At 38.8% G+C, this 144,179-nt stretch overlaps 3 protein-coding genes and 2 long non-coding RNA genes across 11 annotated transcripts in view; 2 read left to right on the forward strand and 3 right to left on the reverse strand.

Moving 5' to 3' along the window:
* Positions 1-21,473: 21,473 nt before the first annotated feature.
* Positions 21,474-60,068, forward strand: ZNF507 (zinc finger protein 507). Of its 6 annotated transcripts, XM_075073764.1 has the most exons (8): positions 21,502-21,583; positions 23,430-23,557; positions 27,166-29,297; positions 31,547-31,652; positions 38,379-38,493; positions 49,844-49,948; positions 55,413-55,547; positions 55,702-60,068. In XM_075073764.1, exons 2-8 carry the CDS (start codon positions 23,530-23,532, stop codon positions 56,066-56,068), a joined length of 2,988 nt encoding a protein of 995 aa, XP_074929865.1. In that variant the 5' UTR covers positions 21,502-21,583; positions 23,430-23,529; the 3' UTR covers positions 56,069-60,068. The 6 variants fall into 6 exon arrangements, with proteins under 6 accessions (XP_032644460.1, XP_074929867.1, XP_032644441.1 ...); XM_032788550.2 differs by lacking the exon at positions 23,430-23,557 and having other exon boundaries at positions 21,496-21,590; XM_075073765.1 differs by lacking the exon at positions 49,844-49,948.
* Positions 40,101-68,613, reverse strand: LOC116829672 (uncharacterized). Its single transcript, XR_004374794.2, has 6 exons — positions 68,415-68,613; positions 67,481-67,571; positions 66,625-66,739; positions 55,910-55,981; positions 49,826-49,931; positions 40,101-40,327 (listed from the first exon to the last, which is right to left on the reverse strand). It is a non-coding gene; the product is annotated as an uncharacterized LOC116829672 (long non-coding RNA).
* LOC142047950 (uncharacterized) lies at positions 59,400-62,778 on the reverse strand. Its single transcript, XR_012657284.1, has 2 exons — positions 62,735-62,778; positions 59,400-59,542 (listed from the first exon to the last, which is right to left on the reverse strand). It is a non-coding gene; the product is annotated as an uncharacterized LOC142047950 (long non-coding RNA).
* On the forward strand, positions 68,263-113,105 carry DPY19L3 (dpy-19 like C-mannosyltransferase 3). Of its 2 annotated transcripts, XM_032788610.2 has the most exons (19): positions 68,263-68,443; positions 71,725-71,864; positions 74,451-74,584; positions 83,097-83,187; positions 84,521-84,642; positions 85,507-85,652; positions 87,324-87,447; positions 88,324-88,458; positions 92,374-92,505; positions 94,253-94,354; positions 96,029-96,102; positions 96,358-96,516; positions 97,510-97,632; positions 98,417-98,528; positions 99,187-99,243; positions 103,089-103,171; positions 109,461-109,593; positions 111,614-111,772; positions 112,416-113,105. In XM_032788610.2, the coding sequence occupies exons 2-19, from the start codon at positions 71,747-71,749 to the stop codon at positions 112,575-112,577; spliced, it is 2,166 nt and encodes a 721-aa protein (XP_032644501.1). In that variant the 5' UTR covers positions 68,263-68,443; positions 71,725-71,746; the 3' UTR covers positions 112,578-113,105. The 2 variants fall into 2 exon arrangements, with proteins under 2 accessions (XP_032644501.1, XP_032644504.1); XM_032788613.2 differs by lacking the exons at positions 68,263-68,443; positions 71,725-71,864; positions 83,097-83,187 and having other exon boundaries at positions 74,497-74,584.
* Positions 113,106-122,722: 9,617 nt separating this feature from the next.
* The window catches only part of LOC116829725 (neural-cadherin-like), a 123,267-nt gene continuing 101,810 nt past the window's right edge, over positions 122,723-144,179 (reverse strand). The window contains exons 25-33 of the mRNA XM_075073702.1: positions 140,006-140,133; positions 138,915-139,038; positions 137,466-137,646; positions 134,462-134,628; positions 133,505-133,769; positions 130,825-131,005; positions 128,827-129,071; positions 126,919-127,073; positions 122,723-123,222 (exon numbers count right to left, since the gene is read on the reverse strand). Coding sequence (XP_074929803.1) covers positions 122,800-123,222; positions 126,919-127,073; positions 128,827-129,071; positions 130,825-131,005; positions 133,505-133,769; positions 134,462-134,628; positions 137,466-137,646; positions 138,915-139,038; positions 140,006-140,133 — 1,869 coding nt within the window. The 3' untranslated portion in view covers positions 122,723-122,799. The remainder of the gene's footprint in view (positions 123,223-126,918; positions 127,074-128,826; positions 129,072-130,824; positions 131,006-133,504; positions 133,770-134,461; positions 134,629-137,465; positions 137,647-138,914; positions 139,039-140,005; positions 140,134-144,179) is intronic.

Genomic DNA, 144,179 nt, shown 5'->3' on the forward strand with positions numbered 1-144,179 from the left:
ATCAAACAAGCTCTTTATTTAGCAGTTTGCAGATGCAAAATGAATAGCTTCCATAAATTAATTTAAAAAATATTTGTTGAAGAAATTACTTTAGTATAAAACAAAGAAATGCATTTTTAGTTAAAATCCTGCAGCCAGTACACATTTATTTGTACTTCAATACACTGACAACATATTAGACATTAAAGATTGTTAAAATGTATTTTAGTGGTTCATTTGGAACTCAGCATTCCCTCAGTTTGATTCTTAGCACACAAATGTATGAAGTATTACCTTAACAGTCTGCCAGTTAGTGCAATACTGCAATGCTCGAACAAGCTTGCTTTGCTACAGTAGCCATTTCCTTACACATTTCAACTGTGCAAAGTGCTAACACTCAGAAGTATCAATATCTGCAGCTGCTGAATTTCTTTTTGTGTAGTCACATTCTCTATATTACAACATACAGAATGTACTACATAGAGAGTGTCTCTCCCATTTTTGCTGCACAATACCTAAACATGACTGCACTCTTAACAAGTGGATTAAGACTTCTAATGATAGTATTATATCTGTCAATGTGGTATCTACGCAGAGCAGGCTGTGAATGAAATTGCATGGATGTTAGGGGTTGGGATTCAGGAGGACTAACAGCAGTGTGTGGGATAATATACTCTTTCCTAAGCATCACATTCATCTGAAAAGTGTTAGATCTATATAACAAAAACTGAGCACAAGCCAATGATTTGTCAAAACACTGCAAAGAAATCAAAATATGTATGTCGAATATGCATTGAGCTCCAGTATACTATATTACCTCACAAATCTTGCTGTGAACTGTATTTAAGATCACTGAAATGGACTTTTTACATCATTAGCCAGCCCCCTCTAGCACTCCTTTTTCTTCAATACCACACAGCCATCCTCTAGTTATAAGTCCTCTGGTTTTTTCCCCCCTCCCCATTGCAGAAAGGCAGGCAACTCATGAAAAACCAAGCAAGCCTGAACAAAGCAGGTAGACTGGATCAAATATAAACCAGAAGGCTGGCTTTATTTTTTCTATTTTCTTCATCGTTGATTGTGTCTTGTGTCACCACAACAACTCTCGTATCAGGAAGGTTCAGTGGCCCTTCTTTTTGTCCTTCTTTAATACCAATTCTGATTGGCTATTGGGCAACATAGGCCTTACTCTCTTATCCACTGTATTTGTGCAGCAACTGTGGTATTGATCTGATTAACAACACAAACTCAGCTTCATATAGATATGGATAATTCAGCAAAACAGGCCCATTCTGAAATTACTATTGCTATCAAAGGGAGATTAATTCCCTTCTGATGCACTCCTTTCAGCAACTCTCCTTTGATTCATTGATATCAGAGGACAAATTAGTGCAGTACATAGCCGAACAGTATGATATTAAAATTGGACATTGTTCTGCCTCTGAATCTGAAAATAAAATAGCAGATGGCTTTTTTATTAAATGACTCATGCCAGAGCAAAAAGCAGAGCAATCCAAGACATCTTTTTGTTGGAAGTTGCTCTTACTTTTTTGGTTCTACATCAGGATCAAAATCTTTGATGTAAAAAGAGATTACATTTTACAAGAAATGGTCAAAACATTTAGTGCTGAGTAGAAGATAACAGACTTTACAACTTTGTGTGTTTTGGCTCTGTAACTTTACAGAGCAAAACAACATTATGCTGAAAGAGATGTGGTGAAGAAGCAAATGCTGACCAACTCATGCATGAGTTTTTCCAACTAGATCATGTGCCACACACACACACACATTCAACTTTAATAAAACTGCCATTTTTATTCATAAAAGTTACAAACAAAAATAATTGGTTTTCTTTTCCAGTTAGCTTGGCTATCAGGGCTTGATCCTGAGCCACTGAAGATAATGGAAGTTATACCACTAATTTCAGCTGGAGCTGGATCAGGCCGTAGGAGATTGAAACCATGGACAGTATTCCAAGTCATTTGGTTTCTGTGTTGGGCCTGAACTTGCTCCCACTGAAATTAATTGGAATTTTACTATTTTTACCATTGACTTCAATGGGAGCTGTATGGAACTCAATGTCTTCCTTGTTCAAATGATCTTTTCCTATGATATTGACAAGGTGTTGGTAACACTTGTTCTATCACTCTGTCACCACAGATACTGGATTCTGATTTTAAATTACATTATGAGGTTTGAAGGCCCATACTCACCTTTAGAGACAAGTTCCTCTGCATAGGAACAAGTCATTCTGCAGCTGCCATTAGGTGTCCTCTTACTGTGATGTCATGTTCACCCATGCATATCTATAATGTACACTGGAGGAGATTGTTAACTAAGGAATATGACCTATTAGCATTGATGTGGACACAGCAGCAAAATAAGGACAGACACATGCATGGAATCAAGTGGCAGGCTGCAATTTTTATTAAAACTTTTAGTACAAGGGAGTGGCACTACCACCCCATCACCCAGACTCTTACACCAACCGTTTGTTTTGTTCCATTGCAGGGGTTACAAGGCTCCTTACCACATAACCCATAACTGGCACTAGGGTTACAGGTTATAATGTAAAGAGCCCTGTCACTGGCACAAGAGTTACAGGGTTCCTTACCATATAACCTATAACACAGGATAGGCTCTCCTCAGCCTCTCCTGCAGGACTCAACTCTCTCTCTTATTAGTGTTTTTCAGTTCACTTCATACAAGTACTATAGTGCAATCTCTTTACTGTGAAAGCACAATTTACAAATGTAGATTTTTTTTGTTACATAACTACACTCAAAAACAATGTAAAACTTTAGAGCCTACAAAGTCCACTCAGTCTTACTTCTTGTTCAGCCAATAGCTAAGACAAACAAGTTTGTTTACATTTATGGGGGATAATACTGCCAGCTTCTTATTTACAATGTCACCTGAAAGTGAGAACAAGTGTTCGCATTGCACTTTTGTAGCCAGCGTTGCAAGGCATTTACGTTCAGGTGACATTGTAAACAAGAAGCGGGCCACATTATCTCCTGCAAATGTAAACAAACTTGTTTGTCTGAGGAATTGGCTGTAGTAGGACTGAGTGAACTTGTAGGGTCTAAAGTTTGACATTGTTTTGTTTTTGAATGCAGGTTTTTTGGTACATAATTCTACATTTGTAAGTTCAAATTTCATGATAAAGAGATTGTACTACAGTACTTGTATTAACTGAATTGAAAAATACTGTTTTTTATTTTTACAGTGCAAATATTTATAATAAAAAAATATAAAGTGAGCACTATACACTTTGTATTCTGTGTTGCAATTGAAATCAATATATTTAAAAATGTGGAAAACATCCAAAAATATGTATATAAATAGTATTCTATTATTAACAGCACAATTAACTGAGCAATTTTTCTCATCATACTATTAATTTTTTCAATTGTGCAATTTTTTTTTAATCGAGCTATTGTGATTTTTTTATTTTAATCGCTTGACAGCCCTAGTTGGAACTAATCTCTATATCCAATTTAGAGGAATCTTTAAAATTGTGCTAGGGTGCAACTAGGGGACAAATTCTGAAGTCTATACTCAATTTATAATCAGTCTTTACTAGATAGAATTTCAGGGGGTGTTTTACCTCATGAAAGACTGAAAAATAAACTGAATTAAGCACCTCAAGATCAGGACCAGACTTTGGAAACAAACAGTGAATATATTATACAAACTCAGTAGAGTTAATTCATTGATAATGTGGTTAGAATTGTGTGTGTGGAGATGGGAAGATGAGAGAGGAGGTAGAAATATCTATATATTATATATTATATATTGACCTGAAACAGACTAGTCAGAGTATAGAACTAAAAACAGATTCATAGAAATTGACTGCTTGGAAAACAACACCTCAGTACAGAAATCACAAGACTATTGCCAAGTGTGTTAGCATGCTGCAATAAAACCCATCTCAACAGGATGCTGTTTCCCACAAGTTGGATTTTGCACCACTGAGTGCCAGGTTAGTGATTTGTTCCACATTAACCACAGCAGCCTGTTAGTCCTGTGTCTTAATATTGAGGGTTAGCAGCCAGGAACTCTCCTTACACTTTCCACTTAATTTTTATATATTTCTTTAATTTTAAGATAATAGGTCCAATCAGGCTCCCCTGTTACACTTACCCAACACAAATAAGCCAGATATAATAGGCTATTTAAACCTTCTGTGAACTATTCGAGGGGCTTCGCTATTTTTTTATCTATACCTTTTATATCGTTCTCTGTTAAGAGAGGAAGTTTTATTTGCCTTTTCTAGTATTCTGAGCTCAATATGACTTCGTAATTTTTAAGGCACACACTTAATGTGGAGCAAATATGGGCAATTACAGACTTGTTTAGAAGATTAAAAAAAATTACAAGTTACTTAGTAACATTCTTAGAAACATATTACGCTAAGGAAGTCCTAGAGGCCCAGACTGAAACTGTAATATCACCAGGTTTTTGTGATTTTAGTCTTCTGTGGAAGATATTTGGCTGATAGATTCATATCATTTTTGCCATATTCATTCCAATGCTTTCCAAACCATAACAAAAATATATATGTAGAGATTAGAAAATACAGGATAAATCTTTACATTAGTTGCTTTTTCCTCTTACCTTGGAATGTCACAGAATCCATTTGAAAATACATAATTGTACCAATTATGTTCCATACAGTGAAAACTTCTCATAAGATAAAAATTGATTTGCTGAGTTCTATCAGCAACTTCTCTATCATCAGGCTAATCGGAACTATTGACCTGTTGATCTGCAGTGCTAGAAGTCAGACTGTATCTTAATGGCAACAGTACAAGTCTTAGCTAATCTAACAACAATCAGGTATTTTGTTAACAAAAAATAAATGCTTTGCCAGGCTTGTAAACAAAGACTTGGGAGAAGACTAGAGGGTTTCAAAGCACACAGCAGTAAACCTTAGTGTTTATTTTCTGAAAAGCTGCAGTATTCAGGTCCCTTTCAGCTGCTAAAAGATTGAAGTATGACTTGACACAGAACAATAACGTCAGGAGAATTAGGAAGTACACACTAGGCAGCCATAAGAACATCATCTGACTTGTATTGGCAATTGATTTCAATGGAATTGAAACTACCTGTCAAGGTCAAGAGTGTTTTCTTGACAGTATGAACCTCTGTGCCAAGCATAACTATGCAATGATCATTTGTTTTTGAATAATATGTCCAAACAGCAGACTAAATCTGATCATGGAGATACAGTACTTAAAGTTTTGTCCATTTTAAAATAATTTTCTTAACGTCCTAGATAATATTGTTATTGTTGCAGAATAGTTTTATTGAACATTCTCCCCAGAAGAATTCTGTAGTAGCAATACAGATTTCAGCTTTATACTTTCCACTAAATAATAAAGCCAACTTTATCAGACACCAGATTAAATTGATTTTCCGAATTGTTTAATTCAGCCCCTGAACTAAAAAACCCCAAACAATTATTTGCTCAGCTGTAATACTGAGTGACTTCTACAAGGGGCTTAATCTCCTGTTGGAGTAGAGTACACCCAGCTTATTTTAGTCTTGTATATTTATAAATAGCTCCAAGTATGACTATTATTTTTTGTTTCTACCATATGATATGTGTGCAGTGCTCTACAGACAAACAGAAGACTCATCTCTGCCTTGAAATGCTGACAATCTAGGGGCCCAACTCTGAGTGGTGATGGAGATTCTCCACACCTGTCTAATGTACCTCACTTGTAAGGACATAACTCATTTTAATCCCCAAGTTACATGTTTACATCATAAAACAGATTACAGGAAGGAAGAAAGGAAGAAATCCCACATCATTTTATATTTCCTACATTAATAATAATTTTGTGTCACTCATTTTGTTTTTTTGTCTCACATTGTATCCTTCCCATTTGGGCCATGGTAGCTTAGGTGGCATGGCACCTACAATTTAAAGGCCCTAGATTAGACATAGCACAAGAATGAGTGATAAAGGGAGGTACTAAAATAATGATCACAGGTTATTGTGCCTCAAATCCAGGTCCCACTGAAGTCATAGGCAATACTCCCATTGACTTCAATGGTTTAAGGATTTGGCCCTATTGGCAAACATGCTTTATTAGACACACAATTCAAAAATAAAAAGAAACTATGCTTAACATGTAGTAGTTGACAATAATTAATCATTAATGTAACCTTTCTGCTAGGTGCAGCAAGCAACAACCAGGGCTCGGTTCAATATCTAGGCATTTCTTTCCATCAATACAACACAGAACTGGCTCAAGTCTTCACCCAGTAACCTGGGGAAATTACCCACCATCCCTGGGTGTCTCTGAGAGGCAATACTTTACCACTCACAAGCACAGATTCTACGTGTATCAAAGAAACTTCTAATAAAAGGAGGGAAGTAACTCAGAGTTAATTTGGGAAAACACCGCAAACAGGGTTCATAAACATACACCATGAGTAAAAGACCCACCCCCAAGTAGGTTGGAAAGTGCCCTTTTCCCCTCAGGTTCTTAAGTCCAGCAACCCAAAAGTTCCTTTCACATGCCTGACCCTTTTCTGCACCCCACTCACAGTTTCTGTCCTTGATCAGTGCATCTGCAGAGTTCACCTCCTGCTCTGGGTGAGAGGTAAAGGGACATCTTACTAGCTCTGCTGGCCACTCACCAGCCAGCTGCTCACCGCTCTCGCTGCACCCCTCCACCAGCAGCCCTGCTGGCTGATCATCACGCCTCTCCACCGCCGCCCTGCTGGCCGCTCATTCGCCAGCTGTCATTCACCTTCTGCTTCTCTGCTGTGACCTCTTCACATCAGTCTCTCAGTGATTTTAGCTCTTAGCAGTCCTACCACAACTGGTTTCAGCTCTGATTGAGAATTAAAGTAACAAAAGAGACTCCCAATTAAACCTATTTATCTCTATTATTTGAACAGTGGGTAAGAACAAGTAGGTTAAGCCAGTCCAGAGAGGACCTGGGGGTGGGGGGGAAAGTTGTACAATCTTTTGACCAAGACACCCAGACTCCTGTCCCCACTCCTTTCACTTTCACAGGGCTCTGATATTCGAGCCCCTGCTTAATGAGGTTCTTTAAACTGAAGGTGCCCCCCTCGCCCCATTTGGGACTGGTTAAGCACAGTCCTGCTTTCCTGTATTCTTACAATAATTACGACATTGGTAACCATATTTCACTACCCCTGCATTCAGTACTAAGGTCATTTGTACCCAACCCCAGCCAAAGTTGATCCTTTGACACAGCTGTAAATGATGAATATATATATAGAGAGCAGGAGCAAACTGTATTTACATAAACACACCCACAGTTTCTTCCCCTCCCAGCTAGCTGTCAGGGGAGCATTCGTTCAGATCCAGCTTACCATTTATAATATTGATAATCTCAGGGGAATGCAATGGCTTCTACTTGAGGAGTTGCAGGAAAGTCTGCTTATAATGGAAAAGCATGGGAAAGGAAAATAACGGACCATATGGCTCCAAGGCTCCCCACTCAGTAAGAAAGAAAAGCCCTTAATGTTGAGAAAACAAAACATGACATCAGAAGAAACTGATTAATAGTGGCTCATTTCTAATTAAATGTACATCAACTATAATTTTGACAAGTTTTTAAATTATTTCTTGTTATTTAAAAAAATCCTGTTGGAAGTCTAAAAATCCCTAAGCGCTGAAACTGATTTGCAGCAAAATACATCACAGTCATGTCAGTATTATTTTTTTCATATTTGTACATGAAACTATTTTTAATATGCTGTTTCTCAAATACTGTTAAATTGTTTTAACCAATAAAACTTTTGACCTCTGATCCAAATGTGCCTAAGTCTTGCTGAACAGCAATACATGACTGACAATGTAACAGTACTGACAATTAGTTGTGGAGTCTCACAGCACACTGTAACTGACATAACAAGAAACTGTAAAAAACTTTGCAAAAAATGCTTTAAAAAAATTTTTTTTTTGGTAGTTTCTTCCATCTAAAGTAACCTAATAATAACGTGGTAACCTTATAGTTGTAGAAATGCATAGTTTTTTTTCTGAAAATTCACATAAGCAATATTACATCATGCAGTATACTGGGTTTAATACAACTATTTCATTACCTGCAAGCTTCCTAGTAACAAATATCCTATTTAAGTTTGGTTTTTTAATTTTCATGTTTCTTGTGTGGTAATTCTCCAATAAATTTCTCTGACTTCCAGCATAAATAAGTTTCATTATTCCTCATTATTAAAAGAAACAAATACATTCTCCTTCACTGAAAGGATGTCATATAATTAGAGGACCTTCCTACATAAAATCATGCATAAAAAAGGGCCTAACAGCTTGCAGGAAAATACTTAATCAGACATTAGGACATTAAATACAGTTAGTCAAGACACACGACATTATTGTACTATCAAATGCTCTCAGAAACAATCTTTTACAATATGAGAGATCAAAACAGACTTTAGTTTTACTACATCATTAGACAAGTCCAAGCTTTCCAACAATTTATCACTGATTCTTCATTTGGTTGTTTTAAACATGCTTTTAAAACATACTTAATAACTAGTAAAAAATTGTATACAATGCAAATGACATTTCAGATAAGTTTTATTGACTTAATGCTCTGGTAATAAAAGTATAACAATCAGTATTATTTTGATTTATTGCAAATTTTACTTTCATTTTTAATGGACTTGGTGTAAGGCAGAGTTGAATGTAATGCTGCTGCCACCTGAAGGTCTCTACTGAAAAGTGTGATGGTTCATTTTTGTCTACTTATATCTAATGAACAGTGAAGATTAAGTAATGAAGGAGGAAAGCAGATAGTGTGCAACATAGCATTATGTTGACACACAGTGGTTGTTCCATGATATTATTTGCAACTTGTGGTACAGATTCCACATGCATTTTTTTGAAGAAAGTGACATTACTGTGCGCGCATGCATCAGTGCTCCAATCATTTCGAAAGCTGTTCCAGCATTTTCTTTTTGAGTCAAATGGCGTTCTGGCACTTCTGATAATTTTAATGTAAACTAATGCTAAAAATATTGAGATTTTTGTAAGAGTCTTTTTTTCAAAAAATCCTGTATCATGCAACAGACTTTGATCAACAGATGACATAAAATCATGGAAACAGTTACCTGAAGGGACAGCATAGGCAGCAAACCAATACCATAATATTTGGGATATATTTTCATAGACAATGAAGAATATGATATACATAGCATCTTTCAGGTATGCAGTAAAAGTTTATTACATTGTTATAAGGTATTCTTGTCAAAACTGAGTTCCAGCACTACTTTTTTAGAATTCAAGCACAGGTGTGCATGTGCATATCCATACAAGGCTTAAGAGAGGGTGAATTTCTGGGGAGAGGAAATAAATATTAATATTTAGAATAGGAAGCACCCTACCTGCCCATGCAAAAAATAAAGTGCACAATTCGCTTCTGGCAAATCTTGGGGTCCTTACTCACATTTTATCCAGGCAAACTCAGGAAAGCATCAAGAATTCACCTCAGTAGAGATGGAGTAAAACCTGAATAAGGACCTAAGGATTTGGTCCAATACTTTTCCAGATATTTTCTTCAGAAATGGAAATATGTTGTTGAATGTATACTACTGATTGTATATATTCTTTATTAAAGGGGCAGTAGAGATTTTGAAAGGAAAATAGACCCCAATGTACATTGATCTATGGGTTCTATAAGTACTACCAAATCAGAATGTGAGAAAAGTTAAAGAATGTTTTTATAAATAGAATTGGGCTGACTAATTTATTTGGTGCTATGAAATATTTTAGGAATACATGTTATTATCTGTCTGTATCTGTATGTAGACCTTCAGACTGTAAACATAGGGGCACAACAGCCAAGCCATAGTTAAGGTTGCATCTTCTCAACTATGCTGTGTAGGAACTAATGTATGTAGTTTTTTGTAATTAATAATATATATTAGTGTTAGATTATATTGGAGATGGATTTTTTTTTTTAATAAAAAGTGACTTATTTCCTATTGATTTGTTATTTCGGCCTTTACATAGACTTTTTGCAAATTTTAGGGGAGGAAGCTATGGTGGGGTAGGTTGTGTAAATCTGGTGGAATGACAGTAATTGCTGAATAATTATGTGACAATAGGGAATTAGATAGATCCCACAACTCTACATTTCTAGACTTTTAAAATGTTGGATAATTTTTCAAAGTATAGAATTTTGGTATAGAAAATATAATATTGTAGGGATAGCTGTATTCCACCGAAACACACTGTCATCCTTAACTCTTAATCATACCTAAGATTCTGGCCCCTTGGCCTTCAAATTTTTGAACTTTTCCAAACATACTAGAAAAATTCTACTCTGGGATGGATGAGATTCAGCATGTATAATTTCAGAGTAATGGTTTGTCTGGGGGGAATGTTGGGGTGAGGATGTTGAAATCATTGATTATAATTGGAAGCTAACTTCATCCTTAACTATGAGCCAGCTACTGTTACTGCATAAAATATAGAAAGGATACATAATCGTGCCATGTCGTATAAAATGGTATAACAGTTTTATTGGCATGAGTTTGAGACAGGTACCTTATACAAATTAATCCAAATGAGTAGCAGCAAAATCTTGATACCACACCACACAGTTTGTATTCTGATTATTTCTCATGTTCTAGGAAAATATTTTAAATTATTTTCACTGAGAATTTTTCATAGCCTCTCTCTGTAAATCAGTGTTCTATTAGTTACTATGGGCCAAATTCTTTGATTCACAGAGCAAAGGGTAGAGGGGCCATCAGACAATCATTACAGCTCCTTGATTCTCTGCTAGGCCCTGGCCCAGACTCATTGCAGATCTGAGATGCCTGAAGGCTGTTCTAACCTGTGCCAATGACAAAGATTCTCAAGTCAGGTGGGATAGGGCCAGATTTCTCTCTCTTTATGCAGGAAATGGAGCGTCTGGAGCAGGACAGAGAATCTTGCCTTATGAGCCCAACTATACAGTGCTCAGCGACAGTCCTCAAATCCTCTAAATATTACTTATAGTAGTAATGCCAATGACGGTCTTGGCATATTGGAAAAAGAGACTATCAGAGCTCTTCTCTGCAGATCTTAGAGGAGAATAACATTCTCTACATGAATCCCGAACTCAAATTCACATAGCAAAAATATTTGCCTTGGGAGAAAATTTCACAGAAACACAAGCTATGGAAAACATACTATAAAAGAAGGATTCTTGAAGCTGTTGTTATTCTCAAGAAACTGCTGACACATACCGAACACTTGTGATGTGTGCACACGTACAAAGGGCCAAATTCAGAGACCAGGCTAAGAAAGCTTATGTTTAGAGGTACTCTAGGTTATTGTAATTTACATCTCCTATCCCTCTCAACATGTACATTACATCAGTTTAGGATCAATAAGAACTACTAACACTCCTTTCATCTCACATCCACTTACCTACAAGTAACTCATCATACATATCTATTTATATAACACTTCTGATTTTTGCATCTGTTAATCTAACAATGTCTATATGAGCCTAAGATGGTGTTTACCATTCTGATTTGCTAGCATTGTACATCCCCTTTGTACTAGTGACACATTCAGTGGAACTATGCTGTTTACATTAGCTGAGTATCTGGTTCACTTTGCGCAGAAGTAAATGGCTACACAAATACTGATTTGTCAGGGTTATTTACTGCACCTGTTAGCATTAGAGAAGATTCACAAACTTTGACTCAGTGCTTAAAAACATTTACAAGAAGTCTTCAAGCAGATAGTAAAGGCTAAACTTGTCTTAAAGTGGTCAAAAGTCTTCGTTCCTGGAGTATAGACTCTGACCATCAGGAAACCATCCAGTTTAGTCAACTATCTTGCATTCAATTCAATGACACAGGCATGGCAATCACTGAGCGTGGTAAGTAATTGGAGATTTATTGACATATATGTTTGAAAAGTGGACCCACTAACTGCAATCACTAGAAAAGACATTTGGTTCATCTGGAAAAATTGAATGTTAGAATGCCTTCATAACTTTAAATCCTGTTTTCTCTTAGCCATCCCTTTATTTTCAGCTTCCATTCTCACTTCATTCATATTACCGCATACATCTCACTGCTTTCCCGTGTCCATTTAGAGCTAACTGTAATTATATAGGTTTCAGAGTAGCAGCCATGTTAGTCTGTATCCGCAAAATACATTTATGTTAGTCTCTAAGATGCCACAAGTACTCCTGGTCCTTTGTAATTATGTACACATCATGTGTCAATGCCCCTCTGCTATGTACATCAGCCAAACTGGACAGTCCCTATGTAAAAGGATAAATGGACACAAGTCAGATATTAGGAATGGCAATATACAAAAACCTGTAGAACACTTCAACCTTCCTGGCCACACAATAGCAGAATTTTAGGTAGCCATCCTACAGCAAGAAAACTTCAGGACCAGACTTCAAAGAGAAACTGCTGAGCTTCAGTTCATTTGCAAATTTGACACCCATCAGCTCAGGATTAAACAAAGACTGTGAATGGCTAGCCAACTACAAAAGCAGTTTCTCCTCCCTTGTTGTTCACGCCTCAACTGCTAGAAGAGGGCCTCATCCTCCCTGATTGAACTAACCTCGTTATCTCCAGACTGATTCTCGCCTGCATATTTATACCTGCCTCTGGAAATTTCCATTACATGCGTCTGATGAAGCGGGTATTCACCCACAAAAGCTTATGCTCCAACACATCTGTTAGTCTATAAAGGTGCCACAGGACTCTTTATTGTAATTAAAATGCTGATTAACCAAATCCTGAGGTACTTACTCAGCTTTACCTGAGTCCTTATTCAGGCAAACTGTCACTGAAGTCAATGCACAAGCATTACACTAGTTAATGGGAATTTACCTGAGGAAAACTGAAAAAGTGCCTCAAGATTTGGCCCAATGAGAACAGTCGACTACCCCTCTGATGATAGTCGACTACAGTACATCAACTGCACCTTCAAAGAAACACAGTATTCAGCAGTGGAAGAGTGTTTCATTTGTGAAATGGACTCTAGGACTGTTTGACCCCACACAGAGGAGTCACGGTTAACTACGAATACAATGAAATCTTTGATGGCTAATGCCCAGCTCTGACCGTAGTGGATGCCTAGCCTAGTGAATCTTTGACAGCAGGTGTTTCTTTCCTCAGCCATTTGCAATGAAGAACAAAGTATCTATTAAGCTGTTCTAGAATACCAACATATGCAAGTTGAAGTTGACCTTTTAGCCCCAATGTATGATATTCTGAAGACTAAATATTTGACGGTACCCATTGGTTATCTTGAAATGGACCCAGCTGTGGAAGATACATTAGCACATCTCAACCAGCATCTTATTTCTTGCCACAGATAGTTTGTGCATTAAATATAAGGTGATCTAATGTATTGAGGCCCAGAAGTATGTGTAATTTTTACTTGACTACAAGGAACTATTTTAGATTACCATCATAGTCATCCTGAGCAGGAAACTTACCTCAGTCTTGTGTATTCTGGCTGGTGGTTTTCAACCTTTTTTCATTTGTGGACCCCTAAAACATTTTGAATGGAGGTGCAGACCCCTTTGGAAACCTTAGGCATAGTAGGCAGACCCTCAGGGGTCCACAGTCCACAGGCTGAAAACTGTTTTGGCCTATACTTATTATAGATATCAACAAGTAATGTTAAATCATGCTTCATTTGCTAGATTTCAGTGTTCTGCAAATCCAAACCATCAGGATTCAGGAATTATTTTAGGACATAAAATGCAATAGAGTTCTCCTTTGCACCAGAAATTAACATATTTTAGTCTGTGTTAATTGATTTACCACAGGAAGAGAGTTATGTGAAACTATACAAATAGTAAGCAACCAAATTAGTAACAGGAATACTTCTAACCCTTTTTAGGGGATTCCCTTTTGTATGTGAAATATTTCAGATATATAACTCAGAAACTTGGCTGTGATCCCAGACTTACTACAGCTTATCATTCCAAATGAATTCTCCTGTATGTTTAAAACACACATTGAAGGCAGTCATTAGGGCATGCGTCAATGGCAAACATAACAACTGGGATCAGTCTGCACCAGATATAACATTTGCATTACACACAGCTAATTCCTCTTGAGAATGCTGAGGACACTTCTGAATTTCCACTGAATGAAGAAAAGAAAAAGAAAAAACACCCTTAGCAGTAGTTTTGTATCATTGCTGTATACTCCAGTATGCTTCATAATGCATGAGTCCCAATGCACTGCCCATGCTATGTCATGTATTGTCCCACAATATGTTGTTCCTGCTCTCTGTGGAGATGCCCCAACACCAAGTCAGCAGTAAAGATTTCCCTGTCATGCCTCTTGATTCTTTCTTCTGCAAGACAGGTCTGTTCCCCCAACACGCATGCGTGCACACAAACACGCATAGCCAGCTCTGAATTAAACTAATGCAAAAGTAAGGAAACTGTGGATTCTATGGGCCAGGGTGAAATCCTAGCTCCACTGAAGTCAATGGCAAAACTCCCGCTGACTTCAGTGGCGCAAAGATTTCACCCCAGTTTCTTAGGTATGAGCTAGCTTTTTTGCCACATAGGTGTTCCAAATTATAGCTGTAACTGGTCAACTGAGAACTCCCCCAGTGAGAAGAGCTTTCATTTGGCATAGAGCCAGCAGAACTGGCTCTTATGCCAACCTCCACCCCTGAAGGGGCCATGTCAGAAATGTGGACAGGGCAGGGTAGAGTCCACTGACCTTCAGATCTCTTGATTGCTCTAACTCACTCTGGGGCTGGAGCTGAGATTAGGGTTAGGGCCAGCAGTGGCACAGACCAGCCCACAGAATCAGGGAGCTGTAACCCCCTTCTCCTGCATTCAGCAGATATCACATGCAGGATAGGGTCTACACCTAATGCTTTTGAGTTCACTTTCTGTTTCCCACAGGAAATTCTGGTTTGGTTTTAAACCAATTGTGAGATAAGAAGCAGCACTCAAAGTCACAATTGGTATTAATAGTTCCATTTAAAATCATCTTAAAAACTCTCTTGCTCTACTCACAGCAGAACTAGAAATATATAATCTTCTACCATGAAATCTTCTACCATTTTGTTTTTATACTTATAGCAATATGGACTTAAAAGCAGAAAGGTTACTTATCTCCTGGAGAAAAAAAGGTTACTTATCTCACTTTAGGAGGGGTGGGGGAGAGGGAGGTCAGCTAGGGTTTACCTAGCTATACCAGGTCTCAGTGGCTTGACTTGCATTCTAGGCCAGAGTTTCTCAAATGTGGCCACCATAGCTGTATGTGGCCATCAGGGGCTTTTCTTGCAGCCACAGCTGCCTAGGCTGTGATGGAGAGGGAGCGGGAGGCTTCAGTAGTGGTTAGGCCCTGCCCCCGTCTGGAGAAACAAAAGCTGGAAGAGCAGGCAGCCAGTGAGTTCCTCACCTTCCCAGATTCAGTGGGGTTGGGGTTCAGCCCTTGGGTGGTGGGCGGCAGGTTCTGTCCCCTGGCTGTGCAGTGGCAGGCTCTGGCCCCCAATTTCACCCACCCCCCATCCCATCACCCTAGCCCTCGCTGCCTCCCCCCATGCCTCATCACCACTGGCCCCCATTGCCTCTGTACCCACCTCCCCATCCAGGGCTTAATTTGTACCCAGGACTGAGTAAGTCTGCTGTGAAAAGTGGTATTTGTATGTTTGTTAATATCACTTTTCACAACAGACTTACTCTCTAGCAAGTCTGTAAAAAAGCAACTAAAAAAGCAAAAGAAACAAGAAAAAAGACAAAAATGTGCAAAGTGCCTGATTTGTATTTCTATTCTGTTTAGGTTCCATAAAGAATAGAGACAACTGTACATTATTTTTATTATTGAGTCTGCAAAAAAAAATCCTACACAAAAAATTACAATTATTTGGGCACATATGTGCGGATTTACTTGTTTTTCCTAAAGCTAATTCAGTATTTTAGGAAAAAGTGAGAGAGCAGCCCTCAACAAGAGTTAGTGGCCGCATTCTGAGGCCACCAAAAAGTTTGTGTGAGAACCCCTGTTCTAGGTAGTTTGGCAGAAAGCTGTTTCCTTCTACAAATCCCACAGTGTTCTTAGTTCACTTGCTCTGGTTTCTCTCCTTCTGTTTCCAGTCAGACAGTAATTAAGGAAGTAACTTCTTCCTGACTCCTATTCAGTTTATAACTTTCAGTGCTTCAATTGTAATCTCATCAAGAGCTTTTTCATGTCACACTGTCTCTTTCAAAATCAGCCTCTAAACCATTGCCTGACACATTAACTGAAAACACACCACTAGTTTTAAAGTATGGCGTCCCCAACAGTTTGAGGCTTAAACTTTTCTTCTCAGTCCTGCTGGATTTTCTCTCTCTTCTTAGAAGTATAATAAATTACACTCCTCAAGTTGTCTTCCTCAGGGCTGGAAACTCAGTCATGATCTCTCGGTTCATGGGGCCAGCCGTGAGATGCTAAAATACTAAGGACAAAGACTGAGGTAGCAATGAGCCCTTCCCTATATTTAGAACAACTAAGTGGCAAAAAAGTTAGCTCATACCTAAGAAACTAGGGTGAAATCTTTGCTGCACTGAAGTCAGCGGGAGTTTTGCTATTGACTTCGGTGGAGCTAGGATTGCACCTCGGCCAATAGAATCCACAGTTTTCCTACTTTTGCATTAGCCCTTCCCTAACTTTTACTCAGAAGTGTTTCTTATCAGAATGTCTTCTTTTTGGTCTCACTGAAAAGTCAGCACTTTAAAGACAATACTGTACGTTATTATTGAATGGCAAATCAATGGAATCTAGCAGAACAGCTGATCATCTCAGAAGTTTGAGACTGAGTTATAAATGTGAGTAAAGAAACTGAAGGGAAAGAAAAAAGACTATATTTTATGTAAATATCAATTCCAAAGTATGTGACATGTGGTCAGATATCATAGGATACAAGAGAAGAAAAGCAAGAATGCAAATACTGGGAAAAATTTTCTAAAGTCACTTCTAATATTGTGACTGCATGTTTTGTTCATATAATTGTTTGAACGTGCAAAAAATGCATTTGTACAAAAATGAGGAGGTCCTGCACCACAAGGTTTACATTTGGATCTGCATTTGACTCTGGGATTTTGATTCAGGCCCATCTCCAGTATAAATGCAAGGTTTGTACATGCAACAATTATACCTACCAAGTGGTACTTTGGATGTGATTTTAGAAGCCAGAATAAAGTCGTATGAAAAACTGATCCATTGTGTTTTAAGAACAGATAAAACAAACAAGAAAAGTCACAGAAAAGGGGAAACAATTTATTGGGTGGGGGGAGCCTATTTGTTAATGTCATGGGGAAAAAACCATGTACAGTAGCCAGACAGATTCATTGTTTTGCTATTTAAAAATAGAGATCATCATTAAATGCCAGAAGTAAGGGAAAACAAAACAGAAAAGAAAAAGGTAAAATGCCATGGTTATTCTAAGTTATAACTTTCAGCATATATCAGATTTACAGCTTTTTAGTAAATACTGTAATTTTGATTTAGTCAACATATTAGTGCTTGTCTCTTCCAAAAATGGGAGATGCATATCTAATATTAAATTAATAGAAATCAGTCCCTAGATGTCATTGTTGCAGCTGAAATATCACTACTTTGGGATTAGAAAAGCTGAATATTAAGAAATGTCTGTGTAAATCTGAATAATCCATTTAAATAATGTAAATTCAATTCAATTCAATTCAATTTTTATGTCTCAATATCCAAGCCCAAAGGCCTCCAGGTGCCTTAACAAAAATGTAACTAATACTTAGGAATATAAAATAGAAATATAAGGAACACTGGGCTGGATCAGGCCAGTAGTGTTTCTAGTCCAGGATCCAAGTTGTGCCAGTACCAAATACCACAAGGGAAACTGCAAAATAATACTCAGAATGGTAAGTTAGACTCACCAACTCATAAGGAAAAAGTCTCCCTAACCCCTGTCAATTAGTGGTTGGTTTAATGCTTGAAACATGTGATATATATACACACCTTCAAAACATCTTTTAATCCCATCTAATGTAGCTGTGGATGTTTTCATTAGCCATATAGACGTTTAATCCATTTTTAAAATCCTACTAAGCTGTTGGCTTCAATGATACCTTGCACCAATGAGTTCCAAAGGTTAATTATGCATTGTGTAAAAAAAAAATCTTCCTTTTATCAGTTTTAAACATGTGCCATTCAAATTTCATTTAGTGTTTCATTGTTCTTATGCTATAAGAAAATAGGAGCTCCCAATTTACTATATTTATATCATTTATTACTTGGTATATCTCTATCATATTCCACCTAATATCTCCTCTCTAAGTGTAACAGTTCCAGTCTTCATTCCCTCCTGACACAGAATTTTCTGTGTGTCTAATAATTATGTTGCCTGTTTTCAAATTTCTCTATTTCTGAAATATTTTGTTTGAAACCGTAGCAAGAACTGAATATAGAATTCAAATAAAAGTTTTTTTTTATATAAATAACATAATATAGCATTTTCCAGGCTTGAATTTAGAAGGATTTATGCATGCCCACAATCCCAAGCTCAGCTCACAATAACCAGAACCCCAAGATGCCAGCCCAATCAGAATACTTAGGCCAGACCCTATTGATAGATCAAGCTGCCAAAGTATAGGCAACTTCCTTCAGCTGTTTCACATGCCACCTAAAAATACCTCTTTCTTATCCGGGTTCACTTTTAATCAACTTTATTTTATCCATTCTGCAATCTTCTTTTCGCAGTGGGCTAGCAGTTAGATAAAACAACTGCTATGAGCTGATTAGCTAGTAATATGGATATAGATATCATGGGCCAGATTCTGTCCTTACTTTGACTCTTTTACACCACCCCAGCAGCAAATAGTGAATGAAAATGAGCAGCACGGCCCTTGAGTGAATTCAAAGTGGCAGCATATGGCCATAAGGAATAGTAGGAGGGAAAACAGCACAATGAAGATAATGGATTTCAAGAAGGCAGACTTTAGCAAACTCAGGGAGTTGGCAAGTAAGATCCCATGGGAAGCAAGTCTAAGAGGAAGAAAGGTTCAAAGAAGAGTTGCCAGTTTTTCAAAGGGACATTATTAAGGGCACAAGAGCAAACTATCCCATTGCATAGGAAATATAGGAAGTATGGCAAGAGACCACCCTGGTTTAACCAGGAGATCTCCAATGATTTGAAACTCAAAAAAAAGCCCTACAAAAAGTGGAAACTATGTTATATTACAAAGGATGAATATAAACAAATAACACAAGTATGTAGGGACAAAATTAGAATGGCCAAGGCACAAAATGAGATTAAACTAGCTAGAGACATAAAGGGTAATGAGAAAACATTCTACGGATACATTAGAAGCAAGAGGAAGACCAGGGACAGGATAGGCCAGTTACTCAATGGGAGTGGGGTAGGGGGAAAAATAACAGAAAATGTGGAAATGGTAGAAGTGCTAAATGACTTTTTGTTTCAGTTTTCACCAAAAAGTTTAGTCAATGCCACATGGGGATGAAGTGTCTGAGTGGGGGTAGGACGGGGTGCTAGGACCATGGAGGTGCAGGAACACATGGGGACAGGAAAACGTGCCTGTCTGAACGGTTGATGCTAGGGATCAGCCAGGGTCTGCATGGGGGAAGATCCCTAACAATCCCTCCCCACCCCCCAAAAACACTTGTTCCATACTTTTCCCACCCATACTCAACAACCATCTGAGTTCACAACCAGACTTCTTCAGTAATTTACTTCCCTTTCCCTCAGCTCCTCCATTACCCCTGACTCCCCCAAGTCTTTGCACTAATTTTGAGGGATGTGGGAAATATGGTTCTGTACTGTAGTTTAAATGAATTATTACTTGGAGTTCTGTATTAATATGCCTAGTAAGGAATCTATTTGTCAAAAAACATTTCCTGAATCCTTTTTGTTGTCTGTATTATTACAGACACACTTGCTGACAGTTATTTTGAAATAAATGACCAAAAATAGCTGAAACTGGTGTGATTATAGTATGTTATTTTGACAAATAAAATATGTAGAATTTTGCAGAATTTTAAAATAGTGTGCAGAATTTTTATATTTTTGGTGCAGAATTCCCCCAGCAGTAAATAGAGCTCAGGAACAGGACGGTTGAGTTGAAAAATGAAGGGGTACAGCAGGCAGTAACAGAAGGTAGAAGGGCAAGGAGCAAGAGAGGAGCAGCTCTTTCTACAAGGAGAGGAAAAGTCAATGGAGACAGCCAGAGTTCAGAGCCCCAGGAGGATAGAGGATCACTTGCAAAAGATTGCAAGGGAGAACAAAAGACACAAGGACTTGCAGCCAGAACGAACAGGAAGGCTGGAGAATCACACCAATACCAGAAAGAGACAAGTCTACAAGATTGGTGGCTTCCTACTAAGAAGACCGAGGCCTGTCACCAGAGCTCATCTGGAAAACAGAAAGGGGTGCTGTCTGGTGGGAGCTAAGGTATGGATGTGGATCTGAGGCTGAAGAGGATCCTAACTGGAGCAGGAAAGAATCCATTGATTGTCCTTCACATGGAAGAAACGATACTGCTAGATTCTTGCTGCTACGCATAAAGGGAGACTACATCAGGCTGGGGAAGACACTTAAAGAAATGGAGGCTCAGGTGATCTTCAGTGGGATTCTACCTATCCCTAGAGGAGAATGAAGCTAAGACAAGATCATGATGAACAGATGGCTCATGCAGTGGTGCTACAAAGAGTTCTTTGGGATGTTTGACCACTGGACAGAGGACTGTCCTCATGAGGTGGACTCCATTTGAGTACGGAGGAACGTAGACTTCTGGGATGGAGGTTGGTACAACTGATTAAAAGAGCTTTAAACTAGGAACTTAGGGAAGACAGTAGGGAGATGCACATGTAATCTCCATGCCTCATTCTAATATTGACCAGGAGGAAAATCAAGAAAGAGAATACAGCAATGGAAAAAGAAATAGCAATGGGTAGGCAAATGGACATGGATGCTGAAGGGGTGGGGGCGAGTGTGGGTGCTGAATGTCAGTGTACAGGAGGTGTGGAGCGAGCAAGGATGCTGGAGGGGCGAGTGTGGATGTTAGGGTGACCAGATGTCCCAATTTTATAGAGACAGTCCTGATTTTTGTGTATTTTTCTTATATAGGTTCCTATTACACACAAACACATCCCAATTTTTTACATTTGCTGTCTGATTACCCTAGTGGATGTTGAATGTCAGTGTACAGGGGCAAGCGTGGATGCTGAAGGGGCGAGTGTCGATGTTGAATGTCAGTGTACGGGGCAGAGGGGCAACCGTGGCTGCTGAAGTCTGTGCAGGGGGGTTGAGCTTGCCCCTTGGCTATGGGGCTCCCAGGTGATGCCTTATGGTGCTGCCTACGCCCTTCTGTAAGCAGGGCCCTTGGGTTTTCCTTCACCCTGGGGCCAGCCCTCGTCTCTATGGTAACAGAAAGGAGGGAGAGTTGACAGGAACTTTCACTCTTCGATCACCTGATCTGGCTCAACGGTCACGTGATCCCGTCTCCATCATCGCCATTTTGAAGCAGTGTTCCGAGGGAGGAAAAAAAAAGCCTTCAGCGACGCCGGTCCGAGAGAAGCGAGGCGACGTGGCGGGGAGCGGCGTGTCCCGCGGAGGACTCGGCAGGTAGCGTGTGAGTAACGGGGTGCGGGAGGGAAGGAGGCGGCGGCAGCAGAGCGCCAGGAAGCGGAGCCCATGTGCATATCCTGGAGCCCCGCCTTCGGCTCAGACTTTGGGCTCCGCAGCTATCACCTCCCGCGGCACGTCGCAGCCCCCTCGTCTCCCACAAACCCCGCTTGGCTCAGCCCGAGGCCCTCTCCCCCAGGTCGTCCCCTCCTCTCATCTGCCGGGGAAAACCCTCTTCCCCAAGCGTACCTGCGGTGTAACTGGGGTCATCACCGCCCCCTCGGCCTTCGCCTGCTACCCGCGCCCCGTATTGGGGTCTGAATTCACGCCCTTGCTTTCTACGTAACACCCAGCGCCCTCCTTGCCCCTTCCCCTTAGCGTAATTTAGGGTTTACTCACCTCGCGCAGCCTGTACGGTGTTTTCTGCCCTGGGCGGCTTCTTGAGTCTCTTCTCTCCCTGTGCCGGAGATGGGTTTGTCGCATGGGTGACTGGGGTGGTGGTGACTAAGCTGGACAGGTGATTGCACGAGGTCTAACTGTAGGAGAGGAAGGTTGATAAATAATGAGCTAAATGGGAAGGTTTGCAAGAGTCCCTGGCAGAGTAGATATATCTCCTCCCTCATATTAATTCAGCACAGGATAGGAGTTTGGGGGAAAAAACAAGCCTGGCTTGTTCCAATAGCCCCTGCAGAGGAGGAGAGAGCAACCAGATACTGAAACCAAAGTGCAGTTGAGGCAATAATCTTAATGTACCAAATCTGATTAATCTTAGTTCCAGTCAGTGATTTTGAAATGCAGGAGTAAGAAAACCAAACTGGTGCTGGACTCCAGCCCCCCTCCCCTTTGGAGAGGGAGTGATTTGAGAAACGTGTCACGCAGGGTTACCATATTTCAGATTCCCCAAAAGAGGACAAAAAGGGGTGGGGAGAGCTGGAGAGGGTACCTGTGGTAGGAGTACTCACTGGAGGTGGAGGATAGTGTTGCTCCCTGTCAGGATGGATGGGCAGCTGGTACAAGCCTAGGAAGCAGCAACAGCCATCAGTCAGCACCTCCCAGGGGGACCCTCTGCCTAGGGCTGGGAGCTGGAGCCTGCAGCTGTTGTTGTAGAGGAATGGATCAATCAGCTGCCAGTGTAGGGGTGGGACCAACTGGGAAGTGGACCAGTCCGGGCTTTAAAATGCAGCATCTGCTCTCCAAAAATCCAGGACATTTCCTGTTATTTGAAAAATCCAGGCAGACAGAGATGGAATCTCAAAAAAGAGGCAATGTCCAGGAAAACCTGGATATATAGTAACTTTTCACAGCTGTTGGGTTGATATCAGTCTCAAGGATTTTGCTATGTCAATAGCTTTGGTTTCTGAAAATTAAGTAATAAAATCAATAGTTGGTAAAAGTGAAATTCTCATGATAAAGTTTTCCTATTTATGGGATTTATAAAGGCTATTGTGATGGCTTTTGCTTTACACTATTGTGTAATGCAATAGTTGGCCTTTCCTAGACCTAACTTTCATTTCAAATGCCCTTAATTTAGTCATGCCTTTTGAAATACGCACTTCACTCATGTACATTTCGCTACTTCAGTCTGGAGAAATTTCCTATAGCTCCAAATCCTGCAAATAGGCAGTATGGTAAACCCTTGCCTTTAACTGGGCTACATGTAGAGTATGGGTTCACACGAATAGATGTGATTACAAGATTGGGGCCTTCTCTTTTGTGTAAGTGTTACTGAGGCAGTAATTAAAGTTTGAACTTTTTTTTTTGCAATTTTTAGGGAAAAAAAGGTCTCTTCAGTATTACTCCACCGCAAAACAGAATCTAGAATAAAACATTTTCTTTCTAGGCTCAGCTTGTAAATATATATATATAAAAAGAGTCCTTTTGGCACCTTAGAGACTAACAAATGTATTTGGACATAAGCTTTCATGGGCTAGAATTCACTTCATCAGATGTATGAAGTAAAAGATACAGGAGCAGGTATAAATACATGAAAGGATGTGGGGTGCTTTACCAAGTGTTAAGTCAGTCTAAAGAGATAAATCAATTAACAGCAGGATACCAAGGGAGGAGAAATAACTTTTGAAGTGGTAAGAGAGCGGCACCTTACAGACAGTTGACAAGAAAGTGTGAGTAACTGTAGGGGAAAATTAAGTTTAGGTTTTGTAATGACCCAGCCACTCCCAGTCTTTATTCAGGCCTAATCTGGAATTAATTTGCAAACTAGATAGCATCAGATTAGGCCTGAATAATATCTGTAATATCTGACATGGCTTGAACTCAGCATACATGCTTCTAGTAAATAAGAACTTAAATCTTTATAGAACTTAAAGGTTTAGAAAATGCTACTATTTAAATAAAATGTCTTAAAAAAAGACAAAAATAGTCTTATTTTTGAAAGGGCGGTATCTTTGTGTATCTGCAGAAAATTAGAAACTCTTCTCCACATCCTCTTGTGAGTCTCTCAACTTCAGCATTTTTACAATAGAAAAACCATAATTGCATTTTAAATAAACTAATCAGATATCAATATAAACTGAATAGTAAACTGAAGGGGAAGTATCTCTGGTCAGCATTTCTGTGGGGACTGGTGTTATGACCTATACATTTGAAATACTTCAAGGAAAAAGTTTGTAGCTGTTGTCAGGGAGATAAATTTGTATAGCAAGTACCTGAATACAATAGTTTCTTGTTTGGGACAATTTGCTCTCTCTAATTTTTTTCTTTAACTGCTCATCTACTATCATAACTGTTTGCAAATAAAAGTTACATTTTATTTATTTCTCTCTCAAACTTTCTCACAAAAAAATATACAAAAAAACAAAACAAAAAAACCCCCAGATCCTACAAAGGTTCTGGTCTTGCAAACATTTACTCCATGCTTAACTTTAATCCTGGAAGTAGTCCCACTGAAATCATTTGAAAAAACTCCAAGCTGTGAAATTCACACTTACTTTAATTTATTTAATCAAATGGTTTTATCTTCTGTACTGAGGGGAGGGCAAGAGGAAATTGAGTTGTGATAGTAGAATCCAAGATTTAGCATGGAGGAAACTTTTCATCTGAGTTAAATAAATCCTCAAATTAATATATGTAAAACCTTTTAAAATAGAGAAGTACTACTACAGACCTTAATAACCATAAATTCACAGTAATGTGCAACTACCATTGACCGCAGTGCAGAGTACTGTATGTATTTCCCTTTTTGACATATCAAATAAAAATCAGTATGTGCTCAGAAACACATAGCAAGGTAAGAAATATACATGCATCCACTACAGAACATGAGGAAAAATATTGGAACAAAACTGTAGTCTAGCTTTTCAAAAAAGACCATATTCTCTAACTATGACTTTTTCTCAGAAAGATTCTTATAACGTAAGGGAAGGGAATGTGCAAGCGAACTGTAGCATTGGCTACAATAATGGTATTAAAAAAAAAATGACAAAATGTGAAAGGAAGCTAGTTTTCCCATGTGTTGGACAAAAATAAAACTTTTTGTAATTTGATTTTACTAACCATTACTGTTGCCAAGGCTAAGGTTGGCTTAATTTCTCTCTTAATGAATCACAGTGAACTGCAGCAAAAGGTTCAATTTCAAACCAATCTTACTTGAATTAATATTTTCAATTTACCATCATAGTGCTACTACACTAGACTTTAATGATTCTTATCTGCATATAGATTCTTGTCTACCGCTTTAATGTCAACTATCCACTCCGGATATGTGAAGAGCCAGAGTGGTATTTTTTCAGTTTCCTGAGGTGTACCTACAGCAGAACTTTTGTGTACCTGGAGTTACATCAGAAGAACTGGCATGAACAGACTATTGAGCTACTTGTCTCTTTCAGTTATATTGAAGCAATGTTTCCTACATGCTACGTGGGGATAGAAGCTGATTCTTTATTATCAAATCTTCACTTTTGTATTGTTCTGCTGTATGATTAAAAAACGTTCTCTGGTTCATATTTGAGATGTGTAAATAGAATATTTAAAATTCAGTACACATCATTTGAAAATGCTTCTTTTTAATTCTAACAACTGTATCCTCTGCAAATAAGTTTCTACAGCCTCATATTAATTCAGCACAGGGATGCAGTTTTTATTGTCTCTCATGAACAAAAAGCATCTTCCCCAGTTCTAAATACGAGCCCAAAGTTGTGGTGTTGTGTGCTGTTTGTTCTGTTCTTAAACTAAAAAGCTCAATCCAATTTCTGCAATTGACTAAAAATACTATTTCTACATGAGTAACTTGTTTGACAAGTTCTAAGCCCCAGACAATTAGATACTTTTATTAAAAGACACTTCAACTGACTTGTAGTGTGGTCCTGCTCTAAGAAGTTGCTGTGCAAAAATGGTTCCATATTACCTGCTTCTTGTGTTTACTTAGCATCATGTCTACTGTCTTTAGTGAGAAAATTCAGCTTATACTGTTTTTTATTCCTATTAGAGCCAATCTTTTCCTCCTTTTACATCAGAGATGTGTATTGAGTGTAATTAATTGGAAGATACTGGAATTTCACAGATGTAACTGAAGGTTTAATTTGGCTTAAAGAACTTTTATTACAGGAGAAAATAATGAGAATAAAAGAATCAGCTCCACATGAGGTGTAATATTATAAGCATGGTGCTGCATTCAACTCCCATTCTGGTTTTTTTTCCCCCAGCAATAATCTCAAACCATGTTTGTGCTTAAATATGGCCACTTTTTAAACCTCTGACCACACCACATTATGGTCTGTGGTTTATGGTTAATGTTTTTTAAAGGAAGTAAAAAGGGAAACAGTTATTGCCTTCAGTTTCCAGAACTATACAATTCTTAAAACACAGAAAGTGATTGTTCAGAAATGCTCACTACCAGTAGAGCTTTACAGTTCAGCTAATATTGCCTTGCTATCTTAGAAAATTAGTCTTGTGCTGAGAAATATGCTTTTTTTTACATTTGTACTATCTTAATGAATAAAGCCATACCTAAATGATTAATGCAGGTAATGCTTAGTAGAACCATTTCGTGCTGAAATTTTAGTTATATTCTGAAGTGTTTTGTTACAAACCTACATTCATTTCAGAAGACTTCGTCTAATCAGTAGAAACTGTACTTGATGCACTTAGTATTTAAAGAGTAGGTCTTCATGCCAGATTGAAACTTGCTTTTTTAATTTAAATGTGCTAAATTAATTTAAAATCAGTATCTTTAGGTAGGGTTTCTAATGTTCAGATGGTGGTGATCATGGTGGGGAAATAGACAATATCCACTACAATACAAACCAACTTACCCGTGAAAATCATTAGCTCACTCTGCCACTCCAGACCTTTGTAGTTTGAAGCATTCAGATGTAGGCTAACATGAAAAGGTGTTACAAATACTCTGTCAAAATGTAACATGGTATCCAAAATGCTGTGTGTATAAGGCCTTCCAGATTTCTGATTTTCTATAGTCTAAAACTGGAATATTATTAGAATATTAATGAATTTAGGCTACCATTTTAGTAGAATTAGGAAGTTAAATATTTATCAGAAGTGACTACATATTTCTATCTTTGTGTTTGTTAAATAAGCTAATGTTCCATTTCATAAAACTTTTTCAGATATTATGGAAGAGGGAAGCAGTATTGCAGTATTGGTGCCAAATATTGGGGAACAGGAAGCTGTACTGATTTCTGAAACAGTCATTGGCTCAACACTGGAAAGCAGTGAAGATCACAGAAAATGTAAAACTGATCCTCTAATCCATGTAATCCAAAAATTAAGCAAGATAGTAGAAAGTGAGAAGTCACAGAGATGCCTTTTAATAGGGAAAAAACGTTCCCATCCTAATGCTTCTACACCATCTTTTGAAACACAAGAAATTTGTGAGATCCCAGCTAAAACAATGGAGCTGCCTGTTATTGGCATTAAAAAGACTGATGAGCTACAAGCAGATTATGTAACCAGTTGTCTTCCACAAAGTAAAAGAAAGGTTATATGCTACCAGTGTAGCCTATGTAAATTTCTATCACCATCTCTTTCTATACTACAAGAACATATAAAACAACATAGTCAACAGAATGAAGTGATATTAATGTGCTCAGAATGCCACTTTGCTTCTAAAAAGCAAGAAGAACTTGAAGTTCATATCAGAATTCACCATGAGAATGATGGCAAAAAACAGTCAAAAGTGCAACAATGTGTAAATCTCTCAACTTCATCTTTGCAAGGGCCAGTGGGAGGAAGTGTCAAAGCAGGCACTGATCAGGCAGTACATCTGGACTGTAAAGGCATAACTCAATCTACTCCTATAGCTGAAATGGGTAGGAGAAAATGGTATACTTATGAGCAGTATGGCATGTATCGGTGCTTAATTTGTAGCTACACTTGTGGTCAGCAAAGAATGTTGAAAACCCATGCATGGAAACATGCAGGTGAGGTTGATTGTTCCTATCCTATATTTGAAGAAGAAAATGAGCCTACTAGCTTGTCAGATGCAGCCGTAACTCATACGCCTCATAGTGTGGATACAGTTGTTCTCTCTCTAGAAAATAATGAACTAGACATCCATAGTGACCATTCTCTTCAACTCCAGATTTGTACTTCTGAGCAACTGTCATGTAAATCTCCACCAGTGGTAGAAAATGTAAAAGAGGAAGAGGTCCTTAGTCAATCAACAGCCCTTTCCCCTACTGGAGAACTGTTAGAGGAAACCATATCGGATATAGATACAGAGCAAGATAATTTGATAACTGATAGCCTACTTTCATCAGCACAGAAAATCATTAACTGTAGCCCAAATAAGAAAGGTCATGTTAATGTAATAGTAGAGCGCTTGCCAAGTGCTGAAGAAACTGTTTTACAGAAACCTTTCCTAATGAACACTGACATTGAAGCTGAGAAAAAATTAATTTCAGAGGAATCCCAGGTTGTGTGTGAAGGATCTGGTGAAGTTTATCACTCAGATGAAATTGAAGAAGTAATAATAGGATGGAGCAATACTGAGAAGAAAGATAATGATTTAATCTCTAATAAAGGCATAGCAGCTGATGAAAATGCCCCTCCTGTGCGAAGAAGAACAAATTCGGAGTCTCTCAGACTGCACTCGTTAGCTGCAGAAGCTCTTGTTACAATGCCTATCAGAGCTGCAGAACTAACAAGATCCAGCTTTAGGGCCTTCAGTGCAGTAAACTCTTTAGGTGCAGATACAGGACAAAGACAGACAGATGGCACTTGTGCAGCCCATTCTAAAATGGTATCGTCACTTAAAAACCCTCCAGAGGGGTTAACTAGTTTAAACCAAAGTGACTGTGCAATAATGGAGCTACAGAAGGACAAACCAGAGCTATCAGAAGCACCAATTAAAATGGGCATTAGTATGTCACTGCTCACAGTAATTGAAAAATTGAGAGAGAGGACAGATCAGAATGCTTCTGATGATGACATTTTGAAAGAATTACAGGACAACGCACAATGTCAATCTGTGAATGACATGAACATGCCAGGAAGTAACCTGGTAGAGTACATACCCAATGTAGATCGACCATACCGCTGTCGCCTATGCCATTATAGCAGTGGCAATAAGGGCTACATAAAACAACACTTGAGAGTCCATCGTCAAAGGCAACCATATCAGTGTCCTATCTGTGAGCACATAGCTGACAATAGTAAAGATTTAGAAAGCCACATGATCAACCATTGCAAAACCAGAATGTATCAATGTAAGCAATGTGAAGAATCCTTTCATTATAAGGTGAAGTTATTTCCTTTTTATCTTTCTAGAATAGCAGTTTAACTGTTTGCTACTAATTAACTGTTTTATTACTTTCTTTTAACTAAACTAAGTTAGTCACGGGAATTATCAAAGTATGGCAGCTTGGCTGCGATGGCATTACAAATGGAGACTGTTAGAACTATTGTACTACTGTATTCTTGCCACATGTCTGGCAACCTCAGGTTATTTACTTTTATGTGTCCTCTGTTTCTTTGTGAAAAATATTACATTTTCACTGAGAGTCATCAAAGTGACCCATTAATGGACTACTTCTGGCCTGTTAACCTGTAGCAATAACAGGAGGGAATGGAAGCATTGGGAGGGGTAGTCTAGATCAGGGGTGGCCAGCCTGAGCCTGAGAAGGAGCAAGAATTTACCAATGTATATTGCCAAAGAGCCACAGTAATATGCCGGCAGCCCCCCATTAGCTCCCCCACCCCGCTCCCAGTGCCTCCCACCCACTAGCAGCCCCACCGATCTGTACCTCCCCCTTCCTCCCCGCACCTCCTGATCAGCTGTTCCGTGGTATGCTTGAGCCTCTGGGTGGGGGGAAAGAGCGAGGGCATGGCAGGCTGAGAGGAGGGGGTGGGAAGGGGTAGAATTGGGGCAGGGCCTGTGGCAGAGCCAGGGGTTGGGCAGTGAGCACCCCCTGGCCCATTGGAACGTTGGCGCCAGTAGCTCCAGCCCCAGAGTCAGTTCCTATACAAGGAGCCGCATATTAACTTCTGAAGAGCTGCATGTGGCTCTAGAACCACAGGTTAGACACCCCTGGTCTAGATAACCTAATAGATCAGACCTTCAAAGGGGACTCAAACATGACCCCTCATTGGGAGTGGGTGCAAAACCAGAGATCGTTCTTCTAAAACAGGGTTTCTCAAACTTCATTGCACCACAATCCCGTTCTGACGACAGCAATTACTACACGACCCCAGGAGTGGAGACTGAACTCGCCCGAGCCCTGCTGACCCAGGTGGGGGAGGGGGAAGAAGGAGGTGAGCCAAAACCCAAGGGCTTCAGCCCCAGGCAGGACAGCTGCAACCTGAGCCCCGCCGCCCAGGACTGAAGCTGTTGTGCTTTGGTCCTGGGTGGTGGGGCTCAGGCTTTGGCCCCAGGCCCCAGCAAGTCTAAGCCCTGGTGACCCCATTAAAATAGGGTCCCGATCCACTTTAGGGTTCCGAACCACAGTTTGAGAACTGCTGTTGTAGAAACGTTAGCCCAGAACAATCAGCTGAGAGACAAAAATTTCTTTTTCTCATTCTCTTGCTGCCTCATGTACAAGATATTATGCAGAGGACCAAATCTGAAAAATTACACTCCAGAGCTGAGTACTGTGCCACGGTCACAGTTTTGCCTCTCTATTTAGTACATTAGTGTTGCAGGATGATGCATTTATATGTGAATTTAGTGCTTATAAAAAGATATCAGTAGCACTAGTAACTGTAGTCTTTCAGTCATTCATACAATTGGGACCAGCACAGGCAATGGCAGTGCAAACTTGCCCACTTGTCCTGTTCAGTTCTAATTTGGGAGAACAACATTTAGATTAAAGTACTTCACTTCCATAGTTGAGAACTTCTGTCATGGCCAGTAGAAACTGTAATGACATCTTTCATCTAAGCCACTGGATAATCACAAGAAAACACAGGCACTACTGACCAGGTCCATATTTGAACCTGTGAATTAGAACTGATTGCTTCTCTATCCTATTACCAATAACCTGAGCTACCCAGTCCTCTTTTCTCCTATTTCCCTCCTATCCCCATCCCCCATCGAGAAGAAATTCTTCCTATTAGAATTTTATTATTCTTTGAGAGTTTCAGTGTATTACTATATTATACCTGAATGTGAAAAAAGGTTTAATCTTAAAATTATTTTACATTTAGAAGTGTAGGAAGTTACTTCAACGGGTCACTTTTTTCTATTGATCGATTTTTGCTTTTAAAAAAATCTTGTTGCTATTTAATATCTTTGTCAAATATCTAACGTCTACTCTTTAAAACAGTCAAAAGCATTTCATTCAGTGAATTGTCATCTTAGTACCATATTTTGCATTTTATATGTAGTACAGTTAGTCAGTTAACTGAGGCATTCTGCAAATACTTATGAACTAATCCGTAAATGTTAATAGCTTTGCAAGTTAGTGCAACGTGAAGTGACCACTGTGTATTTATAGAGTCTATACTTAAATATTGTAGAGGAGAGGTGATTTTTTTTTTGTTTTTTAACAGAGTCAGCTGCGAAATCATGAGAGAGAGCAACATAGTCTTCCAGATCTGCTCTCAACAGCAACATCTAACAAACTAATAGTTTCCAGTGAGGCAGGTGAAAGAGAAGGTACTGTATATATTTTTACATAAGATACCAGTAAAGAGTAAAATTTATAGTGTTGCTACTGGTGTGTTGTATTATGAGCTCATGTTTCTCAAAACTTCCATTTAGGCAGAAAATTGTTATGCTTAGTCTCAGCCTAAATGTGTGTGGGGTTTTCAGAAGGCTTGGGAAAATTGCATGGTTTTGACATACCCTATCAGCATTTGACAAGCAGTATCTTTAACCAGTGGAGATATTTTTATGTGTGCGCACTGGGATAGCTCAGATCACTTCTTTTTTAAAATATCAATTGCCATGGACATAGTCCTTTACGGACTAATGTCCTTTGGGTTTTAAGAAATATTTTTAGAAAACAGCATAGTGTTTTTTTTTAATTGACTTTCAAATAACTTAGAGTTGTGGAACATCAAATAAGCATACTCACACGGACATGCTCTTGAATGTCATACTTCAAAATTATTTTATTGTATCTTTATTATGCAAGCATTAATCAAATCACTTAAGTACAGTAGGTAAAAATATTTCTCAGTTCACATGAGGGAGAATAAATAAATAAAGCATTCCGTTTCCTCTACCACTCTTTGTTGGTCTTTTTTATCTAATTTGTAAGTTCTCTGGAGCAGGAGCGGTCTCCTGCAATGTGTGTATGTATGGCACTTAGCACAATGGGACCCAGATCTCAGTTCGGCCCTCTAGCTGTGTTGTAATATGTATAACAACAAAGTGGCTAAGGGCCCAGTTCTGTCACCCGTACTCATGTTTTGTAAGGACAAAAGTAATCCCATTAAAATCAGTGGGACCACTCATGGAGTAAGGAAGGTAACTGCTTAATGTGAGCAAGTACAGGCTGTTAGTAATTTGCCCAGAGCCATGTGATAAGTGTCAGAATAGAGTTAGAACTATAGTTCCTGGCACCCAGTTCCATAATTATGCTACTAGATCATACTGTATCTTATTAAATGGCTCTGACGTTAAATATACAAGTCAGAAAAATCAGTTATTTACCTCACCAGCACTAAATAAAATTACCCGATAGCTACTTTTTTGTCCTCCTAGAAGCCAGCTGGGTTTTAGTTATATATAATAATTCCAGGAGACTGAGCTTTTAGTGTTTTGTTACTTTCTTCAGGCCTAAGTTCAAGAAAATGCTAGATGAATTTTGTAGGGGTTTTGTTTTGGTTGGTTGGTTGGTTGGCAAAAAGAAATAACATGAGCATTTTTGTAGAAGTGATGGAACATAGGTGTTGCTGGTTTTGCTTTTGTTATAAATGTTTTGTTATAAATGTTTGCACAGCTCTGATTATCACCATTGTCAATGCTTGCAATTGTTTAATCCAGGGTTTTTAGAAGTGACTAATGATTTTGAGTGCCTCAGTTTTTGGGTGCCCAACTTGAAACGTGAAAGAGGCCTGATTTTCAGAAGGTGTTGAGCAGCTCCTCTAGAAAATCTGGCCCCATTTAAGGTGCTTTTGTTGAAGATCCAAAAACTGAGAGAACCAAAACTGCTAGTCATCTGTGAAAATCTTGCTCTTAAATTTTTTTTTTCCCAATTCTTGCAAATTAAGGACGTGATCTTGTAATTCTTCTGATAGGGGAAACTCCTATTCAGGAAGCTGGGCCTGACTTAAATGTTTTAACAATTTTTACTCATTTTTACCTTATGTAAAATGTTATAGTCATTCAATTTAGATGGTTTTTTACCCCAAATTAAAGTTGGTAATATGATTTAAGTAAAAATGTTTTTCCTTTTAAACTTCCATTAAATTATATTTTGGAAATCTTAAATTATTTAAAAAACAATTTGCCATCAAATTATGGCACTACCGCAGTACAGAGGCCATCATGTCAAACAGATGTCATCCCTATAAAGCTACCCAAAATAAAGAAAATTATGGCATAGCATCTGTTTATATGAGAGATTCTGAATTGGAACAGTTTCATTTTTTGTTTATGAAATAGTCAGTCCTAAACGTCTCTTTATTCATCATGTTATACAGTAAACTTAAAGGAAGCATTATAACACTGGATATGATTGGATTGTAAATCCCTAATAATGGACTGTAGTAATAAGCTGCATTATAGGAGCACCTGTTCTTGCTGCTTGACTAAGGATTTGTCATTTCCCACATACACAGTGCACAAATCCCTTCCAAAAACCCCACAAAATCATGGGGGAAGGAAAATAATTCCAAACTGGCAATTTAACTATAACTTAACTGCTTTTTGTTAAAAAATAAATCTAAACTGGTGACTAGTATGAGTAATTGCTCCCAAGTGTGAGCTGACTGGCGGTTAGCCACTTCTAACTATGCAATAGATTTCTTTGCAGTATCCTTTTATCTTGTTAGCTACTCTTTCTTTAAAGACATCTAACTAATAAATATCTAATTCCTTACTAGAAAATAAATTCAGAGCCAAATTAATTCCCACTAATGGAACCGAGCCTGCAGGCACTTCGTAGTAGAAAGTTCACTGAAGTGGGAGTGCAATAGCAAAAGCCATTCACAGTTTCTGCTCTGCTGGGTGGTCTGGACCTTATTGGTGTCTTGTGCTAGATTGAAATCGTGTTAATCTCCAGAATACGAAAGATATGTATCCACCTGTATGAACGAATGTGACAAAAGCGGTTAATACAAACTTAATAAGGCAGCCATGCTAACTTCATGGAAGGTTTTTTTTTGTACAGTAATAAAATGAATGCATTGTGGGAAAAGTCTGATGTACCTTGCTTTCATGAATTTAAGGCTGAATCAAAGAATGTAGGGCCAGTATCATTCCATGTCACTTTATCTTGTAGAGATCTCAGAACATTGAGCAATTTTCCACCATGTGTTTCAGTTCATGGGTGGAGAAGACTTAAGCATGTAGGGGTCACTTTTTGTTAAGTATGCATATATGCAATTATCTAATTTTTATGTCTATTAAGTGTATGTATTGCTGGCAGAATAAATCCTTGGTAATATCAGCCTAGAGGTCCAGTTGCTGCCACTTGATTTTGCATGTTTAAACTCTGCTATTAGTCCCTTTTGGAGTGGTTTTCACTTGGAGGATAAATCAGCTGTCTGCAAACCTCAAATTAATGTAAAGTATTTAAAAAAAATACTTTCACATCACTTATTTGTCCAACTATGAAATAAAATGAAATGAAATATAGAGGAAGTGGTTTTTGAATGTCTAATTACAATAGGCTGTTCACTCAATAAACGTTTACTCTACAGAATCAAGAAGAACAAGTTTGTATATTTGCATATTATGACATTAAATTTGAAGTAAGACTTTCTTTAATTATATTTCGAAAATTATTGGTTTGCTACTTTTATCTCTTTAAAAATGTTGCTTCCAGGTTAGCATTCATTTTGGATCCCCTTTTTTAAATTGTTAGCTGAAGTTATATATATATATCTGTTTATCTATCTGTCAGCTTCTACCTGAGATCTGGAATACTATTAATGTAGAACCCTTAGCAGACATTTAAACCCATGTGTCGTCAATTCCTACTATCTGGAATAGAGCTAGTTGTGACAGTATCAGAGCTTTCAGCTCACAAATTAAAAGAATGTCTAAAAATTCTTAACAGTATTAGTAACCTCAGCACTTTTTATGTGGTCTGTCAAATTTCAGTTTTGGGAGTGATTCTAATCAAATGCTGATCGGCACCTGGATCTTGGGAGACTTTAAATCTTAAAGTTTAATTCAGACTTACTTTATTCTTCTCTGATATTTTTTGTTATTGTTTGTCCTTTATCAGTTTTATCTTTCTGATTCCTGACCTCTCCTTTAGGTCAAGGCATTTGGGCTGGGTTTTAGTTCTGGCAAATTACAGAAGCAGTTCGGTCTTGTCCACGTGCTTTCTCTTGTACACAAGGTCTGGAACGCTGTTAACGTTCAGCAGACAGCAGACATTTAAACCCCTATGTATGTCAGATTCTGTGACTCTGGCAGCACAAGTAGAACAGCAGTTTAGGACTCCTGTCTTATCCACTGCAGTCCTGGCTTTTAAAGCTGATTTTGGGGACAGCAGTGAGCACATTCCCCACTAACACCTCCATTCTCTCCTTTCCTTTAGGGAACAGAAATTTCTGGGTATTTGCTCCCTGAATTAGACCAGGTGCTGAATATTTTTCTCCTTAAGACAGCAGATTAAATGAGGTGATGTTCCTTCTTCAAGGAAAAGAGATGCTCTAGAAATTATTTGGGGGAACTTGTATGGTCCTGTGTTATATAGGAGGTCAGACTACATGATCACAATGATCCCCCGTGACCTTAGAATCTATAAATCTGACTCTGTCAGAAGCCACGGAAAGGGATGCTTCCATGAATGCTCCCATCCCTTAACCCTGCCAGCGAAAGGGGTCTCAGTCTGAGCTGTTTGTTTGTGCTCCTGCATCCACCCTCTATCCTACTCCCATACCAGAGGAAACTCTGCTGGAGTCACCTCACAAAAACTGTTTCAACTGTTCAGCTCTTGGGACTCAGCAAATTGGACTATCCTCACCATTCAAGAAATCATCAAGATAAGCCCCAAACTCTCCCTGACTCCCCTTCTTCTGCTACTCTTCACTGCCATTTCCCCTACTTCAGCTGCTGGGAGTAATTCAAGAGATGATAAAGGAAGAAACATTGATCAGGTTTCTTTTTTCAAACCAAATTGGCAAGAAGGCCATTGTACGTGGACCTAAGTTGAGACATTGCTAAAATCACTCCATCTTTCCAGGAAGGAACTCTTATCCAGAACTAATCCTTGTATCACATTTCACAGTACCTGAGCCTGACAGCCTGACTATTGACTGGCAAATCTTAAACAAGACAGGATACTCCTAGTCTCACCACAAGCCTCTTATGTCTTAGCATGCACAAGGACAAAATTCTCCTGTTAAAATAGAAGGATCCAGTGTAGGAAACCAGACCTTACAGTTTTTTCTGGATTTCTTCCCTGAGTCTAAGACTTCCCATCATTGTTTAAAGCTGAAACACAAGATGCAATGTCAAACACAGGCTCATGTAGTGTCTTGTAGGTCGCCTGGTTCATTATGGCAACATGTATCCAAACCAACCGGGAAACCTTTCTTCCCTATCTGGACTCTGCTAACAATACTACAAGCTCTCATGACCCATCCATTCAACCTGATGGTATTTAACTCCCCTTTGTGTATGGGTATGGTGAGGAGGAAGGCAGAGACCTGCTTCTTGGTCACAATCATGTCAGCAAAGAAGGGTTTTTGAAATCTCTGTTCTTACAAAATTTGAAACTTATTGTGTCTTCAGCAAAGGACAAAATGTTTCTTGAATCCCAGAATCATTCATTTCCAGGTCAAGTTTCCTTCATACTTCATAGAAAATCATCCTTTCCTGATTTGCCCAGTTCTCAACACCCAAGTATGGCATGTAGTAGATATGAGAACTACTGTTAAAATATATCTTAGTAAAAATGATCATTTCAGGAAAATGTCTAGATTCTTATTCAACTGCACACACACACACACACACACAAAAAGAAAAAACAGTCCAGAAGGGATGAGAGAGCACTCAACACAGGCTCTTAGGCAGAAAGAGCATCATCCACTATAGTGGAAATCTGTATGGCTGCCAGATCAGCATATGTTTATAAAGGTCTAGAAGGTTGACCTTTGCTCCTCTGTGGAAGCATCCTTCAGCAGGAAGGTGCTCTAAGTGATGGTCTCAAAATCGATTATTATTTTTAGGGACAGGGGACATTCTCCCTTCTATCGTAGCTATTTCTCCCTCCTACTAACTTTTCTTTTCTGCTTGCCACATCACAAGTCTCAGATAGAGGAAATGTCAGGATCCAGAATGGAAAACTTGTTACCTGATGATTTTGGTTCAGGGATTCCTCTCTACCCCTCTGTCCCACTTGAAAAGTTTTCCAGTAATCTACACCCTGGTCATTTCAGGGCCATGTACGTATCTAACACAGTTAGGTATTACTAAATGTAATCTACTAATAAGAACTTGGATGGAAGCGTTGTGACCTAGCTCCAGAACCTTGTTGATGAATCTGAACTATCTTCCAGTTGCAAGAAGAAAAGCACAGCTTAAATGTCTTACATTGGCTGAGAGGTCAGTCTCAGAAAGGAAATACTTTGGTATTTCAAACTGAAAAAAGTTAATATTTTCCTCTGTTTACACTCATTTTTTAGTTCTTACAAAAATCTAGATTATCTCCTTAATGGGTTATATAATACCCTAAATCTGAACATCCCAAACTCTTTTAAGATGATGATGGGGTATGAGTGGGAGATAAAATGACTCGCCTAGCCAGATCTTTTTCAGGAAGCTTTTGATTTTGTTTCTTCTGTTGTTAATTGTTTCTTTTTTCTTAGTGCCTACCTTTTCCTTTGACTTGATTCTGCAGTGGAAATGCTGAGCCCTGCAGTTTCTGTAGCATCGCTTTATAATATTACAAACCTGAGATTATGACCTGATTGCAGGAACCAGGGAAGGGGAGAGGCTGGATTGTGAGGGAGAATGTACTTCCTAAAATATGAATAGCTCTAATAAATAGCATGGAGCATGCAGAAGAGCACTGGTAAACTAAATTTACATTTATTATGTATAATGTCCATTTCTAGTTTGCCTCAGTGTTGAAATATCACTTCAAAATGTTGATAATTCATGTTTCATAATTCTGTTCAATGCTGAAACTATCTTTAGAATGTCCTATAGTAGAAAAAAACATATTTCTAAAACAATTAAATCTATTGTGTACAGGGAATAAGCCTTCAGTCCAGAAACTCTATAGATGTGATGTGTGTGACTACACAAGCACAACATATGTTGGGGTACGAAATCACAGACGGATTCATAACTCTGATAAGCCATACAGGTGAGTGTCTTAATTGTTGTTCACTAATGCTGGGCTTTTGAATTATTTAACTTAAAAAGTTTAAATTGCTCGTGTTTATTTTAATGACAGTGTGTTTTTAAGGGTACCATAGAAAGCATTTAATATGAGTTTCAAAGTTTTATTAAAAGGCAAATTAAACTAATCCATTCAAAAATGGAGGGAGCTGCTGGCTCATTCAAACTGTATAGTTAGGATCCAATAAGCATGATGGTGCTACAGTATGTATCTTCAGTTGTACTTAATCAGCTGTGTTTTCTGAATTTGAAACAATGAAACGTGACACTTTGGAGGGGGAAATAAAGAAAATGTTACCATATTTTACATTAGATAGTTCATTAAAGTCTTCAATTGAAGTGTGGCTGATTTCTGGATTTCCTGTGCAGTTGAGTTCATTTTGGATTTATTCTACTGCAGAGGGTTTCGCCCAGTCATTTTTAAAACTTTAAAGCTTTGTTTTAAACTGGTAAGACACAAATAACAAGGTTCAAATACCTCAGTGCAGTGGGGAGAGGGCAACCATGATTAAGGCTACATTTTAGTCATGGCTATTTTTAGTAAAAGTCACAGACCAGGTCACAGGCTGTAAATAAAAATGCATGTCCTGGGACCCACGGCTGTGGGGTTGGGGCCGGCAGGCTCCCCACCTGGTTCCACACTTCCCCTCCTGCAGCAGCAGAGTTTGGGTGTGGGAGGGAGCAGGGGTTTTGGGCACAGGATGGAGTGAGGTGGGCTCTGGGCGGTGCTTACCTGGGGGGCTCCCAGGGTCCTGGCCAATGGGAGCTGCAAAGCCAGAACTCTGGGAGGAGGGAGCGTGCAGAGCTGCCTGGCTATGCTGCCACATAGCAGCTGAGCGAGGAGGATGTCACCATCTCTGGGGAGCCCCCCAGGTAAGCGCCGTCCAAAGCCCGCCTCACCCTGTCCTGTGCCCCAACCCCTTGCCCACACCCAAACTCTGCTGCTGCTGGCGGGGAGTAGCCCAAGACTGCCCCAGCAGCGGCCAGTGCATCTGGCCTGAGCTGCCCCTGAGCCAGATGCACCAACCGCTGCAGAAGTCACAGAAAGTAATGGAATCTGTGACTTCTGTGACAAGCCTACAGCCTTAACCATGATGTATTGGGCACTGCATGATATTGCAAAATTCTGCCCTGTACTTTGCCCCTACACCACTCCGTTTTCCCATAGGTTTTCAATAGGTTCATTGTTACCAATCTTAGATAAGAGACATTTTAATGATTTCCTCATAGGTCTATATAGAAGCTTCTATAATTTGTGTTAGTAGTGTGTACTACTCTTGCCTTTTGCTTTTTTTTTAAATAATAGTTCCTTTTCTATTGCAATTTTCCATTGTTTGTTGTATAGATTCAAACAAATGTAATTCATACTCACTCAGTATGGCACTTTATCTCTCTATAGTGGCTGGAAAGCAGAAGTTAGAATCTGTATAGGCTTTGAGCCAGTACAACTTGGCCTTTAGGTCATGTAGTAGAAGCTCTGGGTTTTAGATATTGAGGTCTCAGGTTCAAATCCCACTATCTGTGACTCAGCCAGCTGCATTGTGTTATATAGAAAGGAACCATAATTTGTTTGTGACTATGCTTCAGTATTGGTATTCTAGAATGTTTTTTCCAAAAGTATACTTCAGGCAGCTGGAAGATGTTTTGTCACAAAGCCAAATGTGGGATGTCATAGTGTCTTCACAGAGATCTGGTAAAACTTAAGAGATTTGATTTAGAATCAAAGACTTATAAGAAGAGCCCTTTTATTTGAGTGGGGGGTGTCCCTCCTTTAGATTCCCAAGAGTTCTTCATTCAAACTTGAAAGTCAAGAGGAAAACCAGGGTTCCAGCAGGAAAGAAAGGAACAAAACAGAAAATATCTGCTACAATCAGAGATGACTGGTTTTTGAAATAAGTACTGAGGTGGAAGGTACCAGAATTCCTCCTTTCCTGTCCTCACCCACTTCCTACCCTCCCTATGCAAACTCTTATGTCAAACTACTCCAGAATAACTTCCCCACCTTTCTGCTAACATCCCCAACCAGGCTCAGGAACACTTCCCATCCATCCTTTAGCTCAATCTCTTCACTTTCTAACAACCTCTGTACAGCTAAGTCACCTTCCCTCGCATTTGAGGATATTCTCCCCAGACTTAGAAACCCACCTCCTTCCTCCATCAGACCCAGAAAAACACTTCCTAAAACCACTAAATCTCTTCCCCACTCTTCCTTACCACCCCCACAGTGTTCCCCTGCTCAACCTCCCACCCTTTCCTGCCTCAGAATCTTCCTTACCCCCATTGTTGCTTGGCCTGAAGCAGGAAGAGCAGAGGCTACGGAGAGCCCCATATCCCATGTCTGTCTGAATTAATCCCACAGAAGCCTGTATTATTACTCATTCTGCTTCCTGAAACCCATAGTTAAGACACTTTGTAGCAGGTTTTACGGCAATCTGTAATATGCAGCCATATTATAACTACTATATAGCTATTATGGCTCCACCAGCTTCTGATAATCAGCCATTCGTGACTAATATTATTCATATTTCATCTGATAACCTTTGAAATTTACTTTGACACCTCACCTCAGTATGACGCTTTCAAATAACACAGAGATTTGACTAATCTCAATCAGATAGACCAGGGGTTCTAAAACCTTTCCACAGTATGGATCACACCGTGGTAGATAATGGACACCTGCCCACTCATTCACAATCCCATAATATTCCCATGACAGCTACAATGATTGCTTACATGGAAATGTCATATTAAAGTGGGGTTTTTAACTGTTTTTAATGCACTATAGAAACTAGAAACAAGAAGAACCAGCACACTGAGATCAGTCAGCTCTCATCAGATCCTACCAAATGCTCTCTGAACCACAGTTTGAGATCCTCAGTGCTAGACTAAGAACAGAACATCTCACATTATCCTGTGAGAAGGGCTGGTGGGGAGGTTTTAAAAAGTGAATAATTATTTATGGAATGGCCTTACATCGTAAAAATAATTATACACCTACAACTAGATAATCAAATGTTGTGTCCCTAAAAATTGCTGTTTAGCCTCCAATTTTTTTCCTGTTTACCCATAAGTATTTTTTTATTCCAGGGGGTCAGTTCTATGCACATCATTGCAAGATACTTCAGCACCTCTTAAAAGTGAGAAATGATAGGGCAAAGCTATATATAAGCGTTAGCCAAAAGGAAATTATTTATTTAAACTATGCATTGAATTTGGAATATCTGTAGTCTCTAAATTGATGAGCACAACCCTGAGGAGTTTAAGCCTCTGCTCTTAAGCCTCAAATGATTAATAAATTGAGTGTCATGAACTTTGCTCTGTAGAAATCTTGAAGATAAGAAACTGAAAACCTTAAAAGCTGAAATCTTGTCTGCTCATGTTAAAAATTCCCTGGCACTTTTCACTTGTCCACGTTTTTGTCTAGAATGTCTTCCCTCCACTGTTCTGCCATGTGTTTTGTACTGCTGCCAACTCAAGAGTTGGCTGCACTTTGATGTACGTGTACTCTTGTAGAAGTTGGTGTGTGTGTTCCAAAATAACTTTTATGGATAACTGTCACCCTGATTAGGAAACAATAAAGGATTAAAATTCACAACAATAAAATCGAAGGGAACAGGGAATTTCTTGTTACTTGACACTGGTGACATGGGCAAGGTGAACTGATTTAAATCACTAAATGGAAATCCTCAGTTTAAATCATTGATATTAATAACTTTTCCATTTGTACTTCATTTATTTTCTAAAAAAGGTGCATGTTTATTGGTTGATATAACCATTAAAACATGTAGTTTTACAACTAAATAGTGCCTTTACAGTAGATTGGGTATATCTTTTAGCTACCAAGGAGAGTACACTATAACTATATTCATTTATTTAAGCAATTATATAGCTTAATATTTTCAGATGCTTATTTATTGTACATTTTTAGTATGTTAGAAAATGATGAATTAAATTCTTATTTACTAGACAACTAACATTTTGCTCATAATTAGTGTCAAGCTGCATTAGGATGGTAATTGGAATTTAAACAGCATAAAATCTATTTTTATTAACAAACATTTTGGATACAAAATTTATCAAAATGTGTTTCACATTTACAATTAAATGATTTACTAAAGGAACAGAGGGATTAACTGTAATCAATGAATTAAACTGATTATTTCATGTCAGCCTTGTAAAATTTTCACTTATGCCTACATTGAAAGTGACTTGAGCTTAAATTTCTGTTCACCTAAGTCTCTTGAAAATGAGACAACAGCCTCCTAAGTTACTTAGGTTGTTTTTCCACACTGTTAAAACTACTAGATCTCATCCTCTCTCTCCTTGTTTTTTCATTGACTTGAAGAGAAGGACAAGTTTTCCCTCTTTTTCAACTCCCAGTCCATTTTGCAGCATTGAATGAATTAGTCCAAATGAAGAAAATATTTGTTGCCTGCAGAAGAAGCTACTGCAGTGAAAAGCTGGTTTAGTACTTCACCAAACTCTGATCCCAGCTGCTTAAAGTAGTGACTCCCACCAGTTCAGTGGTGTGACAATCTTTAAATCATCATCAACAAACATGTACTGTATGAATGATTCAGCTCTGTCTTTGACATTTATTTTGTTTGGCATAATTGATGGGTGATTATGAGATACCTATGTCATTTCAGCAGTACCTTCTTGAGCGATTATGCATCTACCTTGGTACTTTGAGTTGAGAATATTGTAGAGAAAACTAAATGGAATAAGTGCTTCAGCCGTCTGCTTCTTTACTGCCTGCAATTTAACTTTGTTGTTGGGTATTTCTTTCTTGAATGTCTCTTGAAGTTCTTTCCAAATTCCAACAGCAGCAGTTTGTCCAAGGCTATGGAAATACATCTCTACCCCGATATAATGCTGTCCTCGGGAGCCAAAAAATCTTACTGCGTTATAGGTGAAACTGCATTATATCAAACTTGCTTTGATCTGCCAGAGTGCGCAGCCTCGCCCCTCCCGGAGCACTGCTTTACCGCATTATATCCGGATTTGTATTATATCGGGTCACGTTATATCAGGGTAAAGGTGTAGGTTTCAGTGTATTCAGTATATCTTCTAGATTTCTCTTTAGTCCAATTTCAGATATGTTGGCTGTGATAGTTCCATCTATTTTGTCATGATTTTTCTTCACAAATTGTCATCAGAAAAGGTCAGATCTTAATAAATAGTTCAAAACAGTCAACCACTGAATTTCATTGTATGTATTGGCGAAGAATTAGCTTGGATCCTCTTGTTCTTTTCAGTAAACCTGAAGCAAAGGGGTTGTTATGGAAGTGTTTTGCAATTTCAGCATTTCCTTTATTCCTGGAATTGTATTTAAGTATTTGGCTAAAAGATGCATCATATAATCACTGTGCCCATGTGTTATAAGTTTCAGGTTCTCTTCATTATCTTCTTCTAGATTTCTTCTCATCTGTGCTACATTTGCAACACTGTGACAAAGCTAGGCACTTGACACTTGAAGTTTTGTTCACAGTTTGTTATAACTTTTACTGCTCCTACTTTCAAGTATTCTAATGTATGGGCATTTTCTGATATTGCAGTTGTTTCTGTAAGATAGACAAATGCTATCATCTGTTGTCACACAAGCACATATTCCTAGATAATTGTATATGTTGCTTCACCCATCTAGACTCATACTAACGAATTTCCTGTCAATGTTTTTTACACATTGTTCAATTTCCTTCTGAGACACTACATCCAGCAGTGTTTGATCCAGTAGGTGAAATATAGCCTCATCATAATGGTTGAACCATGTCAATGAAATATTTGTTCTGAACATGATGAAAAGGAGAACTTGTTGCAGAAATGAACCAAGCAATCTTTTCATCTGTGGAGCTTTGCTGGAATTTGTTGGTCCTGGTTATAAACTTGTCCATGGTTTTACTGTTTTGATTTGTTTTGGATTTTTTGTACAAGTAATTTACTGGCTGTCGTATGTTTGGTTGAAACACTGCTGGTGGTAACAGCAGATGAATCTGAAGTTATAGACATTGCAAATGATGAATCTTAATAACCCCTTATTTCTGAGATGTACTATGAAAAAAATGATAGTCACTCACTGAGTGCTACTTAGTGCACTGCTTTAAAACAAATAGATTGTAAACGAAAGATTACTCCTGCAGCAGCTGTGTGTGCCATTGTTTAAAATTATATAATTTATTCTCAGTCTAGTTACGTAGGGATAATAATTAATAAATCATAAGGATTATCTAAATCTATTTAAACCCTTATCTCTAGTAACCTACCAAACAGCCGGGGGGGGGGGAGAAAAATTGTAAATGTTAAAATTCATATGTGTCTAATAAACTTTACTTTTAAGACAGGAAATCTTCACCTAGGATCATATTGAGCAATAAAACGTAATTTCAGAAGTCCAGCAGTAACAGTAAAAATGTAATAAATAGTTCCACAAACTAACATACCAAATATATTTTGAACATAAATATTTTGAAATTCATAAGTAATCTGCCCAAAACACAAATTTGTGACAATCTAAGATATAATTTATTAGCATAGTAAAACATAGTAGGTAGGATCATAAGAATGGTGCAAAAATAAGTTTACTAACCAGCTGACCCAGATTGTTGATACATGTCCATATCATCTTCAAAGTCATTGTTTTCTGAAGTATTTTTCATAATGTTTCATTCTGACAACCAGGCCCTTTCACCCTTTGTTGCACTGTTTACATTTGGCATATTTGTTTTTTACCCAGAGGTACAGGAATTTCTTCAAAAATATTCCCAAATAGGGTCTCTCTTTTTTTTTTTTTTTTAATTTAAATGATGTGCAGCCATAGAAGTTTTTTCTGCAGTTCCCAGATCTTGAAATCAACAGTAGAGGCTGCACCCTGAAGAATGTTGTCCCTTCTTCTCACAGTGTTCTTGCTCTGACAACAGAGTTGCTTCTTTCTGGTTGCATGCTCTGCGCCTCTTCCCTGAGAGGATCAAGCCTTTAATACAGTAGATGGCCTATTGTGCCATAATTTACAAAGCTTGACTTCAAAAGTCAGATTTTTTCCCGATTCTTTTTTTAAATAGAAAAGCAGCCTTTGACTCAAAGTTTTTGATGGAGGCTTATGGATTCAGCATTTTTTTTATTTAAATGTTTTAAGAGATTATAATAAGTTTAGGTCTTAACATAGCTTGTATTAAATTCAGATTTCATTGTCAACAATATTTTTTTAAAAAATGATAATTTAAATTAAAATCAGTCCAATTTAAATAAAAATCTGATTTTTTTTATTTTAAAAAAAATCAATTTTTATTTACCCTGCTTATGGTTTATGAAGAAGAACCTACTGAAGTCTCCTTTGAGCAGAAATTTGGCCTTGACATAGATTTGTAAGGTGGGGTACGTGAGAAATAGTGATTAGCGTTCTGAGGAGACAAGGAAAGCTCCTGGGGAAAGGCAGAATGAATAAATGTATAGGTAAATATTGCAGTCCTTTTGATTAAATCTGTTGTTTCATAGGATATCAGCTTTAGCGAGGACAAACTTGTGAGAGCCTCTTTGACCTGCTTGCTTTTGTGAAGGTGAATATTTCTGGAGAAACTTAAATGTCAGATATGCAGTGATTTAAGATCTAACTTATTTCCATATATTGATCTAGTTTCTAAGTGGTATTCTATACACATTGAGTTTTTTTTGAATGTGTTCTCACTTTCATTTTAAACCATTTTGTCCAAGTGGTTTTGGGTATTTGTGTTGTTTCAAGCAGCCTGTTGTCAAAAGCAGAGAGAACACACAGGGTCTGTTTTGTTCTATCAGCATAATGAATCAGTCTTTAAGGTAGCTAAGTTAATGGTGGTGGATACAGATTTCTGATTTTTTTCTTTGGCAGGTTTGTCTGTTAAGGGACAAATTAAAACCATTGTCTCTGTGACAGGATCTCCCGAGGGTGCAGCCTGGGACTGTGGGACTGCTGTGCCCCCTTAACTCTCTCCAGCCTGGACTGTCTCATAATGCCTTGCTAGTGACCAGCAGCAAAGCCCTCCAGGTGCTGTTATCACTCAGTACAACTGCATGTGGAGCCCCACACCCAGCTAGATTGCACAAATGCTCCCAGAGCCACTCATGAATCACACAAAGAAAGGCACCAGAGTCAAATCCCCTCACCTCCCAGCACTGTACCTCAGGAATATACCATTGTGCACTGCTCAAGATGGGCGGTCCAGATTTATTAATTTATTTATTCAGCAATGGAAAGTGGTTATACACCAGCCTTTGCAAAACCTGAGATTTGTCACACACGTCATACAAACTCACTGGTAAAGACGAACAGTTAAATTAATTAATTGAATATAAAAAAAGATAGATTTTAAATGATAGGCAAAAAGTTAGAGTTAGTTACCAAAAGAAAAGAAAATATAAGCAGGAGTATAAACTCTCAGCCCTATTAGACTGGGCAATATCTAGATTAAGCAGTTTCTGACCCCCACTAGATATTGTAGTCCTTAATATACAAGTTTGTTCCTCCTGCTTTTGGAGTCTTGTATTCTTCTCAGAGTTTTAGTGTATGTCTTCACTACCAATGTTAAAGCGCTGCTGCGGAGTTGCAGCATCAGCGCTTCGAGGAAAAAAAGAAAAAAGAATACCCCCACAAAGGGAGTAGCTACCAGCACTGGTGCACTCTCTACCCTGCCACTTTACAGCGCTGAAACTTGCATCACTCAGAGGGGTTTTTTTCACACCCTTGAGCGAGAAAGTTTTAGTGCTGTAAAGTGGCAGTGTAGACAAAGCCTTAGGGCATGTCCACGCTTGCCATTTAAAATGGAAAAAGTCCCTTTTTGTGCAAAAAACATGGGAGCATCTACACTTGCCAATGACTTTTTGTAGTGAAACTCAGATGTTTCACTGCAAAAAGAAAACCACCTCCTGGAGAGACGTACAAGAGGTACAGGAGATGTACAGTCCTTTCTGGTGATGCTTTTGCAGTGATGTGCAAGTGAAGACACGTTATTCCTGTTTACACAGCTTTTAGCCTCCGGAGGATATCCCAAAGTGCTTAGGTGACCACTCTGGCCAGCCGCTCTGCTGCCAGGTAAACAGACATCCACCCCTCCCCTTGTAAAGCCCCTGGAACTTTGAAACTCCCCTTCCTGTTTTCTTGGCAAGCGTTCACTTGTTTGGCCAGGTGACAATGCCTGCTTTATGGAGCAAATGATCCCCTGCTTGAAGCAGTGCTGAGCTACTGGAGCTTATCAGGGTTTGCGTGAGAGGAGGCTGTGCCCCACGATCTCACACACACACACATACCCCCCAACCATCATCAAACTGGAGAGAGCTGCACTGTGGGATAGCTGCCCTAGAGTGCTGCTCTCATCTGCATTGGAAGTGCTGCTAATGTAAACACTCTGACACCTGAGGAATTGAGTACACAAACCAGCACTTTACTTTCACCAGACTGGTAAAATTTACAGTGCAAAAACTCTGCAAGTGTAGACATACCCTTAGTTGCTTGCAGCGTAGGTGGGGGCAGGAGAAAAGGCCACGCCCGGGCCCCCTATATTCAGTTTTATATCCTCATTCCATGTGCTTGTAGAACACAAGTCCAGGTATGCCTGGGGGGCATTGCTAAGTCTTCAGGCAAAATTGAGCAATCCCCTTGGTGCGGCCTTATGCAGGTGAGTCATTGAATCGTAGCTCCCTTGCTGGACAATGACTGTTGATAGATTGTTTCACACCCCACCTGGGCATTGGTTACTTTCCTTGCTGTTGCCTCTGGAAGCTAATATCTGGCTGATTCCCCAATTTACAGCATGTTTTAGAGACAACTATTCAACACAATTCTCGTAACATCACGTATATTTACTGATATACATATATGGATAGAGAAACGACTTTCAGATCGTAACCTTGCCCTGATATCTTACAAGGCATGCTTTGTATGTAATAATCACAATTACATACTGATGAGGAATATGGGGGGTTACAGCGTGGTCCCCCAAGGTACAGAATGTCATACTCTCGTGGCAAGATTTAAATTGCTTCCACCTCATGGGCATTGAAAGGTGTCCACTCAAAGCTCATTACATTATATTTTTGTAAAAGTGCTACATATTGTATGTAACTCAAATCAAGAGAAGCTACTCAGTCTTTAGAAGTTGGCTAGCCACTGTTCCCTTTTTCCCTGTGTTTCTGTTGTACGGTATGTCTAGATGTCAGTCCAAGTTACAAAACAAAAATCATGTAATTGGAATACTTATTTACTTGGTAACTGTCAAATCAGCAATAGTTAGGGCCAGATACTGAGGCGTGTGTTAAGTCCTATTGACTTGAATAGGAAATGAGCAGGCAAATTATACCTTGTGTTCTTGGCCAGATAAGTATTTTATAATTGCATAGATAACATACTGGATTGTTTACTGGATGTCTTTGAAATAACCATGCAGGTAACATGACTTTCACGCCTTATGTAGGAATAAGTATTCTAGTTATAGGTTGTTCAAAAAAAGTTATAAAATGAGTGAAGAGTGGTGTATATCTACAATATTTGATCTGTAAGATCTTGTTTTTTAAGAAATAAGCTAAATTCCTGAAAATTATATACAGGTAGAATTTTAGTTGAGTTGAATGGCTTTAGTAAGAGATGCTTTAATCTGCTATCTATAGGAAGGTTAGTTGATTTTTATTTGCAGTATTTTGGTATTTATGTACATTGTGCAATGGCCATAGATCTAAGTTTGAGGTGTCTAGGATGTTTTTGTTTTCACGGAGGAATATTTTGACTTAAATTAAACGTTCAATAACAAAACTAATATGTAAGCACTGTAATGTGTCAACTTTTTCCAGGGCCACCTAATTGCAGCCCTGTTGATCTCATCTCCAGTTTCTATTTTTTTTTTTTAAAGAGATATTTAATTATCTGGAGCTTAGGTTTTCTTAATAAGTGAAAGATAATATGTAAGTGACATGGGAAGGTGTGGATTTCTTAACATAGGGAGTAAGGAGAATTTGTCGGCTTGAAGCATGAGATCCACTCATGAACACGACATACGATACCTGTAAAACACAAGCTTTTGCCTTGATCTGACATAGCCTGACACTTACCCTTGGGATAGACATGGTGTATCTGAGCCCTTTTTAGAGTTTGTGAAGCTCATTGATTTCAGTGGAGTTTCACAGGATGTAAATCTGGGTAGAAATTGCCCCTCATGAAAAATGACTATTAGACTTGAGTGAACTATTATTAGTCTTGCTCACAGTTTTTCAAAAATATCCTGTTGCTACCTCTTGGAGCTTTAATTTGTGTCAATCAGGGTGTTGGGATCACTCACTTGTTGTTATTTCTTCAGATGTCGAGTATGTGACTTCGCCACAACAAATATGAATAGTTTGAAATGTCATATGAGGCGCCACCCACAGGAGCACCAGGCAGTGCAGCTAATGGAACAGTACAAGTATGTAACAGTTATGAGTTGGCAAAAGCCATAGTAGTGTGATTTTGTTCCCTTATGAAACGAAGTGGAGTTCAGATTCATTGCTTTCTCTGTAATCTAAATAAAAAAATAGCTTGGGTAGTGAATTATTTTTTCTGCCTGTCTTATTCTCTATTGCCAGTTGATTAACACTCATACAAAAGCAAAAAGTATTGGAGCTAATTTGGTATTCTTAGTGTCTCCATGTGAGACGAAATGTTGAGTTGCATTATGTTATCCTAGAAAAGAACATGAGTTTCACTAGTCTCTTATGTTTGTGTATATTTGATAAATAAATGCCATTAGTAGTCTGTTCCCACATGCTACATACTGAGGAAAAAAGTTATTATAAATGAAATTCTAATACTTCAACATGGCTATCCAGTACTAACTTGCAAGACGGAGTTGAAAACCTAGGACAAAGGCAAAAATGCAAAGAAACTAAATAACTCATACTGGAAGACTGGGCAGGCAACGAGGGCCATTGGGATAAATCACATGCATACTAAAGTTGTGGTCTCAAGAAAAAAATCCAAAATCTTCACAACTACAAAATGTAAACTAACCCTCCCCACTATGCTCCTTTCCAGAGTGCTTTCTAGTAGCACTAGACACTATGTACTCTGCGGCTATACTCTGTAGAAAAGCATTCTGCAGTCATCTAATATTACTGAAAACTTTCCACAGCTCTGGTCTCAACGTCCCTGATGGTCCACTTTGTCAAAGGCTGTGAGAAAATTGCCACAGTATGTCAATTTAGGACATTCTTGAACAGTGAGATTTAATCATTCAGCAGAGGTTAAGCCAGTAGGGCAAATAAAACTGAATTCTGTATAGTGCTGCCAACCCTCCAGGATTGGCTTGGAGTCTCCAGGAACTAAAGATTAATCTTTAATTAAAGATTGTCATGTGATGAAGTCTCCAGGAATACATCCTTGCAACAACGCCCAGTGCCAACTCTGTCCACATATCTATTCAACTGACATCATCATAGGACCTAATCACATCAGCCATGCCATCAGGGGCTCATTAACCTGCACATCTACCAATGTGATATATGCCATCATGTGCCAGCAATACCGCTTTGCCATGTACATTGGCCAAACCAGACAGTCTCTATACAAAAGAATAAATGGACAGAAATCTGACATCAGGAATCATAACATTCAAAAACCAGTAGGAGAACACTTCAGTCTCCCTGGTCACTCAATAACAGAACTAAAAGTGGCAATCTTGCAACAGAAAAGCTTTGAAAACCGACTCCAAGGAGAAACTGCTGAACTTGAATTAATATGCAAACTAGATACCATCAATTTAGGCTTGAAGAGAGACTGGGAATGGCTGAGCCATTACACACATTGAATCTATTTCCCCATGTTAAATATTCTCACACCTTCTTGTCAAACTGTCGGAATTGGATCATCTTGATTATCACTACAAAGATTTTTTTTTCCTCCTGCTAATAATTGCTCATCTTAATTAATTAGCCTCTTAGAGTTGGTAGGGCAACTCCCACCTTTTCATGTTTTCTGTATGTGTGTGTGTATATCTCCTAACTGTATGTTCCATTCTGTGCATCTGATGAAGTGAGCTGTAGCCCACAAAGATTATGCTGAAATAAATTTGTTAGTCTCTAAGGTGCCACAAGTACTCCCATTCTTTTTGTGGATACAGACTAACACGGCTGCTACTCTGAACTCTGTATGATGATTTGTTATAGAAATAAGGGAGCTGATCTCCATGTACTAGACACCACTGTAGAATGACCTAGGTTCCAGCAGCTATATCTTATATAGAACCACAAGATGAATGCACGCTGCAAAAATTAAGTGCTCTTCCTCAGTCTTCATTGTCTTTTGCTAAAAGTGGAATGTAAAAATGCAATCTGTAAAACATTGGGCAAGAACAGCAAACTCCTTTTACATGTATTTCTTTCTTCCCATTATACTTTGTATATTTCCTATGGATCATGTTGTGCAATATGCTCATATATTGACCCATGGATGACGAGTAGTATAGTGAGTGATCCTGGAAGTTGCTGAGCACCTTCAGCTTTGATTTGAAATTAGCACGTAGTAGCATTGACCCTATAGTTCTGTAATCCTGAAAGCAAAAATGTGTTGCTTAGTGAGTGAGCTAGGAGTCTGCTCTTTAAACCATGAGTATTCAAAAATAAGTATTGAACTGTCACTTCAGTAAGTTTGTATATCGAACCTGCACACTGAATAAGGCAAGGGTTCTGCAGTAAAGTGACCTTGTGTAACTAATGTGAGCATGTAATTAGAGACATAAGGTAGGTGAGGTAATACCTTTTATTGGACAAACTTCTGTTTGGTGAAAGAGAGAAGCTTTCCAGCTTCACAAAGCTCTTCTTCAGATCTGGGGAAAAAGTACTCAGTGTCACAGCTAAACACTGAGTGGAACAGATTATTTAGCATAAGTAGTTAACACATTGTAAGAGACCATTCAAGGTGAAGTGACCTGTTAACCTTGAATGATCTCTTACAATGTGTGTTAACTACTTACGCTAAATAATCTAAATAATTGGCCAAACCGGACAGTCTCTACGCAAAAGAATAAATGGACACAAATCAGACATCAGGAATCATAACATTCAAAAACCAGTGGGAGAACACTTCAACCTTTCTAACTACTCACTGACAGACTTGAAGGTGGCAGTTTTGCAACAAAAAAACTTCAAAAACAGACTCCAAAGAGAGACTGATGAACTCAAATTAATGTGCAAATTAGACACAATTAACTTAGGTTTAAAACAGAGACTGGGAATGATTGGGTACTACACTAAGGGTATGGCTACACTTGCAACTTCAAAGCGCTGCCGCGGCAGCGCTTTGAAATGTGAGTGTGGTCGCAGCGCCAGCGCTGGGAGAGAGGTCTCCCAATGCTGCACGTACTCCACATCCTCTATGGGTGTAGCTTGCAGCGCTTCCTGTTGGTATGCATACTTCCACCTTTTCATGTTCTCTGTATGTATAAATATCTCCTGTGTGTGTTCCATTCTATGCATCCGAAGAAGTGAGCTGTAGCTCACGAAAGCTTATGCTGAAATAAATTTGTTAAGTCTCTAAGGTGCCACAAGTACTCCTGTTCTTTTTGCAGATACAGACTAACACAGCTGCTACTCTGAAAGTTAAATAATCTGTTACCCCTTGTATTTTTAGCTTGACACTGAGTACTTTTCCCAGACCTGAAGAAGAGCTCTGGGTAGCTGGAAAGCTTCGCTGTTTCACAAAACAGATGTTCGCCCAATAAAAGATATTACCTCACCCACCTTGTGTCTCTAATGTCCTAGGATCAACATGGCTATAACAATGCTACAAACAACATATAATTAAAGACTGTTGTAATGCATGTGCACATGGGATGGGGTTGTGATTGAGTGGGCATCTTTACCTTTTGTTCCTGACTCAACTTTGCAAAATTGAACATTCTTTTAGCTATACTTCACTGATTTAAGAGGGAAGTTGGGATTTTAAAGGTGTGCATTCGTTTTTATTTATTAAAATGGCAGGATTGTGATGTAGCAATCTGATTCGGCTAGTAAAGTTTTCATTCAGACTGAGACATCCATTGACTCTAATTTGAAAATCTCACTTGCCTAAGAAGGATTAAAATTAAACAAACAACCCTTCCCCCACTCCCGAGTAGAATTGTACATTTTCTGATTCGTAACAGAGATAGTAATACTAAAAAGCGTGGCCTCATTATATGCCCAGTGGAGCAGGCCTTCCTTGCAACATGCATGTAGTGTACACTGTGTACTATATATCTTCATATAACCTTTCAAATTATGCGTTCTCCACAGTATTCTGTGGAGGAGCTGTAAGTAGAATTTCGTTTCTTTTGTTTTCTAGTTAGTGGAAATTGCAGCCATCGCAAGTTCAGACTGCTGCATTTGGGGCTTGATCCTGCTGCCATTAAAGTCAATGGCACAACTCCCATTGACTTGTGTGGTGCAGTATCAGGGGTTCCAGATGTTATACTAATAGCAAATATTTTTTCCTCTGAAAATTAAAGCTTTTTGACAGGTGGCAGCCATTTTAACAAATCCATCATAATATAACATGAGATGACACTGGGATAGTTGAACAAGAAAAATTGACTGTTGTTGAAAGGTGATAGAATTGTGACTGAAGTAGATTCTTAGCTGTAGCTGAGAGTACAACTACTTGAGGCTGTAATTCTAACAAAATGTGAAAATGCCAGTTTGTGATGGTAATCAAATTCAGCATACTATTTAATTATTGATAACTGAGAGCTTCTCAAGTGCTAGAGGCACCTAGCCCTCAGCCCCTGTGCCTCACAACTTGCTAGTGATGGATGTCCCCATAATCACATATCCTTTTGTCTATTACGTATGTATAGTATTAACAGATTTCTCTCTTAAAATTACTTTAACCATAAAACTTCTAAAATTCTCATCATTTTCATTTATGGAAAAGTCCCATTATATTTAATTGGGATTAAGCCAATATGTTTCTATATTACATGGAGTAGGATTTTATACAAATTTATCTAAAAACACACTTAGGATCTCATTCTATGAAACTTTCCCAAAGATTTTTGAATCATCCAGTTGAATTCCATAATACATTATGGTTTTGTTAGACTTTTTCAAAGGGGTTTTCAGTAATCTTAATTTGTAACTAGTTTTGAGAAGGGAGGGGTAATGGGATAATGAAGAAGCAAGAAAAGGAAATATTGCAGTGTCACGTTTGTTACAAATTCCCATGTTTTCCTTCATTTACCAACCTTTGCTATTTATATACTTTTGTTCTTACAAAATGTAATTAGAAATGGTATAAAAATGTCTGCTGTGTCAATTAAATATCAATTAGGAACACAAACTACCTTTAATGGAGAAAAAAATTATTGTACATGCACAGTAGCAAACTTTCAGAATTCACTGTTTCTGGCTATTTGTTTTGTGTTTTCCTTAAAATATCACAAGACAATAATCTACATTTATTTATTATTTCACACTGAATTTCATTTCTAAAATGGAAGGTAAGTTGAAGTGATCAGAACTATTGCATTTTTGTAGTATTCAAATTGCTTTTTTTTTTTAAAAAATGGCCAAATTGATAGTAGCATTCTACATTTTTTGTTTTGATTTGCTTTAAATATTTTTTAGATACGAGATGTTCCATGCAAAGTTTTATTCTGAACTACATTTACTTGGCCGGGGTACTTAAAACAAGGAAGGGTTGACATGCTTTATTTTTAGTGGCATTAAATTATTATGATATATTGAAATTGCTGCAACATGGAGAAATTTCTCTGTGACCAAATGTTAGGAGAGAGAGGAAATAACCGTAATTCTCAGCTGTATTAGCTCATTTGGCCTGTTTTAGAAAATTTAGTTTAAAAAGTGAGTTATTTGACATCACTTCAAATACCTTCTCTCCCCCTCATTGTTTTTCAGATGTTCTCTTTGTGGATATGTATGCAGTCACCCTCCTTCCCTGAAGTCCCATATGTGGAAACATGCAAGTGACCAAAATTATAATTATGAACAAGTGAACAAGGCTATTAATGATGCAATTTCACAAAGCGGCAGGTGTGTGTATGTATGACACTTCCTTACAAACTAGAATCCTTAATCTAGACTTTTTGAAAGCACCCAACATTGACCCAAGATAAACTACAATCTGCAAATTTAAACAAAGAAAATTACTATGACTTTTAAAAAAAAAACTTTGTTTATTTTTTAGGTTTCAAGGGCAGCTACCTGGAAAGACTCTATTAGAAAGCACTGCTGAAAGTTTAGTACCTGTTCTAGAGAGTTCAGAGAACTTGGTGTCATTTTCAGAGTCCATTAATCAGACTACTAATGAAATTTCAGGTTCTAATGAAAATCAAAAACATAATCCAACAATTAATACCTCATGCAATTTGGAAAAGAACTCCAGTCAGCCTCACCTTGGCACCGAATACTGTGTTCTACTCTTCTGCTGTTGTATTTGTGGATTTGAGTCCACCAACAAAGAAAACCTGTTGGATCATATGAAAGAACATGAAGGTGAAATCATAAACATCATTCTAAATAAGGACCACAGTGCAATTCAGAGCTCCAACTAGGTCAAACTATCAGCTAAAAAGAAGAGGCTTTCCTAAAATGGGTTTTTTCTATCTTTGCTAATGTTGCCTGAGATACTTGCTCAAGAGAGGAAACACAAGTAAAATGTACTGATTTCCCAACTGAGTCTTTGTTGCAATTACGGACATAATTTAATTAGCTAAAACCATTAAATACTCCGTTTTGGGGAAACTGTGGAATGATCCATCTAACCCTTTATCCTTCCCTGTGATGCCAAGAGTCTGGATTTCTCAATTCCTGGTGTTAATCCAAAGTGCATTAGCACAATAAGAAACTCAAACTCAGCAGCTAAACAAGGTATTAGCTCAATTCAAAAGGCTTTTTTTTTTTTTTTTGTGCCTTGATAGTATTTAGTTAAGGATGTGAAACTCATTTCAGGCAAATATTGTTTTTCCTTCAATGCAAAAGACATTGGGCCAGATACAGGTTATGAATTAATGCTCACCTAAAATTTACTGTTCGATTCTAAGGGGTAGATGGTGAGGTGGGTGCTCCTGATTTATTTTTAAGGCCTTACTCTTCCCAGCTTAACAGTTGTTTTCTGAATAAACAGTACTGGATGGTATTCCTTCTATCACTAATAGAAAGGGCCGATTCAAGGCAGCAGAAGCTGAGTGACCTGAAGGCAGTAGGTATCTTGCCAATTATTTGGCTAGATCCTAAGTAAATACAAGATCTTATTTTAGACATGTTAAATTCATATGACCCATTGTTTAATGACTTTCTTTAAAATATTCAGCCAAACCTCTAAAAGCAAGTGGATCATGATATAAATTGGCATTTTTACTAGTGACATTTTCATGTCAGTACATAATGAGTGCGGTAATCTTGGGGTGGGAACAGGCAATCACCAGAAATGTAATTGACAAAAGGCCAGATTTTTCAAGGTACTTAGGCCCTAAAGATGTAGATAGGCGCCTAGTGAGATTTTCAAAAGCACATGGTGCATAGCCACTTTTGAAAATTGCACTAGGTGCCTACCTACATCTTTAAGTGCCTAAGTACCTAGAAAAGTCTGGCTCTAACACTGGCTGTTGAAATAATTACTCAAAAGGTATACTAATCTTTTCACATAAAATGCTTCAAATTTCACAATAAGAGAATTCAGCAAAAATAATTTCTAAGTAAAAATTGACCTGCTTTGTGGAAACAACCTTTCCTCTGTTGCACCAAAATAGAAAGGAACAGGATCTATGATGGTTAATAGAGTAAACATTACTGATGCATGTGATAAGGATTCACAAAGGGAACTTGATAATTGTGGTCTTGTATTTTTAAAGCAACCCTTAGAAATTTCTTCCTTTTTAAAAACATTTTGCGTCTAAAATTATAATGCTGATCTTTCATGTAGTTTAAATGACCTACATCAGTTTATGTATGGATGGGAATTTCAGTATGCAGGCTAATTGCCAGGGAATTCTGCCCAAATCACTTGTAAAGTTGGCCCCTAAAATTGTGTTTTAGTATATACTTGCTACAAAAAAAGTGTAATATTTGAAAAGGAGCCCTTTAGCAGTCAGACTAAAACATTCTGGTGAAGTTTGAAACATTCAATTTTGGTTTAAAAGTAGCTTCAAAACTGTAATTGCACTGAAGCATGCCCAGTTGTTGGCATCTCAGTTCAGTTATGCCTGGGTTAGTTGCTCATTTGTTAAAAATGGTTAGTACACTATTGTTTTAAAGAGCGATGCAGAACTTTTTTGTATTTATTACCTATTTATACATTTTTTTTTAGCAGAAATGAGCTACAACTGTATAAATCTGAAAAGCTGGTGTATGAGTAGCGTACAGTCTTCATGGTGCTATTTCTGTGTTAATTTTCTAAGTTCTCCTGTGGACAGTGGAGCTGGTCAAACAGGAAACAAGAAGAGGATAGCTTTTTGTATACAACTTTACTTTTAAGAAGCAACCCAGGGTATAAAGGCTGGATAAAGGGCAGAGTTGTATTTCAAGCTGTACTAGTGATCTTTTAAAGTGGGTTTGTTTTTAAACATTTTGAACTTTTTCTACATTTAAGTAGTCCTATTAATTTGGTTATAAATTAGGTTAGATGTACAAAAGTTATTTTAAAAATTGGTAAAGATCTATCATCATACAGCCCATTACACTAATAGGTTTGACCTGTCCATGAACTAAACATAGTACATTTCACATATTTTAAATGTAAAGTAACTTCTGTATGTTTTACATTTTTTTACTAAAAATAGAATATACAAAGGCCAATCAGAAGGAATTTTTTCATATTCATACAGGCTAATTTGACACTTTAAAAACATGATTATAATGAACAATTTCAATCAGAAGTGGAAAATATTTAAATAGGGTACTGGTGTTGTCTTAGTGACCAGTATTGAGACCAATATTGTATCTTTCATGTAGAATTCTGTTTAAAAAACAGGAAATTATTGGGCACATTTTTAATATGTGAGATCATAGAGCACATTCTGACATTCCAGATCCTGTATTTACAGATCCCATTTATTGCATTCATTTGAAAATCTGGTAAATATAAAAATATCAGAGAGGCCACAGTAATTTGTATTTTAAATTCCTATTTTAAACTCATCGAAACTACAGTGTGCCTTGACCTTAACTTAATTTCTTCCCATAATGGATCATGCATTTTAAAGTTGTTACACTAATGTAATGTGAAGAACTTGGAGGAATGAGCTGGAAGATGGCAGAGAGCCCAGATTTACAAAGTTGAACTTTTTAGTCATGTTTTTCTGAGTGCAGCGTTATAATATAATGCACCAAGACCCATTGTAATACATTGGAACTACAAACCAAGGTATAGCTACTTAAAGCGTGTTCTTTACCATCTCATTATTTGTGTGAGTAATCTTTGGTTAACCATGTGTTGTTCTAGCAGTAGAAGGAGGTGGGAGGGCCTTCTAAAAACTGACTAGGATAAATACTACAACTGCCAAGAAATAATTACTTGCTAGCCTGCAGAAAATAAACAATCTTCATAGAGAAAAATTCCTTATTGATTGTCCCCATGCTGCCATCGATTCACATTCAAAATTGCCCCTTGACTTTAACAGAAACTATGAATGTGGAATGATTACAGAATCAGTTCCTGAAAGCAAGTATTCTGATCATGATACCTGCTTTGGAAAGTGTTGTGTTGATTAGTTTGTTTGCATGTTTTGGGTTTGTTTTAACAGCACTTTTCAGGGTTACACCATTTCAATGTTCCCATTCCTTTGAGAATTTACAAATATTTTGAGATGCTGCTGGCACACAGAACTAGCAAATTATCATACTTGCAGTGCTATTGGTTTTTCTTTCAACACTGCTCTAAGCAGATTTTATTCAGTGACATGGACTATAACTTAAAGCCTTTGTTCTAGATACCTACAATTCTGTTATGGAGGAAATTCCCATTTTCTACTCATGAAATAGCTGGGAATCTATAATCTTCCATTGTAGCTTTCTATTTTGTACTTGGCCTAGAAAGAGAGAGTGGGATTCAGCCAGAGTTACTGTATTCTCCTGTCCCAAGCACTTATTTAATCATTAAAATAAAAAAAAAATTGTACAGTAGGTGCTCAAAAGTATTGACGAATAGAATATATTTAATAGAAATTTACATTTGCGTTTGATATTCATGGACATGAGTACGTATATTTTTTTAAGAAAAGGTATTGTAACACTATGGCACTGCTTTTTATAGCCAAAGTTTAAAAAAATTTAGAAAACTGACATAAAGACTGCAGTTACTTTTGACACTGTATCTTATTAAAATAGGATGAAATGCATTTTATAAAACTATCCAGCACATTAAGCTGCATGCCTTAAGCTCTCTGTAGGATTGTGTTCCTGATAGAACAGATTGTCTGTTTGGAACTATGAAGCAAGTCTGTAGTACTACTTTAACTACCTTCTGAAATACTGTATGTTAGAATAATTTATTTTGCTTTACAGGAATTTGTCATGTATTGACTTTAATATTGTATTTTGGTAATAAACTTTGTTAAACACTTCGTGGTGTTCTACTTTTATTTGTACAATATGAGACAAATATTTAACGGGGAAGTAAATATTGAGCCAATGCTTGGTAAGGTGGAAGAAAACTACACCTTTTGAAATGGGTGTGCAAATCCAATCTGAACACCCAGGCAGAGATCATGATGCTTTATATAAGCAGAATGCCTTTCTTATGTAGAGGCACAACTCCCTTGCTAATCTATTCCAGTGCTTTAACTATCCTTATAGTTACCTTAGATAGTAGGAAAAACTCTGTCTCCTTTGTAGCAAATTCCTGTCCTGCCTTCAGGGGACACGGAGAACAAAATAGCATGATTATCTTCCCTTTATGAAGTACACACATTTTACGTAGATCAGTTTCTTGAAAATAATTATTCTTCCTTATTTATCCATATTCTGTATATACCTTTACTTTTTTCTCCATTGATGTGAATAAAATTACTTCTCTTCTGTACAGATTAACTCCTGCTGACCCCTATCATGGTATTGTAGCTCTTACAATATTTAGTGCTAAGAACAAAGTGACCTAATGCTACACTCTGTAGAGTCCATAATTCCTCAGTTCCCATACTCTACAGTCCCTAACTCTGGCATTCAGTCATCCACTAATGGGCTACCCACGCTGCTGCTTCTAATGGCAGGTCTTGTTGCTCTTTAAGGGCACTGTGTTAAGTCTCTTTGGGCTTCTTGTGAAAGATTGGGTGGTTTGGGTTTATTCCAAGATCTTATCCTGTATGTGAGTGAAAGACACACACACTTATATACATGGACCCCAAAATGTGCAAAATGGTGGCACTTTGTAAATAAAAATTATACTCAGTTGGGCAAAGGTTTAAGAGACCAATCAAAACTATGTGTAAAAATTTAACATTGACAGCTGTATTTTTAATGTATCTTTAGAATCCTCAAGCTGTAATTAGAATATACTGTAGTCTTTTCATAACCCAGTTCTGAATTCTAATTTTAGAAATACTTAAACTATTTAAGTATAAACATGGTTATAGTTTTCACATGTTTGACAACAGTTAATTTTAAAATTGTATGAAACAATATGTAAGATTGATATAGATCTCAAACAAGCTACATGAGGTATCTTATTTGCAAAAGGACTAGAAGACTAAGTCAAGACAATTGGTTTCTTGTCATAAAAATACAATATATCCAATTACACAGCGATACAATCTTTCATTTTAAAGCACTGCCACATGATTAACTTTAATGTGATTAGACAAGGTTATCTAAGATCCCCAGTGGGCCATAAGAGGTCCTAGAACAAGTCATGGCTAAAACTTATTCAACTCAGTATTTCCTTTATTTTATAGTATAAAAGTGACAGTCCTCAGTTCAAATTCTATCATCGACCCAACAAGACTAACATAGCAGACAAAGGAAGTTTTGTCAACACTGTGTAAGTGATTTAAGTGAATTCCTTTCTGGAAAATGCATAATATACCATCTTGGGATATGATTATCTCATACTGCATATGTTAAACTGGGATGGGACCTGGTCAGTATTTAGTTTGAAGAATTCCAGTAGAACCCAGAATGCTCCAGAAAGCTGTGTTGGCAACTCAAAATGATTCTTTTCTCATAGCAATGTTGAACCAATATAGTTGCCTAATACTAGGAGAGGCAATAGTTGATATCTATCCAATGAGATCTAAAAGTGAGGTCCTGATTACTTGTACTCATTAAAGCTTGCGTGGCATTTTACACAAAGCCTGATACCTAGGTTCAGTTTCCAACGTGGATAGCTAATTGAACTGGTTGAATAACAAAACTGATTTGTAAATATCTTCATGAATAAAAGCTCTAAATTCCTTCATCTATAATTCACAAGGTCATGCTGTTCAAGAGTATTTGGACAACTGAGAAGAATTCATGAATTCCCAGAGTATCAACAACTTTAAAATGAATGAATTCATTGGAAAATTCAAATCAGAAGGTAATTATAAATCCCCTGACAAAGATAGTCTCTGCATCTGTGTTTGTACATAACCTAATATGAGGTCCAGATTGGAGTCTTAGGATGCTACTGTAACAAATGAATAATAACTTGTTTTTTTGTTTTTCTACTGTTTCAAATGTTTATCATCCAGGCAGGTATCAGCAACAATGCCATAAAATGTACATGTCCCTGCATATAAAAATAGTAACCAGTCAACAGATCAACCCCCAGGTTGAACATTTTGTTCAAACTACAGTATTTGGCAAATGTTAGTTTAAAAAAAAAAAGTCAGGATCAGTTCATGAATGATGTCCCTGTCTACAACGGGCTAGCTGGAGTCACCATATGGTTGATTACTGCCTTCTGCTGGCTGCCCTGTTAAAAGATTACAGATCTGAGATCTTAAATGTCTCAAAGTGCAGGGAAAGACAGAGGGACAGTCATCAAAAGCAGTTATCACCTATGAACAAGATGTTGCCTAACATCTTGTCCACATGAGAAAATTATACTGACTTAAGTAATGTCCATACAAAAGAGCTGCAATTTAGTTAGTTCAATTTCTAAAATCAATTTCGTTAAATTGGTACAAATTCTCATGTAGAGAAGGCTTTAGACAAGAGTGACATTATTTCCATTTTTATAAGACGTGTAGTATTATAAATTTACTTTAAATTAGGTTATTTTTCCAATGTTAAATTCTGGTGACCTTTTCTTTGCACCCATTCTTTGGAGCAGGGACATGAAATTTGGCAGAAGGTGGTCTTTGTGTCAGGCATGTGCCTTTTGCCATCCCCTTGAAAATCTGCAAAAATTTGGCCTTTGGGGAAAAAAAAAAAAAAGTTTGAACATGCTAAGTAGAGACTTGAGTATAATCATTAAAATCTCTGCACAGAGCATGTTTGAGCTGCTTATACCTCCTAGTGCTGACCAGACCATATGCCATCCCCACAGACACAGCCTGTTCCAGGCACCAGCCTCCATGAATTACTGTGCTCCTGAGCTCTTTAAGTATTTTTTGTGCTATACTCTGATTGGCCAGCTGAGTTTTTGTTTTGTTTGGCTGCTCATAGAGTGCAGCTCTGAAAATATTTTCCCCTCTGGCCAGCAAAAGGCTAATGCCACTCCTGCTCACAGGGCAACTGAGTGTGTGCCATCTCAGAGCTATGGGAGCAAAACAGGCCTTACCAGGCAATGGCTACTCTGGGCCTATTAGGTATTAGGGTAGCCATGTTTGTCTGTATCCACAAAAACAACAAGGAGTCCAGTGGCACCTCAGATTTCTTTGGGCATAAGCTTTTGTGGATACATCTGAAGAAATGAGGTTTTTTACCCACAAAAGCTTATGCCCAAATAAACCTGTTAGTCTTTAAGGTGCCACTGGACTCCTTGTTGTTTCTGGGCCTAGGTGGGACTGGTCACTGGAATTCTCAATGATTCCCCCTGTTGCCATGCAGTCAGCCTGGAGGAGAAAGCTAGCTGACTCAAATCCATAGGGGACAAAAAGCAGATATGAGGAAGCACAGTATTAGATTAGGACAAGAAGTCTAGTAAGACAGCCGAGTGTGGAACAGAAAGACTGGCTGGATAAGGAGACTGGGTCATGATGGGTCATTTGGTGGTGGGTACAAAACTGAGTGACTGGGTAACAAAATGGCAAATGAAATTCAATGTTGATAAATGCAAAGTAATGCACACTGGAAAACATAATCGCAACTATACATATAAAATGATGAGGTCTAAATTAGCTGTTACCACTTAAGAAAGATCTTGGAGTCATTGTTGATAGTTCACTCAAAACATCCACTCAGTGTGCAGCAGCAGTCAAAAAAGCAAACAATGTTGGGAATCATTAAGAAACGGAAAGATAAGACTGAAAATATTTCATTGCCTATATAAAAATCCATGGTACTCCCGCATCTTAAATACTGATATATTGGAATTGGAAAAAGTTCAGAAAAGGGCAACAAAAATTATTAAGGGTGTGCAATGGCTTCCACATGAGGAGTGATTAATAAGACTGGGACTGTTCAGCTTGGAAAAGAGACAACTAAGGGACGATATGATAGAGGTCTATAAAATCATGACTGGTGTTAAGAAAGTAAATAAGGAAGTGTTATTTACTCTGTCTCATAACAGAAGAAGTAGGGGTCACCAAATGAAATTAATAGGCAGCAGGTTTAAAAACAAACAAAAGGAAGTATTTTTCCACACAACGCACAGTCAACCTATGGAACTCCTTGCCAAAGGATGTTGTGAAGGCCAAGACTATAACACGGTTCAAAAAAAAAAAAAAAGAACTAGATATGTTCATGGAGGATGGGTCCATCAATGGTTATTAGCCAGGATGGACACGGACGGTGTCTCTAGCCTCTTTTTGCCAGAAGCTGGGAATGGGCAACAGGGGATGGATCACTTGTGATTACGTTTTGTTCATTCCCTCTGGGGCACCTGACATTGACCACTGTTGGAAGACAGGATACTGGTCTAGATGGACCTTTGATCTGACCAAGTATGGCCATTCTTACAGGCTGGAGAGCAAGCCCACCTGACACTCCCCCATGGCTCCAGTCTCATGGGGGTTGCAACATCATTCGTATTTGGCCCAACCACTCTTTCATCACAAGAGAGAGGTGGCCAGGCCAAATATGAGTGAGTGGTGTTATGACAAGGCACATAGTATTTCAATGCCATGCAACCCTGTGCATCATGTTGCAATGCCTAGATGAGGGAGACAGGCTGAGCTACCACTTCTAGGTGTGGGATGGGCTTACACTATAGCCCCCAGTGAAAAAATTGTATTGTGCATCTCCTTTTGTCAATTGCATAATATGTTTGAGAAAGCACCACGCATCCACCTAAAGACTACCAGGGAGGGTGATTCCCCTCCAATCCCCTACTCCCTCTTAGTTCCACCACTGCCAGGATGCCAGTCTGACTGCCCCCAAAAACACAGTCTGGCACAACTTAAGCCGTGCCTCCAGAAGGTGAAATGGAACTCAAGATTCCTGAGTTGCGCCGTTCCTCTTCTGTTAGTAAAAAACTCTGAAATCCACTGGCAAAGCATGCGTAGAATAAGCACAACAGGGAGATGAGGCACAAAAGACAAAACATATTTCTGTTAAGCTAATAGTTACTCTGTTCGTTTAGGTGCCAGAAGTCTGTGTGGTGGATTTAAAGGTTCCAGTCCCCTGATGAACCATTTGGGCATAAGCAGGATGTCACATGATGGGATTTGTTTTTTCAGTTTGCCTTTTTAAAAACCTAGCAAGTTAGCACCTCCCCTTGAAAACAAACACTTTAAAAGCTCATAATAAAGGTTACAAAGTCAAGCACACAAAAGTTAGGAAATATCAGAATTAAGGCTGCCCATGCATGAGTGAGTGATGCAACTTTAATTCACCCTCTTGTACATTTGCATTATGATACAGTCTTTAATGACATGATCATATGCCATTTTTTCCACAGGACCCCTGCCTTGTTTGGAGCCCAGAATGGACTTGCTCTGGTGATGAATCAGAGTAGTGTAATAAAGGAGGATGTTGTCCATAGGACTCCAGCCTCATTTTTGCAGATGTTAGAAACATGCATAATGCATGACATGGGACTGCAGGAAGAGAAATTATGTTTTCCAGAATAAGGCAATTGATTGCTGCCTTGGATTCTCTCCCTCTTTGCCACTGAGTTCCTAGGATTCTAGGCACGTGACTTAAACCAAAACTTTCCAAAGGTGATTGTGTGTTCCTTATTTTCCAGGTGCCCAAATGGAGACTTGGTGTCTGCATTGCAGAAGTGATGAGCACTCTCAACTGCAAATGAAGTCAGTGAGAGCTTTGCTTGAACATATGAAGTGCTACAGAATGCTAAGCATGCCAAAAAATCAGGTCCTTATCTCAAATTGGCATTCAAAATTAGTGGAAACTTTGAACCTTAACTTCTCTGTGCCACATTTCCCTACCTGTAAAATGGGGATAATATCACCCCTCCAGCTCCTACCAGTGATGAGAAGATACATTCATCGATGTTTGTGAAGCATTCTGATATTATGATAAGAGCCCATAAAAACACTCATGGAGAAATTAATTTTGGCTCTGTGGCAGGGTTTCAATCATGTACAGTAAATAAAGCCTAGGGTCACGTTTAACAATGAGGATAAAATACAATATTTAATAGCTGCTCATTAAGGAAGCCCCATTAATCCTGTGCACTGAATGAGGAAGAAATAGTGATCATGTAAATAAAGAATGTTTCAGAATCTTAAATGTATGCTTAAAATACCATACTGAGCCAGGGCCATAGATAGGAAAAAGTGCATGTACACATGCTACTCATTTTCACTGTCAAACTTAGTTTAGGTTCAAATCCTAGGTTTTGCTTTTTTTTCCAATAAAGCATTCAATAATCATGAGTCAGGGTCCCAAGATTGGCTTAGAAATCATGAGATTCTAAAAAACAAATTGGAACAATACATGAGAACCAGAAAGTGAAATCAACTAGAAAATTACTACCAAGAAATATTAAACTGCCCAGTTTAATTCCATTTCCTATATTGAGTGCAATACACATACTGAAATACAAAAAGTAAACAAAAAATCTTACATTAGAATTTTAAAGGCTTGCAGCTTTGAAAATTTAGGTATTAATATCCACTCCCTCCGAGCAAAGTGGAAAGGACAGCATCTCTGATCCTGCTCCGTCCCTGCAATATTCAAGCCTAAGAAGAGACGGGGGGTGGGGGGTGAAGAACTGCTGACACTGTCCTCCAACCTGGACAGGGAAAAGGGGACCCAGCTGTGACCTCTCTAGGACTAGGAGAGGGGGATGAAGAATCTCAGGAAGAACAGAAACGAAGCTGGTGGGGGTGGGTGGACTGAACTGATGGGGATGCTGAACTAATGGGGGAAGGGTCAGATTTAATTTCTGGGCAGGGAGTAGGCAGATGTGAGGGTGTGAGCTCCTTCAGTGGGGTCCAAAAATCACCTTCCCAAATAAATTTGGGAGAGCAGCCAATGCTAATTATCACACATATTTGGGGATAGGAAGGGGAGTCCAAAAAGAAATCAGGCGACAAATAAAACACAATATAGCCTTTAAAAAAAAATCTCATGATTTTTGATCACTTGAGGTTGGCAATACTAGAATCTCTAGTCTTCATGCCTTTATAATAAAGGTTACCATTGCTTACCTGACTATTACTTCTCAAAACACTCAACATTTTGTATTATACAACTTCAAAACAATGGTTTGGGTAGTTATGAAGATAAGGCACAACTCCTTCACCTCAGAGTCCAGTTAAGGGTGCTAACTAAAATAAATTTGGCACCCTGATCCCAGCTCCAAGTAAACATTAATCAACATTATGAAAACTACCATACACACTTTGGAACAATCAGGAATGACTGGCAGTTGGTGTTCACAAAAATACTCTTAGGCCTGACCAAGAACACTGAATTACCATTTGCTTCTAGAAAAGGGCAATGTTAGGAGGTCAAGATTGAAGTAACTGATGAGGCAGCCTGAAGTAGCTTGCTTTTCAGCTTCAATGCCTACAGATAAAACATTTATTTTCATTGTAGTTAATCCTTTAAGCATTACCAAACCAAAGACGTTTTTACCTGCAGATAATCTCACTAAATAAAATTGTAAGTAGGAAACACTGAAACTTTTAGTTTGGCTGCTTTAAGGATGGCAGCTTAGCCTCTTATTCCACTGAACTCAGCTAGGGTAGCACCGCCAGATAAACCACCATATCTATTGAGGATCCCACCCCACTGCCCTTCAAGACTTTAAAAGTCCAAATAGTTCAACCTTTATTCACATTTACCCAAATGTTATGTGAGGAGGAGAGATGGAGACAGGTGAATAGGCAGGCAGAGAGGAGTGGGCCCCTCCCACTGCGAACCAAATCCTGGCCATCGAAACTCACGTAGCCCAACTTCCTACCCTACCTCAGGTATCTCTTCACTTGCAATCCTAATACAACTTCACGTTGTGCTACCACGTTTACCCAGCATCCTGCCTCAGATTAAATCACGTTATCTCCCTCTGAAAGCACTGCAGCTATCCCTTGTTCCCCAGGCTCGCTGGGGGTAAAAACCTCCCTGCTTCTGTAATCAGCGCCTAGCCACCCCCAAGCAGCCCCTCATCCTTTGCCATTGCCAGCCCCGCTACAGGCAGCTCCCTGCCCCCCAACACATGTACCAGGCAGCTGACCCCCGCCCCCCGGCAGCCCCCCGCCCCGCTCTGCTCGCGGCTCCGCATTCGCAGAGACTGAGAGAGGAACAAAAGGCACCGCGTCCTCCCCCTCCCCACAGGGGGTCTAAGGCGGCTCCGCGCAGGCAGCGCCGGGGTGACCACGGAAGCGAGCCGCCACACAGCCAGCGTTACACCCGGTGCTCCAGCTCGGCAGCGTCGCCAGGTATCGGCCCCGGGGCTGGAGCGCGCGGGAGCAGGGAGGCGCTGGTGTCAGGCCGGGCCAGGCCAGGCCAGGCCGCGGCGTGCAGGCCGCAGAACTGGGCTGTGAAAGAGCTGCGCCATTGGCCGCGGGAGCCTGCGCCTGAGGAGCCCCCCCAGGCCGCTCTGTGTACCCGGGCCGGTGAACGGGGGGCGCGGCCCAGAGCAGCCCCACAGAGCACCTGTCCATCGCCCCCCTTACTTGCCCTTCCCACCATGGCCCCCAGCTGCCCCTTCCCTTCCCTCCCCATCATGGGCCCCAGCTGCCCCTTCCCTCTCCTCCATCACCCCCAGCCCTTCCCATCATGGGCCTCACCTGTCCCTTTCCTCTCCTCCATCGCCCCCACCTGTCCCTCACCTTTCTTCCACTGTCCCATACCTGCCCTAGTCTCCTCTGCCTGGTTACCCCCTACCCATCCCATCTCCTCTGCCTCTACCCTCACCTTGTCTCACACATTGCTCCCCTGCCCATTCCCCTTCCCCATCACCGAATTCCCATCCCATCCTCTCTGCCCCAGTCCCCTTCACTCCTGGTCCATCTCTATCTTCTCCCATCACTGCTGTGCCTGCCCATTCACCTGTCTCCATCACTCCACCTCACATAACCCCTCCCATTCCATCTGCCTTCCTTCTTATCACCTGCACCACCCGGTCTATGCCCCTTCCCACTCCTACCACTCCCACACATCCCATCTCCTTGCTCCATCACCCTTTTATATCTGACCATCTCTCTGACCCATGATGATTATGCACCTGCTCATAACATATGTTCTCATTTCCCCTCTTGCCTATTCTATATTATAGGCCCCTGTCCAATCCCTGTACACCTACATCTTCTCTCTACCCTCATTCCCTCTCTCCATTGCATCACAACCATCTCTGTCCCAGAACGTCTCAATACCTCACTACACTCACCCTTCTACGTACTGTAGACTAAGGAGTTCAATGGAATTTATGTTTTCTATGCCTGGTTATTCTAGTCTTTAATGCTATATTCATGGTAAAAATCAATTTTCCTGATAAGGCATTGGACAAACTCCGGCTGAGACTTTTATGCCAACTCTGCTCCCACCTTTCCTGTATTTGATTGATTTGTTGCTTATGTGCCTGTATTGTTGGGATTTTCTACATAGAGACCGTCAGAATTTTTAAGAGATGTGTTCATGGTATTCTAAAAATGATTCCCCCCTCGTTTATTTCTGGGGGGAAAACATACTTAACTCTGTCTTCTCCACGTCAATCTAGAGCTTCTAAGGTCTAGAGCTCCACAAACTCTCTGTGGTGCATTTGGGCACCTTTAAAAACAAAAAAAACCACAACCACCAAAAAACCATTGCAATCAGCAGTGGCTCACTTAGGGCAAGTCCACACTACAGTGCTACTTCAGCACAGCTATGCCACTGTAACACATCAGGTAAAGATGCACAGTGCCAAAGGGAGAGCATTCTCCCATCAGTATAATTACTTCACCACCCTGAGAGGTGGAAGCTATGTTGGCAAGAGAGTGTCACCCACTGACATAGTGCTGGTGTCGACAGCGCTTCAGACAATGTAACTTACATCACTTGGGGGTGTCTTTTTCATACCTCTGAGCAATGTAAGTTACATTGAATTAAGCGGTATTGTAGACCAACCCTTAGAGCAAGGGTGAGCAATAATTTTCATAGGGGGGCCACTCCATGAATTTTGATGAGTCATCATGGACTGCACATTTCTACTATATTATTGGAGGGGGTGCCGGGTCTCGGAGCTTGCTCAGGAGTGGCCTCTCAGAGGGAGCTTGCTCCAGACTGGGGCAGGGGTGCAGGAGGCGTCAGGCACTGGGAGGGAGTTTTGGTGCAGGAGGGGGTTGGGGCAGGGGTTTGGGGTGCGGGAGGGGGTGCAAGCTCTGGCCGGGAGGCGCGCTTACCACAGGCAGCTCCCAGCCAGCGGCGAAGTGGGACACCCAGGCAGGCTGCTTTCCTGCGGTGGCCATACGCCGCTCCTGGAAGCAGCCAGTTGCTGGCACAGTGGCACGTCTCTGCCCGTCCCTTAGGGGATGGGAGGCAGTGGGTCTCCGTGTGCTGCCTGTGCCTGCAAGCACCACCAATGGGAGCTGTGAGGACGGTGCTGTGGTGGGGGCAGCACGTGGAGCTGCCTCACTCCTCACCAGGGACATGCAGAGACATGCTAGCAGCCGCTGGCCGCTTCCAGGAGCGGTGTGGTGCTACGCCAGGCAGGCGGCCTGCCTGAGTGCCCCACGGGACTTTTAGCCGCCCGGAGATCGCGACGGGGCAGCCAAAGAGCCTGGCAGGCTGGACAGAAATGTTAGGTAGGATCTGGCCCGTGGGCCGTATTTTGCCCACCCCTGCCTTAGAGACTAACTTTTAAGTAGCAAAGCTTGGAGTCTGAAGATGGTGACTTATTTTTGCATTCAAAGCTGGTCATGAATTTTAAAGTCCCTTTATCTTTTAAAATCAAAGCAGGTCATTATTTATGGACAGTGCGTTATGTAATATAGTTTAGGGAACAATCTTGCAGTGCACCGATTTTGAACATTGACTAGCTGACTGTAAATAGTTTCTCCCCGCATCCCATCTCTGGTTTGTGATATGTTTAAGCTATATAGTATGCTAATATTACAAAAGTTGGGGATTTTTTTTCAGCTATATAACTAAATTAGTTGTGCTTTTTTAATGGTTTTCCATCACAGGTTTTCTTTGATGTAATCACTTTTGCACCTCATGGGCCCCCCTCCTGCAAAGATTTGTGCACATGCTTAACTTTGCATATTGTGAGTAGTCCTACTGATTGCATTGGAACTACTCAAAAGCCAAGATTTTCAAGTGACTAGTGATTTAGAATGCCCAACTGAGACACCTTAAAAAGGGACTGATTTTTAAAGGGGGCTGATGTTGAGTACTTTTTGAAAAGTAATCCCATTTAAGGTGTCTCAAATTGGACACCAAAAATAACTAGCCACTTTTGGAAATCTTGTCTACCATGTGTAAAATTATGTATGAGTGTCAGTCTTTGCAGAAGTCATGTCAGTCTTTCCGTTGCATTCTTTTTGATGTCTCTGAGCTACAGAGAATGACACTCTTGTTTTTGTAAAGTATTTTGAATTACTGTACCTGGGTATAACGTTTTAGGCCTCAATGCACAATACAATATGCTTGAGTGTTTTCATGGTTTGTCACACACTTTTTTGATATTATTTGATAAATTTTTGGCAAGGAATATTTATTGCTTTGTATGTGTGTTTAGGAGAGAGACTGAAGAATAATGTATGAAAGTTATTGACATCATGACAACCATCCGACACAGAAAGGGAATAAAAGTCACAGAAGTTGCTGAAGATCTGACACAAGAGAAAAATGTGAAGTCTGATGGAAAAGTTCGAGCTGGTGGGTAATTATAAGAAATGTCATATTGTAGACTCTCACTAATGTCAATTTTTTGGTATCTACCCTTATGCACAGATGAAAACTAGGTACTGTACTAAATAGTTATCCAAGTATAGCCAAATCTTCTTTCTGATCAAAGCTACTGTAGTCACAGCGACACTGTAGATTACTGCGCTAGATTCTTTTACCTGTTTTCTAACTCTAGTTTAGGTTACAAATGAAAATAATTTTGTGAACTTCATAAAACCCAGTTCACATTTAGCAGAGTTCATCATCAGTTACAGTTTTTGCTTAAGGAGGCATAGGACTGGAGTGACTTAAACCAATGGTTCTCAACCTTCTTCTTTCTGAGGCCCCCTCAACATGCTATAAAAACTCTATGGCCCACGTGTGCCATAACAACTGGTTTTCTGCATATAAAAGCCTGGGGAAGAGTTAAGGGGTAGTAAACAGGGCACTTGCCTAGGCCCCCACGAAGCTACATTGCTCAGGCTTCGGCTTCAACTCCATGCAGTGGGGCTTTGGTTTTCCGCCCTGGACCCCAGTGAGTCTAACACAGAGATGGGCAAACTACGGCCCGTGGGCCGCATCCAGGACACCAGCTGTTTTAATCCGTCCCTTGAGCTCCCGCTGGGGAGTGGGGTCTGGAGCTTGCCCTGCTCCGGTGCTCCAGCGGGGGAGCAGGGTCAGGGGTTGCTCTACACAACTCCCAGAAGCAGCAGCAGCATGTGCCCTCTCCAGCTCCAGCCTCCTACTCCTAGGAGTAACCAGGGGCTCCACTCCGCATGATATCCCTGCCCTAAGCGTCACCCCTGCAGCTCCCATTGGCCAGGAACTGCGGCCAATGAGAGCTGCAGGGGCAGCACCTGCGGATGGGGCAGCGCACAGCAGAGCCGTCTGGCAACGCCTCTGCGTAGGAGCTGGAGGGGGGACATGCCACTGCTTCTGGGACCTGCTTGAGATAAGCACCCTCTGGAGCCTGCACCCTTCCCCCCCCCATGCCCCAACCCCCTGTCCCAGCCCTGGTACCCCTCCTTCCCTCCGAACCCCTCAGTCACAGCCCAGAGCACCCTCCTACATCTCAAACCCCTCATCCCCAACCCCACCCCAGAGCCTGCACCCCCAGCTGGAACCCTCACCCCCTCCTGCACCCTAACCCTAATGTCGTGAGCATTCATGGCCCACCATATAATTGGTATACCCAGATGTGTCTCTTGAGCCAAAAAGTTTGTCCATCCCTGGCTTAACGCTGGCCCTGCTTGGCGGACACCCTGAAGCCTGCTCGTGGGCCCCAGGGGACCCCAGACCCCTAGTTGAGAACCATTGCCTTTAGATCAGGCAACTCACAATTAAACCTGGAAAATGTATGCTTCAAACACTGGAGGCTCATACAGATGATTTGAGTTGTGATTCTTAGGTTTGAAGACGTCTGATAGGGGATCATATCTGCACAATATAAGAACAAGTAAATTACATGTGGTGTCAGAGCTTTAACTGAAACCATTTTTGGCTTTTATAGATGTAAGTCAGACTCACACAGTGCTACCTTCAAAATATCTTTTGTTTTGTTGGCTTGTTTATGTAAATGAAGGACAAAGGGAAGTTCTTTCATGGAAATGCCTGAGAGTTCACACCATTTGTTTTTATTTTTGTTAGGGTCACATTTTCAGTCTGCAACCTCAGATTTTGTGCCTGCAAAGTTTGGTCCACCTGCATTTGTGCACACACTTTGAAAGGTTGGCAGCCAATTTATCCAATTCGTGTGCATAGATGTAAATAGGCAAAATACAGCTCTGGTATAAGTGGACAAATCCAGTGTCTTCAGCTTAATTGAATCACACTTGCTTATATTTAATTTGAATTTTGTCCAGTGTGACAGGTAGCCACTTATATTGGATATGCATCCACATCACAAAAAGCAAGATTACTGAAATCAACTTGAAAAATATTTTAAAACAAAAAATGCACATGAGCAGTAAACTGAGTTGCTTTATTTAGAAATGCAGTCTCTGCATTAGTCTATAATCTTGTTCTGATGTCACCAGGTGGTCATCTGCAATTCAAAGCATGACATCATCAGAGACTGCTTTGATCAGTGCTCAGCCTCAGTATGGAAGTTTATTCAAACTGAAATGCAGTTTGAAAAAAAAAAAAATCAAAATAAAATAAGCAGCCAAGTTCAGAAGTTTAAAGAAAAAGAAGATTTTAATATCTTGCTTTGTAAGCTAACAGTCATGCTGTAGTTCATTAATTAAAAACAGTGCCCTGGCGGGTATTCCAAACTCTTTGTAATTTAGATTTATAAATTAGATATATTGTTTATCTAGATCTGTATTAGATCATAGGGCTGTTTTAGAAACTGCAACTTTACATTTTCCCCTTCAAATAGAGACTTTCATTCTGTATGTAAAAGATTGCTACACAAGAAAATCACAAGTCCAGTTTCCATAAAGCAGTTTGAGAACAAGCCTCTAGCTCCGTACAAGTCCTAGACCTCACTAGTGGTGGTTCTGAAATCCATTTAAAATACCTAAGTAAAATGGCAAGCTTCACAATCCCAGAGTGAAAGTGTTTTTCTTCTGTAAGTTTACACAGGTGGAAAGCTTTGGAAGAGACTTTCACTTACAGTTGGTGGAACTGTTGCCATATCTCTTGGACTTCTTACTTCTGTTTATGTTGCTACTCTACATGAAAATGACCTGTGGTTTTCCAATATTAAGGTAATGAAATGATTTTGATAATTGCATCAGTGCTTTCCTAGGACACTTTTTGCAACATGAATATTTGCAGTAGGCTATATACTTTAAAAAAAAACAAAACCAAAAAAAAAAAAACTTTGTCTTGTCACTCATACTGAAAATATAGAATGTTCTATCTGAAGACAGGTGTCGAGGAGGGTCTGTAGGGATGTGAGAGAGCACACATTTCCCATTTTAACTTTTCCCCCTACTTCCTCACATTGAAAGGTTTTCAATCACTTCAATAAGTACCTTTCTCTTAACTATGCTCTAAACACATTCACACAACACTCTCCCATTATGTTCCTGCTATATTAATAGCTCAAAATCTTGCCTACAAATGATCACCTAGAAAAAGTCAAACACACTGATTTCTCAACATTTTAAAAGTTTTAAGATAAGAAATGCCTTCCCAAAATCCTGGCATGCAACAGTATTATCTCTGTAAGAAGGTCTTTAATCTGAATAAAGAAATATATCTATAAAGTGATCCTTCTAATGCAATTGGGGTACTGATAATCATCAGTAAAACAAAACTCTAAGTCAGCAATAATATTTATTTTCACATAATAGCATCCTTTATCTGAAAATGTAAAAGCACTTTTCAAACATTAATTAAAGACCTGTGAGAGAGATGGGATTATCACCATTTTACAGACTAGTAAATTGAGGCACAGGACAGGAAGGTCACTTAAGTCATTGGCAGAATTAGGAATTGAACTCTACACTGAAGTACCCAGCTCAAACTGCTAGATCTGTTACACTGGTATGTTTTTTTAATACAGTACCTCAAATGGGGATGAGAGATGTAACCACTCCCACTCATCTTTGAGGTTGGGTCCTTTCACAGAAACACTTTATTTCTCTTTCAAGTAGAACAAACAGTATCAGGACAAATTAATCTTTGATTTATTGCTAGTTTCTGGAGCATAAATAATGACTCGTGACAGTCCCCCATAGAAAGCTTGTGTCCCATTTTCTGGGGCTTGCCAAATAGGCCTGCTGGGGGTATGGCTAAGGCAGCCAGAAAATGGACTGTTTCCCCATATGTCCTTTCAGCAGACACCACATTGGAACTTAGTGGAGCCCACAATTGTACTTCAAACTGCCTCTGACAAATGGACCCTTCCCTTCTGCCACCCTCCCCGGAACTAAGGCTGGCAGTGGTAAAATCCCTTCCTTCTCAGGGCATGCAGCTTCTGACCCACTCACCACCTACCTCATATGCAAGGGATGTGATTACTGCAGGGAAATGTACTTCCCTCTGCCAATACAAGCAAATTTGGCTCATTAGCTCCCTAGAACAAAGTCTCTTTCCAAGGGATCGTAAAATCTAGCAAAGATGATTTAGCACAAACAAATTCTCTACTCATGTAAAAATCCTGGTCCTCAGCCAAATTCTCTTCCAAAAGGAAAAGACTTACCTCCTCAAACTCAGCATTATGTCGAGTTAGTTTCACAGCCTCAGAAATACTTGTGCTGGTGGGAACCAGTGTGTGTAGGACTTTTCCCCTTCCAAGAACCAAAAATGACGATTTTTTCCCCAGTATTGTTGCAGAGGAAAATAATTGTTATGCTGATGTCTAAATCAAAGAAAAAAAAAAAACAAAAAAAACCAAACAGGTGAGTTACTTTACTGCGAAAACACTTAGTCCTCACTGATAGACACCATATTTTACCTAAACATATTTTGAGTATTTATACTGTAATATACTCCTAGCACGTTAACACCTTTTTTATAATATGCACCTTTTTGCATTTCCAAAAACATTTTCATACAGGTACTAAGAGCAGTAGTTACCAGTTACTAAAATAGTTACTGCCAAACTGTATGAACAACATTGTTTTGTGGCAGCCTCATCTTTCTTTGGTTATACAGGTAGAGATGTATACCTTTGATAAATATGACGTTCACTTTCGACCGTCTTTACTTTTTCAGGTTAAATATGAGTGTCTACAAATCCACATACATGACTGATAAAAATAAAATGTTTTATATTTACCTCTGAAAAATTCAATAGTTTGTGAATTTGTTGTAACTTACACAAGATGGCACTAGTGACAAATATGTTTATTATCATAGTTACGTTACTCAAAAATGGACAAAATGCACACACCATTTTTTCTTATTATTTCTAATCCATTAGAAATAATCTACATTGTAAAATAAACTTCAGATATTTTTCAGTGATACATTCTATTTATTGGAGTGTACTCTGTGTACAGGCTCACTTTACGTTCTTTCTAAGAAAATGTTTTCCATTTAGTAGATGTTAAGGGTCATATTTTCAGTGGGCTTCAGATTAACCTTTAACTTTGTAAGCACAGATGTTAAACTTTGACTTGAATAGGCAGACAAGTATTTGCAAAACTAAACTTGTTACGAGCAGTTACCTGATATGCTTATACCTATTTGATCATTCAAACTTAGAGGCTATTTCTATAAATTTGGCTTCAAATTATTTAACATGACTTAAGAACAAAGATGTTAGCCTCTGCTATTTGTGCTTTATTTGCCAATTAAGGAGGACTTTGGGAGACTCAAAGCTTCAGCCATGTGCACTCTTACAAGGTACTGTATGTCCATCAATAAAAGACATTTAGACACAGGGGTGTCCATATATAGAAAAATCTTTTTTCATTATGTTTTTCAAATAGTATATACTGTATACAATTACAGGCAGTGACATTTAGTGTATAATAATTTAGATCTCAAAAGTTATGTTGAAAACAAATGGAAATGTCTATATTTTCTTAAACTTTTTTATGGTTTGGCTGATACATATATTCCTGCATATTTTAACTAAATTTCCTCAAAACTGTGTAGTAATATGTCTTTTTTTTCCTAGGGGTCTAAATGCAAGTTTTATTGCATGTAATCTAATCTTTGACACCAAATTATTGTGAGCCTTTGCTGAATGAAGTGCAGAGATTATTATGGGGTTTGTTTGTTTGTTTGATTTACTAAACGTGATATATACTAGAAATGGAAGCCATACTAACAAACACTCAGTGTTGCATAATGCAAGGACCTACAAAATTCTGTAACATATAGCCATTGTTGAGAGAAAAGGAAAATGTCTATTATAAGAGAGTTCATTTCTTTAAAAGTGTTACTGAGCTATAATACATCTATTTTTAAATGGCTTTGATTGAATAGGTTGTTAAAAATAAAAAGCAACTAGTTTTTACATTTGACAATGTTAAATATTTTAATACATATAAGAATTCCATAAAGCCACCATGAGTTGGATTCACACAGTGGACTGAGATACCATGCTGCCTAGTGGAATTCACAGCTCTGGGTAGATGGCCAGGATCCTTATACAATGCACAGGGAGAGATAGGCATCTAAAAAGGAGATTCACAAAAGCCAACATACTGAGTGGGGAGCTGCCTAAGCTAACTAATAGGAAATGCTCAGGAAAGTAGTGTGGCCTAAGCCTTGTTCTCCTGCATGCCACGAAACAGGTGATCCGGAGGTGCGGGGAGGTGCAGTTCAGTGGGGCTGCTGGTTGGCGGGAGGCACTGGGTGTGTGTGGGGGAAGCTGACATATTACTGTGGCTCTTTGGCAATGTACATTGGTAAATTCTGGCTCCTTTTCAGGCTCAGGTTGGCCTCCCCTGTTCTAGAAGTATGTAAACAAGAAGTAAAAAAAGATTAAATTGAACAAATCCTTTTTCTAACAGTGACATCTATTAAAACTATTTCATTAATAGAAAAAAGTTTACCAACTTGTAACATTGTGCATGATCTCTAAGGTCCTGATCCAGTGCCCATTCTTTGGAGGGCATTGGATCAGCCTTTAAATCATAGTGAACTCTTAGGTAAAGTTAAATTAATATTGAAAATGTCATTACAATAGGCTCAACTTCTTGAATAAGTAAATTGCAGTTTTTGAGTGTAGCATTAAGTACTGCAGGTTTTTGGTTTTTTTAGATTTCTTAACATTTTAAATAGAATTTAGCAGTGAGACCACCAATTTGTTGGGCACTGTGAAGGATGTTTGTTGTAAAATATTTTTAAGTGAGCAGTCTGTTCTGGCACTGATAACAGGAATATTATTATTAGCATATTCATATATTAAAAGGATGATCTGTCATAAAGAATAGCTTTTTATCTAATAGAGCTTGGCTCCTCACTGTGCTATGCCTGAGTTTTGCTCAGATGCAGTGGTAAAGTGGAACTATCAGGGATTTAGTCATGGACCCCTGATTCTCAGCTGCTTGGCCTATGCCCAAGACAAGTTAAAGCTGTTGGGGCAGATTTAATGTACATCACTTATGCAGGGTCTGTCAGGGCTATAACAGTGAAGAACTGAACATGGTGGCAACTCTGTCATTCCCACTTCTCTATCATCTTATGCCAGAGAGGATCCCCTCACCTCCTCTCCACAGAGGACAATGCTGTAGTGAAAACCTTTGGCCCTATTTTGGTTTTTAAATTAGGTGTACCAGAGAATCTGGGTCCCTTATTTTTGCATATATACCCTTTAGGATTAGAAAATGGAAGCTTTATTCTGAATTAGTGTTCCAATATGGTGCATTGATTTGCTGACATTCCAATTGCTTGGTTAGAGAACTGTGCAGAAAATCCACCAACTTTGTTCAGCGTCAAGAACTCAAAGTGAGAAACATGTATTTTATACAGCTATGTACCGTAACTCAAAAATAAAGAATTGAAATTGATATTTATGAACTACTGCTAATGATGGCCTTGTTATAGAAATGTGTTATCGGTTCTGCTGTAGAAGGCCCCTCTTGAAACCCAATTTTCAATATCCTGCAACAATGAGAACAGCTTTACTGTTGCAATAAAATACTTCTTTGCAGATAGCCTTCCTTCAAGAGGCTAGCGATAGCACCTTCTATAGTATGAATGAGAACCTTGTTGATGAGTTAAATATACACACTCATCTCTGTTTACTTAATTTTGCCATGGTAATTGGAATAAGGGAAAGCCAATCTTGTACCTCTCATCACAAAAATAGAAAAAAGCAAGTATCTAAGGACTGTGACGTATGCTATAATTTAGATGCCATGAGAGAGAAGTCACAGAATGACCTTGTCCAACAAAACAAAGGATAACGTTTGCATTCAGTTTTAACAGTGGAGCCTGTAGTCAGTTGTCCTGGCTAGATGACATTGAAGAAAACACTGGGCTTGAGTCTTCTCTCACTTCCACCATCTAGCTCCATTTACTTCAGTGGACTTACTTCCAATTCATATTGGTGTATTTGAGTCTTGATGTTCTCACTTGTTCTGGCTAATCATCTGTTTATGTCTTCTCATTTCACATGGTAAATCTCTAATGGAGATGAACAAAGAAGCAGGAAGCTAGTATTCAAAGTTCATAATAACCTAAGTGAACAGGTGTAATCCATTAGGAAAAAAACAAGCTGGATCAGTACTTTCCTCCTGAAGAAGTGTCACTTCCAGTGTTTGGCCAGCTATATATGTTGCTTGGCACCCATACCCTATTTCAAGAGTCTAATCAACATTTGAGCAGGAGTCATGCCATTCTAACAGATGGACAGGAGGTTAACCAGCCAAAAGACCATGTATGTGCATTAAATATGTTTGCTGAGGGCATGATTCACAGCCTGCAACATTGATAGCAGCTGTCTATATTGAGTTTCCACTTGTATAGTTGAAGAGATTTGCTAATCTGACTGATCTGCATTGAAATTTAAGACAAACAAAATATATATAATTTTTTCAGCTACACAAACCATGCATTGGTCTTGTTAAATCAGATCAAAGAATGCTGGATGAAGGCCGCCAGTGTAATTAGGTACATATTTGTGCTGTTTTGTATAAAAAGCTTCAATTCATTTGCTTAAGAGAGTTGAAGAAACTTATTCTGGAATCTAAGGACTTTCACTCTTAACTGTGACTAGAGCCCTTTTGTATGTTGTTTTCATTGCTTAATACTGCAATAGATCGAAGACTTGAGTTCAAAAGACTACACTGAAAATGTGCCACACAAGTATGAACTTTTGAGAGTAAATGTTAAGTGAGTTTCCAGGGGAATTCATTGGGAGAGAATAATGCAAAAACCCAGCCTTTTGAAGCTATGCCTCGAAGAAAAGGTCATTGTTGACTGGTTACCTGCTACAAAAGGCTGAGAGTAAAGGCCAAACCACGGGGAAAACCCAGCTGTGGGAGTCGAAGGACTAAAATATACCAGAGCCCTAGGGTGGAATAGGAGAAGACATCTGGTAAGCTTCTTTGCATGTGTATAGGTTCTTTTATTATCTTTTCTCTGTAATACTTTTACCTTAAAAATAAATGTCCTTGTTTAGAAGGAACTGTGGGCATATACTGGTCATAGCCCTTGGACAGAAAGTAAAACAGGTCTTTTAGGTATTCTAGCTTTCTGAGTATATCACAGAGTAAGGCAAGACATTGTAGAGCCTTAAAAATGCAGGGTCAGAAAGGAGTGAGATGTAGGTTTCCACTAGGCAGAGGTGGTGGCTAGGAGCTGTAAGACTTTAAGTGGATGCCATTGGTGGCCCACAGAGGGAGAAATACAGGTGCAATTGCCCTGAAACTGTAACAAATATTGTTGAGCATGGTTGATATGGAAAATTCTGCTGTTCCTAATGTATGAATCACCATAGTCCACACAAACTCTCCAGTTGCTTTCCAGTATTCTAAAACATTAGTGTCAGTGGACTACATTGACTTTGTGCCTTTTGGTATTTAATACCATACTAAGCAAAACAAATATAATGGAACCAGATCATAATATGGGATAGTTGCAGTTTCTAGTTTTAAATTCACCACTACTACAAAAAGTTCTCAGAACAGAAGCAACATTCTGAAGTGTTAAAGTAGAAAGAATTTTTAGCACTTGGAATTTATTAAAGGCGGGGGGAGGTAATCAAAGAGGGGGATCTAATTAGCAAAAATGCATTCAGACATGATTAATATGTAATCCTTGCACCAGCTGTCTTCAACCAAATGCTATTTATATTTTACGACACAAACACTAGTGAGTTTTACATCTGTTTCATGCTAAGATAACATCTGCTTTACTCGTTCACCACACTTTTCCAGTTCAATGGCAATTTATACTTTTCTTAGTGTTCCATGTCAATAAAAATATATACTGTTATGGGTAAACACTTTGAGTGCATGTTTTACTTTTATATGTTCAACTTGTGCAATGTTTATCACAGAATCTACAGTGTTCCTAGCAAAAATGTTTTCTAAGAGCTCTAAGATATTCTTAAAAGATATTTAGGAAAGCAAATTTACATTTGAAGGATATAGGCTATGGCTACGCTACAGCTTAAGTCAATGTAAGTTAGAGTTTCTCCCGCCAACATAGCTACCTCTATGTGGTGGGGACTGGAGTAATTAAACCAATGGGAGAGCTCTCTTTCATCAGTTTAGAGCAGCTACATGGAGAGCTTCTAGTGGTTTATTTTTGTCTACAGTTGACATCAGCAAAATGTGTTTTTGCAACAAGATTTTACATTGGGGAAGAGGAAGCCATTTTTGTTTAGTTTTATGTTAGCACTGAACCAACATTGATCCTTTTTCAACATTAGCAGATAAGAGAATCAGCATGAATGTGTAAAGGAAATGCAAGTCTTAGGATGCTACACAATTAACAAGAATGGTACCATAAAAGCTGAGAAAATAAGGCCATTCAATTATTTCAGCAATGTACTTTTGTACAGGAAGATGAATAAATAAGATTAGCTTTAGGAATCTTACTGGGATTTCTTCATGATGAGATTGCTATATGTGGAGTAAAAATATAGAGATAAACCCTTTCTAGTTTTGTAAACTATATGAAATTTTAATTTCATTTCGGCACTAAAGGTCACTGTTATTTGTAAGATAAAATGAAAAACTAAATGATTTCACCACAATACTTTGTTTTCCATATTTAATTTAAGCTCATCCATGTCTCTGAACATGTGTATAAACTTCATTAAGCGCATAAGACTCATGAACTAATGGAAGGAAGTGAATTCCCAAACAGAGGTCCCCAATTGAATATCCCCTTCTGTCTAAACTAAAGCACTGTAAGTTTGAATGCCTCAGGTCTCAGCTGCTGCTGCATCAGCCAAAGAGACAAAAGTCAGACGTTTGAGATACTGAGAACTCAAACAAATTTAAGGCTTTATAGATTAAATCTAACACCTTAATTTGGAATATGAAAACAAATAGGAGGCCAGTGTTGTTTTTAACCTATAAAGTTAAGTATAAAGTGTTGAACAGCTGGCTCCCTGCAAGAAACCATTTAACAAGTGAGCAGCTACATTCCACACTAGCCTTTACCCAAGGGCCCATTTTTACAATTCTGAGTAATTCTCTCGTGTTGACTTTGATGGGTCAAAATGTGAGAAAGGACTGACTTACAGGATCAGGCCCAGAGTTTGCTGAAGCAAGTCTTGCGCACTCATTATTGATATGTAAACATAAGCTCTAGTGTATGATTGTATCTTAAGTAGCGGGGCTTCTAACTTATTTGCAGGAAGTAGAACGGGAAATTTCATTCAGGACTGAATGTGGATTGTATTACTCCTACTACAAAGAGATGCTGCAGGCTGCATCCATCCAACAAGGTATTTGTAACGTGTAAAGTAAATTTTACTTTGCTTTGACAAGATGCCATTTTTAATAAAATGAATATAATGTTTATGAAAGGTGCTGTAAATCATCATGCTAGAGACAAAATTTGTTGGATTCATCCACAAAACAAAAATAGTTTAGATAGTGAAAATATAAGCTCTCTAATGGTACATTGGTTCCTCCGATGTAGCACCCCGTGAGAAAGTGAAATCACTCCTAAGAGTGATATTTCCATACCTGTTTAGTGTTTTGCCTCATTGTTTTACTCAACAATGGCTAAGCATTTGATATGCTGTAACTGCTTATTACAGTAATTATAATAGTCAATACTATGCTGTGTTCTTACCCACCCCCTTTTTTTTTTTTTTGGTATCCACGGTTTCTGTCATAAGTAGATTGTTTGATGGAAGGGACTTTTTTGGGCTACATATTTGTACAGTGCCTAGCACAATGGGGCCCTAATGCCTGGTTGAGACCTTTATCTGTTCTTGCGGAACAGATAAATATCTACTATGATGCCTATTGGGGTTATCTGTGATAGTGTTTTGTCTTCAAAGCACTGGACTGAGACTCCCAATTAGTTTTCCTTTTGCTACCTAATAGCTAGTATTGTTGGTAACAATTTCATCAATGCCAGTCTCAGCTGGCTTTAAAGCAGTGACCTAAAAGTGAACGGCTCATGATCCCAGTATTAATGTCCCAAGTGTAGTGCCTCAAACATCATTTATTATTGCAGTGTCCACAGCATCATGAAAATAGATGTATGTTAACATGCAATATTATATTACTAAATATACAGAATTGCATTCATCGTATAGCAGTCCAGTAATCACCATTCTAAGGGTACGTAAACACTTTAATATTAAAAATAATAAACAACAACACTACAGCACCAACTCTCAGAGCCTGAGTCAATTGACTCTGGGTCTAAAAATCATAGTGTAGACCTTTGGTCTCGGGTCAGAGCACAGGCTCTCAGAGCCTCCTATCTTGTGGGTTCTCAGAACCCTGGGGTCCAGCCTGAGCCTTAATGTTTACACTGCAATTTTTAGCCCTGCATCCCGAGCCCTGTGAGTGCAAGTCATCTGATCTGGGCCAGCCGTGGTCATGCCATAAGTCTTAGGGGATGTCTACATTGCTCTCAAAGTGGGAAGATTAATGAAAGTTTTAGATTTTAGTAACTGAACCAGATATAAAAATACGTTTTGGATCCTTGACATAAAGCTTTGCAAAGTCTTCCATGAAAGATCTTAAAATACACTTGTAAACTTTTCACTGTTCAGCTGAAAATATATTTTTCTATTTTAATTTCTCTTTAACATTTAGGTTTACATGGCTTAATATATGATAATAAAACTGAATCTCTGAGGACAATTAACATACTTGAAAGGATGAATGTTTACCAGGAGGTGTTTCTCAGCATACTGTATAGGATTCTTCCCATTCAGGTAGGTAGGTAATTATGGCTTTAAATAAATAACTATATATGGATGCTTCATGAAAGCTTCCTAGTGAACGAGAAACCTAATTTTGGTTAATTTCTAAGGATCAGTATATTCCTGCAACTGTTTTAAATCTATACAAATAAAAACCACTTAGTTTTCAATGCAACCACACATGAACATAATAGGAAAACCAAATTTTAAAGATTTAAAAGTGGTTGGAATTACCCACTTGTGGCTGCCATTATGGATTTGCACCTGCGAAAGGAACAAGACCCTTTATGGTTATTTTAAAGCTTTAAACAGTCTATGTATGTGTGTATACACGTGCACATATGCACGCAGGGTTTTAAGAATCAGGATAGGTCTGGCCAAGTGATGCTGTGGCCGTGTAGTATGCCAGGACTGTGGGGGAAGCTCTCCTAGCTTGCTTCTTTTCACTAGAGGAGCAAATGTACTCTTCGTACTACATTCTCTCTGGCTAGCAGCTCACCTCACCCTTGTGGATAAAGGAATGTGAAGATGCTTGTAGCTATTGCAGATGAAGTTCCCTCCCTGTGAGTGGGCAGGGTATTTGAGAGGTGGAGACTTCACAAGAATGTAAGATGGGACTTTAAACAGGTAGCTTTGAAAGTGTTTGCTTAACAGCCCTTCATATTATTATGGACTATCAGTAAACTACATTTAGGCACTTAAAATAGATTTTTGAATCACTGGGTATACTTTTTTCAAAAAATACAACATTTATTGGGGTTTTATGCCATTTTACTTGTCTTTAACATTGATTATTTGTATTGAGACATTACCTTTAAATTCACATAAATTGCCAGTATTTTATAAATTTAACTTCAATATTCCTCTGTTTTACAGAAGTATTTAGAGCCTGTTTATTTTTATATCTACACTTTATTTGGACTTCAGGCACTTTATGTCATTGCTCTGTATGTAACCAGCTGGCTTCTTAGTGGAACATGGCTTTCAGGTTTGTTAGCAGCTTTCTGGTATATTACAAACAGGTGAGTGTGAATTAACATGTGACCCTTCTAAAGTTTTAGTTTCTGACACACCAGGTTGAGACATATTAAACAGTCAGTTGCTAGGATTAAATTGGGAGTAAGGGAGAGCATAAAATAGCAGAGGGTCTCTCTTTAGATCAGCCAGATATTATTATTAAATATCTCATGTTCGAGATAGTCAAAAGTTTGAGGAAACTCTCTAAAGATATGGCATATCCAAGCTCTTTTTGGATCAGACTGAAGTGGCTTTTAGCCACTTATGTACTTCCCACATTGTGCAGCCCTTCTGTACCAGCCTCATATCCCCTCAGTGCAAGTCAAAGTACTTTAAGTGGTGCAGTGACTTATGCCAGATGCACCACAGCCCCAAGAGCTTAGGGTGACCAAAACTTGTGTCCCAACCACTCCCTTTTTTCCCCCCTATAGATACACCTCTTGCATTGTGGGTCAAGGAAAAAAGGTGGCATAGGACCTGCTGTGCTGCTATGGCCCCTGAGGATTCCCTAAAGGATCAGATTAGCTGCTTTGCATTGCCCTATCACCAGCTTGAGTGAGGCTGGCTCTTAAGTTTCAGAAAACAACTGACAGTTCAAGAAAATAAGAAGGATAATGTCTGTACTATCAAAGCTGTCCCAAAAGGTGTTTGAAATGTTAATCAGCAGTTGTGACTACTGAAAAGGAGTTTGACTGTAAGCAAATCAGTTACAAAGTGATTCCTTATAGTTATCTAGTGGTTTTAGTGCTCTGCAGGAGAAAGTAATTTTAAACTGTGGATAGTAGTTCATATATTTATTTAAGAGGTAATTTTTTCCCACATATGGAAGACTTGGAATGAACTTGTTCTCTCTCCAACTTTCTAATAAATAATGTACAGTAGAAGGATGTTACTTATCTAGATAAAAGGAGTACGTGGGACCAATTTGGATAATGGGGAGTTTCTGTCCAGAGGGTGCACATCTAGGGTCACAGAATTACTGTTTGAAGTACCAGGGTCTTGCAGGTAAGAATGGTTCAGATAAACAGCTTGTTATAGTTTCACTTACTTCGGCTACGTAAGGAGAAATGGACATGGGATTATTTACATCTGTCTGAGATTCTGGAAATGACGGTGCTGGGTGGTTGCCCTTGTTTTTTTGATAATAGCACTTCTAGTGTCAGAATGTTTCAGGAAAGGCGAAAAGTCTCTTGCTGTCCATTCAGTGGGATTCAGTCATGCCATTAATACAATGCACTTGAATTATAGTGAGGAAAATGCCATTGAATTACAATGAGGAAAATGACAGCTATCTATTCAGCTATGCCTCCTGAAAGCCAAACTGAGGAGAAATATATTGCCATTGACTTGAAAGGTGCCAGCACTTTTCTTTAGATTGCCCTAACTCTGATCCCCAAGAGGAGGCTTGGCTCCACGGTAACAGCTATCTGAAAACAAGCGGAGTTAAAAATTCAAGAGGAAGAAATTTTGGTCATGAATGGAATAATCCCTGGATGCTCCTCTTGGCAAGTTTTCAGGACTGGGGATGTTAAGAAGACTCACCATTCAGCTACCTGAGAAACAATTTGTAGGAGCCTAGATATGATTTTCCAAATACACTTTCAATTTTAATTGAAATCTTTGCAGGAGACTGGATTTTGGTTGCATTTATGAATCTTTGCGTTTGTTTTGTGCAGAATAGATACCACAAGAGTAGAATTCACCATTCCATTAAGAGAGAACTGGGCACTGCCATTCTTTGCAGTTCAGATAGCAGCAATCACATACCTATTCAGATCTCATTTACAGCCTCTTCATGAAGTAAGTATTTCTAACAACATATTGGATATAACAAAACTAGTATCTGAAATGTCAGGAGAGCTGCTGAAAACAGAAGTGTGTGCTTCAGGTAACTGACTGTAAATCAGAAGGAACACACTATTAAATATAGTGATGGAAATGTACAAGGCACTATACAAACAGATGATAGAAAGAATTGTTACTCTGAGAAGCTTGCAGTTAATTTGAACAAATAATTGAAATATGAAGGGGTGCAAACACTGATAAATGCACTCAGGGTTGAAAAAAATGCAAAAGAAATGTTTTTAAAAAATTTCAGTTTTCCTTTCAACAGTGTACAGAGCTCAAGAAGGAGAGTTTTATATATTTGCATGTCATAAGAGTGTCACCCAAAGAGAGGTTAGGAAAAAGGCTTGCAAAGCCCAAAGATTAAAGTTTATTCCCTACTTGATTTTATATTTAAAAAAAATTAAGAGGTAACTCTGAGTTGTAGAAGTAAAAGCATGTACAGGATACAGTTTGTGCAACTGTCAGTTTTAAGTCATTACTTCAGATTTGGTCAACATAACAAAACACAACATAGGCTCACATGAGCCTATAAGATCAGTTTTCAAGCTGAGCTGAGCCTTAGCCTTTTTCCCAGGTGAAATTACAATTGTAAAATTTGCTACTGCAATTTTGGCACCTGCAAAATGAAGTGTGTGTGTAAACTGGATACTTGAAACTCTAAATACCAGCTGTCCCTTGCAATCCAAGTACTGTAGTTAGAAGTTAAGATGTTTCTGTGTCAAACTTTAGAGATGTATTCTTGTAATTTAACCCTTGACAAAACCTTCCCCTCCCCCAAGCACTTATTGATGGAGATATGTAAGTTACATAAGAACTTTCTCTTTCCAGAAACTGACACTTCTGGCAGTGTTTATATCAACCTTTCTCTTTAGCCTGACTTGGCAATTCAATCAATTTATGATGCTGATGCAAGCATTAGTATTATTCATATTGGACTGTCTTGACATGCTTCCCACAACAAAGGTAATCTTATTTCTGGCCATAACCAGACTTTTTATTTCTAAGTCTAATACTAATGTAGCTTTGAGAAATTCCTTTGCAGAGTGTTCTATGTTTGAAAGGAGCACATAATATGCAGTGCACTTCTGTGATGTGCTCTTAAATAACCAGAATCAGTTATTTCCTATAATATAATGTGGGATGAAACGGAGTAATCCGAACATAAACACCTTTTTTTTTGTGAACTGAATATGATTTTTCAGCTGGAATGTTTGTCTGGCTTTGTCCCTGTTTACTTGGTGCAACTCTTAAATTCTGTAATAGTGAAAACCTAGTTGAGGACAGGGCATGAAAGTGTTTTGGGGATCATTTTCAGACACGATTATAGCCAAACTTGATTATAAAACTATTTGCCACCACAGCAATTACAGTTACAAACCAGGGCCACACTTCTACATTTGATTCCACACAGATCTATGCTTGCAACCATGCAGATCTGAAAGCAGGTATGAGAGCTCATCTTCAGAAACTGTGCTAAAAATCTTACTAAGCCCATAGTCTTACCACAGCCTCTGCTAAAATAGTTTGTAAAACAAGAAAAAAAACATGCCTACACTGGGGATCATAACCAAATGAAATCATGTCAGCTGCAGTTGTGATCACAAATACTTGTCAAACATGGATTCGACCATATATACACTGTGGCAGCATTAAGTACATGAAAATATGAAACATCTGTATTCTTGCTAGAATGATAATGACTAAGGTCTTGATGCTGTAAAGAATTATGCTTGTGCTCAACTTTACACACATGAATGATCCCATCACGTTGGGACTAATCTTGTGTAGCCAGGTAAGCACTTGCATAAATCTTTGTATGATCAGGGCTTTAATTAGGTCTGGTAAAATACAAAAGTAATTGCATAAAGGCTTTTAAACTGGATTCAGTATTCTAAAACCTTAATTTGAAGCAATAAATTATACAACAGTTAAACAACAAAACATGTCAGTGAATATTTATTTTTAAAAATTTGAGATTCCAGAAAGAAAAAAAAAAATCAAGAATATCTAATTCATACACATTTGAATCAGGGCCAGTTTTGAAAAAAAAAAAAAAATCTTCCTATGTATTCCAGAGAACTCTGTATGAGCTGCATTTTTTTTTTGTACAGTTAAAAAAAATTTTTAGCATGTTTCTAGCATATGCTGTATTTGAATTTGCAGTGGTGGAAAGTAATGCCCAGTTTATATTTAAGTATGTTTTGTTGAGAATATGCATCCTTGATAAATTCATGGGTCTGAATTTATCAAATAATAATAAAATCACCTGCCAAATGTGATTTATAAGATTTACTTACTGTCACTCCCATGAATTTGTATGATCAATTAAAATAATTCAGGTAATAATAAATGTTTCTCTCAGATTATTTTTAGTTTCCAATGTAATGGTATACTAATTGTAATGCTTAAGTAACTTCATATATTGAATAACAAATGGACAGTGCTAATGGGTTCTAGCACTAATAGAATTGTTTCCACTTTAATCAAGAGAAACAGACATTTGTTTTTACATTTTAAAACAAAAACACTTCAGAGCAAAAACTAGGTTAAATTATAGTAACTAATTTTAAAAAGTATTACAAGTGTAATCCCTGTAAGCCACGAGGCTAACTAACAAGTTTGAATGATCTAAGGAAAATCCTTAACTATCATTCTGATTTCAGTTCAACAGTGCTGGGGAGGTGATCAGCATCAGAGAAGTTGATATTCCTGTAGTTGGTCAGCAGAAACTGAAAATGAAGTTTCTTTTTATGTAAATTCTGTATGCATGTTTTGCATACCTATTGGCCAAGGTTTCCCCCTTATTTCAATAGGAGCTGGTGCACAGTGTTTTTGAAATTCAGGTCATGTAATTATGTGCCAGGATAAGAACTTCGGAGCCTAACATCAGGGATCCATTTTTAAATATCTTGATTGGAAGTTTGTTTTTTTTGGTTTGAGAGATTTTCTGTTTACATCCTAAATTACAAAATCTTCTATTTGAATTGGTGTGATTTGTGGGCTATATTAAATTGTATGATATTGCATTATTTGTCATGCAGTGATTGATCTATAGAAACCATAAATTGGGCACAATTCTTTTATGAGTTACATCCATGCAACTCTTCTCAAGTCACTTCGGGAGAGAGCGAGGTCCAGTATCTCATAAAATTTTTGTATAGTTGTATGTTTAATATTCATATTACTATAGCTTCTGAACAAATCAGTCTCAGGTCCTCATTGTGCTAGATGCTATAAAGTGCCTCCAAAGGTGCTTATCTAGTAAAGTTATACAGTAGGGTTCTCCTTCAGCTTTTGAGCCACCATCAGAGCCCTCAAAAAATTAAACAAAAAAAATCTTACATGGGAAATCTCGAAGATTCTGATTCTATAAGCACCTGCCGTCATGCTGAATCTGTCAGATAAACTGTGTGGCGAGAATAAGTATTTGGCTAGGCGAAGTCCTAAAACTGTCCGAATGTTATCTTGACAATCTTACATCATAGTTTGAAAGACAGCTAAAGTCACTGCACCATAAGTCAAAAGGAGGAACAGAATGGACCAGACTGCTGTTTCAGCAACAAACAAGACAAATTATACCCTTGAGACATTCAAGTTTACCGTAGAACAGAAGCCATCACTATGGTGCTGAACTGAACTGACAAAAAGGTTGTTGTAAGGAGAATAAAAACTGGAATTTACTATCAGCTGAATGATTGTTTAGCTAGGAAAAAGACATTTTCCTTGAGTTCAATATCAAAAGCCTACCAGTTCCATTGAGATTATCTCAACATGTGTTCTAATAATTGCTACATTAAGTGTAAGATAAAGCATTGTCTGTTGGATCAAGAATGGGTAATGTATAGATTTATGGCTAGTATTCCTGTGTAAATTGAATAATACTTCACTGTCAGACAGCCTAAGTCAAGAAAATGGTGACTTGAATTTTAAAGTAATTATATTAATTTATGCTTAAAATCAACAGGGTTGAAAGACTAAAACTATTCATAATCTGCTTTATAAATATCCCAAAACGTCACAAAAGGTCTGCAGACATAAGCTCAGGGTAGCCATTGATGTACCTCAGCAGCTGCCACAAAGTTTGGCAGTTCATTTCATCCTAAAGAATTAAGATATTTTAAAGTGTCTTTGCCACAGAATATTGTTGCATATTGACTTGAAATTGGATCTTATCTATTTGGTATTGATTTAGGTCAATGCTGTAATCCAGCATTGAACTCTGGATCTACCATATGCAAAGTACTAATTAAAAGAACCACACAGTATCATACATCAGCAAAATCAATTGTTTTTTTAACATGAATATCCAGTTGAGCGTCCTTATCTATATTGCAGTTTCATAAGAAGCTCAAGAAAATTTAGGTTTCAGAGTAGCACCCGTGTTAGTCTGTATCCACAAAAAGAACAGGAGTACTTGAGGCACCTTAGAGACTAACAAATTTATTTCAGCATAAGCTGAAAATTTAGTTGCTTTGTGTACAACTGTCATTTGCTGGCAATGATAATCCTGTAAGAAACACAATAAATATTTATGATCCCAAATGCTGGCACAGAAAGATACTTCCCCAAGATGCTTAAACCATTTTATGTGATTAACTTTTTCCTAGTTGTAACGTTCATATGCTTAGGTCACTGTGGCATCAAACATTCATAGCAAAAGCATGAAATACTATTAACTTAATTGATTCCTGTGTGTGAATATATACAAAGATAGGATAGTACCACTGAACCTGATGTTCTGAAACTGTCACAATACTGCATTTAACGCTAGAAGTGATTGACATAAGTGAAAGACCAACAGTAAAAATATTCTTTTTGTTCAGCGAAAAGCAATTTTTTAAAAAATATTTTGGCATGCATGATATCTCTTTGTTGCAGGTTACATGGCTCTACATTATACAATTAACAGGCATACTACTGGTCTGTGTTCTACAGTTCTTTAATTCCATGATTCTTGGATCCCTACTTATAAGTTTTAATGTGTCAGTCTTGCTAACAAGAACAATTCAGGTATGTGCTCAAAAACCATTTTTGTTTTGTAATAGTCAACAAGCAGTATGACAAATTTAAAAGTAGTTCAGTTTTTAGAGAAATCTCTCTTCTTCCTCAGCACTCTGTCTGTCTATACCAAAACAAGGACAGGAGACATTTGACACGGTTTTAATCAGGCTGTAACTTTATTATTAGGTGTCTGAGACTACCCAGCAAATAAGTGTACAGTGCAGGTAACCCCATGTTTATTCCGAAATTACCCATGGGGCTTTTACCAGCTCCCCATCTTTTTCCATCCAGGTCCCTCTAGCTAATTCATTGCTGGGACCTTACCATCCACCCTTCCTTATAGGAGAGTTAAGGTGGGCTCTAAGAATGGGTACTCCTATGATTGGTATAGCACGGAGTCAACCCCCTCAACCAGCCCCCATTCGTTCCTTTAACAAATACCTCTAAGTCTTTTTCAAGCTATTTATCCAGTCACTATATACCTTTCCTATGGACTACCTGCACCGGACATCTGCCACAAGGAGGCACCAGCAGTTAGCTTGGCTGTCTCCCCCTCAAACCCAGTCAGGTTTACTGCCCCTCTTTTATGTCAGCCAAAACAAATGGGCTCCAAAGCTTTTTAGGGAAACCCCATCCTCCCTGAATAATTTGGTGCCCCAGGATGCCCAAGCTGCCCCTTTTAAACCTTCCATTCCTAGGGGATGAGGCAGTGACCACACTGACTCTTTTGCAGCAGTTTTCATCCCCTCCCCCACAAAGCCATAAAACACAGTTTCCTTCATTCCACCAACCAGCCAAATACACCCCCTTGCTTAAAGGTGCAGGGCAGTCATTTTCAACAGGCTATTACCATTGGTTAGAAGATTTCCAACAGAGCAAAGGCTCAGTGATTACTCTTACTTACTGATAATTATTGGATACATCTAAAGTGTTACAATTTGGGAGGTATCAGCAATTAACATTTACAACTATGCAAACTGAGACCCTGATCTTGCAAAGGTATGTGTGTGAACAGACCTTTACACACATAGCGTCCCATTGATTTCAGTAGGACTCAGACGAGATCCTTAACTCCAAGCTGTCAGATTCTTTTGTAGGAAGGAGCTCTAAGTCAAAACAGTTGTCTGATTACAGGATCACAATTCTTGACCCATCCTATGTGGCAGCATAAAACCAGAATCCTCTAATTAGACATCTGCTCCCATCCCAAACTGCTGTGAGTGGGACAAGGAGCATTGTTAAATCTGGAGCTTTAAACTGGGAGATCATCCAGAAGGCCATGTAGTGTAGCTGATACTCATGCTGAATTAAGAGCATGCCCTTCGCCCCATTGAGAACATACTGATTTCCACAGCAACCTGGAGAACACACATGGTGTTTGAGGTCCGAATCAGTCTAGACCTCTGAGGAAGTGCTGAGGTTGGGAAACGAGATAGGCACAAAGAGGCCACCTCAGAGAGGATCCTGAGAATCTACTTGGCCATCCACAGAGCTCACCCAGGCCACTGAAGTTACAGGAGCTCTGTACTGCGAGTACGCCTTTGGTCCCTCTCCTCTTGTGTAGAAATTTACACAATTCTACATATATGGCTGATATTAATTGCTTGCTTGCATTAGGCTAATACAATAATAGTTTTTGATCATATTTAAATAAATAATTTGAAGCAGCTTCTTTCATCGCTTGTTCCAGATGTATAACATTCTAAATCTTTTTTAAAACAAAAAAGACTAAAATATTAATCTGTTTAATTTCTAGAAAAACATGAAAATGGGATGCTTGCTAAATAGACTTGGAAAACTTTTCTTCCATATACTCATGGTGTTATGTTTGACACTTCTAGTTAATAACTTTATTAAGGTAGGTAAATATGAAGTTTTCTACATATGTAAAGTTAGGAATTTGATAAATATACATGGAGTAGGCAATTTTGAGTAGTAAATCATGAGATTTTGCCTCATTTAAAACAGTATATTTTAGGAGCTGAAGAGTTTCTGATCCTTTTTGTCCAAGAATCTTTTTAACTTCTCTTTTCTGGAACCCGCTGATCACAGGTTGACCACATTTCTGCAACAACTTATGCATGCACATGAATGTATAACTTTATCAGTACTTCCATAGGAAGACTATGGCCAATATTGCTTTATAGCACCACGAGACACTCTTGTGTAACTTGTGAATCTGTTAATCCATTTCTGTTAGACTCAAATCCATTAAAAAAGTTGAAGTGCAGTTCTACTCCAAAAAGTTACTATACAGAAAGACAGCTTCTTACTCATATCTGCTCTGTGTGTACACATAGACAAATCTATACATTTGAAAAGTAAGGAGGAAGAAAAACCACCCTTATTGTCACATTATCCTCCTGGCTAGCACTGTGCAACTAAGGGAGTGTGACTTGGATTCTAGTCCTTATGTATCAACAATTTGCTTGTACAATAGATCAAAATGTAGAAGCTACCTTCAGAGCTGGGCAGCCAGAGAGTGTGGTGGCTGCTGACTGAGGGCCCAGCTCTGCAGGCCACAGTGGAGAAGTAAGGGTGGCAATACTATACCATGTTCTCCTTACTACTGCTGGCAGTGGCTCTGCCTTCAGAACTGGGTTCCTGGCCCGCAGACAGTGCTCTCCAGCTGTCTCTCTCTGAAGGCAGTGCTGCGGTAGTGAGGGTAGCAATACCACAGCCCGCCCTACAATAACCTTGTGACCCCTCCCCCCACAACTCCTTTTTGGATCAGGATTCCTACAATTACAACACCATGAAATTTCAGATTTAAATAGCTGAAATCATGAAATTTACTAATTTTAAAATCCTATGACTGTGAAATTGACCAAAATGGACCATGAATTTGGTAAGGCCCTACTTATGGTAGGGCATGATCAAAGTCAATAATAATAAACCTACCTGAAGGCATAATTTGTCCTTTATTATTAGTGAAGATGCTTAAAACAAAAAGAACCCAAGTCGACTCTCAAACTACAGACTGAGATCTCAAGACTCTGAGTTAGAAAAGTAACTGGGAATACATGATACAAAAAGTATCGAAAAACAAACATTAAACTTCACAGTGCCATTTGGGATTCAAAAGAGGAGGGGTCTAAGCTGTTCTCAGAGGTACCAGATGACAGAACAAGGAGTAGTCGTCTCAAGTTGCAGTGTGGGAGGTTTAGGTTAGATACTAGGAAAAACTTTTTCACTAGGAAGGTGGTATAGTACTGGACTGGGTTACCAAGGGAGCTGGTGGAATCTCCTTCCTTAGAGGTTTAAGGTCAGGCTTGACAAAGCCCTGACTGGTATGATTTAGTTGGGAATTGGCCTGCTTTGGACTGGATGACCTGAGGTCCCTTCCAACCTTGATATTCTATGATTTTTGCAAAGTGTATCACAGCAGAACTGCACTTTAAGGCTACAGCTGAACAATTGTGAATTGTTTCACAATTTCAGTGTCAAAATAATTTTAATATATGAAGTGTTTAAGAGAAGATGTATTCTAATTTATAGCAGAAAAATGTAACTTTATTTTCTTCCCCAATAGAAAATTCTTAATCTTGAGTCAGATGAACATATATTTAAATTCCTGAAAGCAAAATTTGGATTTGGAGCAACAAGGTAGGATATCAGTTAATCTGAAAATTTCAGTTTTACTTCATTATATCAGTTCATTGTCAAAATTAGATCTTCAGGTCAACATTTATTTCACTTATTATTTGCAACCAAGATCTGAAGGATATGAACAAGAGGTAGAACTTTTCACCTACATGCATTTTATGATTGTCTGAATATGATGAGCAAACTGTGAACCCTTCATGTAGCCACCAGTTATGAAATCTATAGTATGACTGGTTTTTTTCCTTCTCTCTTTAGAGATTTCGATGCTAACCTGTACCTCTGTGAAGAAGCATTTGGTCTGCTGCCATTTAATACTTTTGCAAGACTCTCAGATACATTACTTTTTTATGCCTACCTATTTGTTCTCTTGCTTATGGCAACAGCAGCTGGTGTTGTTGCTTTTCAGAATCTCAGGTACTGTAAGTTTCAAAACTAGATTTTCCTGAAGTTTTCTTCAGTAGGCTAAATAACTGATATAGGTGAACACAGCAGTATACAGTACACTTTGCCATAAGTACTGAACAGACAGTGAAGAGATAGGTTATAAAAAAAAAAAGACAGTAAATCCCTTCATATCTGAAGTTCAAAATGTAGTGTGTAATAAGATTTAGCTATAATCAGTCTTAATAGAGTCCCAAACTATTTTACTGACTATAAAGGAAAGTTATTTATTACCTACTACAAAATTTAGCATCTCTAATTCATTCCAGTCCCTTTCTGCAAAGCAGCTAGAGAATTACCAGTTGCCTGCACTTGAGGATCATCAGGCCCCAGTTGATATAGCCTGGTCTATGTCAAATTCACCATGTCCCTGGCACAGGGATAGGAGGAACACAGCTGGAGCATTACTGCATTCCAGCAAGTTCTAATTTGTGACCTGACCCACCTCTATTCCAGTCTATTCCAGGGGCTAATGTAGAACTGGCCCCAGAATCGGGGAGCTGCAGTCAACTCCTTGGCAGTACTGTCACACTTGGCTACAGCTGAGATTCTGGGGCATAAATTTTGTTCCCCACCAAAATACCTCAACTAATTGGTAAAGTTTGTATTGGCAATCACAAAATTTATGTGAATTAATTTTAGTATTTACAATACACTATAATGCAAATCATGGAAATAACTACACTAACATTTTTAAAGTTTATTTAAACCCATAACCAGCACCCTAGAGATGAAAACAGAAAACCTGACATTTTATTATGGAGGTACTATTACTGTAATCATTATCTGCAAGTGAAATATTTAAACACCATTTTAAGAATGAAAAGTTAATTAGTACTAACATCAGGTGCTTTAATCTCTTTGGCATCAAGAGGTTAAAATTTTAAACTGTATGCAAATGTGCAGTTTTAAAATAATGTATTGCTAAGCCTAGCACAGCATTGATTTTTTTGTTTGTTCATTCAGTGGTTCAGATAATGTCCAATCCACAGATAAAATGGAAATTTCCACAATAGTACTGAAGCCTGGAGCTGCCTACAACTTAATGCACACAATTCTGTTTGGATGCCTGGCTTTAAGCACAATGAGGTATTTTAAAAATTTCATTGTCTCTGCAAGTGGTTGAATGTTTAATATCTAACGCACTAGTAGTCATAACCCCATGCAATGCTCTGCCTTCCCCATCTTACTGCTTGCTTCCTGGTGCTATTAACCCTTCCCAGCAGGATCTTTCCCAAAAGAGTCAGACCACAGAGAAAACACACAATTTTTGGGAAAAAGTATTTAATCTCAAGCTTTTGTGATAAGCTGCCAAATTTGATCTTTTAGTTACTTCTGCTATGATGCCAAGCCTCAGTGTCCTGGGAGCACAAGAAAGTTGTGTTTAAGTTTCTCTGAAGTTACTGACCAGACATCAAAATACTTTTCATGGTTGTACATAGACTTGGCAAATTCAGTTTTTATTTTTGTATAATTTCAACTGATATTGATTTGTAAGTATTTTTTTCTGTTTTCTATTTAAATTGAAAATTTGCATGAAATTTTGTGGGGGTCAGACAATTATTTAATAGCAGCAGAGATTCAAAAAAGTTTAAGCTTTATAACCACTAAACACAAATTGTCAACATCACATCAAAAATATACAAAGTAAGCATTCTTAAACTCAAAAAAAGTTGAAGGATCATTTTTCTTACTTCACTTGTTGGTAAATTTATTATCATTGATGAAAATCTCATTGGTTTGTGAGTATGTTGTAAAATAGACTTTTACCAACATTTATCTATTAAAAAAAAAAATTCTTTCAAGCCCTCATGTACAGGCGTACCATTCACTATAGCCTCATATGATCAGTGAAAACTTGCTTATCTTCCAGAATGAAGTACCTTTGGACTTCCCATATGTGTGTATTTGCCTCTTTTGGTTTGTGCAGTACTGAAGTTTGGGGATTTGTCCTGAAATCTGTTCGTCTCTACACACCACAGAGGGTTAGAGCTATATTTCTTATGACAGTATTTGAAATTCTGTATTTTCCCGTAATTAGACAAATGAAGCTTCAGCTTGTTAAAGGTAGATATGAAATAAATCTAATGTTTTTAGGCCTCTCACGCTATATGGAAACATTTAAAAAGCACTAGTTAATACTTCTAAAATGTGTATTCAGATAAATGATTAATTTCAAATTTAAACTAGTATTTTCCTGGGGTATCATAATTTAAGCAATGCCATTTTAATGCACTAGGTGGCAATATAGAAGAAGCTGTGAAGGTTAGTAACACCTTGACTAAATAAAAATCATAGAATTTTTTAGAATTAATCAGCAGTTTGAACAGACTTACAATTTATTATACAGTGCAGGAGACTTTTTTTTGCACTTCATAGGATATTTAAAGTGCATAAATTTTAAATTAACATTTTGTGGTGGTTCGTAATCCTTCTTCTATATAGAATGATTTTTATAACTATTGGTCTTTAGCTCAGAACAAATAGGCCCAGATCTTGAAATGTGACCTGCACAGATATATGCGTATGGCATTATTCATTCCATCAGGCAAAGGAAAAATAAATAAATATTCATTTAGATCAAAGCACTTTAAACTGTGCCATAAAAAACTAATCACTGTTTGTTTTGAATTTTTCTCCTAGCTATGTGTCATTAGGTATTTGGTACCAATAGTCATATTGCTGTACCTTTCCTGTAAGGTAAGAAATGTTTTTGTCTTGATATTTTGGTATGTTTCCCCTCAGGGGTAAAAAAATTCATTTTTGTTTTGAATAAATTCCCGATTGTATATAAAAGAAGTCAGAGACCCATGTATTGGATGTTTTTCATACTGCCTCAAAACTGTACATTTGAAAATAAATAGCAGGTGAGAGGCTTTAACTAATAACATGAGGTTTATGGCTGAATTTTAAGAAAAAGATGTAACTGTATATGTAAAAAAAAAATTGATTGCCTGTTTAAATTGCATATGCATTTACTCAAATAAACAGTCGCGCCTAACTGATCACTTGCATCCTAAGATACAACAAGTGCAGGTGCAATTGTGGTAGTTATGTGTGCAAATTATCAGTTAGGAATGATTTTCATCCTATATTCTGAAAAACGTAAGCTTACATCTGTTCAAATTTTAAGTACTTATAGGTGAGTTGCAGTTAAGATACAGATTGTTAACTGGTGTAATGATCCATTTTAGGAGCAGAAATGATTATCTTCTGCTCTACTGCTGTACTTCATTTTATGCAATCTTTGAAGTAAATCTACAGAATTATTAAACCAGTCTAAGACTTATGTTATCATCAACACTGTCTCAGGAGAAAATAATAACAAGGCTCAAGCTTTTATATGTAAATACATGAAACAATGTGTTTATGCAACACCAAGATAAAATAAGTTCCATAATAATAGCATATATGAAGTAGACTATTAGGCTGATCAGCCTATCATATCACTGAGATTTAGATCATTAATTTAAGACAACTGGGCAGGCTATTCTTTTAATCTATATTTATAGAAACAAACAAAAAAAATATTCAGGAGCTACTTTGATGCAGAAATTATTTCTGCTATACCCAATGGGAGACAAGATGTTTCCCTTGAAATCATTAGCTTCAAAGAAACTCAAGGTGAAGCTTGTTACCAGAGTTTAAAAAAAATGAAGGGAATCTTCTTCATAATAACCAAGGAACTGCCACCTAGCAATAGAGAAAATTCTGAAGCTCTGTTAAGTCTCCTTGTGAATTTTATTAATTTATTTTAAAAGCAAATACAGTTCAGAGGCAAAATGAAAAGTCAAACTATTAACATAATCTAGACCACTGTGTCCCACTATCTCATGGTTCTTTTTCCCATTTTGGTAGATGTTTTGGGGTTTTTTGCACATTTTTACGGATACTGTTTTTTCCTTTCAGTATGCCAGTTTAGGAAATGTAGCACCTCTCCACATCCCAGAGAATGGATGGAAGGTATCCGTTTTTACGTATGCTAGAGGTGTCAAGCCCTTTTTCTGTAGAATACTGTCTCGGATAACATACCAATATGATGAGATTCAATCCAACTCTTCACAAGCTGAGATCTTTGAAGCCAATATCCATTTCTGAATTGTCATTAAAGCATACAGGGTCCACTGAAGTGAAAGGGAGACTCCTTTGACTTTTATGGGCTGTGGATCAGGCCCATAGATATGTTCAAACTACCTGAAGAGCCCAGTATCTAAATAGCACAGGTATTAAGGAAAAGCAGGCTAATTCATAGAGTTTAAGAGCTTAACCCTATAAAGGTACTGAATGCTCAATGTGAGTGAACAGATTTGGCTCTTCTCAAAATACTTGACATCTTTCAGGCTCAGGCCCTTAAGTAAGGACTTTCTGAAAAGGAGATTGAATTCTCTGCTAGCTAGGACTCAGTTTAAAAAACTTTGAAAATAGCAATTCCCCAAAATTCTGACTTATTACTCACTCTTCAGGGCCGAAAACTTTTCAACAAATAGATTAAAATGCTGTCAGTGAACCAATCCTCAGAGTAGGGCCAAAGAAAGTGATTAACCTCTCTACTGAGAGAGATCCAGAATCTTTTCCTTCCGTGACAAAGGAATGGTTTATGTATATCACCCATCCCAACCTTTGCAAGAAAGCTGAAGGTGTAAGTTGATTCTGTTGAATATCAAGACATACAGTATATGCTTTGCACCTAATAAATTATTTTCACACACCCCATATGTGCACAGACTGCATAAACATCTTCCATATTTATTACATGTAAAAATAAAGTTTAACCGGCCATCATATCTGATTCTTGTGAAGGAGTTGTAAGCAAACCCATTTAGCAAAGCCCCTTGAGGTTACACTTATAAGAGGAAATATGCATTAGCCCCCTCCCCTTAACCAGCAATTGTATGGGATTATTAACCTAATCCTGAATGAGCTAATGAAAGCTTCTTTTAAGACATGTGGCTGCTACAATCCCAAATACTTTTCCTGTAAGATTATTTATTCAGCTACAGCTGTGGCTGCAACACTAGCCAGCTTTTAGATTAGTTACATAGCGTGTCTTGAGATATCTACACACTTATTCACATGAATTTTCTACATTAGTGTACTGCAGACTACAACTTTCACATAAAACTAAATGCTGGAGGATTTCCATGCGTAATGCAGATATACAGCCGCTAACATTGATTACGCTTATAGTTCCATTCCATATTTGTCCAGCAATTATTGCTTCAGCACGTTAGAGGTTTAAAGGTTTGTGGTTTTTTTAAAAATCAGAATTTGTAGTCATTATCCAGATTGTTTAATGTCTTTATATGCATTCTTTACAATTTAAACAGAAGATTATCTATCAAATTGTGTTTGTATGAGTCAGTTATTCCTAAACAAATTGTTAGTATTTGCTAAGGCCACGAAGCTGATGAAGTCCAGAATTCCCATTATGCCATGAAATCCTGACTGTGTTTAAGTAAATCTGAATCTTGAGAAATTTAGTTGGTTAGGGTACAGATATCTTTATTGTAGTCCATTATGCCTACGTCTTTACAGAGACTGGCATGTTTAACAATGTAGTCTGTAAGATTGAGGTTCCATAGAAACATGAGGAAAGGACAATCAATCTTATTTTTAGTTAGGGATATTAGGCTGGAAATCATAAGGATGATATTTAACATCCTGGTTGCTTTCATCTTTAGGTGAACTAAAACCGTATGAATAACTTTAGCAGTTCTCGTTTTTTCATTACACAATGAACATAAAATGTAGATGCTTAAATTTATTCACCCAAATAAGTGGCCTGATATCTTTAGAGGTGTCAAGCACTAATGTCACTAATCAAGACCAACGGGAAGTGCAGGTGCTCTGCATTTTTATTAAACTGGCCTCTTAAATGTCTAGTTTTAGGCCCTCAAATTTGAGCATTTTTGTTTAATCATTTTATAAAAAAGTCTGCAAGCTTCTTAAATTTACTAGTAGACCAAAGTGGGGAATAAATTCCAAATCTGAGGGACTCTGGGAGGATACATCCTGACAGCAGTCTCTCTTTTAAACAGAGTGTTATCCAATGTATCTTCTCCGATCTCAACTGCAGAAGTATCAGACTAGAAGAGAGGCAGTCAACACAGTAGATTTAGGACTTTGTAAGTCGTAACAAATAACAGACCAGTAGGCACCCAGTACAGTTTCCAAAGCACTCTCACAATATCAGCTACAGAAACAGACTGCCACATTCACTACTAGCTTCAGTTTCCAAGTATATTTAAGGTGTAGTCTAATCTCTAGGTGATACAACCATGGACTGGTCTAGTTAAGTTAAAAAGCCACCTTGATTATTGTACTCTTATCTGATCTAGCATCAGCTGGGGACCTCAACAGGCCCCAGATTGCCGATCAATCAGAGGGGCAGATATACTAAAGCCTTTTAGCTCATCTATAAGGGAGAAAAGATAAATACTTCAAACCAGCCATTACACTTATTTATTTAGTAATTGAGCTCTGTTCCAATATCCAGAATTTGGTTTGTTCATTTTGTCTTCAGGTTGTTTTGTTTGTATTTCTAGTTCTGTCCAGGAATTGTGGATGAGCTGTCAGAGCTGAGAGAATTCTATGATCCAGACACAGTGGAGCTGATGAACTGGATTAAGTAAGAGTATTTTTATTTAAGTTAAATGCTATTTATAATAATCCAATATTCTTGTATATAGTGCTGTCCTGTTCCATTTGCCACAGGTCATCAGTGAACTATAGTGACCTGTGGGGATGATTAAAGGGGAGTGGGACATCTAGGGACTAGAAATCAGTGACTGTGGAAAACAGATAGTTGCAACTCTTGCCAGCCTGCTATGTCCTGCTACAGTAGTTTACCACTGTTTGGCAACAAGGCTTCTGGAAACAAGTTGTCTCCATTAGGTCCTGTGGGTGGATAAGCACAGATCATTCCCTTGGCTGAAGAGGTGAGAGAATCTTCAGTTTGGAGAAGGTGATGGTCAAAAAATGTATTGAAATCAATTAATCTCCATGTGACCTTTCATATCTCCTCAGATGCACTTCTGTTTCATTTGGTCTTTATTTTTTTTTTTTGATAGCATTAAAAAGTGAGGGGCATTCACTTGTGAAAATCTGTTTTCACAGAGTATGCACGTGTCAGTCTCTTCCCCTTACTTTAAAATAACTCAATCTATGTATATATTTGTAGTGGCTTCCTGGCACAGGGACATGGTGGTTTTGGTGCAAACAGTGGACTGAATGCTGCACTCAGAACTCACAGCCAAATTAAACCTGCACAGCTGCACTGAAGTTAGAATTTAGTCCACTGTCTGCTTTGCTTGAGGTGTGCAAAATATTTGAACCTACTCGGATTGGAGGTGTATCAGGGTTTACCAGAGCTCTGGTGTTTGTCATCCCTGGAAATGGCATTTATTTGGAATTCTGACATAGCCATTTGCTATCTTATTTTTAAAGCAGAATTGTGGTCTTGAGAAAGTATTTTGAAAATAAAACATGAACCTGCTGCTTTTTAGTCTTTTAAGTATTTTGAACACCTTAGTATAGCTCTGCATTATTTTACTTCCAAGTTTGCTATTTAATATCCCACATTTGAATAATTGAAGTTATTAGGGTTGCCAGTTTTGGTTGGACGTATTCTTGGAGGTTTCATCACATGAGCATCTTCAATTCAAGATTAATCTTTAATTCCTGGAGACTCCAGGACAATGCTGGATGGTTGGCAACCCTAGAAGTTATATGTGTGCAATGTATTGTGATGGAACTAGTCACTCAGCAGTTTTACAGCAACTAATGTTTTTCATTCTTATCAATAATCTTATGAACCATAATGCTGTGTTTTCCTGCTCTGCAGCCTGTGAAAATCAATGTAATTATTCACAAGTAAATGTTACTAATTTTAGAGTGGTATTCTGAAAGCAGGCCCATTTTTGTCTCTATCATTTAGTATCTTTTGTAGCCACATTGACACCACCTCATGACTAATTTTTTATCAGCCAGTGCCATTTAATGCCATTTTTTTTATTAAGAGATGGTAAATATTTGATAGCTCAGGTCTCTTGAGTCCCATATACAGAATTTGATATAGATTTGTACCTAAAATATACATGTGGCTTTGGTCCCAGCCATGAACTGGATTTCACTTGATGCAGTGAGAATGATTTCTCACATCTTCCCTCTGCTGAAAATGCTAACATTTTCATTTTAGTGTGTGACAGTTAGATTAAGTTTTTTTTTCTTTAGGATTTAATGCATTTAGAAATAATAATGTTCACATAGAAAAATTAGTTAGTTGTGCACTAACTGCAATCAAACAAATTTATGGCATGCACTTTAAGGTTGGATTGATATTTTGTTAATTTAAAATTAAATTGTGGAATCAGAACATTATACTGTACTACCACTTGGCAATTTTGCTATAGTTAAAGGTCTGCCAGAATTTGTGTTATAAACTTTTGATGTCAAGAATTATTCATTCATGTGTAGAAAATGAAGTGTGGCTGAACTCCAGTTTGTCATATATAATATTGAATTAGGATACCTTTGTTCCATTTTTTGCAAACCTTTCCACATCAAAAAGGCCTTTGAGTCTGACAGATCCAAATACAGTATCTTTTGCCATGTTTTGGACCATTACTAAAGAATATTGTATCCTTTGGGTTGTGATTTTATACATCCTCTGTTACAAAAATGAGTGAAAAGGGAGCAGGAGTGTACGTACTGGAGCAGTAAAAAATAAAATAAAGAGGAAACAACCAGTGTCTTAAGGGTAGCCCTTAGAGCTTTGTGTTCCCATGTAGGAGGTATGGGAAATTCTTAGCTTTGATCTCTCTCCCGAAGACAACATGAACACACTCATTTGTGAGATGGGGAAGAAGAGCAGAGTGAGCTCCCCTATTCTATTTACTGCTGGTAGGTGATCTAGGAGTAATGTCTTCTGCCTTCAAGGGAGATCTGGTCTACACTTATGGAATCTTTTTTAACCAGACCAACCACAATGCAAAAAAGTTTGTCACAAACCTAAAACAGAGGCCAGATTTGTTGAAAAGGTTTACTGAGATGTGAATCTTTTTGCAAAGCTTGGCTGGCTTTCCAGTGCATTTGGGCAAAGTGTTGAGTGAAATTGCAGATAGAAACCATGTGAAACTCAAAAACAAAAGGGCCTGGGCCAAAAAAAGAATAAATTATTCTTTTTTTACAAATCAGTATAGTGAGATAGTGGCCATATTCCATCTTCAAGCTAAGGACAGCATTTCTTCCCTACAGTGCCATTACTGACCTATGCCACAGTGCCTAGTTTCATAGCTCAAGAGAACTCATACTGGCAGCTAGTGCATGTGCTAGGCTTTAAGCAGGGACACTAACTAGTTTTGCCCTTTTTCCTCAGACTATTGGCACCATACTTTGAGCCACAGACTCTGATGGCAGACCAATTCATGTGTTAACTGACTGCCTAAAATGGGTGCATGCCCACTTTACAGGTGCATTCAATTGTGTGTGCAAAATTTGAATGCACAAAAATCAAGGCTAGGATGAAAGATGCATGTGTTATTTTCTGTGTACATATTTCCTCCCTCTTTTGTGATGTTGCAATCTTTCTAATCCAGAGGCCAAATTGGTCTTGAGAGTTTCCGTGAATATGTTTTATTGTCTAACAATGTCAGCTAGTCCTATAATATTTTAATGCCATTTATTCACAGAATACCACATTTTCTTTTCAGGATGAGTCTGCTCTAGAGTGCGGTGTTTGAGAAGCCCTTTTCAGAAAATGCATTCTTTTTCTATTGAATATATTCCTTCCTTCTTCACCAGGGCTGGCTCTAGGCACCAGCAAACCAAGCATGTGCTTGGGGCAGCACACTTGCAAGGGCAGCATTCTGGACGCCTTTTTTTTTTTTTTTGGCTTCCGGTGACAAAAGCCTAGAGCCGGCCCTGGCAGCAGCAGCACATTGTGTGCTGCAGTTCGCGCTGCAGGGGAGCAGCGCCGCACCTTGTGGCTGGGCCAGGCAGGCTCCGAGCAGGGGACACTCGGACTGGGTACCGGCCCATGGGGCACATGGAGCTGCCTGCAGGTGCCGCAGGGTGGGCGCCCCCCAGCGCCACAGCAGGGGCTGGGCGAAGCAGCCCAAGTCACCCAGGGACTGCAGCAGGGTGGCCAGAAGCAGCAGCAGCGGGGCCATAGAAGGGCTCTCCTGGGCTCTGCTTCCTCTGGGGCTACCCTGCCCTGGCTCCTCAGCCCCTTGCTGGGGCAGTCCCCTGGCTCTGCCCTCCTGGATCCCGGCCAGTCCTGGAGGCGGGAGCCCTGGCTGGAGGGACCCTTGGCTGAGGCGTGGCCCAGGAGCCCTGCTGTTTACCCTGACCCTGTCAGCGCCGGACTGGCTGGAGGTGAGGGAGGAGCAGGCAGTCAACAGTGGTTGGGGGGAGCCCAGGGCTGGGGCAGCACAGGGTGCAGGGGAGGGGGGCAGGTTGGGGGCAGCTTAGAGCGGCAAAAAACCTAGAGCTGGCCCTGTTCTTCTCACTTGATTAGTAAGAGGATAACCTGAGCTTTGCCAGCTTTTATAACAACCTTGAACTCCACAGTCCGCTTTCAGCTCCTGAAAGCTCTTAATAGAAATAGTAACTATTTCCTACTGATACAACCTATAATTGCAATGTTTGCTATTTCAGTAGGACCTCCTTAAAACAAACATATTGGATTTTCATATCAGTTTACCAAGAACAGAAAGAATTACTACCACTTTCTGAAGTCTATGCAGGTTAATCTCAGACCTACAATTCCTATAAACCCTTTTATTTTTAATGAGTTATTCTGTAGTTTTTTATATAATTTATAAATTCTTAATAGTGTAGATAACGCAAGGGTTTGTGCATTATATTATAGTGCTCAGTTTACCCATTAGTTCAGCAGTAATTAACTTGTTGAAGCTTAGAGCTTCAGAAATAAATGAGATTATTTGTTCAAAATGCCATCAGGTCTGCTTGGAATGACATTTAAATTATATAATGTAAATCAGTTTGACCTGTAAGTCCTTGTCATTATTTAGTGACATTTCTTAGAGAATAAATTGTTTGCAGTTTGGGCAGCCTGGTACAGAGTTTGGCAGAAAGCTATAAAAACAAATTATCCTTTCATTTTATATATCATTTGTTCAGATATTTGTAAAAATTGCTTCGTTTTTCTGTAATAGAGAAGTGCCATTCAGTGGTTTGAAGCATGTTAATTGCTTTAGATACAGATAACAGCTGTTAGTGGGTGAATCAGGTAGAAGTATTAGTGAAAGATGCATACATGAAATGTTGCAAGTCATGCTGTACCTTTAACATACTGGCTATGTGTGTCATTTCCCTCTCTTATGGCTAATCCATAGGATCAAAGCCTGCTACTTATGATCAGATGAAGGAATTACTCTCTCTATCTCAAATGGTGGAGTCTTGTGCTTTGTTTCTGGTTCAGGGTTCAGTTGCTGCTACAGCTCATTGTACGGACCATTATATGTGCATACTGCTACATTCCAAAAGAAAGTAGTTTCTTTTTGATGGAACATTTATTCATGACACTTGTAGCTTTGAATATTTTAAGTGCAAATAAAATATTAAAGCGAGATTAAAGACTAATAACTTCAAATAAAACTGGTTTTACAAACTACAGAAAAATCATTTTTCAGTTAAGTTAAACTGGCATATTAAAAATTATTATCTATGCCCTTTTTGAATGAGATTAACATGGAACTGCAAGAAGTTTTAGGAAAGGTTTATGATAAATATTAATTTGTTTTTAAGCAGTATCTTCTGGAGGGCTCTAGCAAAATGTAATGCTCTCCTCTTAACATTCTCAAACTTTATCAGGTCTCCATGAAAAAAAGACTGATAGTTTACAGCCACCATTTAATAAGGCCTCTAACATACACCTTTAGATATTGGCAGGTACATGCACTGGTATGTGAAGAAAGCATATTTCTGTATCAAGTTACCCAACAATTACTTGATTGTTAGGTTGCGGTTGTGTGTGTGTCTCTGGCTGTGGGTATTTATGCTTCAAATTCCCTCCTAATTCCATTTTAGTTTGTGCTCCTTTTTATTGTCCTAATCTCACTTTATAATCTGCCTCGGTTATGATGCCTACAAGACACTGGACAAGTGCTACACAGCTGGTATACTGTAACCACTTTTTATTACACTAATCATAAGTCTCACTGCTACCTTGTGCTCTGCCTTATCTGTTTGTTGTATCCACCCTTTGTGTCATCATATATTTAGACAAATTTCTGGGTCAAGGACCATCTCTTCATTGTGTAGATTCAAAATGAACACAAGGATAGTTATGATGAATGACAAAAAATTCTTGCATTCTGATTGATCCATGCTGTCAAACAGATTGGATCAGTATCAATGGAGAGCAGTCATTTGGTTAGGAGTGAAAGATTAGAATTGCAACATCTTTTCTGATAAGCTACTTTAAACACATGACAGGTAGATGCCTACAAATATTCGCAGGCTGTGTAAGCTAGCGAATAACATTATAAATTGAAATTAGTAGGCTTTACCCAAAAAGACTAGCTTTAAGCAGCTATTTGCATATCTCAAATAATTTAGGATTTTCAGGCCCAGATTTTCAGAAAGCCTCTTTAATTGTGTCCGTAAAATTTGCAAGCACATCCATTTCTAGTTTCCAGAACTGACATTTATGCATGCAGTTTACCCATTTAGCAAACAGATTTATTTATGAGGGCCTAGTCTTTAGGAGATTCATTGCAAATCTTTTCCATCATGTTCAGTGACTTCAAGAATCAGTCACATTTTCTAGAACATTTTACTACCTGAGATGAAAGAGATTGGGGGATGGGGGAACACAGTTCTCCTGATCTCTAACTCTGCTGATGCAAAGGGCTACCTCAAAGATTTCCTCAATGTTCTGAACATTTGTTTAGGTCAAACACTCCTAAGAAAGCAGTGATTGCTGGGAGCATGCAGTTATTAGCAGGAGTCAAACTGTGCACTGGAAGGATCTTAACTAATCACCCACATTATGAAGACAAGAGTCTAAGGGAGAGAACAAAACAAGTAAGAACATTCTGATCTTGCTTTCTTCTAGTTCCTATTACTATAAGATGAGTCTATCCCACAAAAGCATGTACGCCTGAATGGAGTGTTGAGACAGAAATAATTTTGTTCACTGTTTCTAGTTTGTTTCCTGGTGCAGTTCAAAGTATTGGTGTAATCTCTGAAGCTTTTAATGGTTTGTGAGTCTGCTAATTTAGGGCCAGATTCTGATATTCTTACTGAGAGACTCAGCACCAAACTTTCAGCCCATGGGAAAAGAGAGCTAAAATGGTTTTCAGCCATGCTTGCACCCTCGTATGTAATTTAGTCTGCCTTATGGACAGCAATATGACCCAGAATATACACTATCCTATATGCTACAGTCCTATCTCCTCAGAGGGACAGCCACCAGCTGCATTGGGGAAATTCTCCCCTAGTTGGATCCAGAGCTTTTAGAACCCTTATATGTCATCCTGGCGCTTTACCTAGCATAAGAGGAGTAGCAGTGAGAATCTCACCTGTTGAATAGTACCCTACAATATACATTTGTGTAGTCCCACTGATTTCAGTATACATGTGGCATAAGTGCTACTAAACTTGAGTAAAAGCATCAGAATCTGGCCCTCAGAGATCACCTTCCCTCCTTGTGTGATGACATGGCAGTTGCAGTCATCCAAAGCTATGGAGCTAAAAGCCATCTGGTTTAATTAAGAAGAGACATTTTCAGTGGAGCAACCTTGATTCTGTAGCCTGTTCCCTTTCCTTTATTGCAGCAGAGCTGATCTGTTGACCTTTAGTGCATGTCCCAAAGACTGTTTTCTCACAGTGTGTTCAGAACAGTAACTTTAGCTAAAGTGGCTCGGGGTCTCCTATGTGGAACAGAGCCAGATGAAATAAAGTGTACAGTTTTATACATACTTGCTGATATGGTTTAATCCACTAAAACGAATAATATAGCAATAATGCTTAAAGAGAGGGGACACTTTCTGGCTGTTAATGATAAGAGACTTGGGGAAAATTTCATTTTCCCCATTAACGTGTCATGATGTCGGAAAAAGAGCACTAGACTACAGCACTTTCAGCCGTGCTTGTGGTGGTGACACTCCAAGCCAATGGGAGAGAGCTCTCCCATCAGCTTAACTCCTGCCTTTATGAGAGGCAGTTCACAGGGCTGTCTACACCAGTGCTTAGGTTGGTATAAATATACGTTGCTCAGAGGTGTGGATTATCCACATCCCTGAGCAATGTAAATTTATACGCAAGTAGCCTGTAGTGTACACAGTCTTACTCTTTTGGGGGGGGGGGGTTTGCACAGAATTCAGAGGTGAAATCCTAGCCCCACTGAAGTCAATGACATTGGCTTTGACTTCAGTGGGCCCGGATTTCACCCACTCTCTAATTCTTGTTGCTGTTCTTCACATTTTTTCTTGAAGAAACAAACCATAAATGTGCTGTATAGCCTGTAGTAAACATAGGTATTGGTGAGAACTACAGAATATATCTTGAAACATTAAAAAGTGAAATATAAATACAGAATTTTTAAATGTTTTAATCTATTACAATAAAAATGACAGAACACTGACAGGTATCAGACTGACACTCCTTTCTACCATTAAAGACCTACAAATAAATAACCAACAAACACGCAAGCTAAAAACAACCCTACTCTAAGCAGAGTACTGACCCCACAAGGGAGAGCTGCAAGAAACTCCATGAGGTCTGTTAGGGACTTGGCTGTTGCTGTTGATTTTACATGGAAAGCATTTAGGTGCTATGTTGGGTGAAAGGGTAAATCCTTTTACATAGATAGAATGACTATATTTCTAATACATTTTGGAAGCCATATGAGAGATGTCTGGCTATATAGTAACCAAAGACAATGATATTTGCCTTATACTTGGAAGGTAATTGAGTCACGTCTTGAAGATTGTATTTTAAAGACAAACATCTCATCTTTCTCTGGTTCAAGATGGAAAAAAAACAAAATATACAGTGATAACGTCTGTTTTGCTCTTACAACTTCATTTTTCTGTTTTTGTAGGTTTATCAGGTATATGCAAAAAGATCTCCTGAAGATGTCTACAGCATACTGAGATCCTTTGGAACAAACTATGTAATCTTAGAGGACAGCATATGTTATGAAAGACGGCATAGCAGAGGCTGTCGGTTACGAGACTTGCTGGATATAGCTAATGGTCATGTAAGTGAAGTACAAGGTTTTAGAAGGAAAAATGTATTTTGTTTAATTTCCTCTAGGAGAAAAGCAATTAACGTTTGAGTCTGAAGCTGCTATTATATCTTTTCCATTTTACAATGAGGGTGCGAACTAAGGCCCAGTGGAGCCATTTTTCATCTAGAAGTTCAGCTAAAAGGAGTCTAGCTGCTTTGATAGTAGTAGGGGGAAAATCCCCACCTGCTGGACCTCAGGTGAACACGGCACATGCATAGTGTTCCCTGTATATAATCTTCCAGAGCCTGGGAGGGTGGAGGCATGGTCTCCAACAGGGAGAGAGGCTGGGTAACGGTGTAAGAAATATGGCTGTGCGCAGGGAGTTCTCACCCCTTACTAGGAGTTGGCTCCACAGGGTGAAGGCCTTAAACAAACTGCACAAATGCAAGCAAAATTGCATAGACTCTGTGCCACAGACAAACCAGGGCTAGAACTTAGCCTTTTAACAATAGTGCAGTGGTGCTATTGTAACACCTAACATTTTAATTTGGTCCTTTCTTCCCAGTTGGTTCACATTGGCCCTTTGAGCATATTCCTGTTTTTCTAATGCTTAGAGTTCCTTGTTATGACACATGATTAAGTGTGTTTCATAAAGCTTTTCACTTTCTTACAGGTCATGGATGGTCTAGGAGAGAATGAACCTGATCTGAAAGCTTCACTGTATCCTCGCTTCTGTGAGGCAATTAAAAAAAACTTGTCATCTTATTCTATGTATTTCACTAGAGCATTCCAGAACAAAACATTCCATGTTTACAAGCTTGCTAAACATAAATAGCCTATATTCCCAACAGTGGTTTTAAATTCAGTATGTTATTGCTAGGACCACAGTGGGAAATGCTGAAGTTCACAAAATGTTACTTTTTTAGGCATTTTACATTAAGTGTTTCTTGTTTAATTAATGTGATTCTTCAGGTAGTTTTAGACAGTTTAATTTTTATAACATTCGTGACATTGATAGGGAATTTTCCATTTTTAGCTGACTGAAAAACGTGCAGAATAGGCAGTCTGCGTCAACGCTGCAGAATGACTAATTTATACAATTCTGCTCAGGATTTTGAATATTTTACTGTACCATGAACATGATAGAAGTAAGCTGAGTCTAGGCCTTGTTACTTCATAACTAAATGTGCGTTAGCTGTGGTCTTTGAAGACATTAAAACAGTAAAAACTTTTGGTTTCAATCCTAGAAACTCATCCTCACAGGCAAACTTTTCTGCCCATGCAGAGCCTGTTTTGTCTTCAGTGGGACACTCTTGGACCCTTAGGCCCACATAGTTTGGATCTGATGGCAGGATCGAAGCCTCTGATAGTGAAAACACATTGGAGACTAGGGTAACCTCCATGTTGTCAAACACTTTAATTATTCAGATGTGTGGTGTTGCTTGTTTTTATGCTGTTTTAACACCATAGTAGATCTTAGTGTATTTCTTTTGAGACTTTAAGGTTGGAGCATGTTTGATACATGTAGCACTTTGGTATCCTCTACTAAAGGCAATTTAAAATGCTCAGAACAAGTATAACAAATGAAATACAAAATCCTTCATGATCCTTATAATACTCCTCGTTTGCTGTATTCTGCTTTCCCTCTGTTAATGCCATATAGAACCAAGAGTAGAATAAAAATGGCAGTGAAATTGTATGCTCACAATGGAGTTCTTTGCTTTAGGGTATTTGAAGTCCCCATAAAACATTTTAAAACAAAACACTGTCACTGTTTCCCTCCTTCTCACCCTTAGTCAGTCAATTTATTTTGGACTGATTTTGAAGATGATGTTCTGTCTTTAAACTTTTGTAAACTTTGTGTGTTGTTTGTAGTCTTTATATTTTTTCCAGGCTAGAATTGTGAGAATTCTATGGAGTTTTTAAATACCATGTATAAAAGAAGTCAGTGTTACAGTACTTCAGTGCTAACTTATTATTTTTATACTACTAAGAAACTAGGTCTGCTTGAAAGCCTAACAGCACTCTCTCACTTTAACTAGGCACCTGCTCTCATTTGTTTGTTGTGAAAAGCAGAACAGGTAATAATCAAGTGCCTCTAGGTCAGTGCTGAATTAACATTAAACATGTATAGGAGTATATGTGGCCTGCTCAAATAATTCACTTATGATAATTACTGTTGCAGTTAATTTCTAATGATGGGAAACTTAAAAGTGCTACTCATAGCATACTCCACACTTAATCTAATCAAGATGTGTAATGAAATTAACTTTCACAACTGAGGTATTTCATTGATTCATGATTTAAATGTTTTCCATTTGTAGTTGTACTAAGCTAAATTACTGCAGGGATAGAGATGGTTATGTCACATGCTCAAACAATTTTATATTCAGTAAATACTCATTAAGTAGCATTCAACATCTTTCTGAACTTTCATGCTAACACAAAAGGAAAGTGTACTTTAATCAAACAGTATTTAAATCAAACATTGATGGTAGCTAAGTTGTCAAACTAGGCAACTGAAATTCCTGAATAATTTCTGTCCTGTATTCCTGAATGAGGTTGAAGACCACTGCAGTTTAACATAATACAATAATAAAACATTTTAATTAGTATTAAAACTTTAATTAAGCCTGTAATGATGCATACCTGTTCTTGCTGACAGTATTTGTCAGTAAATTCCTCAATGAGTGCCTTACAATAATTGAAAACAAGCACATGTAAGGTATAGTATGTTTAGACTATGTTGTCTTATTTTAAAATGCAGTGTGGTCTTCTTTTAAGATGCAGTTACTTTGCTCTAATTATATTTAAATATTCCAACATACATCAGTCTTTTGATTTTGAGAGTCTTGCTGATAAGTATAGTACTATTGAGAATAAAAAATTATGACTAACATTAATTTTAAATAGATTGACATTTGTTATTTTAATATAGATTGTGTTTAATGTTGCCAAAACAGAGCTGAAGCCTTTTGCAGAAACTATATGAAGTGCCAAAAAAAAAAAATTTACAAGGTAGAGCCCAAGATAGCTTTTTTCTTTGCAGATTATAAGAAACATACTTCTTGTTATCACATTATCAGCATAGAGCAGTACTGTTTTTAGAATACAAATTCCCCAAAGGCATGATAAAATATTTGAATATTTAGTTCCTGAAGTCAGCAGTTGTTAAGGTCTAAATGGTTTGAAAGGTGTGTCACTTTAAACATTCAAACTTTTCTAGGCCCTGAAAGAATTAATTCTAGATGGAAAGGTATATTTAAATAGCTAAGTGATACTCTACTTGTGCTATCTCCTTAGAACAGAAAGAAAGGGAAAGCCAGGAGAAAATACAATAAGAGCAAAACACTTACCAGCTGGAAGGAAAGGAGATACAACTAGCAGCACTATAGGTAACCATTTTAATACTGCAGCTTACTGCCCTTCCCAAACTTAAAGGACTAATTACTAGAGGAGAGCATGCTGGGAAAGGGTGAGCCCAAACTGGATAGTTCATTGGTGACCAGGCAGCTAACAGACAACACTCCAGTAGTGGCTGATGGTAGGAAAAAACGCTAAATTTCCTATTCTCTGGGAGCCAGGATTAGGGTGCAAGAATTCCTGAGGCTTTCCTATCTCAAGTCTGGTGTTTTATGTATTTGTAATAATTATGTCCTCCTTTTTTGGTGGTTTGCTATGATATATGTTCATGCATTAAAATATGGATTCCTTTTTGACAATAACCTCTGCCTCTGATTGAAATTCATCACCCCAGTACATCTTCACAATACCAAATGGCTATCATGGCATTTCTCATTATTTGTGCTAAATCAGATGCACCTCCATTTGCTATAAATCCTGTTGTGCATTTAGGGAAATCTATAGATTACTAACTCAGTGACTTCTTGAATATATTGCATACTGTTCGTGACCATAGTAAGGACATTTGAACAGATACAGTTTTTGCCATAATGCATAATTTGTAAGTGCTGAGAAATCTTTAGATCACAGAGCTGAAACATCATCAGATAAGGGATATTTTTTTTAGGTGAGAAAAGCCGTTGGGGTTCAGAAGTACATTGCCCTTTCTGACTTGAATATTCTGTTGGTAAGATCTCCTATATAATTTTTATAATATGTTGTACGGGGATGTTATGAATATTGTATACTTAATAAAGATGTGTCCTTTTAAAATCTTATCAGAGAGCTACTTTGTTTTTATGGTGAGGTGGGAATGGCAGCAGCTTTGGAACCTGCCCTTTGTTCAAGTCTCCTATGTTCTTTCATGTAAGCTAGGTCTCAGTGAGAAAAGTTTTGACCTTCTCTTAAGCTTGTTACATGACATGTGGAGTTAATATTTTTTTTAATCACCTTTATAGTTTGACAGCATATGAGTCATTTTATTGAATTTCCAACTTAATGATTTAGCAGTAGTGATTTTTTCCCATCCCCAGTGCACTTAGCTTACGTGAGGTCAGTAGGCTGTCTTAAGAAGTTAGACTGACAGTGGTAAATATAACTTACTTGACCCAGAGGGATCAGCTGCTGTGGGAGGGGGGTTTGTTTGTTTTTGGTTAATTTCTTAAATTTGGGTAATTTTATGTTGTAGAAAGACGCATGTATTCTTTAGGGAGGAACAACAGAGAATAATTGCATATAGCAGCAGTAAAGAGTCCTGTGGCACCTTACAGACTAACAGATGCTTTGGAGCATGAGCTTTCGTGGGTGAATACCCACTTCATCAGTTGCATCTGACGAAGTGGGTATTCACCCATGAAAGTTCATGCTCCAAAATGTCTGTTAGTCTATAAGGTGCCACAGGACTCTTTGCTGCTTTTACAGATCCAGACTAACACGGCTACCCCTCTGATACTTGCATATAGCAGGTGCCTTATTTGAATGTACAGAACCTCTAAGATAGGCATGATTTTAAAAATACAGAAATAAGTTCTGTTCTAGAAATAGGTTGTGAAGACATGAACAGGAATGCAGCAGGGTGATGTCCTGTTCCCAGTTTTGCTTTTGGTGCTTGACTAAAACAAGCTTGCATGAATGGTGCAAGAGGCCTTTTGCTACTAGAGTGAATTAAGTGCAAATCAGAGATTCAATGAGACTATGGACTTTTAATTAATAGAATTTAATTATTACATGTAATATGTGTACATTGAATTTTCTAGACTTTTTTCCAGTGCCTTTTCTTAATCGGGACCCTCTCTCTAGTTCTTTATCAACAGTTATTAGTAGATTTTGCAAACCACTCATGCAGACTCCCTCAAGAGATATAATGCCAAACTGTCTACTGTTTTACTAATCAGTGCAGTGCTCATAGTTCTCCTAACCCCACTCCATGTGCTCAGAGTGCAAATGCCAGTCTTGCCTCTCTTTTGAATTCCTTGGTCTGGCCTAGTGTTACAAAGCTAATGGCAGTCACCTTTTCAATAACTTGGCTACATGTTATACTTGGAATGTCATTTTAAAAGAAAAACCATGAAGATTAATTTATTTGACAGGCAGACAGATTAAATACTAATATCCACAAGATTATTTAAATTTTGGACATACACAAATATTTTATAGGAAATAAGATGTTCTTACTACATGTTAGAGTCTGTAAAGAACTTGGAAGGAGATTAGTAAAAGTACCAGATTACTGAAAATCCAACTATCTAGGGACCCACTGATTTTTTTTCATTTTTTTTCTCTTTTCTGGTTGCAGGGCTTTTTGCAGTCAAGCCAGCTGTCCCTGTTCGTGAGAGATGTCAGTGCCTCTCTATGATAAGCTTTTTTTTGTTACGAAATAGAGAAATATTTGTGTGTAGGAAAGATGAACAAACTAAGAGACATGATTTCAGGGACTGCATGGTAATTAGAACAGCAGCATACTAATTAAACCAGATGAATTATTAGCAACTCTAGAAGTAGGAAAGATGGATTTTTAAATTAGGGAATGACATCTGCAAACAATTATATCTTATTACAGCCATTAAGGGTATTTATGTTAATGATTTTCATACTATCTGACCTTTGTATTATGCTGCATGCACTCTTGGTGCTGAGACTGTGTGTTATAATATGAGAGCGAGAAATTGCAACTGTATCATAAGCATTCCCAAATCTGGACCTTAGCGTCCAGAAACCTGGGTGCCTGCATGAACCCCTCTAAGCTTAATTACCAGCTCAGATTTGATCTCGCTGCCCCATCCAAATTCCAGGTTTGGCTCCCTCTGGTCTCCCCAACCCCTTGCTGGGGAACCCAAGATCAAAGCCTGAGTTTTACCACAACGGAAATAACACTTCCTTCCCTCTCTCTCCCACCAGATTTCCTCTTGGGGCTAACCTGAGAGTTATTGATGCAAAAATCTCTTCTCTAATCACACATACCAGAAGCATGTCTCCTCTTCCACAAAGAGACAACACCAAATACAAGGAAACAGAAATGATTCTCTCTCTTTCCCCTCACACCATTCCCTGTGCTGCAGAGCTTACCCTCCGTAGATCTACACAAAGAGAATCTCCCTTCCTCTCGTTCCTTAGCCTACCCAGGAGAAAACTCAAACATCTAAAAGAAAGCTTTATATAAAAAGAAAAACAACAACACATGAACATATGTCTCTGCTCTAAGTTGACAATACACAGGCTATTACTTAAAAGAAAATATGAATAAACAGACTTATTCAAAAGAGATACAATTCAAAATTCCAGCAAACTACACACATGTAAATACAAAACAAAACATATAAAAGCCTATTGTTTTGCTACCTTTGTACTCACAACTTTGAAACTGAAGATTAGAAGCTTGAAGATAGAAAGAAGCCTCTCGTAGCCGAGAGACAGACAAAAGACTCAGACCCCCAAAATTCCCTCCCCTTAGCTTTTAAAAAATCCGGTTTCCTGATTGGTCCTCTGGTCAGGTGTTTGGTTCCCTTTGTTAACCCTCTACAGGTAAAAGAAACATTAACCCTTAGCTGTCTGTTTATGACAAACTGAAGCTGCATTTGAAGGGTGGTAAGCAAGGAAAATTTGCCAGTCAGCTTCTTACAGTGTGCATGTTCACGCGTGCTTGAATCACAATTTTCAGAAACAAATCAATGTATTGTAAGGGGAAAAAACATTTATACCAAACTCTCTTCTTAGTGCGTATGGATGAAGTTGGGAGCAGACTAACCAAAGCCACACTTATTGCCGTCGTTATCTATATTTAAGCTCATACAATAGGCCTTTGTATGCATCACCACTAAAGTGTGTTTGTTATTACCTTGTGCCTCATTTTTGCTTATCAAGCCAAAACTAGTTTCAGCTAGAAACAGTAAATATTTACCAGCATGGTAAATATGCTCAATATTACGAGCACTATCCTAAAGTAACTGTACTGATAACAGTGGGAGTTTTGTCTTTGAGAAGTGTAGGATCAAGGTTCATTTGATGGATAATAATCTAGGACTGGGTCCAAGTAGCTAACCCAACAGAATATATATAACTAGGACATATCAGATATAGAATATTTATTATTAATACAGTGCCTTCAATGTGCATGGCACTTTACAGGCAAATAAAATAACATAGTCCTTGCCCCAGGGAGCTTACAGGCTAAATTAGATTGAAAACACAACCAAAATGACAGCATATCATAGTGATGGAGGAAAGGAATTTGGGGGCACAGAGTGTGGTAAACACTGGGAGGGTATTTATTGCTCTTGGAAGGGAGTAAGGTTTTAGTGAATATCTACCTCCATTTGTACAGTCTGTGACTGTTACAGTCATAGAATACATAGAACCCAACATACTCAACTTGTTTACAATCGCAATATATTTATTTAATCTAACATTTTTCACACAGTTTTCTGAAATAATTAAGTAAAATATTTTAAGTGTTTTTTATCAGTAAAATTATATTTGGACTAAGTACTCTATGAAAATGAAAAACATCAAGAGTGAGTAAAATATTTCTAGTTTATCTTTTCCAGATGAAAGGGCTGCATCACTGGAAAATGTAATCCATTAGTTGGTTTCTAGGCACAAAATTCTCCAACAAGTGTCACAAATGCACAGTATGTCTGTGAGGGTAAGATATTGCATGTGCACTTCTGATTTAAACTGAGAAATATGTGCAAATCAATATCACCTAACAGATCTGAATTGACCCATATTCAGATGGAGCATGGTGATTTTGGTTTAGAGGTGGTTTTGGTGGGTTTTTTTTGGTGTTTTGCAGCAAGAGCCCGGAATAATGTTTGGTGCCCCAAAACTGATGCACCTGTTTCAGGTGAATAGCAAAAAATGTTCTGTACTGTAATACAACACAGACATACTGTACACTGTCACCCAAGCTAGATGTATCTCCCTCTGTCATACACACAAAAGATTTGTGGAGGTGAAGTTCCTTGCTCCTAGGTGATGACAGTGAATTTGGAGGAAGGCCATTGCTAGCTCTTCAGCCTGCACTATTTGGAATTTCATCACTCTGATGGGCCAGATATGAGGTCTCATTTTTGCCCTAAATATTAGATACTTTCAAATTCATTTCAACAGTTTAACAAAGGGATTTCACAGTAAATATCACCCCTAAGTGGGAGAAGAGAGCCTGAGTTATTTTTCTCTACTTTTTCATAAAGGTAAGTGTGTCCCAGAACACACTCTATAAACATTGGATAAATTTTTTAAAGTCACTCCAGCCCACTCTTTTAAAGGTAAAGGTATTTAGACACCCAACTCCCATTGATTTCAGCAGACTGAGGTGCCCAAATACCTTTAAAAATCTGGGCCGTAGGCACTGAGGAACCCAAATCTTGTTGCAAGTCAATGGGACTTAAGCTCATAAGGGCCAGATTTTCAAATGTCTTTAGGCACCTGCCCAAGTGACTTTTAAAAATGGCATGGCATAAAATTTTCAGAAGTGCCTAACTGACTTAGAAGTTGAAGTCCCATTGACTTCCCTAGATTCCTAAGCCCCAAAAATCACTTTTGAAAATGCACGTTGGACTCCTAATTAATTTAAGTGCTTCTGAAAATTTTACTCAGTGCTTTCAAGGTGCTTCAAGACCTTTCTGACATTAATGCCCATATCTTAGTTAATGTCTCCCCCTTCCCACTGTCATTTCTCCATGTCCAGCTTCTTAATTTCCCATCTCTTCTTGCTTTCCCCATACCATCATGTCTCATTGTTTTATACTTTATGTAGAGAAAAAAGCATGCAGCATTCAAACTTTAGTCACTTTCTTAATGTCAAAGAAACAAAACATACTCCCAGCTGTGCTGTTGCTGAAGTTAAGTTAAACTTTAGGTTTACATTCGTATCAGTTTATAAATACTAATGCAGACCTAAGAAAGAAGATTGAAATGTATTGTACAGAGCAGTGTCAGTATCCAATGTTAATTGTTTAGCCAGAAATCCCATTCAGCACGCTAGCTAGTCAAAGAAAGTGGTTTCAAAAGGCTTGATCAGTTTGCAACATATCATAAAGCCATCTCTTTTGATTGAAGGGTTCCACCTACTATGATTGCCATGATGGGTTTTTTCCCCTGCAGATGATTATGATTTTCGTGGAAGCACTGCCAGATTCTGAGTGCTGCATTATTATTTGCTGAGATAGGTTGTCAGCCAGCATTTTGTTTTTCTGGTATTCTGCTACTCAGTTTGTTTTTAGAAAATTAGCCTCGATTCAAATTAGCCTTCTAGCAGGGTCTTGTTTGTTACAAAATTCTAAGCTTTGGGACACCAGTGGGTGTAGGAGATTCATTTTAGGTATAGCTGCCTTCAGTCAGCTGGGCTTTCAAAGAAGAGTACTTATTTCCCCTATTAAGAAATAAAATATTAACCTAGAAACACAAGGAAAGTTTTTCTTCTAACTGAAAGCATATTTTTCCTTCTCTGAAAGAGTTTGTCTCTCTAAACCCCCAGACAAGGGCAAAATGCAGCTCTTGCTCACACCCATGCTTCCACATTCTAGTCAGTGAGGTTGCATAGACACAAACAAGATCAGGATATGGTTTGACTGTTCAGAGTTGCAAGTTTATCAACGTGTGTTCAAAGAGCTCAAACTGGAACAGTGGAGCCAAAGCCTCAAACTGGTGATGTTTAAAGTCCAAATCTGGCTCCACGCTTGGCAGTTTGACTATATTTCTGTAAGATGGAGTTTTAACAGAACAGTGGATCAGCAGCCCCAAGTTTGGGGAAAAAGGATCTAGATTCAAACTACGTAACTCAGGTTTGTCCCTAATTTTGGTTCTTGGGTATTACACAAAGAAAATCAGCTTCTTTTGTAAGCTTTAAGTGGGTTCTGGCATTTATCACCAAAATTCTTAAATAGTTAGGTGTTTTTTTGTTTTTTTTTTTAAAGACCACGAAATGAAAGGTTCGTCTGTAAGCAACTAACTTCGTGCTTTGGGCTCAGGTTCAGCCTCTTTCTTTGTACCATGGCACAATGGAATTTCACTAAGTTATAACCAAAGGTAAGACCCAATTCTATCATCAGCTAGACCCAGGCAACACCGCTGGCGTGTGGGCTACTATGTTTAAGTGCCCATTTTGTTTAAGTGAAGTTAATTCAGAGGACAAGATTGTATGTGATACAATTTACATTTAAGGCCAGGAAAAGGAAAACAAAGGACACACTTTCCAGACAAAAGTCTGCCAGAGTGTCATGTGAATGCAATATGTCTAGCCCTGGCTTCTCTTTGCATGCTAGCAGTTACCGTGCTAGAACATAAAGACTGCATCATATGGAAGCCCTTTCTTATTAATATTAGTATAGGAGATGTTTACTTTTCAGCATCATACACCAATTACTACCTTTTTAAAAGGTGTTCCAAGTTCATTTATTTTTTCAGTTTAGTTGCTGGACAAACAGGGAAAAGGCCAAGAGGCCTGGAGTTTTAATTCCTAGTTTATTTTGGAAGGTAGCTTCTAGATACAAACAAAGGCTCTTTAGTGGGCATTTGGACTGCATCTCCCACCCATCAAATTGAAGAGGAATAAAATCCTGTGGAATAAAATATATCAAAGGTGCAAGTGCATGAAAAACTGAATAGCCCTTCATGCTTGCTTTCAGAATTTCAAGCATAGTAAACATAGGAATCTACATGTCCTCTGTCTTTTTGTGTGAATACAGTTCACTTAATTTCTCAAACTTTGGTCCCCACTCTTTCAAGTCATCATACACAGTCTCTTCATCCAGTCCAGAGAAATCTAGGGAACGAAGACTACTGGCTACTGAGCCCTCTCCCTCTGTGTAATATACCTGTACGGAATCATGGGGCAAGGCCTTGGGCTGTTGATCAGCATCCCTAACAACATCTGACAGATAACGACTGAAGTCTTCACTGGTAAAGGAGGAGCTCCTAATTGCAGATGCTTTTAGCTGATCCTTTGGGCTAGGTGCCACATTGCAGCTCAAGGGACAGTTCAGCTCTGATGGTTTCCCTTTCTTCTTGTAGAGAGAAAGAGAATAGGCTGGGCTAGTCTGAAGAGACATCTGGAGTTCTGCCATGTTGTAAGCATCCTGGAGTGAGAAATCATCCCTGTTAAATGAACATTCACTGTAGCCCCCAACTTTTTATGCTTTAATGGATTAACCATATTGTTGTCCTGGAAAGAAAACATTTGCAAATAGTCTTAGATTTTGATCTGACCACCACACTAGAGCGTGAAGACAATCCAGAGCGCACTTTATTGGCCCATTAATTTAACTGCAGTGCCTATGGAAGAGCTATAGGAATGCCAAAAACCACTTTACAGGTGTCCAATGAGCAAATACAGCTTTCCCTTAATGCTGTTGTAACAGACACATTTAGGTTTACCTTCACTGTATTTTTTTTAATGTATTTTTTCCTCTAGTATTGAGCAAGGTAAAATCTTTATGGTTTTGCTTCAGATTTGTTTCTGCTTCCTCCTTTCTTGCCACTACTGCCAACAGTGCTGATTCATAGGCAGCCTGTTCAAACTGAAGTTTAATTTTCTATTAGTAGCTAAAGAAAGATCATTAAAATGCTTCCAGTTTGTTTTCTGATTCAAATTTGGCTGTTGCTTGGCCTTTCATCAAACACTGCTGAACCCAGTCCCAAGGCTGGGAGTGAGAAATGGCTCTGTACCTTTCAAGGAAAGGTGTTGCATCCGGTTGGAGGGCATGGGGTTGAACCCATGAGTGAGCCACTTCCCACGTAGATTTCTGTTAAATTTATTTGGACTTTGGTGCTAGTTAGCTCCCTTGGAAGTGGGAGGAACATGTGGGTCAGGATAAAGAATCTTTTGTTTCTAAAGCCGAGCATCATTGTAGTGGTTGAAATGCAATCACTATCTGACCGTTATTTCAAGTTTCAGTCCAGTTCCCAGTGCACAACTGTCTACATCACTAAAACAACCAGTACAATAGACACTAATTGGTGGCAGCCTTGATGCAAGTTTCAGAAAATAGACAAGCAGAGATTATCTGGGTTATCTTTTCAGTCCAAGAGGTGGTCTTTCTAGGCACGTTGGCAGGCCCTAAGGGGAGTGATATGTTTGAAGTGCCTGTGCTACACAGAATCTCTTATGTGCCTCTTAAATAATAATTCTTTAAATGTCTGTTTTCATCTGGAGCTAGAGAAAATCAGTCAGAGCTGTCAACGTGAACATTCCAAAATACTACCTTTACATCAGTGAAATTGTGCTTAAATAAAGATTATCCTAATCTCAGGGCTTGTACACACTAGCACTTGTGTCAGTATAATTTATGTCGCTCAGGGGTATGAATAAGCCACCCCCTTGTATGACATAAGTTACATTGACCTAAGCGCCAGTGGGGACATCGCTATGTCAGTGGGAGAGCTTCTCCCACCACCATAGCGACTGCCTCTTGTGGAGGTGGTTTTATGATGCCAACGGGAGAGCTTGCTTCCCATCAGCACAGAGTATCTTCACCCGATGCGCTGCTGTAGTACTTCTCATGTAGACTAACCCTTAGTGTGTCTGCCACGTTTCAATGAGGGAGATACAGTTGTAAAAAGTAAGAGCACAAGCCTGCACCTAAGAAATCCTGTGCTTGTGCATGCAAGGTCTGCAGGATTGGACTCCAAGACTTTAATGTAACACAGAATAACTGCCTTATTTCTATTCCAGAGCAGTTGCTGTATTTTGATGATGGGTGATGTACTATCTAGAGGGCATGTTCATGTTTCCCTTTAGGATGAAAGGTACTAAATAAGTATAAACTATTAATAATTTCTGTATGACCCCATGGTGAATTTCTTACTCAGGCAAAATTCTCAAAATGGATAGCTGCTGTTTTTGGCCCTTCCCCAATTAGGTGGGACTGTGCCTGAGTAGAGTTAAGGATCAGGCCTTCATTGAATTTGGTCATATTAAAATCATGTTTTCATTTCTTTTTCTGTTTCTTAAAATGAAACTATAGATACCATTTCTTCTAATTATACACATAATTATCAGGCAATTTACAATCCCAAAGATCATCCTTACCCCTTGCTTCCCAGCCATTGTTAACACAGCTCAGCCCCAAACAATGTTAAGTATTTTACCCAGCAGTGCACTTTTTTCTGTAAAATCCTTATTCCTCTAAAATCCTTATTCCCCCCATTACATGTATAGAAATTCAGCAAGGATACCCATTTGTTTCTCTAGTCTTGCCCTCAAGCTAACAAATGTGAAATTTATACATGGTCTCTTTACTGTGCATACACTCATGTTAATTTGTTAAGATAACGTTGGACTGCACCCATTTAATTCCTATGAAGTTGTGGGTGCTCAGTTTGAAATTCTGCATCAAGAATTAGGCACCCAAAATCAGTGGCCATTTATGAAGATTTTGGACAAGCTTTCCACTGTTTAAAAAAGTAGATTAATTTGGAAATGGCCTACAATAAACAAGATCTCAGGGAGGCCAACATTATTTCCTCTGTGTGCTTCCACACTTTAAGATCACCTTTGATTGGGGGTAATTTGGTTGTTAGTGTATTTGATTTTGCTGCTTTATGAAAAGAACATGCTTTAATTCTTCTCAGGGAAACTCTAAGACCTGTCATACAAACACTATTTCCTCGATATATGAACCCTGTGTGGCAAATGTGCAAGTGTAGCACAGGAGATAATCTTATTAAAACTAACAGGATCAGTGAACATAATTCCATATGCCACTTGAAAAATATCCCCCTAGGCATTTAAAATGCATTTACAGTAATTCATCAGAAATTTGAGGACATTTTACAAGTGAAAGATTATTTTGCAGCTGGCTCCCATAAACGTTTAATATAAATGTTAATGTATAAAAACTTCTTGCTTATTTATTTTCAAGTTCAATATTCAGATTTTAAAACTTTGTTCTGTAGCACTCATGGCATGCCAACCACAAACTCAGAAATACTGTTGCATCTTATACTGGATAAAATGAAGTGTTTTAAAACAGGCAATAGTCTCTTACTTTTTCTGACAAACATTAATTTTTCAACAAAATTACCTGTTTTTTAAAAAATTAACAAATCTGTAATTATCAGTTACATTTCTTCTGGATAGCAATATAAGCAAAAACTCTGGTAATCCATGCGCAGGACAAACGAATGTGAGAATAACCTGTTTGGTATGGCGTGTTGTATATTAAAAGTGCAATAAGAGTTTTATACTCTGGTATTTGCTTCTCTTCCCAAGAGAGAAGGGAACAGAAAGGGCCCTGGTATTTTATTCCAAGAGCTAAAAAGCTTTAGCTAAAACAAGGATAGTACCAGCATCCCTTAATGAATAAAAACTGAGGGACTTTAAGGTGTAATAAGTCATGTTCTAACAACACACATAATGTGGTAAGAAGCGTCATCAAAAGAGCTGGTCCATACGGAAGATTTCATGTGAGAGTTTTCTAAAACCTTATCACTACAGCAGTAATTGCTACTGACAACAGCAGAGCCTCCAGGGCACGAAGCCAGAAAAGGATCATCCATAAATTCTTTAACTGCTAAACTCATCCTGGCTACAAGCATTTATAATCACTCACATAGGTACTTCTGCTTTAAGGCAAATTAAAATTTTATAGACCTTTATGTATCCATTTGTAAAAAAACATGCAACCTTACAAATAAGTTCATCAGTTGCTTGTGGTAACGTAACCAGCAGCACTGAGGCTAAGGGTAAAGCAAAACTGACTCTCCTGTATTTCATTAGAGTGGAGAATCACTAGCCCACTTGTATGATATTCATTTAATGGAATGATCCTTACTTGATCTTGCTCCCCACCCCCTTCTTCATTATAGTTGAGGATATTTTCTCTGATGTCCTCCAAGTCATCAGGATAGGCAGAGACATGGTAAACTCCTCCATTCAAATCTTTGTGACTTTTCCAGTGAGTCCACAGGAAAGCACCACTGAACAGAACTGTGCGCACATGGGAGTGAAGCAGAGAGTGATCATTGAGAAATGAAGCAGAGAATAACCATTTTTTTCCCCTTCAAATACTGTAGTGTCGTAAAGACAGTAACTATCACTGGATATTGCAATGCCAGACTGAAGTCAGAACTGAAATGGGTAGAACGGCTTCAGTCTTCACACTAAGTGCCTGAGTCTGCTCTCACATCACTGTAAACCAGAAAAAACTTCATTTAAATCAGTGGCTCAGATCCGCAAAGGCATTCATTTAGATGCCTAACTCCCACTGATTCCAATCCAAGTTAGATGCCTAAGAACCTTCAAGGATTTGGGCCAAAGTAGGTACATTGATTTAAAGCCAGTATAAAGAGAGAGGATTCAGGCCCTTTAAAAGGCAAGTCCATAAAATCATCTGCAGCTGTAGACGTCAGCTCTCCTTTTGCTTTGAGCATTACTTCCATTAACGGTAAATGTAGTTACAAGTGATATCAAAGGGAGAAGGAGAGGCCTTGAGGGCTTTCTGTATTACAAAGTTAGTAACAACTGAAGAACTGAATGACATGCAGAAATGGTTATTTGAGACCAAAATATCCGTTTACTGTACTGACTTGGACAGACTTGACGCTTAACAGAAAATGCAAACAAAGATGTAGCACAAAAACTGATGCAGATGAGTTCTAAAGAACAGATACAATTCTGTGAACAAGAACAGAAATGAAGCATAAGACGACATGAGACAAAGGGAAGAGGATTGTGTATCACATGCTTTATTAGAAAAAATAATTCAGGCACATTTTTATGCCTTAACATCTGCAAATTTAAATAATTTTAAAAAATGTGTTTAGTTGCAATTTACATGCTGAAAATTGGTAAACTTCTACTACATTGAAGATGTTTGTTAACATTATGTAAATACAAACTTGTATATAATGCATTACCATCTCCACTGTAAAACCACATCATAAAATCCTCTCTCAATGCCCAGTCCTGATCCCATGGGAGTCGATGGCAAAAGTCCACAGTAATTTCAGTAAGAACAGGGTGGGGCCTTTACTGTATAAAATTTAAAATGTATTTGCTGTGAAAGTGAGCATTTTTATAAATTTTTTATTTTGAGATTTCTCTGTTTAAATTTCATTCTGCAGTTTACCAGAATGTGATATAGATATATATATAAATGTTATCATATGCAACAATCCTTTGCCAATTTTTTTAATGAAATCTGATTTTGAAATACTCAAGTATAACAAAAATTCTTATAAAACACCAGGAACTTCTGATTTATTGACACTGTGATAACTTACAGTTGGCCAGATATTAAAAATAAACATGCTCCTAGCCTGGATCCAGAAGTCAAAGTCTGCTCTCGGTAACAATTTATTTCTCGTGGGCTGAAATACCCATTCCATGACTAGCTGTATTTTAAATAATGACTTTCTCCTAGCAATCTTTTTCCTAGCTTTTGACTGAATTTGCCGCTACTTGTACATTCTGAACAGTTTCTTGGCAATGAAATGTCACAAAATCAGTTAACTGCAAGGGCTTTCCTCAGCTGAATTAATGCCAGTTAACAATGTAACTTTTGTGGACGGGGGATGAAAAGTGACAGGTGATGGAATAGAGAGAAGGACAAAAACAGAAGGCAGAGTCCAGGCTCCACAAGGAAGCAAATTCTCCACAGAAAGACAACATGATCAGTGTCAGTGGAGAATGGATAAATTAAATCACCAAAGGTAGTATAAGATGTAGTTGCCATAACTACCTAAAAGTGCCAAAAAGCAAATGCAGATGGCGAACACGGAACTGAAGCTCAAGCCTGCATACTTGTGAAAGATTGCCAGTGTGATTTCACAGTAACGGCCAGTATAGCCATCAGGGCAATGACATCGGAACTTGGTTGGAGACAGGGAGATACACGTGCCAAAGTTACAGGGTCTTTTAGCACATTCAGTATAGGCACAGTGCCTGCCTGTGGCATTCTCTGTGATCAGGTGTCCCGGAGGGCAACTGGAAAGATAAAAAGCAGAGTAAAACAACAAAAATCCTTGATAACAGCAGACATGAAAGAGAGCACTGAAAACCCTACACCAACCTTGGGACACATGCTGTATATCTGAATACAATCTTCTGAGTTATCTTATGCCAAGGTAGCTTTACTGTAGCTCCTACTCTTGCAGTGCTTACCCACACAGATAGTCTCAGTGAAGTGAGGGACGGGGCTAAAGAGTTCTTCTCTTCAGTGACACAAGACAAAAATAATGAGGCTCACTCCTCCAGACACATACTCTCGTGAGTGGACTTGGGGATGCCAGTAGTCCCACTGGCTCCAGTGAGACTACCTCCATGAGCAAGTGTTTGATCAAGTGCAGGATTTTCAGGTCTATCCAAATGCCATAAGATGACATTAGCCTCTCCTGTGTTTTCCCCAGTTCACTGAATCTCCAAGCCTCTAGAGATTTAAAGCATTTGTGACAAAAAACACCTCTACAATTCTCCTTCTTAGAACAGTGCTAATACAAGAGTACACTAAGGCGTTGTTTTTACTACAGAATTAACTCCAGTTATAACTTAAAAGTGTTGAGTCCCATCTACAGAAAAAAAAAACATTACTTGATAGTGGTGGTGCTTTTAACTTGTCAGCTGGCACATCAAGGGGTACAGGCTACAGCTCCAGTTAGCACAGCTCATCAACCGCTAACAATCACTCTTTCACAGCATGACTACTCTCATTTCAGCTAGGCTAACTCAAGAGGTGTTAACTCGGTGGAGATAACATGAGTTAATTTTGCAGTGGAGCCAGCCTTAGAATGAAGAATGAGCTGATGTTTCCCTCTTCAATCCATACTTTTTAGGAACACTGGCTCTTCGAAACTGCATCCAGCTGTACCTTGTCATATAGACTGTCAGCCTAAACACAATATTTTCATGTTTCCAGTTTTCTCCTGGTTATAAAATACACTTTTGAGCTGGGTTCAAATGTCTTGTTTGTTTCTTTCTTTGTTTTAAGGTATTAAATTCGTCAGGAGTTAACTCTGAATATGGATTAAGCTCTTTTTGATTTTGCAGGAAAATACATTCTGAAGGTGACTATCTTGATTTGAAAAACAGGTTTTTTGTGGTTTTTTTTCAAAAGTCACTTCAAGCATTATCCCAATTTTGATTATCCTGTAATAATGAATGTTCACTGTAGCATTCCTGCTTGAACTTAGTATGACAAGATACAGCATTCACTATATAGATCATATCCTCTGATTTATGCCTAACATGTTATGCTGTTTAAAGGGCATCCGACACACAAAAACAATGTTTATATCCAGGCTATCTGCAAAGCTGCTCAATTTAGAAATTTAGTAGCACAGTCATTCCATATTACTTCCCAATTTCAGTTTTCACAAAGTGGGTCAAATTGTTCTGTATTTGCAACACTCCATGAGCAGCTTTAATACAGCAGACAGCCAGATGCTCAGATGGTGTTAATCTGCTTACCTTAATTACAGTCAATGGGGATACACCATTTTATACCAGTTGAGGATCTGGTTGAAAGGGACTGTGCTCTGATTTACATCAGTAAACTGCTGAAGCTAATGAGGTTGCAGAGGCATAAATAAGGGTAGAATTTGGCCCTGTGTTTCACTACAGTTTAACTGGATGATGCTATACAGAGGACTTCCCAGTGGCAAGATTCAACTTACACAATTTTTAGCATCTAGCCCTCCCACGTTGCCCTGGCATTTTCTGTGCTCTTGCTTTCCCCAATTACCTGCATTCATGCATCATCCACAAGTCAATACAAATAAACGGCTGGCTACAGGGGTTGTTCCTACAAGCCTCAGAAGAGCAGCCTTCTTTCACTCCTTGGGAACTTAATACTGACACCAGTTCGTCAGTGTGAGTATCCAGGGGCAGCCTGTAGTTATTAAATCTGACATCCTTCATACACCCTAAGGCAAAAAACAAAAGGGAGTTGGGTTTTGAAAGCTGTTCAGCAAGAAGAACTATTTGAAACAGCTGTCAGTACTAGCAGACTGAGCATATGGTATATTTAGAGATGGGCTGAAGCCACAAAGTTATTTCCCCAAACTTTAGGGGAGTTTGATCCAGGCTTTTGATCCATCCCATTAGATATGGGCCAGATTCCGATATCCAAATTTTGGAGTTGCATCCCTGTTGTTTTCCAGCCCCGTATCTGATTGAGAGAAAGACACCTGTGCCAGTTGCCAATTCACCATTTTACTATGATTTCTAAAGGAGAGTTCAAATAGCCAGAATAAGAGAGTGTGTGCTCCTCTAGTGTCTCGGAGTGTGTGTGAAAAAGAACTATACTTTATTAAGATTCTCTTTCATACAAGAAAAAAAAAGACCAATAATGACTGAGGAGGCTGGGGATGCACTACCATAAAAACATTACAATACTGACTACATTTGTAAACAGAATGTAGGACCCAGGTGCATGTATGTCACACCAGGTTTTGGGACTCCTCGTCCTATGTTTCACACACAAGAGCATCCCTCCTCTCCCCAGAGATGTTACTGTCTTGTCACAGGAGGATTAACTGAAGGCCAACCTCTGGTCATGAAAATGGCAGATGAGTGAGGGGGAGTGATGCACAGATTATACATTTGTCAGTGCAGTATTGTACAGTGTAGTGGGGTATGTGGATTGTATGCCAGTACTGAAGATACAGTACAATCCCACACCTGCATGGAGGATGAGTGGATATATGAGGGCATAGTAAAGGTTGGTTTCAGTATCCATAGCTCTGTGTTTCTCTGCTTCCCCTTTTTGTAAACTTTGCATTTCTTGTTTTTATGAGAGTTGTTTGCATTTTAATCTACAACATTATATTAAGACCTTTTCCAATCCATTGTTGATACATATTTAAAAACTTAACTCTAGTTTAACAAACATTTTAGCCTGCCCTAGTGGAAGTTCCAGTTGACTGCGTTATAATCTTTCAGCTGGGAGACTGTGAGCCTCAGTAATCCAAACTTCACATAGCCTATTTCAGTTTTCCTAGCAGTGTTTAAAGTTAAGAACATCCGTTTTGCAATGTGCTGTGCAATGAATAGGGTTCTACCAAATTCACAGTCCATTTTGGGCAATTTAATGGTTATAGGATTTTAAAAATAATAAATTTCATTATTTCAGCTATTTAAATCTGAAATTTCACTGTGTTGTAATTGTAGGGGTCCTGACCCAAAAAGAAGTTGGCTGGGGGGCTTGCAAGGTTATTGTAGGGGGGATTGCGGTACTGCTACCCTTACTTCTGCATTGCTGCTCGCGGCAGCACTGCTTTCAGAGCTGGGCAGCTGGAGAACAGCGGCTGCTGGCTGGGAGCCCAGCTCTGAAGGCAAAGCTGCCAGCAGCAGCAGCGCAGAAGTAAGGATGGCATAGTATGATACTGCCACCCTTACTTCTGCGCTGCTGGCAGAATGCTGCCTTCAGAGTTGGGTGCCCAGCCAATAGCCGCTACTTTCCGGCTGCCCAGCTCTAAAGGCAATGTGAAAGTAAAGGTGGCAATACCATGACCCCATTAAAATAACCTTGTGACTCCACCTGCAGCTCCCTTTTGGGTCAGGACCCTGAATTTGAGAAAAGTTGGGTCCCTCATGAAATCTGTATAGTATAGGGTAAAAGTACACAAAAGACCAGATTTCATGGTCCGTGACGCATTTTTCATGGCCAGGAATTTAGTAGGGCACTAGCAATGGACAATACTTATCACAGGAAGGTAATTCACCCAGCAATGTAAGGGCAACAAATGTCCCCATTGTAGAGAACTGTTATGGTTCTGCTTTTTAGGCATGGGCAGCTGCAAAATGGATGCACAGGGCAGATCCAGGCTTGCATATCTAATTCAGCAGGGAAATTTGCAGTATGACTGGAGAGGGCTGTATAGGTAGTGTGCAGGACTCACTGCCCCTGTTTTTAGTCCAGTGGCAATCTACGGCGCTCGAGCTGATCTTCAGTGGCACTCTCACTGCCCGGGTCCTGGCCACTGCATTTTAATTTAATTTTAATTTAATTTTAAATGAAGCTTCTTAAAACATTTTAAAAACCTTATTTACTTTACATACAACCATAATTTAGTTATATATTATAGACTTACAGAAAGAGACCTTCTAAAAATATTAAAATGTATTACTGGCACGCGAAACCTTAAATTAGAGTGAATAAATGAAGACTCGGCACATCACTTCTGAAAGGTTGACGACCCCTGGGCTAAAGTATAAGCTATGGATGGGGCTTTTCCTGTACCTTTCCCCTAGGTAAAGGGTGGATTTTGACTTCCTTGACAAATCCCCACAAAGTTGCCTTGCAAAAAATCCGTTTAACTCAGACTTTGTGCTGAGAAAGTGAACTTCACTTAATGTACACACACATCATACCAATACCCCTTCTACATTCTTATGCCCCAGTTAAACTAAGAATTCCTTACCTTGAAAACTTCGGTTCTGATTGATAAGGTAAGTGTTTCCAAGGACCACCCTACTGGGATCAATCACAATCTCTTTGCATACTCCTGCTGCTTTCAGGATTTCTCTCTTCCCACCTCCTTCATAAAGGCGAAGGGTAAATTCGTTTTCAATTCTCTCCAGGGTGATATGATACCACTCACCATTATCAATGTTGTAGGAGGGAAGGTTTACGGCATAGTCTCCATCACCCAGGTTATAGGAGACAGTTAAGAATCCCTGAACAACCTTGTGGATTATTAACAGAGCATTAGAGAAGAAAACCACAATCACTCCTGTATTTGATCTGTCAGGTTACTTCAACCAAACTTCTTTTAACTAATGAATAATCTTGACAAAAACATTTACTTAAACGTAGACAAAGACAACGGGCTGGCTCAGGGGATTAGGAATGTGATTCTGTCACATCTACATTGCCAGTTCAAACCAACCCAGCTCAGCAGTGACCAACTTATTATCATTTCTGGCTTTTAGTTCCCCTATGTGACATTAATTTGGCACTCTCAATGCAGGGACCAACACAAAAACTGATTGTGGCATCTTTCCTGCCAGTGTCATCAAAAAATAGTGGAAATTGAATTATATAGTCTCACTGGAGGAGTGGGATGTGCAAGGCTGCCACTCGCACAGCCCTTGCAGGCAGCTGTCAGACTGGACACTGGACTAGGTGGGCCACTGTTTTACACTGCAGGCAATGGGATAACACGGGTGTACAGTCAGTTTAACAAATGGAGAATCAGGCCCACTGTACTAGCATGAATGGACAGAATTGTACAGTACAGATTTTCAGGGGCTAGTTTTGTTTTATATGCTAGGGTAGCGTACTGCACAAAAGTACTCTCTTACCCACGTTTCACTGGGCTACACGAGCTGGAACTGAATTCACTCTGTGCTGTGATTGTCCAAGACTATTGACTAACCTGCAGGGTGATGTGTTCATCCATGGCTCGGGAAGACACGCTCATGATGACACTATTGGGCTGTCGTGTCCTGAGTGTCACCTCTAACAGCATCCTGCGGGCAGGTACAGCAACAGGAAGCAGATACCGAATGTGGCTCCCTGGCCCAAAGGAATATTCTTTGGCAACTAAGAAATTCAAAAACGTTTAAAAATTACCGTAAGCAGAGAAAGAGCGCTATAAGTAAAACAAATAATTTCTCCAAATTAGTGTAAACAGCCCAGTGAAATGGTCTCTAGTGCTGACATAACATGCCTTTTTGGGGAAGTCCTTCAAGCCTTTGCCACTGCTCCCCCAGTAGCTGTTTCCCTGCCTTCATTTTCAAAGACTTGGTAGATTCCTCCACTGAGTAGGGCTAGGCACATCTCCATCTGGATCCTGTTAATGCTGCTGTTTAAATGCTCAGAGGGTGTTAAGAGAAAGTAACAAAAGGTCCTCCCTCACACTGCTCTTTCCCTCAGGGACTGAGCATATTTTCTGCACAGGGATCCCTGTTGAATTACTCATAGACTTTAAGGTCAGAAGGGACCATTACGATAATCTAGTCTGACCTCCTGCACAATGCAGGCCACACAATCTCACCCACCCACTTCTGTAACAAACCCTTAACCTATGTCTGAGTTACTGAAGTCCTCAAATCGTGGTTTAAATACCTCAAGGTGCAAAGAATCCTCCAGCAAATGACCCATGCCCCACACTGCAGAGGAAGGTGAAAAACCTCCAGGGCCTTTGCCAATCTCCCTGGAGGAAAATTCCTTCCGACCCCCAAATGTAGCGATTCAAGTTAAATCTGAGCATGGCAAAGACTCACCAGCCAGCACTCGGAAGGAGAATTCTCTGTAGTATCCCACCCCATTATATACATCCCATCACAGACCATGGGCATATTTAACCGCGAATAATCAGCGATTTAATTAATGCCAAAATAGGCTATCCCATCATACTCCCCTCCATAAACTACCAAGCTTAGTCTGAAGCCAGATATGTTCTTTTGCCCCCACTACTCTCCTTGGAAGGCTGTTCCTACGAACTTACTCCTCTAACGGTTAGAAACCTTTGTTAATCAAGTCCAAACTTCCTAGTGTCCAGTTTATATACCATTGTTTCTGTGTCACATTGCACTAAGCTTAATATATTCCTCTCCCTCCCTGATCTTTATCCCATCGATATATGTTAATGAGACAATTCATGAGCTCCATAGCCTTCTTTTGGTTAGGCTAAAACAAGCCAAGCTCTTTGAGTCTCTTTCATAAGACAGGTTTTCCATTCCTCGGATCATCCTAGTAGCCTTCTCTGTACGTCTTCATTCTATTTGAATTCATCCTTTCTTAAACATGGAGACCAGGAATGCACACAATTATTCCAGATGACATCTCACCTCCTTATTTTTAGCTGGAAATTACCTCACCTGATGGCTCCAAGACCGCATTAGCTTTTTTTTTTAAAGCGTATTTATCAATTGGCCAAGCTCATAGTCCCATCCTGTGGATCAACCAATACTCTGAGGTCCTTCTCCTCCTCTGTTACTTCCAACTGATGTAGTCCCCAATTTATAACCAAATATCTTGTTAGTAATCCCTAAATGCTATGACCTTGGCACTTTTCATGCTATAAATTTCATCCCATTACTATTATTCCAGTTTCAAGGTCTTCCAGATCTTCCTGTTATGGGATATTCAGTCTGTCTCTGTGTTTAGCAAAACTCCGCTTACTGGGTCACGCAAACTTTGTTAGCACATTTCCACTCTTTGTGCCAAGGTCAGTAATAAAAAGATTAAATAAGATTGGTCCCAAAACCGATCCCTGAGGAACTCCAATAGTAACCTCCTTCCAGCCTGACAGTTCATCTTTCAGTATGACTCGTTGTTGTCTCCCCTTTAACCAGTTCCTTATCCACCTTTCAATTTTCATATTGATCCCCATCTTTTCCAATTTAGCTAATAATTCCCCATGTGGAACCATATCAATTGACTGAGCCCAGTGCCTCCCAAGCACTCCTCCTCTTTTCCCAGCCTGCTGACCAAAGACCAGGTAGCTCCGTAACTAGAAATGAATATTTTAATTATTTTTAAAGCATGTTTACAGCAGCTCCTTTAAAATTAACACAAGGTAGAAACGGCCTCATTTAGCAACACAATGGGAAATGCCTTTTACTTTTGCTCAATTAACTCTTCTTTTTCTCCAGCAATCGACTGAATGCCTTTTTGAACTCCTGCTTCAGGATGCAGATCAAACACAATCTCTCTTGTCTGCCCTCAGTCTCTGACCAAGACAATGGGAAGAGGCTGAGGGCATATTTAAATTAGTGTAAGAAATCGGTGGCCACCTAGGACTTTATGGTTGTCACTTTGCTGCACATATTGGCCACCTGGAGGCAGCAGGGATGGAACTCAGATCCTCCTGCACCAAAAATACAGATCTCTTGGCCCTAGAAAATAATATCCTTTCAATGTTAGCAGTACAGTGCTTATGACACCCAGCTGAGCAATTATGATTCTGTCCCATTCCAATTACTCATGAGTGTGTAACACCGACAGACCTCAGTCACTGGCAGGCAGGATCGAACCTGGGGCCTCTGGAGCTTAGTGCATGAGCTTCTACCGGATGAGCTAAAAGGCAGCTGGCTCTTAGCTAAGGCTGTAAGCAGACTCATCTCTCTCAAAGTGGTCTTGGTGCCGCTAGATGGGACAGAACACCACACCTAGAAGGTGTGTAGGTTACAAGTGCATAGATACCATCAGTGTAAAAGAGACGATCTGATAATGAGGAAGATATTTCAAAAAGGAATTAAGATGAAGGATGGGATTAACAAAAAATGCCCAACCAAAAAATCAGAACATGACCCTGAGCAATATGTTCAAAGCCTTTTCAGAAGTGTCATTAATTGTGAACATTTTAAGCAAACTGTTCCATAAATTGCACCATCACAGCCATCAATAACATCATAGAGAAAAAAAGACTTCACCTTTATCACATCTGTAGCCATAGTAACCGGGCAAACAGTGACAACTGAATGATGTCCACTCTCCAAGACATCTTCCATGAATACCACAGGAAGAGGACGCAGTGGTCTCACAGCTCTCATCTGTCAATGCACAGCCAGGAGAGCTATTCAAGGACTCTGCAGGAGATTCAAGGTCATACACCTTAAAGAGAAAATCATAGAACATTGTGATTTCGTTTTAACAAGCAGTTAAATTTTATCCCAGAGATCAATACCTACACTACACCACACTGTCTGTATAACTCTATCTAATTTCTCTCTTTTGTGGAGCTGAAGCCATGTTTTGTTTTAAAAGGCACTAGTTTTCAACATGTTTAATAAATGTTTGACTTTTAAATATTAAACATAAAGAGTCATATCTTGCATATGGATATGCTCATGCAACACACACTGATGGTATTCAAAACAAAGCTGTCATGGGTCTATATATATTTCATTAACATTCATAAATTCCTTGAGGGGGAGTTAGGGAATGTTGCCTTCCAGGACAGATGGATAAACAATAGAAGGCAGGACAGAAGGAGATAAAGAACTGCACAGTGTCTGTCTCACAGAAACATCTGCTTCCAGGTAAGAGAGAGTTTTATGTTAATTATACAAGCCATGCCAAAAAAACCCAACAAAAAACAATACCATTGTGCCTGATATAAGCTGAGTTGAATCTGACATTTAATAGAAAAAAAACCAAGTGATGGTTTACTTTAGTGGCAGCTGCACATGTGTATCTGAAGCCATGATGTGTGCCTCTAAAGTTTCTTCTAACCAACCAACATTACAACAGACTGGAAACTGCATTTTGCTGTTTCCCACTGGACTCCCACATTGCCAGAGAAACACAAATGACAACACATCTCTTCAGTTTGAATCAGAAATGCCAACTGTCATTAAACCCATAAATGGTATGTTCTATTGCTTTATATATGGTAACAAATTTATTCATCTACATCATTTTGCTTAGCAACGCTATGAAGATCACCTTTATGGCGATTTGTGGAGGTTACAGCCTACTCAAGTGTCCTCCTAATGATAACTACTTTCCCATAATTTAGCATTATTTGAAATGACTCATCAGCCTAGGACCTTACCAGTAAGTTCTCTATTTGCTAGTCAATGTAAACAACAACATCTTGTACATGGACATTTCTGCCGTTGAACATATAACAATTGCTCAAAAAAAAGGTAAAAAAATAAGCAGGTGGGCAACTCATTGAAAATAAGAGATACATTACAGGGCCAATCCTGCAGGGAGCTGCTAAACCCTTATGGGACCAGTCCATTACTAATGAGAACCAGAAGAGTGCCTACATCTTCAGAATACATATCGAATTTCTCAGACAAAATTCCTAAAACTCTAGACCCAAAAGTGATACATCTTTACAAATGCAAAAATCATGAAATATCCTCTCTTACCTGAGTATCCAAGATGACATTGCGCAGGCAGCCAGTAAAATGCTTGTGCTGTAACTGAGGGTATGAATATGGAATTGATTCTTTTACACCACCCAGCTGAAGAACTTGGATCACATCCAAATACCTTTGAACAGTGAGATGCATAATAAAAATGAATATGAATAGGCCTGTTTTACCTTAAAATACATCCACTACAGTACAGGGAAGATAAATAGCACCACTCCTGCATTTCCAAGGAATAAACTGAGGAATGGAAACTTTCTACAAGGATAAGAAAAACTAAGAACCAAATTCTCTGCTAGTGTAAATCCACTGAAAACAATGGAGTCACCCAGCAGAGAATTTGACCCTAAGGTTTACATATGGAATTTTCAAGCTTAGCACTGAAGTGGTGGGATTTTTAAGATGGTGAGCACTTCTGAAAAATCCCACTCTAAATAGACATGTGACTAAGCAAGGAATGTGCATGTTGCAATCTAGGAATCAGACTTCAGGATTACAAATTATTCTCAATTATATAGATTGGCACCATTAAGGTAACCCTCCTGAAGTCATAAAATCACAGAAGTATAGGGCTGGAATTACTCCAGATTTACACTTGTGTAATTGACAGCTAAATCTGCCCTTACACATTTATGTTTGTTACTAGTTTCAGTTGAGAGTTTACAAGATTTACAGTATTGAGCAAATAATATCTGATCTAGTTGGGGTCCAACCCTGCTCCGTTTAAGTCAATGGAACAAATTAATTAGTAAGGTTTACAGTAGTAGGTCCAATAATTGCTTAATAATTAAGGAGCATCTGTTGAGTGAGGAAAATAATCCTGTGGTAAAGGCATAGTACTATGGACCAAGAGATATGGATTCTGTTCCTAGATCTACTACACACTTGATCTATATGACCTATCACAACCTCTGAGGTAGGTTAGTTTACTAATGTTTGTATAGCACTTTGAGATCCTTGGATAGAAGACACTGTAGAAATGCACAGATGTCTTCTGAAGCATTAACCACCCTGCTTTCATCTTGATAAATCAGATGTTCAAAGATATTAAATTATTTTTCAGTTAATCTCCAGAAGCGCACAGTTACCTTCCTCTTTGTGGAATAGTCCCCATGACCTCACAGTTTGTGCGGTCTTCAGTTGACAACCATTTACCTACTCCCTCTATCTCTGAAACAACTGCTGCACTGCAACGATCCAAAGTGAATCGAACATCCTGCACCAAAACATAGAAGGCTACTGTCATACCATAAAACAAAGAATTACACTGTGCTTCATTGAACTGCTTCAAACGTTGTACTCAAGTTTTAGCCGTTTCCCTCTCCCTTGCACTATGCAAATAGCATGTCTGGGCAAGTGGGCGCTGAAAATCGGAGTGTTACAGAACCTATATACACCCAACAAGTAGGTCTCTGGGCCATGCCAGGGGCCCATGCTAACCTTGTCATTTGTGATTGCAGGAGACATCGTGAGGAGGGTCAATGTCTGTCTGGATCTGTAGGCTCTCTATTGCGCATTGGGCCAGTGAGATGGTGACTAGGTCAGCAGGTGGATTACAACTGAGATTCAAGGCTGAATCTGTATGCCTGTGATGATATGGCCGATCAGCTCATGCTCCTTCTCACTTGACGATGGCCGGACAACAGGCAGCAAACGTCCTGATTTTTGACTTTGGTGTAAATGATCTTGGGGCTTGCACCAGATTGAATTTAAGAATGAGCATCCAGAAGGATGTGGAATTGATTAGAGAGTGGAGGCCACACACAAGACCAGTTTGATCAAGGATGCTTGAAAGGCGAGTTTGGCAGGAAGCTGTCAAGTCAGCCCACATCAAACAGGGCCTGAAAAATGTTAACTGGGAACTGGCTAGTTTAATTTTCAGAGTAGGTGGCTCACAGATCACACACAGAGACATCCAATATACAAGGCCCAAGCTTTTTAGGGGTGACAGAGTTCCTCTCTTGATGTGGGGGCAGACATTTGGCTCCATGACCTTAGGGACTGGAGCCAGGCAGGATATCGCTGTGATTGCCAACTCTCCAGGATTGTCCTGGAGTCTCCAGGAATTAAAGGTTAATCTTTAATTTAAAATTATGTCATGAAACCGCCAGGAATCCATCTAAACAAACCTGGCAACCCTAGAAATTGCTACCAAGCAGTGTAGGTCAGAACATGACCCTAAATGTTATACTAATTGGTGGTGTCCTCAGTGGCCAGCATAGATAAGGCTAAAAAGGACCAGGCTTCCAGAAGCAAATATCCAGAAGCATTGCATTGGTGGTCCTTTTGACTATGGAAAAAAGGGGAGATCTGAAGTCTTTGATGACTGAGGTCCTGGTAATCTCTACCCCCCATATGTAGGGGTAGATGAGGATTCAGAAGTGAATTGAGCCCTAGGGGAAGGCACAGGTGGGTCTACCTCAAATTACTAGTTGTATGGTGGGAGTCCTGAACTCAGATAAGAGAGCAGGGATGCCCCTCCCCAGTGTTAAATATATAAAGTTGTGCCCAACTGTTTAAAATCCATCCACTATGTCTTGTGTTCATTTGTCTGTGTGTCCTGATCATTACAGGGTTTTGCCATTTTCTGTGTGATTTTCTATATTGCAACCAAAGGCAATATATAATAACAGGAAAAAATGGGCATGCAACTGTGCATTTAACTTGTGCATTTGATTACAACAGTCACACTCACAAAATGGATAATTGCATTTGCAAAGATAATTTGGCAAATTTGTGCACACATTTAACTGAGCTGAGAATACAAAGATGTTAAATATTTGTGAAAATTAAGGTCAAAATTGCATGTACAAATTGCATGTATTTGTGTGCCTACTTTTTAAAAATATCTGACCGTAAACTGTGCAAATGTATAAGATCAATAAATGTCTTACCAGATAATTTCCTTTCTGCTAGCAGAATCTCCCACAACTCTGATACATATGGACTATTCCCTCCTGTCTGCAGTTTCCGGAGGCAGTTCCAAGCTGTTGCACAGCTCATGCTAGCCACTCTCCCTTCTCCAGCTTGCTGCCAGATGATTTATTCTAAAGCTGTGATTAGTAACAATATCAATGTGAACAAGTAAACTATGTACAGTAGGCTATAGCCTACAAGCATAGCTCTCAAAATTAAATATTGTCCCTTGGCTAGGAAGCCAATCAGGGAGCTTAGAAGTGCGTGAGACACTGCTCGCAGAAAGGTAATTATCAAGTAAGAAATTCAACATTCTGCAGCTGAGTGCCTCTCATAATTCTGCTACGTATGGGATAACTGCAATATCAGAATCCTTGAGATTTGTGCTGTTTTTGACACAATGAGCTAAACCTTGTCCACATAGAGTAGTAAGCCTTTAGTGTTTAACAGTGGCAAGTCACAACAGTTTTAGTAAGGCATGAAACAAGTCACTTGCATGCCTTATGTGGTCCAAAATGGTGTCCTCCATGCAGTATGACCTCATGAGGTGCATGTCAGTTCATACTGTGCGGAGCATCCTCCATGGGGGTCACATGGAATCATCCCACAGTCCAGATCCAGCCCAATGGCGGTCAGTCGGACAATGCAGAGTCGGGCATGCAGGGCATGAAATACATGGCTTGCATCTACAGGCAGCTAGTTGAAGCTTACCTGTAGGAGAACAGAGTTCCAATCACTTTGGAAAACAGTCCTAATGAAGTTAATGCTTTCTCTCAATAGCCAGACTGTCAGCTGTAGATAGACTGGGCCTGGATGGAGGATTGGTCTTGGTAAAGGATGTCTAGTCTCACTGGTAGCGGCAATGGTGGTTCTAATTTCAGTTCTATCAGATTGGAGAACCATAGTCTCTTTTGCCAGTGCAGAGCTAACACTTTCACTTTTGTTTCTCCTTGCCTTATTTTTGAGATCACTTTTCCTAGAAGTGGAAAGAGTGGAAATGTGTATAGCAGGCCTAGTGACCATCTACGTATCCATCCCCAGGGATTTGGGGTCGCTTCCCTGATTCAGACATCATTCTGAGTTGCTGACTCAGAACCAGCCTTTTGGTTCAGCTTTCCTTTTACGTGTATTGCTCTTATGGAAAAGAGGGTCCTGTCTCCATTGCTTTTGCATGCTGAGTTAAACTTCTCATTCCCCTTGGTTGTTGAAATACACCATAGTGACCATGTTGTCTAATTGGACCAGAACAAGTTTGCTGTCTAGGTAGTTCTGGAACTTCCGTTGAGCTCATCTTGTCAGCTCTGAGCTCCAATAGGCTGATATTATGGTTCCCTTCCCAGGGGTTCCAGGCACGTGGCACTGTCAAATGCCCCAGATCCTGTCAGGCTGGCATCGGTTGCCTGTGGGTCTGGCATGCATCTAGGAAGACACTTGGGGATGTTCTATGGGATTGTCCACCATTGTAAAGAGAGATGAGCACCAAGTTCAGAACCAGTACCTGATCTTGCATGTGTTCCGGTGAATGATTCCATACTTTCAGGGGAGAGGCCTGGAGGCACCTGATATAGAACTTTGCCCACAGGATGATTCCTATACATGAAGCCAGGAGGCCAATTAACTAGACATTGAGCTATGGTCAGCCTTGCCCACTTTACCAACATGGTTATCAGGTTCTAGATCTTGTAGAATCTAACCAATGATGGGTAGATTTTTGCTATAATGTCTATATCCACTCCCAGGTGAACTATCTATGTGGTGAGAGTAAAGAAGCTCTTCTTGGTGTTTATCACAAATCTGTGTGCTTGAAGCAGACCCAGCATCTGGACTGTGGAACTGTGCACGGGGCGGCTCTAGGCATTTTGCCGCCCCAAGCACGGCAGGCAGGCTGCCTTCGGCGGCTTGCCTGCAGAGGGTCTGCTGTCCCACGGCTTTGAAAGTCCCAACGCTGCGGGAGGTCCACCGAAGCTGTGAGACCAGCGGACCCTCCGCAGGCAACCCGCGGAAGGCAGCCTGCCTGCCGCCCTCGTGACGCCGGCAGAGCTCCCCCCACAGCTTGCTGCCCCAAGCACGCCCTTGGCGTGCTGGGGCCTGGAGCCGCCCCTGAATGTGCATCACTGCTTGGGTCAGAGATCTGATCAAAATGTCATCCAGGAAGGGATACAGGTAAGTACTCTCAGACCTTACTCTGGCTATTATGATCACTAGCATCTTGACGAAGACTGTGGGAGATGACAAAAGCATTTGATACTGCTAGTGGATCATGCTGTATTCAAATCTCAGCAGTCTGTGGTAGCATGGCTGTATGGGAATGTGGAGATATGCATCTGTTAGGTTCACAGAAGCGAG

Source organism: Chelonoidis abingdonii, chromosome 19 (assembly GCF_003597395.2).
Source record: "Chelonoidis abingdonii isolate Lonesome George chromosome 19, CheloAbing_2.0, whole genome shotgun sequence".
Lineage (NCBI taxonomy): Eukaryota > Metazoa > Chordata > Testudines > Testudinidae > Chelonoidis > Chelonoidis abingdonii.

What these genes read in the sequence shown, in the direction of transcription:
- ZNF507 (XM_075073764.1), top strand. Translation starts at nt 23,530, where the DNA reads ATGTATGAAGTAAAAGATACAGGAGCAG. An exon ending in AGTAAAAGATACAGGAGCAG is followed by an intron (nt 23,558 to 27,165) that starts GTATAAATACAT and finishes AAACTTTTTCAG; the next exon opens with ATATTATGGAAGAGGGAAGC. An exon ending in AAGAATCCTTTCATTATAAG is followed by an intron (nt 29,298 to 31,546) that starts GTGAAGTTATTT and finishes GTTTTTTAACAG; the next exon opens with AGTCAGCTGCGAAATCATGA.
- DPY19L3 (XM_032788610.2), top strand. Translation starts at nt 71,747, where the DNA reads ATGAAAGTTATTGACATCATGACAACCATCCGACACAGAAAGGGAATA. An exon ending in TGATGGAAAAGTTCGAGCTG is followed by an intron (nt 71,865 to 74,450) that starts GTGGGTAATTAT and finishes TTCTTCTGTAAG; the next exon opens with TTTACACAGGTGGAAAGCTT. An exon ending in TGCTGTACCTTTCCTGTAAG is followed by an intron (nt 99,244 to 103,088) that starts GTAAGAAATGTT and finishes TTGTATTTCTAG; the next exon opens with TTCTGTCCAGGAATTGTGGA.